This window comes from Canis lupus, chromosome 4 (genome assembly GCF_003254725.2).
Source record: "Canis lupus dingo isolate Sandy chromosome 4, ASM325472v2, whole genome shotgun sequence".
In the NCBI taxonomy this organism is placed as follows: domain Eukaryota; kingdom Metazoa; phylum Chordata; class Mammalia; order Carnivora; family Canidae; genus Canis; species Canis lupus.
In genome coordinates this window covers 52,820,429-52,964,607 of record NC_064246.1, presented here as the reverse complement: position 1 = coordinate 52,964,607, position 144,179 = coordinate 52,820,429, and the positions used below count along the sequence as shown (strand labels likewise).

General features: G+C 37.9%; 2 protein-coding genes, 1 long non-coding RNA gene and 1 other non-coding gene across 18 annotated transcripts in view; 3 read left to right on the top strand and 1 right to left on the bottom strand.

Annotated features, from left to right (window-relative positions):
* Positions 1–221, top strand: part of LSM11 (LSM11, U7 small nuclear RNA associated) — a 13,659-nt gene extending 13,438 nt beyond the window's left edge. The window contains exon 4 of the mRNA XM_025434687.3: positions 1–221. This exon is cut by the window's left edge and continues 5,052 nt beyond it. The gene's annotated coding sequence lies outside the window, so the exon portion shown is untranslated.
* A 26,345-nt stretch (positions 222–26,566) lies between these two features.
* CLINT1 (clathrin interactor 1) lies at positions 26,567–86,318 on the bottom strand. 5 transcript variants are annotated; one of them, XM_025434291.3, is made up of 12 exons: positions 85,520–86,318; positions 54,324–54,428; positions 53,685–53,781; positions 52,214–52,322; positions 51,105–51,269; positions 48,211–48,388; positions 44,555–44,801; positions 42,399–42,468; positions 35,416–35,490; positions 31,402–31,694; positions 29,615–29,819; positions 26,567–28,312 (listed from the first exon to the last, which is right to left on the bottom strand). In XM_025434291.3, the coding sequence occupies exons 1-12, from the start codon at positions 85,558–85,560 to the stop codon at positions 27,966–27,968; spliced, it is 1,932 nt and encodes a 643-aa protein (XP_025290076.1). In that variant the 5' UTR covers positions 85,561–86,318; the 3' UTR covers positions 26,567–27,965. The 5 variants fall into 5 exon arrangements, with proteins under 5 accessions (XP_025290076.1, XP_025290077.1, XP_035571090.1 ...); XM_025434292.3 differs by having other exon boundaries at positions 29,615–29,765; positions 85,520–85,786; XM_035715197.2 differs by lacking the exon at positions 85,520–86,318 and adding an exon at positions 85,318–85,336.
* LOC112652089 (U6 spliceosomal RNA) lies at positions 47,676–47,782 on the top strand. The gene has a single exon (XR_003131241.1). It is a non-coding gene; the product is annotated as a U6 spliceosomal RNA (small nuclear RNA).
* On the top strand, positions 85,144–136,386 carry LOC112651266 (uncharacterized). 11 transcript variants are annotated; one of them, XR_007410277.1, is made up of 6 exons: positions 85,144–85,300; positions 90,266–90,387; positions 90,472–90,578; positions 96,277–96,336; positions 105,199–105,243; positions 136,130–136,386. It is a non-coding gene; the product is annotated as an uncharacterized LOC112651266 (long non-coding RNA). The 11 variants fall into 11 exon arrangements; XR_007410281.1 differs by lacking the exon at positions 105,199–105,243 and adding an exon at positions 96,846–96,929; XR_007410278.1 differs by lacking the exon at positions 136,130–136,386 and adding an exon at positions 108,462–108,645.
* Positions 136,387–144,179: the final 7,793 nt, after the last annotated feature.

Sequence of the window (144,179 nt, the reverse complement as noted above, 5' to 3'; positions counted from 1 at the left end):
GGATTACTCTCTGTATTTATACTTTCACTATTCATATACCAGCTGCTAAAAGAAAAACCATAACTTATAATCTTGTCTTGAAATTACTCCTAATTATGAAGTTCACTAAATTCTTCATGTTTAGGGAGGATTGCTGCTAGTAATGTCAGTTTGCAGTGTTCTGCTTTAGGTATGTGTCTTATGGGAGTCTGGAAACTAATAAATACGATTGTATTAATGTACTGACTGCTTTGTCTCTGCTGATTTTGAGGGTGGTGGAGGGGAGGAGGAAGGGGAGTCTATTACCAAGTGACGACACTGACCTAAAAAGTTAATGCATCTCAAGCCTTTTGCCATCTCATTGTTGTAACCTTGTGCCTTTTCTTTACCAAAGCACATGACTGCATCAACTCTCCTTGAGGTGCCTTTTTTCTTCCAAATTTATTAGAAGGTCATGCTTAGAAAAGGAACTTGGCCACAATGTGAATTGTCTCTTTAAAGCTCCAAGCCATGGTAATTGCCCTGTGAATTTATTCTACCTAATAGTTCATTGGCATTAACCCCCTTTCTTCATGACCTGCAGAGATCACCCTTCACTCCACTACCGCTGAGGGTTTGACCACATTTGACTAATTGATCCTCACATGGTTCCAGAAATATTTGAATTTGTCACCAGCTTCCCTCTATGCATGTACAGGAAGTTGAACTGCCCCAAGATTTGCCACGTTGGTTACTTGATCTCTGTGTGCTTCCAGAACTGAGTCACCTGGGTAAGGTAGGCAAAAATCACACTGATGCTTAGAGAAGGAAACATCAAGTTAACTGTCAATTCCCTGCTTTCAAAGAATATATTGAACTGGCTTAGCCAACGTACAAGAAACTTCTAACCACTACACACAGGTTCTTGTGGAAGGGAGACAAGACCCGATGCTCCATTTCTTCCCCTTGTTTGTTTTGTATCTCAGACTTCTGATTAAATGAGAATATCCTCATTAATCAAAATAAAGGCAGAAGAGTCAGTTTGACGTTTAAAATGTGCAGTGACCATTAAATATTGGGAAGGGTATGGAGGCCAGTGGAATGAGATATATTTATTATCTTTCCCTAAGTTTCCTGGATTCTAGTGGCAAGGACAAAAAAGTTTATTGCCCCACCACATTGTTTCCGGAGTATCAGTGAAGCGCTCTTCAGTATGCTCAGTTGCCACTAGGTGGCAGTGGGTTGAAGAGAACTGCTTACCTGAGGCCCCAGAAGAACTTGAGTCTTTGGATCTGATCTCCAGTCACTGCTACAATTCATTGTTAAATGCTCACCAGTCTGAACTGAGATAATCAAGGAGAAATGAGCTATAATCAACCTAAGTGGCAGTATAAATGTTTCCTCCCAATATTGAATTTGCCTAATTTGAAGCCTACGAAACCTGACTGATGGCAATCAGCCACTGAATGTGCTTAGAGAAGAGTGTTAAACAGAGAGATTGCCTGGCATCCCATTTCAAGGAGTCTATCACTGTTCTCACATCATGGGGTTCCTTGTTTCCTCTCAGAATACGGTCAACTCTACCCAGCCTCTTCCAGCTGGTGACTAAGGATTATCCCAGGGAAACTGTCTCAATGCCCCTATTTCTTACCAGTTGTCTCACTTTGGGAAACAATTCAATTCCATCAGTGTTGATGCCCGAGAGCCTGCTTGTAAGAAAGGTTGCATCTGTCTTATGATTCCATGACCAGAATTGAGTCTCCACTCCAAGACCAAGCAAATATGCTCCTTAGTCAAAGAAAAATTTATAATAGACACAGTAAAGTCTGTTGTTTTAGGGTGGACTCTAGGGGCAGAAGGGGTGGGTGGGCAGTGGTAAAAACCAAAAAAACAGTAACTTGCCAACATCTCTCTGCTAATCGATGGAAAATTTGGAATACCATCTAGGTCTGTCTGACTCCCAAGTTTATTATTAGCCAGTTATACCTCAGGCATTGACCAGGACACTGACAAAGCTGAATCATCCCCTCCAATTAATCAGAAACCAGAGGGCTGAGTTAAAATATGGTTTGGTTATCTACTTCAAGTGTCTCTAGTCCTTTCTGATTCATAATGTTCTTTAGTTGGAAGTGAAGAGGGGCACAGGGCTTTGTGGCTTCCAAAGAGGATGAGGCTGGTGGGCACCCCCAGGGCAGCAGGTCCGCTGTGGCTCTGGGAGTAGTGGCTGCCAAGTGAGCACCAGCAGGTATATCATCCACCAGTAAGTTAGACCCTTTCTAGGGTAGCGATCCAAGAGCTCTGTTAAAAAAAAAAGCAGCTGAAGTGACTTACTGGTCTTTACCAGCTCTTCAATATGCATTAAAAAGTCTGCCATCTCTTTCCTTCCAATGTTTCCACAACTTGGGAAGAATGCCTTCTCTTGGCCTTGACTATCATCTTATTAAAAAACTCTTGTCAGGGCTAAACTATGGATGGTGCTAAAGCTACAGAAAAATTAAGATTACTTGAAGGCTTACAGTGTTTCTCCTGAGACCTAAAAGGGGTCACAAGCAGAAAGGTTTGGCAAGCTGCCTGCCCATCTTGTAGAATTTCCTTTCAACTTGAGAATGTGTTAACTTCCAGAATACAGCAATCCTGGGATGAGCTCGCTGTCATAGACTCTTGCACTAGTTACTTCTGAGCCTCAATTTCCTGATCTCTAAACTAGAGATGATACTACCTACCTCCTAGGGTTAGTGAGAGAAAGTGCTTGGCCCAGACCGCAAGCACTTAATGTCATTTACACTGTGATGAGCTTGCTGTGTGATGCTTAACATTCTTCACTTCCCTGTGCTTGCATTCCATGTCCTGAGACCAGGGCTGACAAACAAATGTAGAGATCAGAACGCTGTTGTCATCCTTTTTTTTGTTGTTGTTAGCACACAGGTGTTTGAAAGATTGTTCTCAGGCTTCTTGAGTTCTCTGTGCTTTCTTATTTGACTTTCCCTGGGTTAAAACTTCAGAATATCATCAACTTCTCCACTGCTGGGAGAGCAGTATGCTCCCCCAGGAATGACGTTAGGCTCCACGGGACATTCATTAGTTGGGGTTACAAGAGGACCACAGGGCACTGGAATGGTAATTTCCTACATGGGACCCCAGTGACCCAGAGCGAGCTAGCTCAGCTGGTCTGAGCATGTGGCTAATGAGAGAAGGGTCATGGTTTCATTCCTGTGTGGGCCAATTAGTGTCACGTGAAAAAGCACGCTCCTGGGGCATCAGGCAGCAGTTACATGTGTGTGGCACTGGTCTCCAGGATGGCTCAGTGTGGCCATCATCACTATCAGAAACTCACTATCAGAAACTCAACCCAAAGTCTACATCTTCTTTCTTTTCATTACATAGCCCATTGTTTCCAGAGGGGTCATTTGCAGACCACTTTCACAATTTTTGCCTTATCCTAAGCAGACTACTGCTGACTTATTCAATATTTTTCTATAAGTTGATTCACTTTTTAGTTTGCACTTAAAAAAAGCTGTGCATCACTACCATCAATGGCAAGTTGGAAAATTTGTCCTAAATCAAAAGTACACATTAAAAGAAATAAACAACTATTGAAATTAAAATGTTTGTCTTCATGTTATCTGCAAACACCTTCTGAGCCACAAGTGATTTGTGTACTGTGTGTTAGTAAATGTTGCATTATATAAGCTTCATGTATTTTGTAACATACACTCTGTTCCATAATAAAATGATCACATCAGCAAAAACTATTATAAAGCAATTGCTTCAGTGCGAAGAGTTGGAATCAGTGACCGGGGAGTTTCACACTTGAAATGATAAAATTATTCTTGCAGGAATTTCAACACCAAAGGTCTTTCTAAATGCTGTAAATGTATAGCTATAAATCCTCAACTCTGAACACATTCAGGGTTTAATTTACATCTAGCTTTTGCTCAAAAGTCATGGCTTTTGTTCGCACTCTCTACGGCACTATCATTAACACTGTTCTTCTTACACATCCTTATCATTATCACCTGTTTTATGATAAACAAAGCACAAACATGCAAAGCAGATGTGTTGACTGCACATCTTTGTTTCCCTCCAGTCATGAGCCAGTTCACACTCAATCTGCCTGGTTGGCCAGTTCTTTATAGAGATCAAATTATAACCAATAGTGGTGTTGGTGATAAAAATGTATTTCCTAATTAATTGAGCATGTTACATCCAATCCAGTTATGAAATGTTCACTAGAGGACAAATACACATAAAAAGACACACACACACACACACACACACACACACACACGCCTTTTCAAGGTTGAAAGAAGGCCCAGCCACTTCCATTATTTGAGGCCCCCAATACATTTTTTTTTTAAATGAAGAAAGATCAAAGCGAAGTTGTAAACTTCATGGTATATTTTAAAAATTCAAGTGGAATGATAGCTTCTAGTCTTTGTGTACCTATGAGGAGGTATGTAGCCTCATTTAGAAATAGAGCCCAAGTCTATATGTGAGGCCTTTTTGAATATGAAGTCCAGAAGGTCCTCCCTCCCGGCCCCCATGTCCAGAGATGAGCCCTGCCAGAAAAATTGATTTCTAAAGGGATCTGGATTCAAATATACCATAAGGTGGAGTGTAACATTTTAGCAATGCAGAAATACAAAAGTCCTGTTATTTTGGGGCTGCTTGGGTTTCACACTTTTATAGCTGTCTCATCATCTTTGGAAAGCCATCCATTGGTAGCAAGAGTAGGGCCAGACCATTTTATAAGTCCCAGAAGACTTACTTAGATCAGAAAATCAGGATATTGGGATGCCTGGGTGGCTCAGCGGTTGAGCGTCTGCCTTTGGCTCAGGTCATGATCCCAGGATACAGGGATCGAGTTCCATATCGGATTCCCTGCATGGAGCCTGCTTCTCCCTCTGCCTGTGTCTCTGTTTCTCTCTGTGTGTCTCTCGTGAATAAATAAATTACATCTTTTAAAAAAGAAAAAAGAAAAGAAGAATATTAAGAAGTGGGAATGCAGTTCCAGTTTTCTTCCACTACACATAGACCTGATGCATGCTTTAACCACATGGACCACTTAATGATTGCACATACACCCACACACAGTACGGAGCAAGGAAAGGACTCCACGCCAGTAACATCTACAGGGTTCTCATTGAACAATTCTTGCTGAATCAGTAAGACTGTGTAATGGGGAGTGTTGTGTATATATTTATGTAAAATAGTATTTACTTAAGAATATCTGTTGGGATTCTGTTTGTATGACCTTGTTCTAAGATTGGTGCATACTTGTGATCTTGCCTCTGAGGGCAGAAAGCAATTAGTTCACTCAGTGTTCTGTGTGAGAAATCTTAGGCCTGTGTACAGCCTCTTCCCTACCCTTGCCAGGTCCAGTTATGCCTCAGCGAGTCCTCTTACCCACCCTCTCCCCAATCCCCAGAGTTCATCTGAGCACATCTGTTGCTCCATGAAAAGTGTTTTGGCAGAAACTTCCCTCCCCTGTGTTGAGAGTCATCTGTCCTCACTGGCTTGGAACTGTTTTTGCTTATTTTATTTAAATACATACATACATGGAGATGGATGGATGGATAGATAGATAGATGGATAGGTAGATAGACACAGTTATATATCCTCATATATTAATACATATGTATCATTTTAATAGAGAGACCAACATTGTGACATTAAATCAAAGGTAATATAGATTCCAATTCCAAAATGGTTGGGAGAAACTACTTTAAACCCTCGCATGCCAGAGGAAGAATCTGGAGGGGTTCAGAATGTTGCCTTCCAGCTCTACCTCCCAATTCAGCCCTTTCTAGATATAACCCTCAGTGGTCATATCTCAAATCTAGACTCTCTTACACTGAATGGGTATTCAGAATTTAATCCTGACTCTTCATATTGAAAAATATTAGCAAGGACCTGATAGACCTATTTCAGGTCACAGAGCTCTTACCAGAAAGAAACATGCCTAGGAACACACCCTGCACAGGATTGCCTGAATGGTAAGCCATGGCATCTTGAGTAATATAACCGATGCTTCAGTTCTTGGGGCAGCTGGACCCTCTGGGCCAGTCACCTCCAGCCAGAAACATCAACAGCTTCATCAGGGTCCCTCAAGGGTGGCTGAATGGAACAAGACAGGAAGGTGTGGCCCATGGTCATGTAAAACATTAAACCTGATGAGCCTGATGATATCCAGATTGTTATGCTCTGTGTCAAGAAGCCAAACATAGAAGCTAAGAAGTTGCTTCATAACTCAAAAGCCAGTGGTACCATATGCCATTGCCCATCGTGGGCAGAGGCACAGGATAGTTACTACTGGAGGAATTTGTGTTCCAGATGTCCTAGATGCCAACACCAGCTACATAATTTGCAGGACCCAGTGAGAAATGAAAGTGCAGGGTTGCTTGTTCAAAAATCATCTCAAGATGCCAGCAACAGAGCATGAAACCAAGAATGGGGTCCTTCAGAGCATGGGATCCTCTATGACTGTATAGATTACACAAGCCCACAAAGCTGGCCCTACAAGAAGCACAGCACTAGGCCAAAGTGAAGCCAGTCACAAGTTGGACAGGGGCGGGGAGAAGGACAGGGAGGTTCTTGGCAGGCACAGCCCTGAATCTGTCTTCACACATATTGGATTCTTCCCTCTGTGACTGATGTGCCCTTTCAGAGGTGTCCAAGTTGGCTGTGCTTAGGAACTACTCTGTGCATGAATAGTCTATGAATTAAAGTGTTTTTATTATTTTGAAATAATTTTGTTTGCAAGAGTTCCCAAATATTTGAAATCCAGTCCCACAATCTCAAGGAATTTCAACAGTTCAATTGTCAGTGAAAGAAAAAAGAACTGTTAGATTCTTTAAATATTATAAAGCTTGAAATGGCTTCAAAAAAGGTTTTATTTTGTTGGTATTACTAACTTGTGTGAACAAAGTTTATTGTTAGTCATTACTGTCAAGAATTTGAATAGACTATGATTAAAGAGTCTTGACTATTACAAAAATCTTCAGGAATTACTATTTGAGTTGTAAAATCTGATAGTAAAAAGCTATATTCATAAAAAGCAAATGCTAATTTCTCATTAAAAATTAAATTATTTTTTGGAAAGTTTACATAAGTTTGGTATTTAATATCTTCCCTAAATTTTGAATTTTATTTTCTTATAATTGTATAATATAAAGAAAGAATAATGAAGGCTTTTGCCAAACCACATACAGATACCCTAAGTCCCCTTCAGTTATACCCCAGTGTGTATGTTAAAATATTGTCATTTTCTATGTGTGTTAGGAAGTAAAAAATTTTGGAAGTAGCAATATAGCCAGCAGCTCTCTCAAGGAGTCAGAAGCAACTCATGTGCTTTTTTTCACCTACTAGTGGTGGTGGAGGCTATTAGACTTTGATGACAAATCAAGACATGATTGAAACAGAATTCAACCATGGTGACAATTAATAGTATTTTATAGACTATTGAAATGATTACATGGCATTCTACATGTAATGTGCTTACAACAATGCCTGGGACATGGGAAATACTCAATGGATGGCAATTACTATTATTTGGCCCCTTGGATAACTAGTAAGTCGACAAATTCTGTTGAATCTTGTCCACAATGCTTCAGCTCTGTTCTTAACCTCACTTTCCATTCTTCCTGTTCCATCCCACCATAGTTTAGTGTTGTATCACTGCTCATCTTAATTTGTCTTTCAGCATCTCCATTGTTTAACCATCTGGTTCAATTAAAATGCTTTAGGTGGCAAGTAACAGAATATCCAAATGAAACTTATTCTTTCATATAGTAAGACATCCAAAGTTTCCAGAGTTGGTTCAGCTACTCAACAATATCAGAGCTCTTAGGTTTAGGGAGTGTGTGTGTGTGTGTGTGTGTGTGTGTGTGTGTGTGTAGTGTAGGGTTTGTTTTCCTTTGCCCTCATAGTCTCCATATGGATGCTATAGCACCAAGTATTAACCTTCACTAATGATATACAAAAGCATGGAGGGAAAGAGTATTCTTCTTGTGTGTTTCTTTTTATCAGAGAGGAAGATTCTTTGTCAGACCACATTCACCATAAACCAGTCCACAGGCAAAGGGCAATGGAATTAGAATAATAGGCTTAGGCTTTTCATCATTTACCCCTGGACCTGGGCCTGCATTCCCTAAGCATAGTACTAGTCCTATAGCCAAACCGAAGTGGGATTCTGATAGCCAGGAAAGAACAAAGGCTCTTGGGTAAACAACAAACAATTTCAGCCAGTCTTTCCTACACACCACTGGTAGATTTATCCAGCATTTCTTGCTTGAACAAGAACTTCTCAGCCTGCTGGGTGAAGTCCCTGTCTCTTCACCTTGAAGTAAGCATTTGGTCCCTGATTTAGCAGAGGAGTTCAGATTTCACCTGCAAAATCCTCTTGGAGAATCCTATACTTTTCCTTCGTAGCTTGTTATCACCTTTTGTAATCATACGTGAATTTAGGGAAGTGCCTGACTAGTATGTCTAGTCCCTAAATTCCACGTGGAATTAGGGACTAGTGTCTCTTCTCACCATTGTACTCAACACTTAACACGGTTCTTGGACTCAGTGGGTATTCATAAATATTTGTTGAGTGAATGAATATCTATACTTGTCAAAAGAAGCAAGCAGCAATTTCAACAGCTAGATATCTAATCTGGCAAAAGCAGGTTTCTATGTAGCTATCAAAAGAGCTTGAAAGAATTTGGTACCTCAACATCACCAACATTTTGTTAAAGGACTAATTGCCAAGCCCCGTGTGCACGTGGGACCATTAGTAATTCTGTAGCTATGCAAATTAAAACAGTGATGTATGATTTATAGCTTTAATAACATTCTGAAGGCTCTTAAATTTTAATCACTTGCAACATCCTTTTTAATATTCAATTACTTTATTAACTAATTAGGTCACTTGCTGAAAAAGCACATAAGGCTGGTGCTATTTTAATATCAGCTGAGCCTCACAAAATACCTTTGAAATGGTGCAAATGGTTTATTTATTTTAAACAGATCATTAAGATGCTATAATTAATAAACCAATTATGAAAAAAAGGCCCGATAGTGATAGATGCACAAGTACAATAGCAGTGTCCGATGGATTAGTCATTTTCATACACATATATCAAGGGGCAAAACTTAAATGAAAACCCACTGTAAAAAGTGCTTTCCTAAATAATTAATTTGTGCAATGACTGATAACCCTATCACGGCAAACCTAACTTGAGGCTTGTTCATTATGCAAACCTGTAATGTGTACTTTCGTTTCATCTAATGACACTTAGGATGGAAAATCCACGGCAGGCTAAACTTGGTGTTCCTTGATTACTTACAAGGGCCTTAATTTGCAGATGGAGATGGGCACTTCATGACTTATCAGTGCATTGGAGTGAGCCAAGCCTCCCAGAGGAGAATCAGGAGAAATATACAGGGTCGGCAGCATCCTTGCTTATTGATTTCTCAGCACCATGTGATGGTCTTCAAAGCAAACAATGTGAACAAAGAAAGCTGAGGCCAAGCCTGTGGGGATTTTTCACCCGATATTCTCAAAGGAGCCTGTGCATCATAGCTAAGCCTGCATTGCTAATACACAGATGTGTTGGTACTATGGCCCGGGGTGCAGCTCACAGGCTCAGAGTAGAATTTTATTTCTAGGATCATGGGAAGCAAGAGGAACCAAATCATTTTGCTGGGCTGGGAAAGAACCTTGTCAAATCCTAGAGGCCAGGTAAATTTTTTTTTTTTTTGCCACCAACAACTTAATAACAAAAACAAATAACCATCATTTACTGAGTGCTTGCTGTCTACTAACTAGATATGTACTGAACACCTGTATCATCTTGCTGGATTTTTCAGGGCATTTGTTTAGTGGACATTTATTTCCTGAGCACCTTCTAGAACCGGGCACTGTTCTAGGCGCTGGAGATACTGGGAGGAATGGGACAGACAAGTTTCTTGCTCTTAGAGTGTTTTCATTCTACTGGGGAGGCGAGACAAAAGCCATACATCCCAAGAAGGAAACAACAAGATGGACATAACTTCAGACAATGTAAAGTGCCATGAAAAAAATCAAACAGGAGAGCAGGAGGGTGTGACGGAGGAGGACAGAGTGTCAGGGGAGGCCTCCCGGAAGAGAGCAACACTTGCAACTGGACGGGAGGGTCTTGAACAACTTGAGTTTGTTCTTCCCCCACTGTCCCCAGTTGTTTTCCTCATAATGTCCTTTTCTAGGTAGTGAGGGTGGCTGGGGAAGGCGGGGCCAGGGAGGGAGGCGGGCGGAGGTGAGCCTGGCAGGTGGGAGAGACCAGAGGAAAGCGGAGGTGGCAGTAGGATGTAGCCATCATTGTCATTATCATGGCCCTCCTTTTGCAAGGGCGGGCACTTGTTTGCAGTCATCCTCCAATATGAACTCGTGTGGATCGTGTTGCTAGTGTGGGTGCTGGTAGGTGAAAAACTGCGGAGAGAGCTGTTTCTCATCCCCTACTTCTCCCTGCCATTGTCGGGCTTTGCAAGTGGTTACAGCGACGGCTTACGTATTACCAGCCTGTTTCAGCACCCTCATGATGTGTCGATGGAACTTTAAAATATTCATACATTTCCACCTTGTCCCATGGATGCTAAGTTCTTGGGGAAGAGCAACCTAGCCCAGTCAGTGAGTCTGATGTGGGTACTGCTCAAATATGTGGGATAATTTCATTCTGCCTGGGTTGCTAAGGGAAACCATCAGAAAAGGCCCCCATAATCTTCATCAGTTGTGAATTAACAGCATTCCGGCAAGGTGTACCCTTCCCTTCCTGGGTTCCTTATCTGGTGAGCCACTGGGACCTTTTATTACACCCATGGGGACCGATCGACATCCAGTTCCAGCACAAGCTCAATGATCTCTGAGAGGTATGTTAAAAACATTCTTTTTGAATAACACAAGAAAAGGTTGATTACGAGTGGACCCCTAGATAATGAATAGGAGATGGATGGATGGATGGATGGATGGATGGATGGATGGATGTTCTTTCCCCTCTTCCCTGACCCAAAATAGACCCTACTCAGGAATGCAAGCGGGAAGAGCGTAGTAGTGATACTTCAGTACCGAAGAGGAGAGCTGTGAGTTCTGCAGTGAACCTGCACAGGAAAAGGCTAGTCCTGGGCCTCTTTCATGTCCTGCAAGCGGACCAGGGGACATTTTCAAAGTATTGGCAGAAGTGTCCATTTCTCATTCTTGTGGCTTTCCTTGTGATTCAACATAAACTATTCTTACCCAATTTTTTGTTCCATTTAATCACTAGCGTTGCAACAGCATTATACTCTGTAAATTGTCTTTGCAACTATTTCTGCCCCACTGAGAATTAAATAAATCTTTTCAAAGAAAATGAATTACTATGAATCATTTTTACAGAAAAATAAATTTTCAGTTACAAATGAATAGTAAGAAAATTTAGGAACAGTCCATTTGTGGCCTGGGTCATCTTTTGGTTTTTTAAAATTTGGAACTTGGACAAGATGGTTGGGTTTAGAGATTTCCACAGAGCTGTGAAAAGGCAGCTTATGATTTCTCACAAGTGAGGGTGACTTCTTGGACATACTTCTTTTTTTCAAGAGTGGCTTCTTCCAAGTCCTCTTTGTCCCTCAGGATTAGAGTGAGAGAGAGCAAATGTGCCTAGAGCAACAGTCTGCAAACACACCAACAGTGCGCCACCTGGGACTATCCACTTTTTTCTCATATATGATAGTAACCTTGGACTAAACATCCGATTCATAAAATGGTGTCCAACCCACAAATGTATATACTTATAAAATAGGTATCGGTTCTGTCAGTGTGCATGGTAATCATTAGTAAAGTTTACTTTACAATATTTTAGATAAAATAAATGCAAATAGATTTCTCATCCTTGTCAGGCCACGATGGAGCCTCTGGCATCCTCCCAGGGCCTGTGTGAACTTACTTTTGATGATCACATCTCTGAGCCGTTGAGATAACTTAAAATACACATGGTTTCTTGCAGAAATATGTCCCGTGTTGTTGGGGAACAGACCTACCGCTAGGAGCATCTTTTATTTTTTTTAAGATTGTATTTATTTATTCATGAGAGAGAGAGAGAGAGAGAGAGAGGCAGAGACACAGGCAGAGGGAGAAGCAGGCTCCATGCAGGGAGCCTGGTGTGGGACTCAATCCCAGGACTCCAGGATCACACCCTGAGCCAAAGGCAGATGCTCAACCACTGAGCCACCCAGGGGTCCTAAGTGTGTAATTATTTTTAAAAACCACAACGAGACATCACTTCACACCTGTTAGAATGGCTGTCATTAGATAGATGAACCTGAGGAGTCTTGAGGTGACAGTGACTGCAACCATGACTCCAACAAGAGGAGATGGATAAGGGGAAGGCCAGGTGACATCCATCTTCATCTGAAATTGTCACAGAAGGGTAAAGGAGAAAGACTTCATCTTCTGAGTTACGTAAGATAACAAAAAGTTAAATGCAAAACCAGAGGATGTTCCTTTGTGTTCCATCACCACTGTCCAAACTCAGAAGGGATCTCCCTTTGCAGGGGGCTAAATAAAAATGAATTTGAGTAAAAACAAAACAAAAGACAAGAGATAAGTGTTGGTGAGGAATTGATGTAAAGGGAAACCTTGGGCATGGGTGGTGGGAATATAAATTGGTGAAGTCACTGTCAAAAACAGTATGGCAATTCCTCAAAAAATTAAAAATAGAACTAATATATATGATCCAGCAATTCCACTTCTGGGTATACATCCAAAAGAAATGAAAATGAGATATTGAAAAGATATCTGCACTCCCAGGCTTTCTGCACCATTATTCACAATAGCCATGATTTGGGAACAACCCATGTGTCTGTCAATGGATGAATGGATAAAGAAGATGTGGTATATGTATATCCTCTGGAATATTGTTCAGCCTTGACAAAGAAGGAAATCCTGCCATGTGTGATGGCATGGATGGACCTTGAGAGCATTATGCTAAGTGAAATAAGCCAGGCAGAGGAAGACAGATACAGCATGGGATCACCTAGATGTGGAATTAAAAAAAAAAAAAGTTAAACTCACAGAAATAAAGAATGGAAAAATGGCTGCCAGAGGCTGGAGGTGAGGGAAAAAGGGAAAGGTTGGTAAAAGAATGCGAACTTTCAGCTATAAGATGAATAAGGTCTGAGGATCTAATGTAAAACATGGTGACTGGGATCCCTGGGTGGTGCAACGGTTTGGCGCCTGCCTTTGGCCCAGGGCGCGATCCTGGAGACCCGGGATCGAATCCCACATCGGGCTCCCAGTGCATGGAGCCTGCTTCTCCTTGTGCCTGTGTCTCTGCCTCTCTCTCTCTCTCTGTGACTATCATAAATAAATAAAAAAAAATTAAAAAAAAACATGGTGACTATAGTTGATAACACTATTGTATAAATGAAAGTTGCTAGAACTTAAGTGGTCTCACAAGAAGAAAAGAAGAAGAAGAAGAAGAAGAAGAAGAAGAAGAAGAAGAAGAAGAAGAAGAAGAAGAAGAAGAAGAAGAAGAAGAAGAAGAAGAAGAAGAAGGAGAGATAAATATGTGTGGGGATGGAGGTGCTAATGAACCAGGTGGGGGAATCTTTCACAAAATATTTGAATATATCAAGTCACCACAATGTATACTTTAAATATCTTACAACTTTATTTGTCAAATATACCTTAATAAGACTGGGGGAAAAAAAGAGTTTAAAAATGTCCTCCCCTATGCAAAAAAAGAATTCTTCCATACGCTCCCCCAAATGACCAAAGGAACCCAAACAAGCAAAAACCCAAAGCACCACACAGGCTGCTGGGCTTGGGCGTAGCTCTGCCGCTGGCGATTGCGCTGGGGGACGGGGCTTCAGTGATCATCTCCCCGCCCCCCAGCACCATGCACAGATCTGTCCCTGAAAGTCCATGGTATTCTCAGTTCTGCCAAATGCCAATGGTTTGCTTCCCGTATCATAGATTTCTGTTTTGTATTACGAAAAATGACCTAATTTAGTGTTAGTGGCAGTAAATAATGGAGAATTTACTTCTGTAGTCTCTGGAAATATTTAATCCCAGCTTTTCTCCTGGCTCTCTCAATAGACCTCAATATGACCTCAGTTTCTCCTTCTGGAAAAGGAGGTTAACACACTAATCATTTAGTCTAGTGCAACTGAAGTGTGTTGGGCAGTAGAGTCCTTTCTTCCTTTTTCTTTTTTCTTTCTTTCTTTCTTTCTTTCTTTCTTTCTTTCTTTCTTTCTTTCTTCTTTCTTTCTTTCTTTCTTTCTTTCTTTCTTTCTTTCTTTTTCTTTCTCTTTCTTTCTTCTTTCTTTCTTTCTTTCTTTCTTTCTTTCTTTCTTCTTTCTTTCTTTCTTTCTTTCTTTCTTTCTTTCTTTCTTTCTTTCTTTCTCTTTCTTTCTTTTCTTTCTTCCTTTCTTTCCCTTCCTTCCTTCCTTCCTTCCTTCCTTCCTTCCTTCCTTCCTTCCTTCCTTCCTTCCTTCCTTCCTCTCCTTTTTGCTTTCAGAAGAAAAAAGTCTGCTGCATGATGCAAGAGGATCCCGTCTGAGCAACCCCCAGACAGGCGTGACTTCCTGCAGCCCGGTCCTCAGGAGCGCTCAGCAGATGTGCCCCAAGCACTGTGGTAGGCCAGGCCAGGCCGACAGGGCCTGTAGCTCCCAGAGTTTTCTGCGGCGGTTCCAGCGCAACTCCAGGCAGTGTGTGGTACCAAGACCGTGAGCCATTTCCTCGCCCCACCTCTCCACTGAACCTAAGTTTGCTCCTATTCTGTAAAACGGAGCTTACACTGGGGATTAGTGTGTCGTTTCAGTAGTGGTTGAAATACCGTAGGCTCCTCTGTGGCCCCTTCTTCATTTTCATCAGGCTCGGAGGAGATGCTGGGGACCCAAGTCTCTGGTTTCCTTGAGTGGGCTCCGTTCCACCTGCCGGTCATGATGTGAACTTCTAGGGCAACCTGGGGTTACAGACGCAGTGCCATACAGTCACACGGCACTTGGATGGATTCTGTTAGATGTTGTACGTAACTGTGTGCTAATACATATGCATTGTGTAGGTTTCTGTACGTAACACCATGTGCACTTGAAACGATTCTTAAGAGCAATTCTGACCTTCCCCACTATCCGCTGTATTCCTGCTTCTACAATCAAACCCACAGGGAAGCTGTAACCTCACTGTAATACCAGCTCGCAGGTCATCATGAGAAGTCGATGGAAGAACGTATGGAAACGTCTTCGCATAGTGCCCGGCCCAGGGCTGAGGAGGAAAGTTAACCGTGATAATTAGGTTACTATCATTTTCCATCCAGGGAGGGAGCTACCAGCTATAAGCACCTACTCTCTGGTCATTATGAATATAATTTTCCAAGCAAAGACACATGGAGAGAGACCACTTTCCCCTGGTGTTGCTCACTCTTCACAGAGAAGAATGGGTATGTCCGCTGCCAGACCGTGGGTCCAGGTGAAGGCCACAGGCCTGGAGCAGGGTGGGGAGAGGAGAAACAGGCACACAGGGAGCACTGGGGAGCCCTTTCCTTTGCTGGGGGCATGGGAGAGGAGCCAGGCAGGAAAGTCTGGAAGAGTGGCCCATGGTTAGATGGCTCTGAATACCTGGACGTGATTCAACTGGGGAAGGGGAGCCATGGGTGGCGTATGAGCTGAGGAGACATGAACAAGACCTATGAAGCAAAGGAGCGGCTAGAAACATGGAAACCAATTAGGAGGCTGTTTATAAGACATTGGAGCTTCTGCAAGAATGGTGGCCAGGGAGTGGAAAAGACACTAGAGGGGGTTCCCTGGGTGGCTCAGTGGCTTAGTGCCTGCCTTCAGCCCAGGGCGTGATCCTGGAGTCCCGGGATCGAGTTCAGGATCAAGTTCCAGGATTGAGTCCCGCATCTGGCTCCCTGCATGGAGCCTGCTTCTCCCTCTACCTGTGTCTCTGCCTCTCTCTGTGTGTCTCTCTGTGTGTCTCTCATGAATAAATAAATAAAATCTTTTTTTTAAAAAAAGGAAAAGGGATCCCTGGGTGGCGCAGTGGTTTAGCGCCTGCCTTTGGCCCAGGGCGCGATCCTGGAGACCCGGGATCGAATCCCACGTCAGGCTCCCCGTGCATGGAGCCTGCTTCTCCCTCTGCCTGTGTCTCTGCCTCTCTCTCTCTCTCTCTGTGACTATCATAAATAAATAAAAAAAATTAAAAAATAAAAAAAATTAAAAAAAAGGAAAAGATACTAGCTGATTTAGAGCAATATCCTATCGAAATATCAAATATCCTGTATATTTTTGGAGCAGAGCTCAGATATTTCATTGTTCTTTTTTGCTACAAAGAGTTATGTATTCCATTTTCTTCAAAGTTTGTACCGTCCAACAATGAATTTTTAAAAAATCCCTTTCTAGTATAAAACATGGAATTCTGAAGCTACGACAAATGGGAATTTGTGTTTTTCTTTTTTCAAATGGGAATTTGAATAATGACTTAGCATCATTGAAGGATTTTACGAACCACAAGGCTGATGGCTGAATCCTGAGAAGGCAACTGTTATGGAAAAATCCCCAACATGGGGTCTGGGACCCACCAACATTTGTTCTGGAACAATAAAAATATGACAGAAAAAAACACCATCACCTCAGTCCCAACTGAAAGAAACTGAACCTATCATTTGCCCCAAATAGCTCTGAAATGTGGTGAGGTAAAGGGAAAGAAGAATTGAATAATAAAAGGAATTTGTCTTGCAAATAAGTCTGAGAGGTGAATAAATAATATTATTTACATCTCCTATCTCCTAAATTTAAGCCACTTATTGCCTGCTAAGATATGCATGTCTTTATATATACAGGATGTATCGTGAGTTTTTAAAGGATTTTTTTTTCTTAAAAAAGAAAAATTTATTTCTTCATCATACTTGGACTGGAAATGATACAGTATTATGTCAGCCTGATAGTGTCTGCCTGCTGTTGCTCTGGAATTTCTTTAAATGTCTTCCCACCTGCTCAGGGTTTGGATATTGCATATCCAAATATGACTTCCTACTGGATTGCGGTAGAGAAGATTGTCCTATTTACATGCACAGCACAAACTGTCCTTCCCTACCAAACCACTTTTCTGTCACTGAGCCAACCCATCATTTGAAGTTTTGTGTGTATGGCTTTCTACTTGTAATGTGAGCATATTAGATGGGTCGTGGCTGTGCTGGTAGTTTTTATATAGTTTCTGAGGCACATGGATCTTACATCTCCACGAGTAAGATGATAATTTTGGGAATTCAGGGTGATGCTTTATTTAATAAAGAAGCCACTCCCACAACTGAGAGATTATAGGGTTTTACGTATGAATTTGATGTTATGGGGGTTTTCAAAAAACAATCATAATTCTCAGCTTTTGATAGAACATCAGTCGGTGGTATGGTAGGGAGTAAGTGGCCCTTAATCCCCCCTGCCCTTTTTAAACAAACTTATTCCCATGGTGTGCATTTTCATTTATTTTCCGGGCATGAAATTAGAAAAAAATAATCATACACTCTGAGATTGTATTGGTTCTTTTCCTCAAAAGGACCAAGGAGGAGAAAATGGAATCTGATCAAAGGCCCTATGTCAAGGAAAAAATTAAAATCCAAAATGAGCCAAATGACACTTCCTCAAAAATTAAACAGAACTACCACATGATCCAGCAATTTCACTTCCAGATATATGCCCCAAGAAAGCAGGGATTTGAATTCATAACAGCATTATTCATAATGACCAAAAGGTTGAAACCATGCAAGCATCCAGCAGATGAATGATAAACCCAGTGTGGTATGTACATACAATGGAGTATTTTTCAGCCTTAAAAGGAACGACATTCTGACATATTCTATGATATGGATGACCCTTGAAACATACTAACCGGAGTAAGTCAGACACAAAAGGACAAATACTGGTGATTGCAGTTTATGAGGTATCTAGAGTAATCAAACTCATAGACAGAAGGTAAAATCGTCGCAGCCAGGGACGAGGGGAGCAGGGAATGAGAGTTAGTGCTTAATGGATAGAGTTCAGACGGGGAAGAGGAAAATTCTAGAAAAGGATGGTGGTGACAGTTGCACAAAAATGTGAAGGTACCTAATACCACTGAACAATACCCTTAAACATGGTTAAAATGGTAAATTTTATGTTATTTTACCACGCTTATACACATAAATTTACATTATGCACATAAAATAAAATATGTATATTTTACTGCAACCTCAAGAGATCAAAACGAAATAGAACACCTGGGTGGCTCCGTGGTTGAGCTTCTGCCTTCAGCTCAGGGCCTGATCCTGGGGCCCTGCGATCGAGTCCTGCATCAGGCTCCCCACAGGGAGCCTGCTTCTCCCACTGAGTATGACTATGCCTCTGAGTCTCTCATGAATAAGTAAATAAAATCTTAAAAAAAAATGAAATAGAAAAAGTAGTAGAATTTGCAAGAAACTTCCAGCCTTCCTCCTTGCCTTTAATATTCCACCAAAACATGTATGTGAGCACTTGGATGGGACTAGATTGATGGGTACACACTTAGCTAAGAAAATGCAAGCTCTTCTAGGTATCATCTCCACTTAACCGGGATAATAATCTCAAGCAAGGCTTCTGTGAATATGTCCCTCAAGAAATCTCAGCCAAGAAGCTGGGCAGGTGTGGTCCTAATCACACAACTGTTAGGTGGGTGTACCATTTACTTTAAGGTCTCATTGAGACAAGTTATCAAGGTCTGAATTGCTGCCTGTACAGGGGGTGAGGACTTCCCTCAAGAGGACCCAGTGTTGGGACCCAACCCAACAGGTCCCAAGTTATCTGCAGACACATAAAAGTTTCATTCTAAATATTTTCCAATTCACTGGAAGCCCATTTTGTGCCAGTTTGATCCTGATATTTCCTGCCTTTTTTTTTTTTTTTTTTTTTTTCTGGAGATGACTCCTTTGTTTTGAAGCATCTTGGCAAATGTGTGGTTTAGTGGAACAAAATGGAAGGGATTTTTGAAACACAGACGTTGTAAGCCTCAAATCAGGCAATCAGGAGCAAGAAGCTGTACATCAGAAACGTGGCCTCCAGTTTGGGAAGAGTGTTAGCACTAAGTGTAGAGCTACAAAGACATGAGTAGCTAAGAGTTGATTGTTAACCTCCCAAACTCGATTCAATGTGACAGTGACACTTCACAGCACATTGCATCCAATCTCATTTGAAGCTGACAAAGATTGTTTCTGCTTTACATCTATTGGTTTATTAATGGTCTACAGCCTCTTAAGCAGATGCATATTCATTAGGTAGCCAGCTGTTAGGAGGTTCCCAGATGTCGAATGTAACTCTGTCTTGGAACATTTTTTTTTTCCTTATCATGAAACAAAGTAATTGAGGCCTTATTAAAGAACCAGTTAATTACTAAAGCGGTACCTTATGGCACCCTTTTTATCATTCAAATCTGAGAACTCTTGGGACATCTAAAAAATTTGGTGAAGAGACAGTATTTAAGAACCAACATTTATTTTATATTTATATATATAAAGAGATACTGAATGTGTGGAGACATACACATACACACATTTCCGTGTTGGAGGGATTAAAAAGTATGTGAAAAGTTCTTAAGGACTGAAAAATTTTCAGCTGCAGTATCTTTTCCTTGGTTCATTACAGGGATTAGGTCCAAAAGGCAACACTGATAAAGCTAGTATCTTAATTAAATTAAAGATACTTTACCATTTCTTTTCTTTAACCTTATCACGTTCCTGTAAAAGATGACTTGAAAACTGGTTTTTCAACCATTCAATCATCTCAACTCTGTATACCTATGTCTCACACTTCATTTGATATTTTCCATTAAAGTTCGTATTTTTTCTATATCAAAAATAATTCAGCTATCGGCAGTCAAACTCATTTTCAAATTGCCACATATTTCTAAAGCCCTTTTAAAAAACACCACGTTTCTAAATGCTCTTTTAAAAATATTTTAAAAAATAAATTAAAAACTTATTCTAATGATGTCAATTTAGATATTTCCTTCAGGACACTTTAAATCTAGAAATTCCATTTCTACTTTTATCTGGTAGCTGGGCATCTCAATTCTATTTCTCAAATGCAAGAATCACAGGAGCAAAAATTGCCAAGAGCACATAATCTTTAAAAAAACATTGCTGTGCACTTTTTGAAATGGATTCCCAAAACAAGCAATCCAAGGCCATCCACCTTTCCTGCAGGTTTTCCTTAATGTATCTTCTGATCCCTTGAGGGGACTTTGTGTTCTACTACTCTAAAACTGCTGGAATTTTCTGCTTCTGATTTGGCTAATATCTTATGCTAAGTTAAATCACCATTTCTACAAAACAAACAAAAGTTTTACTCTTCAGAGGAGATCAGTTTTTATTTGCTCTGTGGCTCATCTCCTGCTGGTGACCTTTAGAAAATGCAAATAGATTTCATAAACATTCAGTGCTTACTTAAAAAACGTATTATTTAACAACTATTTCCTAGCTGTCTACCCACTGTGGAGCTTTATGCAGCACCTGGGACAACATGGTCAGAGATCAGGGATGTGCAAGAAAAACCTGACAATGTGTCTGAAGGGCAGGTACGATGTTTAAACAAAGAGGTGTGATATATCAATAGAGGAGAAATAAGGGATAGTGGAATGAAACTGCATTTGGATTCCAAAGACCTGTCCTGGGAGACCCGGCCTCACTACCTACTTTGCTCTCTTGAAGTCTGTTCCCTCATCTACAACAATGGGCTAATGACTGTCTTAACCTTCTTAGCTTAGTGTGATGGTGAAAATCAGGGAGGAAATGAGTGTGAAGCCACTCTGTAAACTATAATATGTACTAGTTGAAATAGTTAATTTGATTGTTATTTTTTTTAAGATTTTATTTATGTATTTGAGAGACAGAGAGAGAGAACACAAGCCAGGGGAGGGGCAGAGGGAGAGGGAGAAGCAGACTCCCCACTGAGCAAGGAGCTCGATGCGGGGCTTGATCCCAGGACCCGTGATCATGACCTGAGCTGAAGGCAGGTGTTCAACCTACTGAGCCATCCAAACACCCATGAAATAGTCAGTTTGTGTTTATAATTGGCCCCTTTGAATCTTTCATGTATATATCCACTATAGATGTATTTCAGGTTGGACAGTAAACGTTAAATTATTGCCATACAACTTTCCACTCAAGTTTTTTTTTTTTTTTAAGATTTGTTTATTTATTCATGAGAGACACACAGAGAGAGGCAGAGACACAGGCAGAGGGAGAAGCAGGCTGCATGCAGGAAGCCCAATGTGGGACTCAATCCTGGGACTGCGGGATCATGCCCTGAGCTAAAGGCAGGTGCCCAACCACTGAGCCACCCAGGCGTCCCCCACTCAAGTTTTTTCAAAGTGAGCCCTGTGACAACCATGGCGATGAAAGCACATAGGCCCTTCAGAATATACCATCTTTGATGGTCATAATTCCCTCTAAGGAACTTTCGAGGAGCGTGAAGTAATGACTTACCTCAGCACCCTAAACATCAGTGATTACCATGTCCTTGCCTAGCTCTTCAGTTGTTCTTTTACATTGAGTTCCAGCCACATCCACTAAGCTTCTGATGGTTCTTTTCCCACTTGGAGTCTTCACATGTGTGGTTCATGGTTTACCAATCTCTGTGTAAAAGCTCCCTTCTCGGAGAGGCCTCCCTGAGTCACCCTACCTAAATTAGGCCTCTCCTTCTAGTTCTGTGTAAAAGCCACTTGACTGTCTCCTTCAGAACACCCGCGCATGCACACACATTCCAGATCCACGTGGTGATCTGATGGGTGAGTTTCTGTTCCAGTTACCATAGCTCATAACTTGAGGTGGTGCAGGCAGCAGGCACCTGACAAGTATGAGCAGGGTCCCCTGGGTGGCTCAGTCAGTTAAGTGTCCACCTCTTGGTTGTGGCTCAGGTCCTGATCTCAGGGTCTGTGCTCCGCAGGGGGTCTGCTTCGGATCTCTCATCTCTTCCTCTGCCCCTTACCCCTCTCACAAAAAAACAAAAACAAACCAAAAAAACCCTTTAGAAAAAGAATATGAATAAACATATGGAATAAGACTCAGTAGTAGCCCACTGAAGTATTGCAGTCTCATTTCCTAGCTAGGAGGATTTAGATTTTCTACACTTTTATCATGACTCTTTTGGTATTATTCATCTTGACTTAATTTTTAATTAATTGAGAAGTGAAAATACCATGAAAAATAGGAGTCCTGGGACCTAGTCTCCTACCTAATATTTTAGCTGCATTTCAGAAAATAGTTTAATAAAACTGGTTTATGAATCACTAGACGCAAAAGATGACATCTTCAAAGCTTCATTAACAGAAGCTGATTCTGTGCCCATTATATACTAATTTCCAAAACGAAGCTCTTCTGAGAGGGAGTCCTGCTTAGAATTTCCTTCTGCTCTCTGTGGTAAAAACTTTGCCAAATGTACTAAATTTAGGCTGACTTTGCTGATCACTTACTGAAAATTGATCAGTCTCCATTTGGGGGACGGCGCATAACAATCTTTTCAAAGCTACTTATGACTAGTTTTGGACATACCTGTTTGCGTATCTATTAGAGGGAGGTCATTGTTCTATAGGTTATGAGAATGGAGGGATTTGATGTGGCGAAGATGCCCAGTCCAAGAGCTTGGTCTTGTCATTTCATGAATGGATGAAAACCCTGCCAGATTCCTCCAATTTGGGGGATCAGATTTATCCAGGTTCATAAGGAATTTTATCATTGTGGATGCCTTATTTCTATAGTCAATTGCTTCTGTGAAATACTTGGCAGCAGAGAACACAGTATACAAAGTTGCCCAGGCCCCTTGCAAACAAGTCAGAGGTCTTCTGGTTTGACCCATTTTACTCTCTCTTCTCAAAGGATAGGTAGGGAGGTTTGAAAGGTTTACAACTCACCAAGCACTCAACACTCCGTCTCTCAGTCTAAGCTTTTCTAAAAAATTCCAAAATGGGTAAGAAACTTAATTCTTCCTATTATAAAAGCTAGGAAATATGCACCGTCAGAAGGAATAATCTTGAAAACTGAGTGTCACAAAGTTCTAGTATTCAGTGTCCAGAAACTAATTTCATGTGACAGCCATTTTGCTTGTGACTTAAGTGAAAAGCAAAACTAAATTGTTTGTACCTCAAGCAGATCACCTTATAAACAGAATAAATCAAGTAAATGGATATGTAGTTACTATGAAATACTCTTCTCTGTTAATTCTCAATAAATAACAATGTGGTTTCAGGACCACTGAGGAGCCCTGAGCAAGTTCCCACCCTTTCCAAACTCGTATCCTTGAGGCCAGATTTTTTCATGTACTTTCCCCAAAACAATAGCACAGTGGACTGAGAGAAGCAAAGAGAATCCACCTGTATTCTATTAAGCCAATAAGGAGATTTTCAAAAATGTAAAAAAAAAATGTCACTCTTCTCACAAATTACGAGTTTTTAATAAAATTAAAATCTGACATGGGTACAAGGGTGGCTCAGTTGGTTAAGCATCCCACTCTTGATTTCAGCTCAGGTCATGATCTCAGGGTCATGGGTACCAGCTCATCAGGTTCCCAGCTCAGTGGGGAGCCTGTTCAAGAGTCCCTCACTCCCTCTCCCTCTCCATCCATCCCACTGCTGCAGTCTTTAAAAAAAAAAGCGGGGGGGGGGGCACCTGGGTGACCCAGCAGTTGTCAGCCTTTGCTTCAAGTTGTGATCCCAGGGTCCTGGGATCAAGTCCTGCATCTGGGTTCCCTCAGGGAGCCTGCTTCTCCCTCTGCCTATGTCTCTACCTCTGTCTCTGTGTGTCTCTCATGGATAATAACATCTTTAAAAAAATTATAATTTGACAAGTAATGGGGTTACTTTAAAATCAGTATTTTTTAAGTTGCTCAGTTTTTATTTCAAATACAGTAAATATTGATATGACCCACATAAGCAAAAGTTCTTTGGGGTTCTCAGTAATAAGATTTTAAGGTATAAAGGAGGTTCTGAAACCAAACTGCTACATATGCCAACTCTTATAATAAAATGGCAGAGTGAGTGTACTTGGAGCGCTTAAAGAACACAGCTGCAAGATGTATGCTTAAGAATAATCAAATGGGCGCAGCCCGGGTGGCTCAGCGGTTGAGTGTCTGCCTTTGGCCCAGGGCATGATCCTGGAGCCCCAGATCGAGTCCCACGTCAGGCTCCCTGCAAGGAGCCTGCTTCTCCCTCTGCCTATTTCTCTCTCATGAATAAAAATAATAATCAAATGGAAAAAATTGCAGGGTTTCCAGTCCAGGACTCAGTTATTGTGATGACATTTATTTTAAAGAGTAACAAATAGAACCCATGTTTGCCCATCAGGACTTTCAAATCCCTCCAAAATCCCTGGGAAGCTAAGCATCTGAATTGGCTGGATGCTGATTCCCCACCCATTGCAATAAGCAAGTGCAGAGTGACGGGGTGCCAGGAGCTACTTACTATGTCTTCAACGAACAATGCATTAGTAAGGCTGCCATTATTAAGATACACACACCCACACACAAAAGAATGTACACAAGAATTAAGGTCAGAATGAGTAAAAGTAAAAAAAACTCCTTCATGGATAGATTTTTTTTTTTTTTAGTCTTTATATCTCATTGCTTATCTAGATATAAGAATAGCAAGATCTTAGTCAACAGAACTCTAAGAAGTCAATAGAAAAATTGAGATCTGTACTGCTTCTAAAAGCGGAGAACATTCTAATTAGGGTTATTTGTGTGGCAAATCCCATACCACTTTCATAGTTTTTCCCCTCACATCTGCACTAATGTGGTTAAGTAGAAATGAGTCAATACATTCACAAAATAGCTCATTTACAATTTCCTTGTCTGATTTAAGTAATTGGAATTAAACTTAGGCAGAGAGCAAAATCCTCAGCAATCAACTTAGTATCAGTCTCTAAGGCTTTCTTAACTCACACTGCTCTTAGGAACACAGTAGGAATATGAACTTTTGGGTTTGTTGTCTAAATGGCATGCAGGCGAAGTGTTGAAAAGTGACTGGCACCTAGTCTTGACATGTAAGCATACTTACATAAAATAAAAAAGGGAGGCAGAAATAGTGTGCTTACGTCACTGCCAGTAGATCTGACACATTACTTATCCAACACTTCCAGATTTTAAGTTCATTTTAGAAAAAATGTATTAGTGCTCAGAGAAATCAGGTAAACTGATCAAGGTGTCACACAGATATGCATGCTTGAAACGGGCATAGACCTGCTTCCAAGTCCATGCTCTTTCCACAGTGCAATGCTGTCGAAACACAAGAGTTGACACACAAAGCCAGTTTACCTCAGAAATTTACTGGGTGTGCTCTGTGCTGAGGACAGTCAGCTTTATTCTACCAATGTGTTTCATAAGTGAGAAAAAAACATTACTTCTCCCCTTCAAACAAAATAACTATAGGTCGCAACTTACTACCTCAAACCCAAAGCATTATAGGTATCATTCAGGCCACTTCTTATAAACAAAAAGAAGACCCAAAGTCACATACAAGAACATTTATGATTCCTTTAGATTTTATTAGAGTGGTTAAAAAAATTTTTTTGCAAAAGGGAAAAAAGTGAAATCTGGAGTTGGAGTGGAGACCCAGCTGAAGATTTTGAGAACAGTAACTACTTGCCTCTCCCCCAGCAAAAAAAAAAAAAAAAAAATTAGGCAGAAGCCGATTGAAAAGGTGAAGGGATTTGGGTTGGGCAGAAGGGAGCCCAGATGACTATTTAAAGAGTACTTTCCTGCCAACTCCAATTTGGGTATTCAGACTTTTCTTTGAAGTATCACTTGGTAATAACCCTTTCAGAAACAAATCATTACATGGTATGGATCCCTTAATGAGGCAATTTTTTCCTTTCATGGGCTCTGAAACAAAATCCTGGTAAGACAGCAAATTGTATGTTGAGGTGCCATAATACAGGAGATGAGGCTGGCTCCCTTCTGTCTTCAGAGATGTAATATAGGAAGGATGCGGCATAGTACAGATAATGCTTTAAGATAAATCTTAATTTTATTAGAAAAGAATTAAAAAAGAATTTTTAATCATAAAAGTTTAGAAACAAAGTATTTTTTTCCTCCAAGAATCATATGTATTTGAAAATGTGATGCTATACCTCTCAGTTTAATGAAAAAATTCACTTAAGATTACGGGTTTTAAGTATTAGTGAAGATATTATTCTCTATGCTGCCACCAGAGCCTGGCTTGATTGCTCTGAAGTAACAACACTTGAAAGCTCCTATTCTTTGAAACTAATTTAAACACACTGAATTGTTGAAAGATTAAAAACCACAGTCAGCTAATTACACTCTCTCTCATCTCTTATTCAGCAAATGAATCACTTTTCATTACCACTTAGCTGAAGTACATGAATTTCTGCCTAATTAGAAATGTTGTAGATGGAACATTAGCAAGAATGGAGCAGGTCAGGATATCTTTGCTGCTTCATTTTTAATTCCTAACAGTAGAGTCTGAGACGAAAGAATAGAGAAGTCATTAAATAATTTTAAATTATTTATAAAAATTACTTTGCCCAAATTATAATTATTTTTCCCCCAAATGGTCTCAAATGTCTAACAAAATGAAAGAAAAAGCAGTTCAACATTGATTTTAATGAACATTTTAATGTTATGTATAACAGAACATTATGAATACAATGGAAACAAAGTTTTATCAATTTAATAAAAAAAATTTCAACACAAAGGGGGGAGGTAATAATTTGATACCTATATTATAGTATTTATTTTTAAAAATATTCCCAGCTTGAGGGTGAAACAATTAATTTTGCATTCCAAACTCTAGAATCATGATTTTCATGTGAGCTTAATGCAGAATTACAGCAGGAAAAATGAAAACATTTTAATTAATTTCCTTTATTTGCCATTAAATCAATAAAATCTTTGACTGCTACAGGTCTCCTTTAATAATATATATTTAACTCCTCTCTATTGGAACCATATTGCTAACGCCATATTATATACACTCAAAACCAAAACAAAACAAATACTGTATAAAATCTAAAAGCCAACATTGTTGAGTTCTAACATTTATATTTAACTTAAGGTTTTAACGAATTTTTACTTTTCAATTTTTTGAAAAGACACCAAAAAAATAAAAATAAATATTTTCCTCTTTTAACTGTTCCTGACTGATAAATGGTGACTACAGGGATAAACAGAAGGAAGCCTTGCCAAGCTAACCATTGCAAATTGTAAATAATGACTGCTAAAAACAAAAATACTGGAGGGTTTTTTTTTTCTTTCTTTTAAAGGAAACCATAGAGCAGTCCTGAAAAAAAAAATATTTTTCCTAGCTCTGCAAAGGATAATTATAGCAGAAGATATGGGAAAAATCCCATAGCTATCACCAATCGCTTGAAGAGGTTCCATTACAATAAAAATTTGGATAGTATAATAGTAATAGCAGTGTTGCTGGAACATTAGCAAAAGTATATACATTCCAGTTACCTTTGATTTAGCCATAATCACATATGTATGCCTTTTTTGGACAAAAATATATATTTTTATAAAAAACTGATCATCCAACTTTAATGATTTCATTTATGGACTCGAGAGTGGTAGTAAAAGGAACAGACCCAATTATGACAAGGCGATTCAGGGACAGAAAAATCAAGTTCCTCAGGAAAAGAAAAGTATAAAATTAGAGATTCAAACACATTTATTCAGCCCTATTTCAGTCTTCCCACAAATCATGATGTTAAAATGGGCTCTTCAATTTATAAAGGCTTTCAAGGTCTCATTACCCCACTTGTGGCCTGTTCTCACTGGGAAAAATGATTTTGACTGCCTCATCTGAAGTGCCCTTGCCTGGCCATCGGAAATACTAGATATTTCACTTTTATAAAACAGCCTTTTTGGTTCTTTATGTAGGTTTATTTTAATTAATTGATAAAAGAAAGGGGAGTTCATTAGCATTTTCCATCCCAACATCACCTATCTTTACCGCTAAAAATCCTTCATTCAATCTGCTCCTTTACAATCTCTCATTTGCTAAAGTTGGCAAAATTTGCAAAGGCATCTTGCTTGGGTTGTACAGTTCCAGAAGCCATGGCTAAGTTGGGCATGCCCATTCCCATTGTGCCTGTGAGGCCCATCCCAGCAGTTGACATCCCTATGTTCATGTTCATGCCCATCATGCTCTGGTTCATCATTGGAGTATTTCCAAGAGGGGCCATTCCCATGGAGCCAGTCATCACACTGGGCATGCTCATAGGCATGGGGCTCCCCATCAAAGGGTTAGTTTGGGGCCGGACAGGAATTATGTTTGATGGAGAACTGAGGTTCACAGCTCCAAAACTTTGGGTCATCACATTCATAGGCTGTTGCATATCTACCAGAAGAAAAGAGACAAAAGAACTTCATGTAAGATTCATCGAGCAGAAGAATACAATCTTCCTGACTATTAACACTTGCAAGCCCTAATAAAATTCCTTTATAGTGATTTTAGAAGATAAGTCAGTTAACTTGCACTATTTGCTCTAGAAAAATACTCTGGGGCTGTTAACTTTGGTTTCCCAAAGATGCAGAAACAGTTAAAAGTGGGCTGGGGGAAAACACGAAGCACTTTAAAATCATTCCAACAAAATTTATTGTTGAATCCAACCTAAGAAGTTGTCAGGAACTATTGTGTATCAAAAGCCTTGAACAACTTTATACCCTTTGACTCGCTCTATTTTTATAACATTACATTAAGGAAAAAATCATAAGTATAAAGATTTATATAAAATACTGGAGTTATTTATAATAGCAAAAACCTGGAAACAACGAAAATAACCAACAATAAAGAGGTTGTACACTGATACAATGGATAACTATAAATGCCTAAAAATCATTTTCCCTAAGAATATTAAATATAGTAAATATGGTAATTTAATGCAGAATGACAACTACAAGAAACAAAATATAAACAGAGTGATTTCAAGTATTAAAAATATGGTTAGAGGGGATCCCTGGGTGGCGCAGTGGTTTGGCGCCTGCCTTTGGCCCAGGGCGCGATCCTGGAGACCCGGGATCGAATCCCACATCAGGCTCCCGGTGCATGGAGCCTGCTTCTCCCTCTGCCTATGTCTCTGCCCCTCCCTCTCTCTCTCTCTCTCTCTGTGACTATCATAAATAAATAAAAATTAAAAAAAAATTAAAAAAAATAAAATAAAATAAAAATATGGTTAGAAAAGACAGAAAGAAATATGAATTAATGGTGATTATCCTTGGATTATGGAGTTAAGATGATCTTTCTTTCCTGGTCATATTTACCTATATATAAACATTTTCTACAACAAATATATATATTTTTAAAGATTTTATTTTATTTATTCATGAGAGAGACAGAGTGAGAGAGGCAGAGACACAGGCAGAGGGAGAAGCAGGCTCCATGCAGGGAGCCCAATGTGGGACTCGATCCCAGGTCTCCAGGATCAGGCCCTGGGCTGCAGGCGGCGCTACACCGCTGTGCCACGGGGGCTGCCCATACAACAAATATTTTTAATTATGGGAAAAAAATCATAAGCAATCACATAGTTGCCCTCTTTAGTACAGTCTGTCATGTATTCTTATTTCAAGGCTTAAACTAGTCCTGGCATCAGGGTAAAGATGACAAAAATACAAAGAAGCAGGATGTCTTGGGGTAACTTACTCTGCTGTTGAATCATGGTATTGAGCGATGGCTGTTGGGGCTTGGAAGGCTGCATACCAGGTAATAAGTTGTCTAGGCTGATGTTTACACTGGGGTCAGACCAAGTAGACGGCAGGGTTTTGCTGACTGGCTTCTGGACCATATCTGTATTCTGATTATAGAGAGGATTAGGCTTCTGCAGCACTGTGCTAACATTTTGCAAAGGCTGGAAAATAGAAAAATGCTCTAAAAATTAAGCATTTGATCTACAAAGGTTATCAAATGGCAATTTAACCACAATAATTCCAGATACACACTAGACTTAGTAACAAACTCCTGAAATCAAAAAGAACCAAAAATGTTCTAGGCTAAGTTATTTAAACTGAAGCTGAATCACTACCTTCCCCAAAAGGTTCCTCTGATCCCAAATCATATTTGGGGTTAAAAAACCAATATATTTACATGAACAATTACCCCCCCATCACCCAAAGCCTAGAAGCCACCATCCCAGGGCAACTAACAACTTCAGGTTAGTATAGCTTTAAGGAAATATACAAGTGGGACTTATTATTACAAAATGGAATCAAGGTATGATTTCTCATGTTATAAAAAGCAAAACTATCAAAGCCACAAATTATATTGCACAAATCCTGACATTTCCTGCTCCATGTAGACTTCTATTGCCTAAAATGAGAAATATTAGTGGAACTTGATATATGTGGAGCAATTCAGGAGAAAGGAGAAATTCAGGAGAAAGAAGCAGGGATGCCTCATAGTTACTAAGGATAACCATGAAAAGGACAGAAAAGGGGAAAGGAATAGAAATCGGAAAAATAACTTAAAATGTACCACTGTAAAGAATTACAACATACTGCAATTACGACTGCAAATACATAGACTGACTTTATGTTTAGACCATATGAAAGAAACTCAAAAGAATAAATTGGCTTGGGCTTGTTTGGTGGGGCACAGCTCCATTTAATGGTACTTGTGTGCCTTTCATGCCCTTTTTCTTAATGTTAGGTCCAACTTCTATTATACAGAACACTTTTCTGCTTCTTTCTTCTCTTCCTCCATCCTAACACCCAAAAGAGGAGAATCTACACATTAAAATGAGTAATTAGCATCATAAAAAATATTCTAAATTGCTTGAATCAAAAACAGCAAGTCCCTGGTACAACTCAGACACATATATTCTAAGCCTGTGCTATCTGAATTCAAAATTAGTATTAGGTAATTTAGATTTCACTGTAAAAAAGGTGAATTTAAAAATTCCCATTTAGCTGTTTTCCTTTATGAAAATGAGAGTTGAAAGAACAGCCTATATAAAAATTACATAACATAGAGCAGCCCCAAATTGGGAAGAAAAGCATTTGTCATTTTAGAGAATGATTTTCTATATTGTTAATGATTGCTTGCAACCAGTAAGTGACACTTCTTTAAGGATCAGAGATTTTACTAAATAAATATAGGCCACGGAAGCAGTATCTCTATTCCTTCTTAAAGACAGGTTTTAAAAAAACTGCTAAGTACCAAATTATTTATGAATTCAATAAATTCTTAGCAAGTGCCGCCTCTGTCCAAAGCATCATGCTTGGCTTTGCATGGACTACAAGATGGGTGAGAAGTCCTTGCTCTCAAGACCCAAATGACTACACCATGGGAAAGAGTTTAAGTAAGGTAAATGCAAGGTGCAAAAATAATCTACATATGGCTTATTTTTCTGTCTCATGCTAATCTACCATTACGTTAGTTACAGAATCGCAAAGATTTGGCATTGGAGTTTCCAAGGGAGGCAGACAACTTACCTGCGATCTTGACATGGGCAATCCGAGGCCTACAGTATTAGTGCTCATCATAGAGAAATTCATACTCTGGGAAGATGTCATGGTTGCTTGGGATGAACCCATAAGATCAAATAGGTCTGAAGAATTTGAGGCAGCTGGAGGTGGGCCTAAAGCCGGTTGTGAGCCACTGACAAGTTCTACAGCTGGCTGTGACGCACTGCCAAAGAGCTCACCACTGGAGGCAACAGGGCCTGAAGGGGCTTGGTTGAAGGCACTCCAGTCACCAAAATCTCCGTTCCCACTTGTTGCTGTAACTAAGAAAGACCAGTAAGGTTAAGAAACTTTCTGAAATGTGCAAAACAAATCCAACAATCTACGAACTGAAACAAATTAGAGCTGATCTATGTCCATCCAGATTAACATCTGCAGGTACCATCTCCATCTGGACATTATTTTTTCTCATGAATATTCCACAAATGTTAACAAAGTGGCAAAGGAAAAAAATCTACATGTAAAGTAAAATCCACTTCTTAGCAAGTCTGAAGTGATATACAGAAATTACAATCGAAACTTTCCTTCACATTTCTTCTCCCTAACTCTGGGAAACGAACTAGGGGTGGTGGAAGGGGAGGAGGGCAGGGGGTGGGGGTGAATGGGTGACGGGCACTAAGGGGGGGCACTTGACGGGATGAGCACTGGGTGTTATTCTGTATGTTGGCAAATTGAACACCAATAAAAAATACATTTATTATTAAAAAAAAAAAAACTTTCCTTCAACCTAAGATTGTGGATCCATCAAATATGCTGCCAGCTAAACAAATATGAGTTAGCCTAAGACCCTGAAAAGCAAGAAAGCTTAACAGGTTAAACTTTTTGTTGGGAGATCGAGAATCCTCACGCAAGGAGACACTCCATAAAATCAGAGAATACAACTCATTTCACCCATTCATTATTTGGAAAGGGTCAAAGAGAAATCAAACTACGATTTATATGGTCTCATGTAAATAAAATTCCAAATTCATGAGATTAAATTTATAAAGAAATAAAAAAGCATGGAGAAAAAACTCTGTAAAATTAAGAATAGGATTAGTAAATTTCTGTAAAAAGTTCTCACCCTTTTGGCCATGCGTTCATTGACTGCACAAGGGCTGTAGCTAGTCATGGTATAACCTTAGTACGGTGCTTGCTTCAAATGGGACTGTTCAATTTATTTATTTAAACAAAAAGTGGAATATATTTTTAAGAGACGAATTCAATGCTAATATTAAAAAAAGGGGAGGAGGAACTCATCACTACATTAAAAGATCATTATAACAAGTTTAAGATTTAATGCATTCAATAAACTAAAAAGTTGATTATAGGTTAATTAATGGACTATATAGTGTTTAAGAGCATGGATTTTGTACCTTGCTAGCTGAATGATCCTGGGAAAGCTATATATATAGCCCTCTCTGTGTGTCTCACTTTTAAAAAAAATCTAAGTTGTGAAGATTAATATAGAATAAGTGCCATTTAGGGTTTATTATTGTTACTATGGATTAATTGTGGAAACAATTCCTCTCCTGTGAGGACCAATGGCGTCAAAATCTCTTTAGGTATGCCACAAAAAAGTGTAAGTTTCTAAAATTCTGCACATATACTATTTAGAACATAATAAATATAAAGGCAATTTATACCGAAGAAAAAATTTTTTAACTAGGCTATGCATGACATGACTGTAAGTAAATAAACCTTTCTTTAAGAAGGGGACAAATAGATAAATAGGAATTAATGGAAGTTGAAAAAGCAAAGGTGAAGAAGGAGCTACACATAAACTGTCATCTGAAAGAGAATAGTATATATTTCCAAGTTAATTAACACCATCTCTTTGTACTCCCAAGTTCACTTACAACTTGGAAATATATTTTGTCTAGCCTAAAAAGAAACCAACCACTCCAATACTGTGTCTCATTATGCTAAATATCTAAAGAGAACAGTAACATTAAATCTGTAAAATTATATTTCTCTGTTACCATATTAAAATGTGAGCCCCTTCAAAAGAAAATAATTTAGAAATAACTTAGAAAACCTATGCTCTCCCAACAATTTAATACAAGAACTGGGCTAATATTTATTACCTCAGGGTTTAACTAAAACAGGTCTTTGATCTTTACAAAAAAGACTGAATTAAGAGTTTCAGTATTAGTTCTATATATTAAACAATTTAAACTAATTTAAGAAAGACTTGCTGGATAAGATAAACTTTATGCTGATCTCCTATATGCCTTGATCTATAAAAGAGAGTAAGAATGGAAACTGGGGCAAAATGTGTTGCCCCATCTGAAAACTTTATCTGAGATGATTAATCATAGAAGGAAGAGATTTCTAGTGGGGCATATATTGTTCAGAAATGATTAATCATTGTTGCAACAGTTTCAGCCCCTTGCGTAATGGTGATCAGGTTATATTAATCACACGCATACAGATGAAGAGATGTATCACTTAGCAACATTATAATATTCAAATTATTTGCATAGTAGGCAACTTTATATACATAAAACTTTGAGAATCACACAAGCGGTCTATAAAATTAGGGCAATGTTTATCTTCCACTTGATTTACCTAAAGTAAGGTATTAACCCTTAGAAGACATAACTATACTTTTTTTTTTAAAGATTTTATTTATTTATTCATAGAGATGCAGAGAGAGAGAGAGAGAGAGAGAGAGGCAGAGACACAGGCAGAAGGAGAAGCAGGCTCCATGCAGAGAGCCTGACGTGGGACTTGATCCTGGGTCTCCAGGATCACGCCCTGGGCTGCAGGCAGCGCTAAAACGCTGCGCCACCGGGGCTGCCCCCATAACTACACTTTTAAAATGAAGTTCATTACTCCACAATTCTGGTTTCTGGGAATTTACAGAAGTAGGCTATCAAAATAACCCCAGATGATTAAAGCCTACGTATCTTTGTTTCTAAATCCTCACAAAACTAAATCAGACATTACTAAATAGAAATTTTAATTCAATGAATCTATAGGCAGCAACTCTGCTTGAAATGAGTAAGACTAATTCAGCTTAAATTACTTTTTTCCCTCATGTTTAAAATTTATAACTAAATTTTCATGTTATTTCTCAAACTTCAGAGTGACAAGACTTTATACAAAAATAAATTGATTATAGCCAACCTTTACAACTTAACAACACTTAATAATGAACTTAGTTTCTACTTTACACACCTTTATAGACATTAGTGCTTCTAACCTTATAAAGAACATTGTCAGATGGTATTTCTGATTTTACAAAGTGGGAGGCCCAGCAGCTTTCCCAAAGTTAAACAGCTACCAAACTATATGGCAGAGGCAGTAAGGTAAAAATATTCATAAAGAAAGGGGAAAAAAGACAAGAGCCTCACCTCAATCCTTGATGTTTAAATATATGTTTCAAGTCTCCAATATCAAAACTTGGTATCTGTATATATGGCAAAGTGATCACTACAATAAATCAAGGGCATTTAAAATTTCTAATCTAACATGGAGGAAAGTTTTGCCTGAGGTTCAGCTGCTCACTCTTTAAGGATGTGTCAAAATGAAGTTGTTTTTACAGAAATGCTCGTAATATATCTAAATTACAAAGAATGGTTTTATGAAGATAGTTTGCCTAATCCTTGTATCCTTGGGATTGCATCACATAAGCTAAACATAGACTGAAATATTCTTCTTGCTAAACTGAGATTATTTATGCTTAATGACACTCTCCATCGTGCTGTCTCACCCCCTGCCCCCCCCCCCAAAAAAGCTAAACAAGAGTTGTTTATGAATAAGGCCAATTTTATTTAGGTGTGCCTGCTTGAGTAGTCTGCAACTAAATTAATTCATTTGACACATTTAAGACAATGACCCAATAACATACCTTTGTGAGTAATTTCTTTAGGATTTAGGAATTATAAATACTAGGAGTAAGACACCAAAAAGAAGCTGATTTGGTGGAGAAGGGAATTGTTTGGTCTTGATAACCTTTTCATTGTCCCTAGACTTCTGGCCACTCAAATTGTATCATACCTTGGGAAGGGAAATTGCCTGATGCAGCAGCTGAGCCAAAGTCAGCAAATCCTCCAAATAAATCAGTTGATCCTCCTAGAATTTAGCATGAAGAAAAGTTAAACTGTTAAAACCATAGAATAACCAATAGCAATTTCAGAAAGCCAGTTTAGCACCACACTTTAAAACTACCTAATATTAGAGGCTCCAGACCCATCGTAGAAGCTAGTTTGTTGATCTAAGTTTTCCTGCCCCCATGTTCCTTTTAAGCTACCACCTCTTACATTCTTCAGTTCTTTATCTTATAAGTAATTAACACTACATTGTGGTTAAAGTTATCCCTCACTTACATTGCCCAAACACAGTGTGGACCTGTGGTTTATCTATCAATTATGTTCTGTATACGAATCTTTGGTGGATGCTAAAACCTGGGTAATATGTTGCTAGGGAATAAGATACTCACATAATCGCTAAACATCACCCCACAGATTACTTAGTAAATACGAAGAAATGAAGCTACTTTTACAATGGAGAAACTGAATAGATATCAACTTAAACAACTTATCAAATTTAATAACACTGATAATCAGAGAAAATAGCATTTATGGGCCTTTTTATGCTGAAGGACTGAAAAGGAGGTCATCACCGTGTTAAGAATTCCAAATATTTAACCTGAATGTAATCATGAGGAATGAATCAGACCGATTACAAATTGAGGGACATTTTGCAAAACAACTCTCAAGACTCCTCAGAAGATGTCAACATCATAAAAGACAAAGAAGACTGCGACTGCTACAGATTAGAGGAGCCTAAAGAAAAACAACAAGTAAATGAAATGCATGATCCTTGACTGGATTCCGGATTTTTAAAAAGTGCTATCCTGAAATGACATAATTGAGACATCAGGGAAATCTGAAAATGGCCCGTATATTTGACAATACTGTTTAAAATTTAAATTTCCCAAGTATGACAATTATATTGTGATTATAAAGGAGAACTGTCCCTGTTTTAAGAAGATATATACTGAAGTATTTGGGGGGCAAAATGTCCTGTTTTTTTCCAATTTTCTCTCAAATGGTATACAATAAACAAATGGTATACAGTAAAACAAACAAAAATGATCCAGAGAGAGATGAAGAAAATGTGGCAAATTTAATAAAAAGGGAAAAATATTTGAGGTTGATTTGCATAAAAATCAGTTTTAATAGCTATACAGGAAGAAAAATGAATGCAATGATTTTGGTGAACTATTCGTTTTCTATTGTCTACTCCATGAACAGGCAAATACTTGCATTTTTAATACATGAAAAAATAACAGCTTTTTACTACTTCTAGACTGTCATTTTTAAAGAGGTGAGATCCAAAGGCTGCAAATCAATTTCTGTGCGCACAACAGCACATTCTCCTACAAATTTTTATTTGTAAACACTATGTGGATAATAATATTTACTCTTACCTATAATTTGAACAATATTACACTAAATATTAATATTCCATTTCTGTCCAATTTGGTTATCAATGAAACAGCAATAGCCAAAGGATCTAATAAAACTTTATTATTTATTCCTTATTTTTCTTTGTCCTTAAAGATTTCACCTCGTAAGAGTCACAACCTTAGAAGTTTAGAGCAGCAGTTCAATTATGGTGCTTTTAGTGTTATGCGAACATTATATAGGTTACATCACAGCTGCTTAGCCTGCAGTGCTTAGAAACTAGCCAGGTGGGACTGGAACATCTGGGTTGCACTCAAATACCACCAGGGACGGCTTCCAACATCTGGTGCCATTTCTGAATTGTCTTATCGCTGCAAGACACTCTGCCCCATCTGCTACACTCAACTGGGTTAATTAAACTAGAACCATCTTCCCCTCCTAATAAATGGCCAGCAGTAATAAAAGGAACAAATCAGTTTCTGATACATGTATACCTGGTATTTCTATTTAATGCACATTTACTGTAATCAACTATCAGCAAGCATAACAAATTTCTCATTTCTTTACCTCACTTCAGATGCACATATTCACATATGTCCTTACTCACCATGCACTAACTCCCACCAAGGCCAAGGTTCTCCACACTCCTACCAAAACTAGAGCTCATCTCACTACTTTCACTTTATCCAAAGGATAATATCACAGTGATTTGTTTTTTTCTTTTTCTCTTTATACATAATCCTGATAAAATGTGGTGAGGGACATAAAAGATCAATGACCTATATTTTTAAACTATATAAACAAACACATATATTAATAAAACACTAGCAGGGAAATGAACATTGTGAACGGTGCTTTATATTCATAAGTTTGTCTTCTGTATTGTTCCTTCATGTTAAAAATATTGATCAAAGTATACTGCTAGGTAACAGAATGACAGTTAATCATTTACTAAAACATTAAGGGATTTGAAAATTGGGGATTATTTTAATTTGCTTCATCCAGCAGTGAATAAACATCAATATGCAATTTATTATGCTAAACAAGCAAATATTACACCTCTCCATTCACACTGTAGGGAGTTTCATTTCAACATAACCAATTTAAAAATACTGCAAGTAAAGAATAAAAGCACACATAAGTATTTTACAAATAGAAGCCACCTTTTCTGAAAAGGACTTAAATTTTCTCTCATCCTTTGAAGTGCCACAGATTATGCTTCTATTTGGGTTTTGCAGTTTTTAACTCTGAAAACTATCTTAACAATTTAAACTCTCTATTTTTCTCTTTTAGGAAAAGTTGCTCTCTCCTAGGAGGGACTATCATTACCTGTATGTATGATGTTATTCATACCAATGCCTTAAGTCCAACAGAAATTTTCAATACTGAAGCATTTTACCAGATAACCTCTATCTAATGGAATTTAAATAAAAGAGTGTACCAAAAATTGCTGCATGTGGAAGACTGCTAAATTTCACAAGAGCTATCCTTCAAGATTCCCACATGAGAGCTGTCATTATAAATGAACCATTTCCATCTGCCTTTTCAGGAATAGCAAGGAGGTTATTTACAATCACCAGCTGGGAACATGTATTTTCCAAAGCAATACTGCAAACAGGAAAAATACAGCTGAACTAGACAGTGCTTAAACTTCAAATGAAAATTTTCTTCAACAAAGAATTTAATCTAGATTACATTATAAAAAGCTGCTGCAAGAATTTTAGTAAATATAAAAGAAATGACAAAATGCAAAAAAATTATAATGTATGATAAAGATTAATATATATAAGAAGTTTAAATATAAAATAGTAAGGATAAATACCCCCACTAAAAGAAATGGACAAAAAAACATGAATAGACAAGTTACGACTGGCCTATAAAAACATGAAAAGTATTCAAATTCAGGCATCAAACGAATGCAAAATAAAATCAAATATTATTTTCTCCTTACGAACTGGATGGTTTTCAAAGATGCTATTCCAGTACTCTAATAGAGAAAAATTTGGAAAACAAAACAAAACCTAATCTCCACCCCGCCCCCAAATAAGAAACTGGTTAAATAAACTATAGTATATCTATACAATGTTAAGATATAAAGCAATTACAAGTCTGTGAAAAAAATATCAATGATCATAGGAAAATGGTCATGAGAACTTGGATGAAAGGTAATTCACAGAAAAATAAAAGCCTTATCAAAAGCCTGAAAAAGATCTGCCACGTAATAAAGACTTATACTGACTGAATATATAGAAAGAGTAATTAAAAAAAAAAAGAATATTCACCCAAATTATTACTCATCCAAGTCATGGTGAATCACTTGCTTTCCATCAAATTTCTAAAATGAGCATGCATGACTTTTAATTAGTGAAGAGAATATGTTAAAAAATATTTATTTTTAGTAAACTTGGCCTAAACTGAGACAACTTTATGGAAATTCTAATCTGTAAGTCAGTGTACTGAATATGTAACAACATGGTTCATACTCATATAAATATCCTCAACAAACTTTTGTGAGTACTGTGTACAACGTAACAGATTCATATACAAATGTAATCAACATTTTGGATTTGACATACCTTAATCTTTAAAACTATTTTTAAACTAAAAAAGAAATTCAAAACATATTGCAAGTCACACATAATACCCTCTGTTTGTACTGACTTATGGTGTATTTTTCTCTTCAACCTCATTTATTGTTATTAGAGAGAACTTACAGAATGTATGTTAATCAAGACCTAAATTCCTTAATGAGAAAGGGACAAAGGAGACAATGTAGATTTTTACAAAGGTGAGAAACAATAAAAAAATGAAATGGGATGTTTTTGGCATTCTAGTTTTAACTGGCTTATTTTCTAAATACTGTAATTTATTTTTAGAATGTTTACTTAGAAATGTACTGTGTGTAAAAGCCACCAAAATATATTTAGAGTACAGATCTTAAAAGAACATCACCATAGTAGTGATGAATTCTTGGTGAATGGGTTTCACACATATATTTAAAACTTGGAAAAGACTCTACAGTGATTTTACCACACATACTTTTGAAGATGTTAGCAAAAAAGGATGTAGTAACATACACACAAAAAAAGAAAATCTGAGCATATCCTCAGAGGAAGTATTTATCTGGTGAGAGGTACAGATGCTGTCATATCTGCTTAGGTTTACAGTTCATGCCCATATTACATGCATGATGGCAATATTATAAGGATAGGCACATCTGGTAAATGACACCCAAATGGCATACCAAATAGCAACACTTAATATGGTAGATTCTCAGACTTTTTCATGTGTAGGTTCTAAAGATTTAATATCCAATATTTTTCCACTGCTGAAGTCAATTTAAAATACATTACTAAAGTATTTAAACAGAGATTTGGGATAACAAAATTTATGTACTGATAGAGGGGTTCTATATAAACTAGTTAAACATACTGTTTCAAATAGAAGATAACTTTAAAAGATAATTCTGATGTAGACTCAAGTTTGTTTTTACAGAAAATTACGATAAAACAAACATTAAGGCAAGAAACCTCCCAGATTTCATGTTAGACTTTGTCTCAATTACTGTATTAATATTAATTGCTACTTCTATTTAATTAGTCAATCTACTGTTTGCACTGGAGAAGAAAAAGCACTCAATGGTTCTTGCCAAGCAAAGGAAGCATGCTGGTATTTAATAATTCTCTCTGTTCAAAGTAATCTTGATATCACTGAAGAAAAAAGTTACATCACTCATCTGACCTTCCTAGTTAATTCTTCTCTGATTGCTCCATTAAAACTTTCCACAGATGCATGAAAGGGCTCCTTAATATTTCATGCCAGGAATTCCAAAGTAGTTGATATTCTGTGACACTATATCTGTATTATATGACTACATGCTAACAGTTAACACTACAGTTAGGATTTTAAGCATACAAAAAGATGGTGCATAAATTGTTTTTGGTTTTTGTTTAGGTTTTATTTATTTGATGGAGAGAGAGTGGGCACAAGCAGGGGCAGGGGCAGGCAGAGGGAGAAGCATGCTCTCTGCTGAGCAGGGAGCCAGATGTGGGGCTTCATCCCAGGACCCAAGGATCATGATCTGAACTCAAGGCAGATGCTTAACTGACTGAGCCACCCAGGCACCCCAAAGACGGCAAATCAATTATTAAACAACTGATGTAGTTGTGGCAGTGGGCATCACAGTTTAATGAACAATTATTCTGTTTACAGAATAATTTTAGGAACAGTACGAGTTATAGAAAAAAGGGAAAATAGGAACTGAAGAAGCTCAGAAACTTTGTTGAACCAGATGCCCCATGAAATTCAATCCCAGTCTAAGAATTTTATGATAGTGGGTAAGAAGGAGGAAACAGAAGACTTTCTTTAATTACGTGTACTATCAATGAGAAATAATTTCCATCACAGACTTAAGCACTAACATAATTTTTTCTCAAGATTTTATTTATTTATTCATGAGAGACAGAGAGAGAGAGGGAGGCAGAGACAGACAGAGGGAGAAGCAGCATCCCTGCAAGGAGCCTGATGTGGGACTTGATCCCAGATTCCGGGATTACACCCCAAGCCAAAGGCAGACGCTCAACTACTGAGCCACTCAGGCGTCCCATCACTAATGTAAATTTTAAAACAATTGTTTTGAAAAATCATTACACATATCTAGGAACAATAGATTTACTTCGCATATTACTTATGTGTCAATCTTGTTATCTACATTTTAATGTGAAATAAACTTTGAATAGGTTGGGAAAGTTCATCTTTAAACAGAAATTATATTTCTTGAGCTGTTTTGACTTGTAGCATAGGACTTTATTAGAACTCCATAATCATCTAATGCAACCTCAAATACCAATTACCTTGAAAACAATATATAGGGAATTACTTAAATCAAATCCGGCATATATTAAAAATCTAACTGAAGAAATCATTAATCTATCTAAAATAATCTTGGTAAAGAGACTACTCTTTTGCTATAGCCTCCTTAAAATATGTCAGATAGATGGTTACATACTTTCATAGAATGCCCCTTTCCTCCAAAGCTCTCAGCATGTTTATAACCAGGTAACTATTTGTGACTCCTGATTAATGATTACTTCTTCGGCCTGACCTTTCTATGAGGGCGAGAACTTTGTTTCACTAAATATTATACCTTGAGCACCCAGACCAGTGTCTGATTCAATAAATACTTGCTGAATAATTGAATGAAAAGTTTATATAAACTCTACCATAGCTGATGTTGAGAGCCAGAAATTAAGATTTAAGGAAAGACAATAAAATGGGCAGAGCACAGTTATATTTTGCTTTTAAGAAAGCAAAGGACTCCATATACTCAGTACTAAGAAGTTAAGGAGACAGAGAGCTATTACTAAATTACTGGTCAAATATTTAAGCACTCTTCTTTATTTCAGGCAATTAAACAATTTTTCCCAAATAATGTTCAAGGCTCACTAATTTCACATTAAAAATAAATCCAATGCAAAAAATTATTTTTCATTGTATCCTTTATTTGGCATTTTGAACAATTACCCTGAAATCAAGGTTACTGAAAGGAAAAAAGCCAGTGTGGAAGCTTACCTGTTGATTGGCTGGTGCCATCAAACAGGTCAACAAGGTCACCAGACGACTTGCTGCTAGGCACTGAAGTCTGAAAACACAGAGAAATTAATAAGCTTATTCTACTATTTTTCCTAAATCTGCTCTAGTCATCTCTGATTCTCAGCTGAGACCCAAATACTTGTAATATAATAAGAGTACATTTAGTTTTCTGAAAAAAGAGAAATGACCTTGAAGTTTTATGGAAAGAGCGCCATTTTTAAGTAATTCTATCCTTAGCACTGTTAAAATCGCTAACATCTACACTGTTTTCCCCATTTCTTTTCCTACTGCATTTCACTCTGGAAAACATACCTTCCAGATGCCACTCAAATCTTAGTGTTATATATCAGAATCATATGAGACCAAGATCCTATCCAGCTCTAAAATTCCATGATTTAATGACTCTTTGATTACTGTTTGTACACCATACAAGTCATTCTATGTTGTTTGATATACCTTCACATCTAATTGCTTCACATTTATTCCCCAAACTAAAATGTGGGGCTGGAGTTTACAATGATTTTTCTCTTCCCCATAGTCCTAAGTGCCTGGGTGCAAATGTCCTGTATGTTCAATACATATATAATAAATTACAACAGAATTGCTAGGCAATAGGCAAACACTGTAAGCTCCTACGCATGTTAATTTGAGCCCTAAAGATGAAAACCTATATGCTGGTTCAAAAAGGTGTTGAGATTGAAAGAGATTAAGCAGTTGACAAACTTTCCAAAAACTCTGGCCTTTTTTTTCTTTTTGGAGGAAAAAAAAAATTGCAAAGCTTACACTATAAACTGTTTATGGCAGAGTGAAATATATTTAGGTTATACTACAAACTGATATTTAAAATCTTTTAATATACAAAAATATTAATTAATCATTTAAAAAAAGTTATACAGTGTGGCTGATTTTCCTGTGCAACCTTATGTGAGTTCTCCCTTTAACAGTTATATGTACTGAGGCTTTATTTTTTTATTTTTTTTTTTTTTTCTGTGTACTGAGGCTTTAATTGCGACTATCTACCAGACCCTGTACAGTCGTCAGTAAGCTAACTGTATCTACAGCAGGGGAAATCTAAGACCACAAAGGACAGAGCCATTTCCCCTCTTTAATAACTACGACTGAAGTTGAGTTTTTTTTTTTTTTTAATTTTTATTTATTTATGATAGTCACACAGAGAGAGAGAGAGAGAGAGAGAGAGAGAGAGGCAGAGACACAGGCAGAGGGAGAAGCAGGCTCCATGCACCGGGAGCCCGATGTGGGATTCGATCCCGGGTCTCCAGGATCACGCCCTGGGCCAAAGGCAGGCGCCAAACCGCTGCGCCACCCAGGGATCCCTGAAGTTGAGTTTTAATTGAAGTTTTCATCAAAACTAAAAAGATGGGTACAATTATACACAGATGATATCTGGCAAATCTTGACAGAGGAATTGTTCTTGCCACTAAGTATGACTAGCTTTATTTTTAGAGTTAACTATAATTTGTAGGACACATACATTAGAAAAACGTTTTCCCCAGCTTTTTGCTACTTCTGACGCAAAGACACAAGTTGGGTAAACACTAGTCGGGAAGACTGACAAAACACTAGCCTGTGGCCAGGTATCTAGTAGGTGGATTTCATTTCTGTGGGGTGAATAAAAAACAAATGAAGAAGGTAGAAGGCAGTGCTGCTACTAATCAGTAGTGACAATCAGGCAAATAGGCCTCCCTTCATAGGCAACATCTCTATATAAAAATGAGACCATTTCCCCTATATATCAATACTTGGTCCTCTTTTGTCATTTCTTACATCTTCTAAATACTCCTCTATTTTCCTTAGTAAATCTCATCATGTTTGGCAACCAGTAATAGTGTCTTGAAGGAAATAAATGCACCATATTCCAACTCGCCACCTTTCCCAAATGAACCGAAAATGTCATTTCTACTTTCATAGAAAGTGTATACACAATTGTGCAGCAACTGGACAGGTTTCTTCCCCCAAAGAGATTTCTTATTATTAATGACTCTCAGTAATACAGGCCAGATGATCTATAATTAATATGATTGCCTAGGAATGCCCAACCCTATTAATGCAGTAATTCTAGAAGTAATCTGTAAGAATAAAACTGTGTAGAGTGTGTAAACTTGTGCCATTCCCACCTTCAGTGAAGACTGAGGGGTATGAGTTGAAGCATTCTGATCCGGACTTGCTTTGTCCCCTGTGTAATGTGCCGCTGCTCCAAGATCAATGGTTTTGGAAGGATTTGCTGTGCGCTTGTGTCTGGTTGTGGTGGTCTCTGTGGCCTGTGTGATATGGATATGCTTTGTCGTCACAGTTTCCTCTTCATCTTTGAATTCACCTTTGGGAGATCTGCCTCTTCTTGCTTTCTTTTCCTCATCACTGTCGCTAAAAGATATTAAAAATGAAGCAAAATAATAAGACTAGGGATTATTTTAAAATGGAGCCCTCAGTGATTTGAGCTAAAGAATTTCAAATGTAGTAACTCCAAAATTCCATACTCTATTTGACAGGGATCAACAGAATGTTATCTAAGTTATCTGAATAATGATATGTGTTGGGGAGAGGAAATGAGAACCCGTTCAATTCCCTAGGTAAGTCTAAAACACTGCTACAAAAACAGATTTACATAAATGTGTACAAATAAAAAAAGTCTGAAGTAATTCAAGTGTTTATGTATTATAGATTTAAAGCTTAATTAAAAAATAAAATGACAGTATTATCATGTCAGAATCAACTGAAGAGATCCTGTGAGCTCAAACATCTGCATTTGATGACCATTTTCTTGAAATGGATGGTGTGCAAACTACAGTCCCATTTAAATAACAATTCTGTCACTGACTTATACACAAATACATCATAAAATATTACAATTTCAGTGGACATATTTTCAACACTATCCTAACTAAATTTAAATGATTAAATGCTCACCTGTAAATGCAAAAAAATATAAAGTATTGCACTTTACAACATTAGTGCTCTATTTTACTATAGTGTAGGGAGATGAAACTTTTACCTTACTATGAAAATTGCTTTACAGGAAGCAAGTATACTTGAAATGTTTTGAAATAATTCCTTTTTAAGGCATATTCAAAACAATTTTCCCCCCTTTTTAATAAGGCAAAAGAAAAACATACATAATAAAAAAAAAACTGAGTTTTTCACATGCCACAAATTAAAAATGTCAGCACTAATTTGTTCTTCAGTAATATAGGACTGAGGTTCTCTTCTGGTACAAGTAAGGCAGAGAGAAATTACCTGAAACATTGCCTGCATTACTTAATTTTAGAGTAGATGATTTAATTTATAAATATTCTGAAACAAAATGCTTAAAATTCTCCTTAAAACTCTACTAATTTATCCCAGACAAATCTAAAGCAATTTCTACTTAAATATAAATCAATTTGGAACCTCTATAAATCAAGGATCAAGAATAGCTTCCCACACAGAGCAAAAGGGCTAAATGTATTTTTATCTATTTAGCATTTTAGGGAATCTACAAGTTCTGATTAGGTGTTCAAAAGCCCTTGTCTCTTACCAGTTTCTCAGCAACAAATGACTTAAAGGTTCCCATCATCAGCCCTATAAGTAAAGCTAAATTTCTTATCTTCCTGAGGTCCAATTTGATTTCGGTGCAAGGTAATTTCTTTATATGTTGAGAATATAAAACTGACTAGCACACAATGAAATGGAAGCTTCATATCTGATCAATGTTCAAAAATTCTTGAATCTAATAACGAACTAAAAATAAGTCTGTCATTCTGGTAACATCCCAGAGGTCTCATGCAACTTTGTCTAAAAGTCTACTCTTCTTTCACAAATACTCAGATCCCTGGTGTGCTCTTCAGTTACTATGATAAATAATACACACTACATTTTTACTCTTAAACCTGGATACTTTATGTAAAAGACTTAGGAACTGTAGCAGAACTTGTCATAGAGGCAATAAGAAAAAAAAATCAAGGGAGAGACAGAAGAAAAAAAAAGACAAAGCAAAAAAAGAAAAACTAAGGGTGGCAGAGTAAAGCAACACACAAGAATGTGCATAGATTTCTAACCAGCCTACCCCAACCCACCTGATCTCCACATCTCTTCAGGAAATAGCAACAGAATATATGGCCACTATGTTTTCTAAGCCAAACTAAAAACATAAACACACAGGCCATGAGAACAATCATGAGAGAAAAAATTGAATATTCACAGAATATTTGAGTAGGCACAGTTTCCCAAGTTTAGTGTTTGTTATTTTAAATATACATAGTCTTCAATATAAATGAGCTAGAAATGTAGTTGTAAAATAGATATTATTTAAGGTACTAAAAGTAAATTCTGGCTCTTCAAAGATTATATTCCAGCAGCAGTCTTAAAAAAGACAGGCATTTGAGAAATTTAATAAATACAGAAACATATTGAAGACACTAAACACTAAACAAGTATTTTAAAATTGCTTCAAAATTTTCTTTTTAATGACCCCTAAATCTGAACCATTAAGATTTTTTTCTTTTTTTAGCAAAAACATAAAGGAGAGAGATGGTACTTAGTTATAAGAACTCACTTGAAGGAACAGCTCTATCACTAACCGTTACTTTAGGAAAGTTCCACATAGCCTGACTAGGCGTCAGGTTTTACTTTTAAAAAATAAGAGTAAAATCCTTGATCTAGCCTTTCTAATAGAAATACTCTGAGGCACAAATGACAAAGAACTTGTAAAACCTGCCTTGCAAATAAAGTGCTATATATATTACCCTTTTAACTTTTATATAGTTTATAGCTATATGGGTAGGTAAGAACAAAAAGTGAATGCTGCAAAGTTCAAAGTATTGTTCTACATAAAATGAAATACAAATGCTCTAACATCAAAAAATATAGTTTATGAAAATATAGATCTACACTTGAAAACATTTTAGCTTAAAAATTCATTTGAATTTTTTTTCCTTGTATACACTGGCATGGAATCATTATAAAATGTCACAGAGTTAAATTTCAAACCCTTTAACTTTTGTTTAAACTTATTTAGTGAAGTTTATTAATAATAAACTTCATTATCCCTCAGCAATAACTTAGAGACTGGGTGATCCGATGCCCAAATGCCAAATGAGCTATGAAAGTTCTTACTGGGAAAATTCTTTTCAATAAATAGCCTGAATAAAAACATACAGAAAATGTGATCAACTTTAGAAATAAATGGACATACACAACATGGAATATATCAATACTAATTACAAATAATGTTTGACCTAGCGTCTTAAAAACAGCTGCAGAGTACTCACATCAGCAGCAAATACACTAAAACTGGAACAACACAGAGAAGATTAGGATGGCCCCTGTTGAGGGATGACATGCAAATTCATGAATCATGCCATATTTTTATATAGAGCATTTTTAAGGGCAGTACAACTATCCTGTATGGTTCTATAATGCTGGATATTATGTATTTCTCAACTGCACAACACAATGAACCCTAACGCAAATAACAGATTTTATTTAAGAGTATACTGTATATCAAGATTGGTTTTCAATTGTTAATAAATGTATCACACTGATGCAAGATGTTAATAACAGGAGAAATTGTGTGTGTGTGCGTGCACGCAGACGTGTGAGCACACATGCATGCACAAGGTGGGGGGTTAACATGGCAACTCTGTTACTTTATGTACAATTTTTCTGTGAACCTAAAACTGCTCAAAAAAATAAAATCTATTAAGAAAAAAGAAAAGTTGAACTTTAGATAAACAAAAACCCAGCTGCATAAATTCAGCACCCTTTTCAAAGGACCCAGGAGACAAAGCGTTAATACCTGCATCTTTCTGGAGAGTCTTCTCTATCTTTCCTCCGGAACTTGCTGATGGTGTCATCAATTGTGCTTCCAATTTTATCACTCAGTTCACCTAATTTATCACTGAATGGAAAAGCACTCTTGTTTTTATCCCACTCTTCATCCCATTTTGATTTGGGTTCAGGATCGTATCTTTCACCTGCATTAAAAAGAAAAGCAACTTTAAGGACATTAAATTCAAAAGGTGTCTACAGTCCTTATTTCTGAAGCTTTTCCTCATAATAAAATAGTTTTCAAAGGAAAACAGAAAGCTCCCACAGTGCTGAATCAACACAATTACAGCAAGGCACAGCATGTAGTGCCAGTCATTAAGTGGCAGGAATGCAGATTCAAAAGGTTTTGTTTATGAAAACTTACACAACCTTAATGCACAGCACAGCATTATCTATAAGTTCTTAAAAGAGTAGAGGAAAACACAAAAACCAACATAGGCTATATAAGTCAAAGAGAAATGGAAATTTTTTTTTACAAAAGTCGTATAATACATATTTCATTCTTGTCTCTTAATGGTTCTTCAATTATTAGAAAAGTATTGGACAGCAACAGTCTCTTAAAAAACACCAACTATAGGACACAACACTCTGAGTGCTACATGTCCCAATATGCTGAAAATAACTATTATTCTTTAAGTGTCAAACTAGAAAAATAACGGATTTTATGGCATGGGAAAGCATCTTTTAATTATTATAAAAAGAATATTCTAACCACCCAAAACTACACAGACTAGAATCATGAAATATGCTCAAGCAGTTCAGAACAGTGATGATCTTTCAAACACCAAGTCTAAACATATGCCAGGATGGCAAAACCTAGGGTGACTCTGTGTGAAATTTGAGAATGAAAAGAATAGATCATGGTAAACAAAAACCCCAAAATGTCAAAATTTGTTTCAGACCTTGACCTTGGGGGCCTATCCAAACTCAACCAAAAAGCCAAGAGTAGACAGTACAGAGAAATCACATGAGGTTAAAAAGAAGAAAACAATGAAAATTAAGGCAGGCTAAAAAGAAAAGGGAAAAGTGCAATGACAACAAAATAATCAAAAGGTAGCTCAGTCTTTGTGTTCAACTTTGGTGAACTAGTTCTGGTGGCAAAAAAAACCCTTTGGAGACTGAATAAAACCATTCTGTAGAACTGCCTGCTAAAACTGCCAAAGCCAAAATTTTCTGTAGGAGGATTTTAAGATATGTCCACTAGATCTGAAAGTGACCATCAACTTAAAAAGAATATGACAAAATTTTAACCAGATGGCTTTATAAAAATGAGTGGTTTTCCAATAACATGAATGTACATTTCAATGAAAGTGTAATAAACTAGACTTTGAAAAGACAAATTTATAGAAAAAATGAAAGCAGATGCAAACAAAGCTGATTAGTGTGATGGACATATTACAAAGGTATCAGATTACTGGTAAGACACCATCTAAGGTCAATGAAAAGACATAAAATAGTTGAAGTTGATTAGTTAAGTCTTTGAACAATATATACATCACAAATATAATTTTAAAAGAATGTGATGCAAATATGTAAGATGTTCAACTCTCTAATGTAGATGTTGTAATTAGTTCACAGAGACTGAGACTTTATTCAGTTTTCTAAATCTAAGTATATAAATTATATAAATTGTGCTGGTAAAAAAAAGGGTTACAAGCAAGTAGAATGAAGAAATGAGTTGCAAATAGCAATTTCTCCTCAAAAAACATGTTAAATTGCTCCTGCTGCTTTGAAAAAGCTAAAGAATAAAATAACTACTTAGGCAAAGAATCCAAAAACTTGTTACTCTCCTAAAATAAAAATTCCAAAACTTATTTATATGATTTAAGAGAAATATTTTTCCTCAATTCAAGAACTTTTTGTGATGCTTAGTCATAAAAAGAATGGAATTTTCCTGTTAAAAATGTCCTTTAATAATTAAGTACAGTATTTTTTCTTTGAGAGCAAGGAAGCAAAGCAGCGAAGTAGTGAAGATATTATTTTGTAGATAATCACAAGAAATAGAAATTTTTACATGGTTCTAATGCAGGAGTTAAGATCCCAATGTAATCCAAATACAAAAAAACTTCTGATATGGGTGGGAGGTAGTTGGGAAGTCCCAATCTGTGGCTGAGTATACAGAGCACTAGCCTGTCTGTATATATACAAAATGACCAGGAGATGGTCAGAGTTTACAGAAGACTGAATGAGTCTAAAGGGACATGATATAATGGAGTTTTCTTATTTTCCGTGCCTGTTTCAAGTACCTAGTGATCAATTTTAGGGAAGCTATATTATATTAAAAATAAACATAAGGAGTCAATGTTACAGCAGCTCTTAAACATGTTAGGAAAAATAAAGTGATAGGCCTAGGTGAAAAACTGATAGTACTGTCACCTTTTTCTGTGTCGAATTAAAGTATTGCTTAGTTAAGGGAAGAGACTGAGGCAGAACTAACTTATAGGAAGCTTACCTATTTTTGGCCCAAAATAGAGCTAATGTGCTTCAAATAAGGAAAATGAAGCTCTTTATCAAACTTCATATTTTTATGCTCTAAACGGTGAGGACAGAAATCTTTTTTCTTTTTAAATCAAGAGGGAAGAGTATATATCTGTTTTATTATGTCAACTTAAAGTTTATAATCATTTAATTGATGACTAATGGTTAAAATAATATTCCTGAACCCACAAAAGTAAAAAATAGAAAAGAAGATTCCTAATATCCATATAATAGAAACCAAAAAGAGTACTTCATATATTTTCATATTCTATTTTTTGGGGAAAAAAAGGAAAGTTATTTTGGTCTTTTGTATTTTAATGATTCTTAAAATATATCCAGGAAGCTAAATGGATGCATAGGTGTCAGTTTGTCTTTGATACTCACTGTATCTGAATCCTCCAACACTGTCTGAGGAAACCCCAACATATTTGTCTTTGTTCTTCTTTGCCTTCTTTCGCTCTTCACGAAGCCTGTCGTCATCCTGGGCAAATTCAACCAATTCTTTCACCTTCTGGCGAATATTTATACCTTGATCTTTGCCATGCTCATCTGTGAGGATGGTAAGGGAGAAACAAAACCTTAAGAATTAATAAATATCAAACCCTTTAACACAAAAAACAGACATGAAAATTTCAACATAAAAAACCAACTTCAATATTTAAAATTAACAAAAAGAGGCAAATAGTGCTACTGAATTTCGTCATTTTCTCATCAGCAAATTCTAAGTCTTGTGATTCAATTCTGGCTTGTAAGAGCATGTAAAAGTGAATTAACAAGAACCACAGATATTGGTGCTATGTAAGATAAATGAAAGAGCTACTAAAAAGCATTACTAATGATGACCATATGAAAAAGACTTATATCCATAAATGTTTTCTTTTCCTACTGTAGTTTAACAACAAAAGATTCACTTTAACATTTTAATGACTAAAATGTACCCAAATGCTTTGGTTTCCCCAATACAAGTTTGGAAACACTAATTACCAGAATTTAGTGTAGCTGAAAAACTGAATTTTTAAAGTGCTTTCAACTGGGGTACACAACAAAATGAAATGTGGTTTATTCTGTATCCTCGTTCACATTCAAAACACACTCTGGCCTTGCTGCCTTTGCACAGTAAATATTATTTGGTGGGAGGAAAAAAAAACCCAGCTTCAAACAGATGTGTGTGTTTTGGAGCTCTAACCTTTTCTTCCCATATGATTAAAGCTATTCCTTTATGGACACCACAGGGGACCAGTCTCCAGTGCATATTTTAATATAAACCCGAACACTCATGTTGTGTTGGTTCTGTTGTTATTAGCCAGTCTTTTCTGCAAGTTCTTGTCTTCACTAATTAATACTCTAGGGCCCCACGTCTTGGATTCTGCACTCGTCACACAACCAGCAATAGTCACATTCTAATTAGAGCAGAGAAGCTTCTAAGCTGGTTCAGGTGACTGACAACTCCAACTACTGTTTTAATTTGCTTATAAGGTTTTTCTATTGCTCACCTACAAAGTGGTAATTTTCCAGGGATCGCAAATCATAAATGTGTTCTCTGGCACTTGTAACAACACGCTCTGATCCATTCCTTATGAGGTAAGCTAGAAGCAGCAATGACTGTAAAAATACAAAGCACAAAATGATTTAACAAAATAAATTCTGGTAGAGCTTTGGTGAATGGTTAAAAAAAAATAATTCCAACATTAGCAAATAATCTTTGCGGGGGTAAGGGAGAGGGCAGGGGGAATGTCTTTACCTTATACTGGACTTTAAATACATAGTCAATTTGAAATTCCTCTTGTAACCACGGTAAATAATTATAAGTTGTCCATTGTTACCATGTGTCAAAAGATTAAGAAAAAATAGCTCTCTGATGTTAAGAAATACCTGAATATATGATACAAATAAACACTAAGCTTCTGGAAAGTGGCTCAGTTTTTACTTTTCCTCTAGGCAGTACAGAATGGTGAATTGTTAGAAACATCAGTTAAAGAGAACAATTATTTAGTAATTATATGATCCCATAGCATTTTCCCCAGATCAAATTAAATTTGGAAGTTAATGATGTGACTTTTGTTTCAGAAACTAGCTGCCAACAAATATGAGAAAATAAAGGTTTTATGGGATTTCTTTTTGGGGTGATGAAAAAATCCTGGTATTAGGTAGTGGTGACTGTTGCACGACTTTGTAAATACACTAAAAACCACTGAATGATGCATTGTGAACTTAACTTTGCTTGGTACAAACCTCACATAAAGAAACAGCAACTATTTTATCACAAATATTATATAAGCTAAAAGAATGACAGTGAATGTTTTCAGAAACAAATAACATCAAAAACATGAACTAAATAAAGCATTGCTCTTCAATCCTGGAAGTCAAAATGTTGCTTTCAGAGTTTCAGATATAAACATTATATGCCATTTTGAAAGCACAGGAATTTGAGTAACAAGAAAATATGGCGGGTTTGGGAAACAGATGACAATCTTTAGAATTCTACATTAGGTATCTGATAAAAAGTACATATTTGGAAATTTACAATGTTAGAATTTTAATATGTTTTAGAATCTCTATATTTTAAACTAACATTTCTGGTGCAGAACACTGTGTTAAAATTATTATAAATTAGGCAAATTTTATGTAGAGATGAGAAACCATATTACACTGTGGTTTTCATTTTAATTGCTCATACACTAAATATGCATCCAGCTGTGGATTCATTACTTTTGATATGCAAATATATTTTTGGTAGGAAAAATTTTAACTACTAAATAAAGATATTTTTAAGTATTATTAACATTAATTTTAAACATTTTACATTCAGAATAGTTGTTTATGGTGACTAGCAAATTTTCTTTTACCTGTTTAAGAATATCCTAAGATTTAATGTCCTTCATAATCACTTATGTATGCATATCTCAAAATTTCAAGCATTTGTTTTCAACATGTCAAGCAATAAAAACAAAATGACGTCCATACCTTGTAAACTCTTCTCCAATTTTTTTTGTTGTCTTTTAACATTCGTGACCAAAGCATGTTCATAAGTTCTGGAAATTGTTCATACATGAATGTAGCCCTGAAAAAGAATAATTTTCCTCAAGACTTTGCAATACATTAATTTTAACAGTAGATGGCAGACTTGTTCTAAGTTACTGTGTTTTCCCAAAGAGCTTAAAAAATTTAATAAGCTTAATACAAAAGATTTAGATATGTTTCCATAAAAATATTTTTCTCACAGTTTGTACAATGTCTAGGACACATGTAAATCCCACTAATTAATCTCATCCTTTACAAGCCCTTTACTTACCAAGATGGTGGTCTAGATGCTCATCAAAAAAAATTTCCTAACTTTATTTCAAGTTATTTTATACATTTCTCAAAATTTTATAAAAAGCTACAGTAAGTCTCTAAACTTCGTTGAAAAATTTGGTAGTACTTTTTCGAGCTAATTTTTAAGGGGAAATGGGACTCTGCGTAGAACTTCCTCCATTAATATCTGAATGATTATGCAAAATTTGTATCTGGCAGCTAAACTGTTTAAAACTGAAAGCAAATTTTGTATTTCTATGTAAAGATAGTTGGATTCTTTCTGCACTGCTGAGTCAAATTATCACTTACTTGGCAATCTCTCCCATGAGTTGCCCAGAAGGTCCCCAAGGATCATCATTCGTTGCTTCTCGAACCTTAGACTCGATCTCTGAATAATTCATAACCACATTGGTGCTGCAGAGAAAAAAAAATGCACGCACATACACACAAAGATTAGCATCAAAACTGAGAAACACATGAAAACTTAATAATGACACTACTGGGTGTCCTAATGAGATACCTCTACAGGGTGGGAAAGAAAACATCTTTTGTGCATAAGCTATTTCGAGGATACTATAAAACACATTTAAGTTATATTTAAGAAAATTTTATTATTCCATTAGCCTCCCAGAATACAGATGAGAGATTACATTAGAGCTGGCATAAGTCCAGTAAAAAATGGCTTTGGGTCAAATTAAAAAGGAAACTGAAAATGCTAGAGTCTATTATAAAACTAAGTTGTCACTTTTCCAACCAGATCTGGTTTACATGTACTCTTGCTTTAACAGAACTTCTGTAAATTAATCAGAAAAATTATATAAGAGCAGGATATGGGCAGCCCCAGTGGCGCAGAGGTTTAGCACAGCCTGCAGCCCGGGTTGTGATCCTGGAGACCCAGGATCAAGTCCCACGTTGGGCTCCCTGCATGGAGTCTGCTTCTCCCTCTGCCTATGTCTCTGCCTCTCTCTCTCTCTCTCACTCTCTGTCTCTCATGAATAAACAAATAAAATCTTTAAAAAAAAGAATATTATCTATATTGCATTAAAAAAAGCAATGACAAACTTCTAAAATTCTAGAAATTCTAAAAATATTTAAAATTGCTATGAAAATTTAACTGTAATCACTTGGTCTTTTTTCACTTATTTTTAAAAAATTAATTAATTTATTTTATTTATTCATTCATGAGAGACACAAAGAGAGAGGCAGAGACACAGGCAGAGGGAGAAGCAGGCTTCCCGCAAGGAGCCCGATATGGGACTTGATCCCAGAATCACACCCTGAGCCGGAGGCAGACGCTCAACCAATGAGCCTCCCAGGAGTCCCTTTTTTCACTTATTACATCACATACATTTCCTATGTCACTAGTTACCATAAGCCTCACTTTTGATGGCTACATAATATTCCATCAAGAGATTGTATGATAACATTTAACTTTCACTTAAGACTTCAGTAGTGGTCAGTCAAGAACATGGGTTCTAGGAGTCAGAAAGATTAGACTCCAATTACTCTGTGACTTTTGGCAAAAGTATTCTTTTTTTTCTCTTTTAAGATTTTGTTTATATATTCAGGAGAGTAGAGAGAAAGAGAGAAAGGGAGCACAAGCAGGGGGAGCAATAGAGGGAGAAGGAGAAGCAGGCAACATGCTGGGCTCGATCCTAGGACCTTGATCATGACCTGAGCCAAAGGCAGATAGATGCTCAATGAACAACCCAGGCACCCCTGGCAAAATTATTCTGTCTATATTCCAGTTTCCTCAAATGCAAAATGGGAGTAAGTAAGAATACTACCTCAAAGGGTAGCATCTCAAATGGTTTCTACTAGCACAGTATGAGACATACAGGAATTGCTCAATACAGGTTAGCTGCTATTACCATTATTATTACAGACAACAATCAATTAGAATTTAAAAATATTAGTATTTTTATAAGAATGAATTAACTTTGAAAAGGGCACCTTAAAATTAAGATACAAGACGGCAGCAAAATGTTTGCTTATTAAAACAATTTCCATACTCCTATGAACTTAAGAATTGAAAGACATTCTAAGGAATAAAGAAATGCTGTGAAAATGTGACAAACTGTAGCAATATTCAATTGACATCTAAAGCTCCTATTATTACTGAGAGCACTTATAATAGATGCTTATGAATATGGTCATTCGAATCTTCAATTTTAAACCCTTCAATTAAGCCTTAGAAATAGAGAAAAATCAGAATTTGTTAACTATTACATCCATATACCCTACTCTTGCTGTATGGTTTTTCAGCTATCAAAAACTTATATTTTTTAAAGGAAGAAAGGTTTGATTATAATTGGTATTCAAACCTGTTTCTCAAATATAAAGAAATACGAATTTTAAATTCATTGCAAACATTTCCCTTTCTTTGCCCTTAAAGAAAGAGACTAATAAATGGTTTTGGGTCAAATTTTAAAGGAACCATTACACATATAAATATGACTTGCCAAATCACAGAATAAATCTAGGTTCTAGATTTACATTTGGAATACTATTCTACTAAGAAGAAAAGTGAAATCCTATTACTTTCTTTCAAATTTTGGAGAAAGCTGCCTCCTAAAATATCAACTAGTTTGATAACAAATACAAATTGTTTCCCTGTGACATAACTTCTACTGCCTCCTTTAAAAATTAAGACTATTAAAGAATGAATTTTCATAAAAACCCAGTAATGATTCTATTGACAATAATTTTATGTATAAATACAAAGGACTAACATTTTCTCTAATTTCTTCCACAATGGAAACAAAATAAAATCAAGGCAGCCAATGACATATGCAATTTAAGATGCCACAAAATGATGGATTTCAAAATGCTTTTGTTTATCCTAGTGGCTGAAGAATGCGTGGTTTAGGCTGTTATAAGTGTCAACATGCAGCTGTGGGAATGAACAATAGCAATTAGGATTATAATTCACCCAAGCATTTCATTACCAAGAATGCACTTAAAATCTGTTTGCATTGTTTAATTTGCTAGAGAACAAGATGAAAGGAGTTAATCTCTAGTCCATGCACATGAAATATTTTTACTAGAGCCTTCATAAATGCTGTAGCTTTCAGAACACTACTTTCCTTGTTCAAGCTACAAAAGCCCATGGGTCAAATGAGAAAGGTCCTGTTTCTCTAACCCTTCACAAGATTCTTAGCTGAAGGCCTGTGTGTTTGAGTGCTGTGTGTTTACAGGGAGAGGTGGCAGAGAGCCAATAATTTAAGAATCTCCTTATTTCTTTGGTTGAAAAACAATGGGAACTATGTAAAATGACAATTTAGCATTAGAACACTTACAATATAGTTACAAAGTGTATCCACAAAAAGATATGGCAGTAAAAACAAACAGTAACAAAGTTACAACACTTCCACAAAGAAAATCAGGCTCTATTTTAAAGCCACTTTCCAGTGAAACTGCTGCTTCAGAAACTGCAAAGAACTCTTAAGATGAGATCCAATGGCCATAAAGAATTCCAAAACAAAGTATTTTTAAGCTGTACCTAATTCAGAAACAAATGTAAACTAAAACAAACAAAACATGACACTGTATAGTTTGGCCCTATTCCAGCTCACTTAAAAATAACTATTTCTAAAAAGGTAGAAATGGCATTTTGATCCTTCCTTTCCCATGTTTTCTGCTGCCCTCAATCCACACCCTACCCATAATTCCAGTGACCTTTTCAAAAAAGGAGAATAACCCTTTCCCTCCACCAAAAAAAGAAAAGTAAAAAAAAAAGAAATTATCTCCAGATGTGAAAGGAAAAATAGCTAGTTTAATTCCTAAAACTTCTGATTGACAAAAAAAAAAAAAAAAGTTTTAAAAATGGATACTTCAGACACTAGAGGGGGCTCTTCCAACAGTTTTTTAACACACAAAACTCAGACAAAGGTCTAGGATGTGTTCTGCAAACAAAATTACAGGAAATTATCAGGAAATAACCAAAGAGTGAAGAATGTAAGAAGCTGCTCGTGTTCTGAAGATTTTACCTTAAAGCAATATTGAATCACTGCTTTTTACGAAGATAAAATCCACAATTAAAATCATTATTGTCTGTATTAGTAAGATTCTTTATTGCATCTATAAATGCTTTTACATTTGCTCCTCACAACACCCCAACAGGTAGGACAGGACTAAGGGAGTCCCCAAGTGAGAGTACTTAACCCTGGACAACTCAGCACTGCTCACTCACTAGATCTTTAATGCCAAATGCTGAAAGTTACTGCCCTCAAATTCTGTACATATGCTTCTATGGCTGTGTCCGCAAAGCCAATGTTCAATTATTCAAGGATTGATTATTCACTTTGTAAATTATTAGTGTTCATTTTGGCTCTCCTCTTTATTCCTCATTTTCTATTTATTTCACCTCTCTCTACTGATAAAATACCAAGAAATTTTATTTAACAAGTTTGGGTCCAGATTTTAGAAGCAAGACTCTGGTTGAAAGTAAAAGCTAAAATGGGGCTTCTTTTCTTTTTTTTTTTTTTTAATATTTATTTATTTATTTGTTTGTTTGTTTGTTTATGATAGTCACACAGAGAGAGAGAGAGAGAGGCAGAGACATAGGCAGAGGGAGAAGCAGGCTCCATGCACCGGGAGCCCAACGTGGGATTTGATTCCGGGTCTCCAGGATCGCGCCCTGGGCCAAAGGCAGGCGCCAAACCGCTGCGCCACCCAGGGATCCCTAAAATGGGGCTTCTATTCATAGATGATCAATGCTTCTTCTAATCTGCATTAATGAATGACAAGAAAAAATTTGAACAGACCTTATTGATATTTGTTCTTGTTAAAAGTTCAATAATGCTTTGTTAAAACAAAACTATACACACCAAGAGAAAAGGTAAAGCTTAGGTATTATTCAGTTCTACCTGCTAACAAAGGAATAAGGAAATTGAAACAGACTGATTTAAGTATTTTCCCTAGGTTGTCTTAATTTTACTTCCTTTTCAAAAACTAGAGTCATATTTTTAATGTTTTCTTCTTTTAGTTTTAAACATATAAAGACTTCATTCTGAGATCAGGAAAATATTTAGCAGTTATTTTCTTTTAGATCTTTAATTGTACGCATGCATATGTATATCCATCCACATTTGCAGACAGAGTCCATGTAACAAGAAAACAGGCAGCAAGAGACAGAGACACAGTGTTAAAAGTAATGGTTTTAAATAGTATTTTTTTTCTTTATACTTTCCTGTATTTTCTGAATTTCCTCCCATGAATAGTTTACTATAATCAAGTGAAAAGTATTAAATGCCCCTAAAAATAAAAAGTACTGTATCATCAGTACATGTATTGTTATTAGCAACTTTTTAACTCTTTATAGGCAAATAAGCATCATGGTAGACCATGGAAAGTATAATTTATACTTGCAAAGTCTCCTTTTATCAGGCTAATAAGGGCAGCGAACTAGTAACTAAAATGTACGTATACACACTACAACATGTATACCAAGTGCTGCATGTGTAAAACTACAGGAACAATTTAAGTACCTAATATTAAAATTAACATGTTTTTAAGAAACACTTCTAGAAAAGAATGATTCCTGAACATTAAAACTTATATTTAAAAGCCACCTCTTTATCTCAATGTCACAAAGGTTTCAGAAAATACTTTTATGATACAGGTAAAACTATTATGCTCCTTGTAAAGTATCAATCTTTCAATAAGTTAAAAATAATAAAACACCCATAAAATAAACACTGAAAAAGAAAGTTTCCTCAGGTAACAAAATTTTTTTTTATGCTTGTTCCTTTTTTTTTAAGCTTCCTGCCAAGACATTAGGAAAATAGTTTTAAGAATACTTGCTCTAAAAGTTTGATTGTAGACCATGTTATACTCATTTTTCATCAAGGGATGGCTTTTACATTACCCTTATGTGCAAGCTGAATATTTTATTCAGTATAATAATATTCTTCTTATTATTTTTTAAAGATTTTATTTATTTGATGGAGAGAGAGAGAGAGCACAAGCAGGGGGACCAGCAGGCCTCCTGCTCAGCAGGAAGCCTAATGTGGGGGGCTCCATCTCAGGACCCTGGGATCCTGACCTGAGCTGATGCTTAACCGACTGAGCCACCCAGGTGTCCCCAATACTCGTATTTTAAAATCAAGTAATATGTATTACAGTCCTGTGAACAGAATCAGATTTGTGATCAACAACCAAAAAGTCTAGTACTCCTAAATCCAACAAATCCATAACTCTCATTGTTAGCAGAAATCTGAAATTGGTTACATAGAACAGTGTGAGGAGGTGGAAAAGCTCATTTGCTTGGCTGGATATTTGCTACCCATAAAAAAAAAAAAAAAAGCCTTCTTGATCTGAAAAAGCAATAAAAAATCTTAACACAAGAAATGGTTCAGTAGAAGAATTAATTTAATGTCACTAAAGCAAATATTATCATACTTGATTATATAATATCTTAGGTAAAAAATAAAGTAATACAAGGAATCAACTACAGTGCTCCCTCCACACCAGAAGAATAAACCTAATAAAATAAATATTGGAAAGTAGAGAAGAAAAATTATAACAAACCTAATGCTGGCCACTCTCTCTCCAGTGCTGCCATGCTGTCATTATCAGCAGCAGCCCCTTCTACCAAATAGAAAAAATGAGTGAGCAGAGAGGAAAAATATATTTTATAGCAACTCATTGGTAGAGAAGTTAAATAAACTCACTCAGTAGCACATGATTAGTAAACAACTGATGTTTAAATTCTTCTAGGTTTCCTAATTTCAAAGCCCATGTTCTATTATGCCACAATTCCCTAAAATTAGAGAACTGGGTAATATCATATGACCTAAAAGAAAAAACTTGCTAATTAATACATTAAGATGTCATCTGGGCACCTGGGTGACTCAGTCGATAAGTGTCCAACTCTTGATTTCAGTTCAGGTTACAATCTCAGGGAAGTGAGATGGAACCCCCATCAGGCTCCATGCTGAGTGTGGAGCCTGCTTAAGATTCTCTCTCTCCCTCTCCCTCTGCCTCCCACTCCCCATTTTCTTAAAAAAAAAAAAAAAAGATGACATCACAAACTGCTACTAAAAGAACTAAATGTTGATTTAATCTCTAAAGAAATATATTACCAATCATGGAAATTACATTTTCTTCATCTTTACTACATCTTAAATACAAAGTATCCCAACTGGAAAAGAGGAAGCCAACATGCCCTACTCAAATACAAATTCTCTTAAGCAAGGTAAAAAAAAATAGTTTGAAAACTGAAATTGAAGACATCAAAAATCTGAGACTCTCTTATCCATTCTTTTGAAGAAACAAGATTTAAGGAGAGTAACCTGGTTACTTAAAAAACATGCCCTATTTCAATCCACTTTTATCATAAATATGTGGGATGCTCATGTGCATATTATTTATGACTTCACCTATTTACACAAAGGACCATGCTGGATTATGCACCTTCTGTTTTCCTCTTTACTTTTCAAGAGGGAACACTAAAAGACTAAATGCTGAAACATGAAACTCTGCTTTTAAAAGAGCCATCAAGAATCTGCACTGAAATACTACACCTCATCCTTTAGCCATCATAGGAAAAAAAAATTAACACCAGATAAATATTAAAGAACAGTTTACTGACAGGTTTTATGAGAAAGGAGAAGAGTTCCACAGTTTACTTTTTAAAGCTCCAACTTTTTGAAGTTCTTTTTAAGGCAATTCTGGATACTCAAAGATCAAGTTAGATACTGTAACTGGGTACGGTACCTACAGCATTTTAAAAACATAGTACAGCCAAAAAAGCTGCCTAATTCCAAACACAAACTGCCTGCCTTTGCTGAGAAAACCACAGAAAATGTACTAATGTTCAAAAACACCCTTTCAATTTTCCTTCCCCATATGATATGATAATAGAAAAGTACCTCTAGCTGATGTAATTCTAACTGAAATTCTAATTATTTAAAGTTGTAAGAAAATTAAGGGCTATAACATACTCTTTGCGAAGCCAAAAACTATTCTTCCATCATTCTACCACCAAATTCTGTGATCCATCCTGATTGATGTTGGCCTTCAATTTCAGTAATAGTTCCATCCAGTACTTTCATGGGGTTGGGAAACTGAGAGTACAAAATTGAATCACTCTTGATGTTTTCCTATTATTGAATATTGTTAATTGGTAACGGCTCAACATTCTTGTAATCTTAACTCAAATTTTTAGTCTGCATTTGTACTGTTTATAAAGTAGAAAGATAAATTTTATAAAAATATATTTTCATTTTTTTGCAGGGGACAGGAGCATATTAAAATTAAACACTAAACATACTCTGCAGGTAGAAAAAACTAAGAACAAACCTAACATCTGTTAACAATAAAGACCTTTATTTACTATCAAAATTATGAACACAAATGTTTGTACAGACTCCTGATAGTCTTCCAGATTCGAACAAGAGTTTTAAAGTATTCTGTATATATTACACTTCCCCAACACAGGGTAACCAATAATTAAATTCATCAAGTTTTCTTTCTTAGGTATGAAACTTATGCATGGCAGAAAACTCATAATTTTTTTTTTTACCGATTCCATATAGATTTGATCATGTCATCAGTCCAAGGTACTACCAAACCCAATGAGTTCCTCTCTAAACACGCTTTATAAAGCTACTATTTTTCATCTATTAATCATTTTCTTAGGCTCTGCCACATTCACTACCAGTATTTTCTTGAGTTGTTTTTCACAAAGAAATTAAGTTACAATAGCCACAGAGCTGCCCCGTGGATTTCAGTGCCTGGTTTAGCTAAGTGACTTGTTTCTACACATGTAAATCAGATTTGGATCATAACAAAATTATACATTATTTTCTGTTAACAAGTCTAAATCTGTTTTAAAAAGTCAAAACTCAACAGAGAAATCAAGAATCTTCGGCACCTGAGTGGCTCAGCATCCGACTCTCAGTTTCAGCTCAGGTCACAGTCTCAGGGTTCTGGGATCGATTTCCCTGTCAGCTCCATGCTCAGCTCAAGTGTGCTGGAGATGCTCTCTGTTTTCTTCTCCCCCCAACCCCCACTGGCCCACTCTCTCTTTCTAAAATAAATCTTTAAAAAAAAAAAAAAAAGAATCCACTGTATTTTAGAAAGGAGAATGGTTACAGCGTAAGAAATGTAATGCAAAAAATATTTAAAAACTTATCAGTAACTGGCATTAGCCAACTTATGACATATTTTCTCTTCTAATCTGAAAATATGCCTATTACAGATCATCACTACTCCAAACGAGATCCTTATCTAAAGATTTCAAGCTTTGGGATGCCTGGGTGGTTCAGCGGTTGAGCGTGTCTGCCTTGGGCTCAGGGCGCCATCCTGGAGTACCAGGATAAAGTCCCATATCAGGCTCCCTGCATGGAGCCTGCTTCTCCCTCTGCCTGTGTCTGTCTCTACCTCTCTCTGTGTCTCTCATGAATAAATAAAATCTTTAAAAAAATAAAAAAATAAAGATTTCAAGCTTAAAAAGTGGCATTCCCACTCCATACAATTTCAAATTGTACATTAAATAAATACTTGGTCCCTTGCTTATGGAAGATGACCTAGTATTTCAGGAGAATTTCCAGTACTGATTCTGTTACCAGTTTACAAAAGTAAAAACTAATCACTTACATCTAAAATTTCTGGGATTTCTAACCACTGACACATTCATCACTTAAATGTAAAGCTGTCATAAGATGTAACTAGCAGAACTAATGCCTTATGAAGTTTTTCCCAAAAAAACACCACTGAAAATCATTATTTTATGGTTTACATAGAATGCAAGGTCAGGAAAGGTTACACAAAATGAGTAAGTCTTAAAGGAGTCAACACTCCAAATTTAGTTTCCCATGGAAAACTATGTACCAGATTAGAATGTATATGTAAATTGATCAAAGATAAAAACTTATGGAAACAGTGACTAAAATACCTTTTCATATTAAAAAGTCATTAATTATTTATAGTCCAACATAAAGTCTTTAGGGAAACACTAGAAGCCGCACATAATTATTCCAATGCTTCAAAAAATTTAGGAATTGATCCAAAACAAAAAATACTTAAAACCAGGATGGTAGTTGGATTTCTGCCCCTCAAAGTCTGTCGTTTAATTCTCTTTTCCAACAGTTACGAACCTCTTGATCACTATTAAGTGTGACTTAAACTGGCCATTTTTCAAGGAAATAGTTTAGTAATTTATGTAACAGATGTGCAAGAAAAACTACATGAATGAGAGTAAGCCAAGAAAAACATCCTGATGTCCACAACTAAATTATGACCTGTGGGAGGAAGAAACTATAAAATTATTTCCCTTTCCTTACAACTTCAGTGGTTAGCAATACCAAATAAAATAATCCATTTGATAGCAACCTATTTTCAAATATTAAAATAGGCCCTGGCTCCAGGAACTGTTTCAAAACATAAGGCCACCCTATCGGAAAATACTACACATTTATGTATTTTCATAATCTACTTCAGCTTTTATGGCTATTTTGTAGAAAAGCAAAGTAATATGTACATTAATTGACCAATAATTTATTAGAAATTAATAGGGCCCAGGTGCTTCGGTGGCTCAGTTGGTTAAGTGTCTGCCTTCAGCTTAGGTCATAATCCCAGGGTCCTAGGATTGAGCCCCACATTGGGGTACCTACTCAGCAGGAAGTCTGCTTCTCCCTCTCCCCCAGCTCATGCTCACATGCTCTCTTTCTCTCTCAAATAAATAAAATCGGGCCCAAATGCTCTCAGATCCCTGGACAAATAACTACTTTGTGTCTCAAGGCTCCTCATCTCAGATAGTTCCTATGTGTAAAAGAAATGAAATGAAACGTGTACCTACCATTTAGCACACATCGTTATTTTTCTGTCAGTATTTAGTTTGAAGATATTCTTATATGGCCCCTTACAGTAAACTAGCATAAGTATATTACTCACATCTCATTCATTGTTGCAGAACTTTGTAGCCACTGTAACTAGCAGCTTATCTGACCCACAGTATAGATACTGAAATGAAGATTTTAAGGACAGAAGTATATAGCAAGGCATAAACAACTTTATTATTAAGAAGTAGCCAAAGGGAAAAAAAAAGGTAGCCAAAGAACTGAAAATGAGTATTACTAAGAAATAGGACAAGTATTCATTAATACAAGCCCCAGCACAGAACTGCTATTTTACACTTAAGAGAATTTGTACTTTGAAGTTCATTCTCCTTATTAATCTTGGGGGACACCTGGGTGGCTCAGTGGTGAGTGTCTGCCTTTGGCTGAGGGCATGATCCCAGGGTCCTGGGATCGAGTCCCGTACCAGGTTCCCTGCAAAGAGACTGTTTATCCCTCTGCCTATGTCTCTGCCTCTCTGTGTCTCTTATGAATAAATAAATAAAATCTTAAAAAAAAAAAAATCTTGGAGTATACCACCTACTGTGAGCTACAGTTTTATTTTACATAAAGTAGCAATTTCCCCTTTAGTGGTAATCTGAACATCAGCTGATAAAATAAAAAGTGTCTTTGGGATTCACTAAGCTCATTTATATCTATTACTGGAGTTGCACATCCCAAAGCAAATTATACCAAAAACAAAGACTTTTAAGCTATTATAATAAGAAGGGAAATTATCTAGCATGAGGTTTTAGGTCTACAAGTCAGGAATATCAGAAGCTGCAGAATTCTGAGCTTTCAAAATGCCAAAAAAAAAAAAAAAAAAAAGGTCATATAATTCACTCTATGAGGTAGCTGGCTGAACAAAGCATTTTAGAAGGGCCACGATACCTGGTTTCTATATCCTGTTTCCTCTGCAAGAACACAAATCATTAAACTAAGAAATATCTGCCTGTTAATGCGTCTTGATGCCTTATATAAAAGCCCTTCTATTCTCCCTGTATCACAGGTGCTGCTGCTACTATGAGCTAGGAAGCAGATGACAGGCTTACAAAAAAGCTGTCCCAACCACTGGCTAGATCCATGATGCTGAAGAGTTATTTTCCAGAGAAGAACTCTGGTGGGAATAAGATGGGGGAGGGAATGTTCTATAGCTGGCAAAAGAAAAGGAGATTGTTAGATGGTTCAGGAAAGCAGGATAAAAAGCTGTTTCCAAAATTTGGTATTAATGGTGCTTGGAACAATATAGCAAGAGAACAGGAAGAGGCTGCCATAGTAGAAAATACTTTCCTTTCGCTGCTATAGAAAAAGAGCTCTCAAAACACAAAACTGATGAACACTAACCACTATCAACTATATAAAAACAAATGTGCATGTGGACAAAACCTAGAAGGAAAGAAAAACCCACGAAAAACAGTGTGTGAGAGGATACATTTGTTTAAAATTTTATATAGTGAAAAAATTGATCTTTTAAAGAAAAGGAAAACAGCATTTGTATATAAAACCTCTCTTGTCCCATGGCTGAGCTGATTTAATTCTGCTGAGGATCAGTTTCCGCTCCCCTGGCTCAGTAGCCTGTATGTTTTTTTTTTTTTTAATTTTTTTTTTTTTACTTATTTATGATAGGCACACAGTGAGAGAGAGAGAGAGGCAGAGACACAGGCAGAGGGAGAAGCAGGCTCCATGCACCGGAAGCCCGACGTGGGATTCGATCCCGGGTCTCCAGGATCGCGCCCTGGGCCAAAGGCAGGCGCCAAACCGCTGCGCCACCCAGGGATCCCTAGCCTGTATGTTATATCAGTGCCCTGTCTGCACAGATAAAAACTTTCTCAAGACCGCTTTGGATGGAGGACCAGAAGGGAAGAGTGTCATGTTGCTGTCTTTTGGCTAGCTGCAGAACAGTGCTGGAGACTATTCCCTAGGAATGCCAGCCCCAAACCAAATCTATTTTCTACTTCCTGCTGTATCTTTTTTATTGTCTATCTCCGTAACTTTTAAGATTTCCATTTTTATTTTCTTCTAAAACAGTACTTTTAGTATCTTGTGAAACATGGTAAGGTTTGGGAGATGTTATGTAAAACAAAGGCAATTTTTATTACTATAGCGCTTCCCAGAGACTATATTCTAACATGCATTGAGAGTCTCCAAGAGGGGACTATATCTGCATCTTTCATCCCACCACTCTTGTTTTTAGTATCTGTTACTTATTTTTTCTTGATGGATAGCTTTTCCTTTAACCTTTTTTATTTTTATGTCTTTAAATTCTTATCTGATGGCTAACTTTCAAGCCTTTTATCTTACTTTACATCTCACTTATTTTTACATTAAAAAAAAACCTCCTGACTGATCCTTACTATCTTGTGTAAGTCTCATCAGTTTTACTTTTTGTGCCTTTTCCACTGGGTTTTTAAAAAAACTCTTAAACTTTATTCCAATCTCTTCAAAGTTCCTATTTTTAGCTTTAACTGTTGTTAATTCTTAAACCTCTTTTAATAACCCTATATTAAACATCTTTCCTTTTTTCCTGTATGTCTTATTTATAATGCACTGCTGAATGACCAAAACAGAACAAAGAGCTCAAGAAAAGAAAGGGATTGCTTCTTCTCACAGTCCCTTATCCTCATACTGACTGCTGCTTTTCTGAGGCCCCTGATGTGGGGGTAACATTTTTTACAAGAATTGATAAAATACGTATATGAGATACTCAAAAAGAAATTAGCTTCATCAAGTCCCAAGGGTGAAAAAAAATTCTTCTTACAAATTTGAGCTGCTTTTTAACAATAAAATATTAGTTTCCATGTATTTGTGAAGGAGAAACATGAAGGCAGCTTCATAATTTCTCATCCTGAAAAATTATCTGAAGGTACATCATAAAGCTGGGTAGGCTGCATGCAGTTGTTGGATGTTTGGAGTTATCTTTGCTAGCCTTTTCCCACAATACCTACTTCCTGTTAATTTCCAAGACCTGCTCGTTCTGCATTAAAAATACAGGTACTCATCTCTAGGCTAGACTTTGATAAAAGCCTTTTAACAATCTCTCCATCTGTGTGTATTCTCTCTCTATTCATCCTTAAAACAGTGACTAGTTCAGTTTCCTAATATTTAGTGTTGGTCATGTTGGTCCACCACAAATTCATCAACACTTTACCCATTTTCCTCTTCATGTATCAGTGGACAATACCATCTACAGTTACAGCTTCAACATTGTAATTGATTACTTCCCTCCCTTCTTCTTATCCAGTATCAAATCCATTCCCTGGCCTTTTCTCCTCTAGTTTATAAGTATCTCTAATATATCCATCTACTTCTCCCTACCCACACTACCACTACCTTAGACCAGGGTCATGACCATTTCTCACCCAGATTATTGCCAACAATCTTGTAATTAATGTCTCTGCTTCTCCTCTATCTCCCATCAGGTTAGGGCCAGATCAGCTCTTGCTGAAATACAAATCCTATCTAAGCTCTCATTCTAAATCCTACAGTCTTCCTTATTTACCTTCAAGATGAAGTCCAAATTCCTTATCACAACACAAAAAGGTCCTTCATGCGAGGGATCAGCTTACTTTTTCAGTCCCATCACTGTCAATTCTCACCTCTAGGCCTCTGTACAAACCATTCCCTCTGTCTGAAAAGTCGTCTGCCTACCAATTCCTGCCCCGGCCTCACTTCACTTTACCATCAGGTTTTGGTTTAAATGTCACTTCCTCTAAGAAACCTTTAACTCCGGGGATCTGCTGATATGCCCTTCATACCACCCTGTTCTTTATCTTGACCGGAAACTAAAACTAGTGTACTATAACAGGCATGTTTGTTTTGTCTCCCTCCCTCTCTAGACTGAAAACATTCAGAGGACACAAACTATCTTTCTCACTTAAAGATCCCCAGTGCCTATAACAGGCTTGGTGATAGCCGATGCTCAAAAAATATATATTGAGTAATTAAATAGCTTAAATAACTTCTTTCCTGACTACAAATGTCCTGGTGATCACGACCTGCCTGATCTGGCCTCCATCTACCTGTCTAGCCTTTCCTCCCATTACTTGTTTCATTTCCTTTTTTGAGATAAATTATTGTATTGTATTGTAATAATTACTGTGTTACTAACTGAAATTTAAATATGCCCTTTCTTATCTCAGTAACTGTTCACTCCTGGAATCATCTTCCAGTTAAATTCAAACCCAGTTTTTAACAAAGATACAAAAATGAAGCTTACCTGATTCCTTCTAATCCATGGATTAGAACCTCCCCTTCCTATGATGAAATAAACACTGCATTTATAATTCTTCTGAATTATATTGTGCCCTGTATAATAGCTATGAACTTAATTCCCCCTTAAAACATTAAGTTTTTAAAAACAAGTATACAGTTGATTCTCTTATTTGAGGATTCTGTGTTTGTGATTCTGCTCACTAAAATGTTCTTATTATACTAAAATCAATATTCATAGCACTTTCATGATCACTTGTGAATATGTGACTCAAATAAAAAATTTGAGTCATCTGTGTGCACATTCCCAGGTGAGGTCAAAAAGGTGAAGTTCTGCCTTGTTTTAGTTCTCATACTGTAAACTAGTATCCTTTCCCCCATCTATGCAATGACATGATTTTTCACATCTTTGTGCTTTTTATTGGTGATTTTGCTGTTTAATGACCCTCAAGCCTGGTGCTGAGGTGCTGTCTGGAGTTTCTAAGTGTAAGAAGGCTGTAAAGTGCCTTGCAGAGAAAAATACCTTGTCAGATAAGCTTTGTTCAGGTATGAGGTATAGTGTTGTTGGCCCTGAGCTCACTGTCACTGAATCAACAATATATGTATTAAATGAGATGTGTTCATATAGAAATAGACACAAAACATGGTTATGCATTGACTGCATGATGAAAATGTGAATAGAGGCCCACAGGAACCAAACTCGGGAACAATGGTTTAGTATTTGCTAATTCAGTGTTTGTGGTGACTTTGTAGAACCTATGCAAGAAATAAATGCCCGTATCGTATATTACGCATTTTTATTTCCTCTCAGTACCTAACCATGAATACCTCACGTAAAATGTGTATTTAATAACTGACCAGTGAATACATAAATGGAATCTGTAGTCTCTTAGTAACAGAGAGGGGGATGGAAGACAAATCCAGATTAAGATATGAATAGAGGGGGCTCAAATAAACACCCTCTGACCAACAAATATACAGAAAATGACATGAGCAATATCACCGTCACAAAATTTTTTTTAAAAGGGGACTGGACCAGGGGTGGGGGCTGGAGGTGGTTCGGCACCTGGCTGGCTCAGTCAGTAGAGCATGTGACTCTTGATCTCAGAGTCTTGAGTTCAAGCCCCACATTGGGTCCACATGGAGCCTACTTTAAGAAAAAAAAAAGGCTCTCCTATTTTAATATGAGGTCTTTTGAAGGCATAGCCAGAAAGACTTGTTAATTTGCTATATCCCCTAAAATTAACTTACTGACTCCTAACAAAAACTTAAAAAGTTAAGACACATTGGCACAAGAATTCTCTGTCTACAGAAACATGTAAAGAGCTAAATACTGAAATCTAAGGTTAAAAAATACTTCAGGGGCACCTGGGTGGAAGTCTGCTAGGCATCTGCCTTTGGCCTGGAGTCTTGGGATAGAGCCCCATGTTGGGCTCCCTGCTCATGGAGGAGTTGGCTTCTCTACCCATACCCACCCCCCACCTGGATCATTCTCTCTCTCTCATAAATAAGTCAAGTCTTAAAAAAAAAAAAAAAACTTTAAAAGCTTTAAACCTTCTCATGCTCAGTGTCAACTATGGATTAGTGAGCCATCAAGAGCTTCCCCTCTACAGATGCTGTAATTCTTATACAAGTAGCCCTTGCTTTGCATGGCACCTTGTTAATCGAAACTTGTATACACTGAAACCAAGTCTTTGCTTTGCACAATATGTTACCACAGAAGAGCTGTGCAAAGGAGACTGCAGAGCAGTAATTCTTGTGTATTCTTTCCGAAGTAAGGCAAATAGCACAAGCAACTGAGTACATTTTATTGCCCACTTCACATTTTATTCCATAAGATGGCCTTATTTGTTTATTGGTTTTTAGACATTTACCTAATTCATGGGCCAAGCAATGTTCTAAACCCTTTAAAAAATATTCATCTAATCTATCAACTTTATGAGGCAATTACTATTATTATTCCCAATTTATAGATGAGAAAATTGAGGCACAAAGAGGTTAAGTATCTTGCTCAAGGCCATACAACTATTAACTGGTATGCTTAGGATTTCAGCCTAGGTAGTCTGAATCCAGATAAAGGTTCAGAGCTTTTGCTCCTAACCACTTGTTATAATCACAATTTTAACCATTGCCCTTTTCTACTTGTCCTCTCTTGATCCATTATCCAACTGTGCACCAAAAGTAGCTATATCAGTGGAATCATTTCACTCCATTACTTACTGAAATTCTTCACCAGCTTCTTATTACACTTACAATAAATCCAAACTCCATGCAATGGCTGAACATTCCTTGAGACTATCTTCTTCCATTTCTTTCCATACTGTTTCCTGACTTTCTCAACAGCTCTTTCTCCACTTTGTTTATTCCATAATCCCTTCTTTCTGGAAATCTCTTTACTCTCTTTAAAAATCTTTTAAGTGGGGATGCCTGGGTAGCTCAGCGGTTGAGCGTCTGCCATCAGCTTAGGGTGTGATCCTGGGATCCGGGATCGAGTCCCATATCCGGCTCCTTGCCGGGAGCCTGCTTCTCCCTCTGCCTGTGTCTCCACCTTTCTCTCTCTGTGTCTCTCATGAATAAATAGAAATAAATCTTAAAAAAAAAAAAAAAAGGTCTCATTCATCATTCTCTCCTTCAGCTCCTTTTCTTCACGACACTTAAAAAATATAATTTTATTTGTTTTTTATTTATCTCTTTCACCAAAACTTGTTTATAGCTACACTTCAAATACCTGAAAGAGTTCTAAACGATCAATAAATATAATGAAATGAATAAACCAGGTCATCCTGAGGCTTCCTGCAATCCTTATTACAACACTTCATTCTCTGTCATATGGGTCTCTGATATGAGAAGCATACCTACAATTTTAGCCTTCTTATCAGAAATTATATAAGCATTAATATAATCTGTTAAAATCAAACAGTGTTGTATCTCCATCAAATTTCTCAAACTCTTCTACTCTTAACATGCAGCTTACTTTTATTTGCTTTATCTAAAACGTGTAATTTTGCTTTTTAATATACACACACACACAATTGGTTTTTTAATTGTTGGAAAAATCCTCTCAACATAGTAGCCAATTTTTTTCCAATTTAAGTCAAAAGGATTTCATATTCAAAATGAATTACATATTTGGTTTGCAGATAAAGTCTATACTTGAGATGCCTGGGTGGCTCAGCAGTTGAGCGTCTGCCTTTGGCTCAGGGCATGATCCCGAAGTACCAGGATTGAGTCCCAAACATGGAGCCTGCTTCTCCCTCTCCCTCTCTCTCTCTATCTCTCTGTGTCTCTCATGAATAAATAAATATATTTTTTTTAAAAAGTAAAGTCTACTCTTAAGATATACATCCAAGGATTATCTACAGAAAATTAATTCTCAGTACTTATTTCCACAAATGTTCCATACATATTTTACACTTGTTTGCTAAATGAAGTGCCAACATCCAGCATTCTAATTAGAATAGTGTTGCCATAATTGAGACTTAAATTACTTAGTAATCACTTGCTAGCATAAACAATCCAAAAACCAAAGAAGAATTATATTATGACAGAAGTATATGAATTACAGGTAGATGATGTAATAGGAAATATCATTGGAAAATACATTCTATGGAAGCATTTTATTGACATAATCAGATTATCTACAATATATAGACTTATAAAGCACGTTTTGATTTCTGTTTTTTTTTTATACTAAATTGGTTTGTGGAAAGCAAATTACACTGCTAGAAGTGGGAAGAGGAGGGGGAGAACAGCAATGTAGCTTTCTTCACATAGCTTATTCTCCTAAAGTTTAATAATATGAAAGCAAAATCTCAATTATCTAAAAGAAAATCATCACTATACTTCAAAAAACCTCTTTGTCCCATGTGCCAACTCTACTGAAGGTGTTTCTATAAAGAATTCTAACATTTTGGGATCCCTGGGTGGCGCAGCGGTTTGGCGCCTGCCTTTGGCCCAGGGCGTGATCCTGGAGACCCGGGATCGAATCCCACGTCGGGCTCCCGGTGCATGGAGCCTGCTTCTCCCTCTGCCTGTGTCTCTGCGCCTCTCTCTCTCTCTGTGACTATCATAGATAAATAAATAAATAAATAAATAAATAAATAAATAAATAAAATTAAAAAAAAAGAATTCTAACATTTTAATTGTAATAAAAATCTCTCTATATATAATCTACCCTATAATCTTTATTTAAAAAATCTGCCTCACCACTAAAAGTAACCAAAACCAGGGGTCCTCAGAGAAATGTCTGACTCCAGGGCTGAAGAATAAGCCTGAAACACCTCATGCCAGAAAGTAAGAAAGTGCTCAAAAAAACCAAACCAAAACAAAACAAAACACGTATCAAAAGGATATAGGCCTGGTTTACAAGGCTCCCATTGGTCAAATCTGTGACAATTTGAAGACTGAAATAAATAAGGACAGTATGGATTACAATCTACTGAATAAAATGCAAATCCAAAAGGGAGGGGTACATGGAAGGAGGGGGAATGAGAGCTCTTCCTTACAGTAAACTGATAAATACATACAAAGATGGAATGTGGGGGAACAGTCACCAATTGTAACCATCACACTAAAGACTAGTTCAAGCAAGAAGCATCAATAGGTGCTAAATCCAAGGGGGAGTTCGATGAGGAGAAATTTTAGACTATCTTCCCACAGACTGCTTATTAGTTACAATGAGACAACACCTTGACTTAGTGCTCAAAATTAGCAGATCATGCAGACCTGTGTTCCTACTGAAAAGGACAAGTTATTACTTAATGTAACATCCTAGCTCAGAATACATACCTGAGGAAACATCAGCTAACCTTAAATTGAGGAACAACTTTAAATATAGAAATAAAATAACTGGCCTATAATCTTAAAAAGTGCCAATATTATGAAAGGCAAAGAAAGGTTAAGGAACTCTTCATTAAAGGAGACTAAAGAGTCATGATAAATACATGATCCTGCAAAGAAGGAATGAGATGACGGACACAACTGAAATATGGATTAGAGAGAGATAGATTATTGTTTCAATGTTAAACTTCTTGAATCTGATACCCATATTGTGGTTAATAGGAAAAAAATCTCTTCTTAGGAAATGCACACTGAAGTCTTGAGGCAAAGGTGGAATGTAACCTACTTTTAAATGTATCAGAAAAGTTTATGTGTGTGTGTGTATGTGTGTAGACAAAGTGGAAGAGGAAGAAAAGAGAACTTCAAGCAAATACGGTAAAATCTTAAAAATTAGTGAACCAAGATAAAGGATATACAGGTGTTTCCCCTAGAATTCTTAGAATTTCAGGATAAAAAGTTATTTAGAAATTTGCCTAATTGCACAATATAGTAAATCTACTAAATGCCACTGAATTCAGAACTTTAAAAATGGTTGATTTTATATGATTCTCACCACAAAAAAATTTTTTTTTCATTTGTCTAAGTAACATACATAATTTGGAACGAAGTCAAACATCATGAAAATGGTTGGGTTTATGACCTTTTCATTCTGAGATATCATTTTCTTGAATCTATAATTTGGAGAACATTTAGTTCAGTCTTGAACTAGGCAATGACTAGCTTTTGCAAGTGCAATCATTCTTCCATTAAAACATCAAAGAGTTTAGATGCAAAGTGAATGTTATGCTTTCAGATACAGAATGTAGAATTTTAAATGTTAAAGTTTATCAGAGTTAAAACACATGATGAAATTTATGCATATCTGACTTTTATAATTAATGTCATTTTATATTTAATTTATAGTAAAAGGAATAATTAGTAATATAACATAAGCCTATTTTATCCTTCTGGTACACCAAACACCACATCTCCTCCCCCAAACCATGTTATTAGCATGTCATGCAATCCTTAAGTACTTATATGAGTAAAAAGTCCTAATGGTTAAACATTTTACTCAACTAATAAACAGGCCAAAAACACCCCCAATGAAGCTCTTAGAACTGTTCTAGTTCCAAAGTTTCCATGTAACACAGTAACCTATTACCATATTTAATGACAAGTTAATAAAAGCTAGCAAAATGTTATATTTAGATACAATCATGATAGAATATTTATGACTCTAAATAACTAGGACACCCATTCCCTCTTGCTAGAAAAACTTTTAGTAGAATATTTAGCATAAAATATTTATTTGAAAGTTGTTTTGGAAATACCAGTCATTACAAATTCAACATTATCAATTCAAGTACAAGTTCCTCAAGTGCAATTTCTAATAAATTTTAAAAGCCTAACCTCCCAAGGTAATAAATTTTAAAAGCCTAAGCTCTCAAAGTCCTGTTGTTGTTGTTTTTTAAGTATGGAATATTGTATCTATTCAACAACTAAAGCCACTCCTACCCTGTACTTAAAGCAACTTTAGACTTGCATTGTTTTGTATGTAAGTTTAATGGTGAAACAAGTTTTCACTACTGATGGCAGTTGTTTAAGGCCTCTTGCACAGGTGAGTTAGCAAATCAAATTTTTGTTTTATAAAGAAAGGTCAGTGTCACATTTTTCTTGTCAGTAGGTATCATATATTAAACTGGTTTCACAAACAGATCAAATATCCAAGGTATTAAAAAAATAAATATAGTGTTAAGAATTTTATTTGTGTTATAGATCCCAATTCTAGTTTTTACAGGTATGGATAAAGTAGCTACTAAAATAATTTTAATAGTAAAGATTTTACTGTTAATGGGGCTTAAAAGTTTATTTAAAAATTTCTACCAACATTTAAATCTCTATTAATTAAACTAATCTAAGGGATAATAGTCTTTGTTCATCTCTTTTAATTTTGGGTTATCACTCTTCAAAGCTCACAATGACAGAACTAAATAAAACAAAAGCAATGAAGAATTTACTGAGAATACAGTGATAATATTTCCAGAATATATTAAGTCATTTAATTCTCTTAACAGTCCTGGAAGGCAGACCTTATCCCATTTTATATAGCAAAAGTGGACAAAATCTCTTAACTTATCACGCCTCCCTTCCAATTACTCCTTCTACCTTTCATTTAAAGATTTCTTTCTTTGAGAGAGGGAGAGAATCTCAAGCAGACCCCCTCCCCCACTGTGTAGGGAGTCCAAAGGCCAGGCTTGACCTCACAACCCTGAGATTATGACCTGAGCCGAAATCAAGAGTCAGATGCTCAGCTAACTGAGCCACCCAGGTGCCTCACCACCCCTCATTTAGAAATAAGATTGAAATCCAAAGAAATTTTCTTGGCTTGCACATACTCATGACCAGTATCTTTAAATATGTGGCATTTTATTTAAAATACCTTATTAAGGCAATTTTATTAAATGTATTACCTGACTTCTTCAGGAAAAAAAAATTCTAAAAAGAAGTACTGAAATTAGCTAACCTTAAAAAAAAAAAAGTATAAAACGCTTCTAAGAGAATGACAAATGGATAAAAAAAATTCTGTACTAGGACAACATGTGAAAATTACATCTTTGTAGACACAAATGCTTGATATTGTATAGTGTGATTACATGAGTGATTTTTTTCATTTCTACCTGATTAAGTTCAGAAACACTGCTAAATATCAAACATTAACCAAAGCATGTAACTAAAAATCCCATCAACAATGCTAAAATGACAAATCCTGCACCTACTTCAATAGTGGTAAGTTTGTAAAACTACTTCTATATGAAGTAGAATACTTGATAATTTGTTTAAATTAAGGTTTTCATTTTTCACCCTTGATTAAACTTAGATTTATCCAAGTGTATTTCCAAGTCCAAAAAGCTAGACTCAACTTTTCTGACATACAGGATATTACCTCCAGAACTGCACTACCAAAATTTTCAAACCTTTATAACTTATTTCTCCTCAAGATCTTAAAAAAACCAAATATCTATACTTGAAATTATTTAATTTCAATTATTTGGAGTAGGAAGGGCACTTCCTTTTGCAATGGAACACTGTAATACTTCTCAGACAGTATTCACTGATGTCATCCTATGCTTGGGATCATTTGGGAGCAGGTTCTTATCAGTGAATGTACATCATTATGTGACCAGTTTCATATTTTGTACTTCATTTTTGATACCTTATTCAGCTTCATCTTTTTTTTTAAGCAAATACACTTAAAAAAAAAGTATCTCAGGATTTTTTTTTTTTTTTTTTTAACGACTGCACTCATTTATTTATGAGAGAGAGAGAGAGGCAGAGACATTGGCAGAGGGAGAAGCAGACTCCTTGCAGAGGCCTGATGCAGGACTCAATTCCGGACTCGGGATCACAACCTGAGCCAAAGGCAGATGCTTAACCACTGAGCTACCCAGGTGCCCCAGCAGGATGTATCTCTTTCATGAAGCTTTTGCTGTCTTATTCTTTTTATTCTCTGAATTACAACAGTATTTACATCCTGTACCTGAATTTTAGATATCATATTATCTGGTATTATTCCCTATTTCTTTTTTATGTTCTTTTCATGTATATCTGCTTGATAGAATCATATGCTATCACTGGAACCATAAGGTTTCTCTCTCATTTTATAGTACTCCACAGCACACATGGCAGATATTTATGAGCACTCAATGAAGCCAAGATTATAAGGGACAGCCAAGATTATAAGGTTACCAATAATGTATTTTCAGTTACTACATAACACTTAAATATTTAAAACCTATGCCAAAAACATTATACTTGGATAAGTATACAAAAGACTATGGAATATATTCCTAAATGCTCAATCTGAAGAAAAAATTGGACATAAATTACAGATTAATACAACTAAAGGGATAGCAAAGACCACAACCTAAAGATCAAAGGATTATGTGAATTTATTAAAGTTGTGGAAGTTGGTTAGAAGACTACAAATTCTAAAGTGCATAATATGGCTCATAAATGTTACATTTTTTAGGATTAAGTAGTGAGCACCTTCACTACAATAGTTAAGATTGTCTTTTGCACCTACACAGACATCTGTTTGCTTCCCTTCTCTGAGGGGCATCCAATTGACAGACATTATTCAAAGTACTGCGAGAGTTCAGAAAATTGTTCTTTTATGATGGTATATACAGGGGAAAAAAAACACCAAATTTGGCTCACAAACTTAGGAATTATGAATTTCTTTCCAAGTAATTTTTAATTTTATAAGGTATGTGCTACTCACCTTTTATTATAATAAAATAAAGCATCTTTTTATTTAAATAATGTCTTGTAAAAGTTAGCAAATACTGCTTAATATATGTCCTGAAAGCAGACACCTAGATTTAAATCTAGACTCTATTTTCTAGATGTGGTACTTTGGCAAGTTCCTGGACTTCTCTGTGGCCCATTTCCTCAATAAACTGAAGATGACATGTACAACTGTTTTTGGCACATGGCAAATGCTAAATAACTATTAGCTTTTATTAAAAATAAAATTTAAAATATCGTGACTTAGAAGATTCACTTGGTAATATAAATTGGCTTATCAGATTTAACAGTCAAAAAATTTATTGAGCACCTACTATATGTCATACACTGTTCTAAGAGTTAGTAATATAGTAATAAACAAAACAAAGTCCCTCCCTTTAAGAAGTTTACATCCCAGAAGTAGCAGAAGAATACATGTAAATAAGCAAGTAGAGGGGAAAAGAGTGAAGTAGGTCAAAGTATGCTATGTTATATAGAGAATAAACAGAATCAGGCAGTTGGTGGTAGATGAGGTCAGAGGGGGCAGCAGAGAGGCAGTACAAATGCAGGCTGGGAGGCAGTGAGATGGTAAGTGACTGAAGAGCTCCGAGGCAGATCTGATTTAGTATTTCTGAAGAATTACCAGTGCTATGTGGAGAGATTATAGGGTTAAAATTTTTATTTGGCTTCGTGAAAAATAAGCCACACTTCAAAGCCCATTCAGTACTCAACTTATAAATATAAGCCAAAAACATTAAACTAAGGAATATATTATTTAACCACTGTGGTTTAATTGTAAATAAAAATAATTTTAATCATAAAACCGCAAGTGGGAGAATGAGTATGTGAAATATCAAGAGGAAAAAAAACCCTCAGTATATTACACTGGTCTTTAATGATTTGCTAAAAGTACATGAAAACAAATTATGAGAGAAACAAAAAACTGAATTTTGAATGCATGCATTTTTTCTATTTAAGAAATTTAAGGCGGGCAGCCTGGGTGGCTCAGCGGTTTAGCACCTGCCTTCGGCCCAGGGCATAATCCTGGAGACCCAGGATGGAGTCCCATGTCGGGCTCCCTGCATGGAGCCTGCTTCTCCCTCTGCCTGTGTCTCTGCCTCTCTCTCTCTCTCTCTCTGTCTCTCATGAATAAATGAAATCTTTTTTTAAAAAAATTTAAGGCTATCTAGATGAAAAAAATTTTTAAGTTTTTATTTATTTGAGAGAGAGAGAGAGAGAGTGCGTGCGTGTGTGGGGCGGGGGGCGGGGGGCAGGTACAGTAGGAGACTGAGCAGCAGACTGCCCACTACGCAGGAAAGCCTATGCAGGGCTTAATCCCAAGATCTGGGATCATGACCTGAACTGAAGGCAGAGCATACCCGACTGAGCCACCCACCCAAGCGCCGTTAGATGAGAATTTTTGAGTGAAACGTTTCAAAAGCATGCATACACATTTACCACATAGTGGTGAATTTATGTGGATGTTAAAATTATTTACATTTGAATTATGTAGAACCTAAATACTCAACTAAGAATTTAACAACTAAACAAAATTCATATGTCAAAAGACATTCTAATTGGCACACTTTCCTTAAGTACAAAACATGCCTATTTATTGCACATTAACAAAATTATTCATATCTAATAGTTCATTAGTTAAATCTATCCATAAGTCATAAATAGCTATAAATTGGTTCCAACATGGGAATACAGTACATTCTTTTACCTGTATTTTGTTTTTAGGCTAAAGAGCTCCGGTAAGCCAAAAATTTTTTTGCCAACTTGGGAGAATGGTTGAAGAATTGGAAAGGCCTTTCTGCAATGTGCTTTCCTTGTATATATTGCTCATCTACTGTCAGAGATCACAAATTTGATATATTGTAGAGGTTTCTTTTTCTTGATACTATTCAGTTTAAGAATAAGCCATCAATTTCAATTTGCCTTCAAAAAAATAAATCTTTTTACGTTTTTAAGAGGAATGTTTATATTAGCCCTATCTTTAAAATCTTAAAAAAATACAAAACAAACTGAACAAAAATCACCAGATAGAAATTGCAGGACGTCTTCCCAAAGACTCTTCCCCAAAATATCTTTTTAAAGAGTTATTTCTGTAATATGCCTTACAATATTAAAGTAAAAGCATTTATAACTTGGTGAAAACAACACATGGCATATGTATTAGAAATACTTATGAGTTTTCCTATATGTAGGTCAAGATGTCCACTCAGATGAAGAACTTTATGAAAGAGTGCCCACTGAAAATAATGATTCATGGATTAAGACACAGTTCTTACATACTTCTAAATAATGTGGTCTGACAACATCTTCATTCTTTTAAACACTCTATCCTTTTGATTTTTTCGTTATAAATTTTCTGTATTACATAATAACAGTAGGCATTTCAAGAGTTTATTTTATGTCAAATAATATGCTAATTGTTTCACATGAATTTACTCCTAACAAGAACCCTGTAAAATAAATATCATCTCCAATTCCTAGGTAGAAAAATGTAGAGATGTTGTTCCAATGCCCAAGACCACTGTTTCTTAGCAGCAGACCTAGGATTTTAATCCAGTTCTGATTTCTAAACCAAACTGCTTCACAGATCCATTAAATATCACCTGGAGATATAGTTGGAGAATGAGTTTTGCTAGCAAATAACTATAAAAACATAAGGATGGACAAACACACATAAGTAGACTAAACAAGAAAAACTTACAAAGTGACGCCTTTAAAAAAAAAAAAAAAGTTGAATATATTGTCCCAGAATGTTAAGTAATGTCAGCTGAGGCTAAAATGTACTTTTTAACAGCTAGATATATCTTAATATGAAAGATAAAATAGTAAACTTTCTTCAAGATTAAAATGTTACTTAAGCAACCTATACTCTTTTTTTCCTGGAAGAAATGTTAAATAAACATTAGAAATAAGAAAATAATACAAGAGCATAGAAAAAGGTTCAACTGTGGAGACACACTGTAGGAACTGTGAGTACTAGTAAGTGGTACTCAAAATTTTAAAAAAGCCAAGTACTTTTAGTGGATATATCAGTAAATAGATGAAAAACTACTTGTAAACTAACACTAGGGCACAGAAAAACATAAGAGGCAACTACGTGATTTTTAAAAGCATTCTGACAATAGTACTAAATAGGCTAATTTAAACTACAGAAATGCTGGCAGAAGATAAACTCTTCTTTCTTTTGAATTAAATTCTAATATCTTCTTATAACTACTTACTAGAAGAGAAGGATAATTAATTATTCAGCAATAACAATTCTCTGTATCTGGTTCCCAAAAAATTAATATGGGAAGACTGAAAAGCTGACAATCATGTTTGCTTTCAAATTCTAAGAAGCACACAGAACAGAGATTTACTGGTAAGATAGGGAAAAAAAGGGGGAAACCATCTGTGACTAAAAGGCAAAGCTGGTAAGTTCAAATTGTAGCATATTTGTAATGGAAAGTTCCTTGAAGGTAGGTATTGTACTTTTTGCAAGTTCAGAAAATATAGTACTACTCCAAAAAACAATTAATGTATTATCTGTTGAAAAAACTGAATAAACTATTTTCTATAAAAGCCAAAAGTTCTCCTGCTGGGGTCTAAACTAGAATAGTAATTTCTGTAGGTCTATTACATAAGCTAAACATGTAGGAGCTAAAAATTCACATAACATCAACAAAGATCAACTTATGGGGGAAATGCAAAGCTATGCTTAAGAAAATGACTTAAAATGGACTATCTATAGCAGCTGCCTATGTATAGGAGTTAGCCAGCACTATTTGAATCACTATCATAAAAAGAGTAAGGGCCACCGATAAAATAGAGTCACCATTAATATTACTTCCTGAGATGAAAGAAAAGGATTAGCGGGGCTTGAATAATAACCAGGAGTTGTGATCCACCACTATCATGTCACTTTCACTGTATCTCCCAAATATGGAGAAAAAGTAGATCAGAACTGCAGCAACTTTCAATTTATACTATGTATGGGCTGACAAAATATAAAAGTATCCAGTTTTATTACAAGAAGGCAGGTCACCCAATAATGGTCAAGCTAGTCCTAGTTGGTGGGAGTAGTGCCACTTATCCTTTCCTGCCACAGCTGCCTTTTATGCAACTTGAGTAGGAGCGGGAGGAAACTGGTCCTCTAAGCCCCGGCTGGCCGATGACTTTATCTGCTTTTCCTCAGTGTTCTGCAAAACAAGCCATTTAATACTACCAGGAGGTGCAACAATTGTGGAAAATACCTCTTCACTCTCCAGGTCCTCAAGCTCTCAAAAGCCAGTATTTGAAATACATCATTACACTTCAGAATGCCGCCATACTTGATCTAACTATAGCTCCAGGAAACACATTTTGAAAGAGTGTATTTATCTTTCTGAAATAAACCTCACTGGGTAGGGATATCTGCTAAACAAAAGTCCTAGTTTTCCTGAGTCATGGGTTGCACTTATTTACTGCATAAAGCATTTAAATATAACATTTATTGATTACCACTCAAAAAAATTCCCTTTCCAGCTGAAAGTGTCTTTGGAGTATAATGACTTTCCAAAATTTATCTGCTATTATGAAATACTAGTTCCATTTCTTTCCCCCCAGTGGAAATTCAGGGGTCCTAACAGCCACTGAGGTTGGAAATAGTCCTTCTCTATGCCAGTCCCCTCATTTTACAGATAAGGAATCTATAATCTGGAGATTTATTGTGATTCTCTCTAAAATTACCCTTATGGCTAGCTTAAAAAGGCAGTATCAAAATCTGAACCCAGGTTTCCAAAACCCCTAACTAGTGCCCTTAGTCCAATTTTTCTGAGGAGTCCTTAATCACTTCATCCTTTCTTCAAGTTCCCTCAGTACTAATATTATCCCTCTAATAATCAAAGTGGCCATTCTATAGATCTGTACCTCCTCCACTATGGCATTTTAAGGTGAAGAGTCTAACTGGACACAGTGCCATAGGTAATGGTTCTGTAAGATGCTTATATTGAGGGAAGAACTTCTTCTCTCCTGCCAGTGAAAGATGAAAATTAAATTCTGAGTATTTATCAGTAAAATAACCTCACATCTTAATATGTGTCAGACATTCACAAAAGCTTTAAAAAGCACTTGGTGGCAACACTCTTACATGTTCTTGAGTAACTTGGTTCAAGTCTCCATTTTCAATTGGGTAGTAAAAAGGAAGATAGATGTTCTTTATCAACAACCGTTCTCCCATAATGACTTGATAACCTACTTTCCTGGCAAATTTAACCCGAACACTTGAAGATTAATAGCATAGGTGATAAAGACAAACAACATGAACTGTACAAGAACAGCAAGAACATTGTCTTGATTTCCGTCTCTTGAAAAATATACAGTTTCTGCAATTTGTGAGTACCACAAATTTAGTCCTCTAAGATAACAAGGTGTTCTTAGCGGTTTTCTTTTGCTGTTCTCTGACTTAGAAATAGTTTTGTAGAGACTTTTAAACTTTTAAAAACTATTTAAGCCAGTATCTAAGTCTTTGTATCATATGTTAAAAAACAACCAATGATCCAGTAGGGCATGCACAGCACCCATAGGAAAAAAAAAATTGACAGATAAAGAACAACTAATGAAACTAGATCTGGAAAAGAACCATGATTTTATCTTTAGAAAGCAGAAGGCATATAAATAGCAAAATAAGCCCAAAATACATGTCTGAAGGCTTAACCGTCGTCAAATGAATAGTTTTTAATTTAAATTCAATTTGCCAACATATAACACCCAGTGCTCATCTCATCAAGTGCCTTCCTCACTGCCCGTCACCCAGCTACCCCATCCCCCCACCTGTCAATTGAGTAGTGGATAAAGGAAAATTATTAAAGCAGACCATTTTCAAATGTGGACTTCTCTTCCAATGTTTATCTCCCTCTCAATGCAGACATCTGCTACAGTTATCAAAAGTATACTGATCTAAACACACCGTGTTAAGGGCTTGATATGTGAAACCTTTAGCCCTTAATCTTCACAACATTGTAAGGTAGGTATCTATCATTATTTTTACACTGCACCTAAGAGAACTGGGGCACATAATTGAGTAACTTGCCAAGGTTACACAGCTCGAACCCATCTCTGCAGGTTCTGAAACCTGTGTTTCTTTAGGCGCTCTACTGCCCTGGTGGCACAGCAAATTTGAAAATACGGTCAAACTCTTCAAGTTCTGTCTGATGCATTATTATCCAAGCCACTATAAACTTTTGTTTTGTTTTGTTTTGTTTTTTCAGGGATTTTTCTGGTGTCAAGAAAGACTCAATAGTGTGCCATCTACACTTCCTGATTTTAGGCTGGGTCAATGTCACAAACGTTTCGGTCACCACACGTTGCCTAATCGTTAGAACCCAAAACGAAGAGGACTGGTTAAATTCCTAAACTTTATTTCCCGCTGGCCTAAAAGAACTTACTTAGCCACTGTTGTGTCCGTTAGGTGTTAAGGGTTTTTTCTTCAGCGTAGTGACGTGAGGCATTCAAGTCATCGCTTAAGTCTTAATGGAAATCATCTATATTAGTCATTTTACCTGTCAGAGCAGTTCAAAGCACATCAACAGGACATAAACCTGGGTTGCTGCCTTCTTTAGGGGAGATTTCTTAATGACCTGTTAATTAAACCGAATGGAACAAGCAGCCCTCCAAAAATGAAGCGTAGTGGAAAAGGAAACAACAGAGGGAAAGAAGAATCACAAGCCAAGCCGGGCGGTGATCTACTTTCTCTAGTCTTGGAAAAGCCAAGAAAGGATGAACCGATCCTCTTGAGCAACTTCAGCCTGACCACAATGGCCACTTGTTACACCTACCACCCACTCCAGCACTTCGGGTTCACGAGGAACGGAAAGAAACCCAGTACGCTCGAGCGCACGACCCGACCCGACCCGACCCGACCCGGCCTGCGGGCTCCGCGCCGCACCCCGGGGCACACACGGGGTCAGCGCGCGGCGCCCCTCACCCCCCCTCACCCCTCACCCCCAAGTCTCCGCTGCCGCCCCGAAGGCAAAGCCCGCCCAGCCTGGGGCCAAGCCAGTCCTCGGACGGGGCAGTGACCCAGCTCTCGACCACCCCGCGCCCTCCCTTGGCCGCAGGCGCCCTGCCCAGACGGACGGCGGGAGGAGCAAGGTGAGGAAGGCCCGCACCGCAGGGGAGGGGGGGTCCCTTCCCAGCCTCGCCGGTCTGGACGAGCCCCGGGCCGGGAGAGGGCCGGCCGCCGCCATGATGGGGCTGGCCGAGCCGGGGGGCGTGACGCGGGCGGCCCCGGGCCCCGGGCGGCGGGCCAGCTCCCCTTCCCCTCCCCCGCCCCTGCGTGGGCCCCGGCCGCAGCTGACCCCCAGTACTCACGCTTTGTCCACCAGCTCCCGCACCTTCCACATGTTCAACATCGTGCCCCGCGCGGGCCGAGCCGCCGCCTCCCTCCCCTGATCCCCACGGGCCCCGGGACACTTCCGCGCCGGGGCAGGTCCAGGCCGGGGTCGCCGCCGCCGCCCTCCGCCTCCAACTCCCCCAGTTAGGTCCTCCTCTAGCCACAGCCGCGGCGCCGCCGGTGACACGTCGAGACGCGGGGGCAGAGGCGCTGCGTGGGGCGGAAGTGCCCGGCTTTCCGCCCGCTGCGCGCGGGGCACGCCGGGACTTGTAGTTCTCTGCGCGCCTAGCCACCCGCTTAAGCAGAGAGGGTTGGTGTGATAAGTTTGGTACTATTTGCGTCAGGCTTTCCCAGTCCTTTGCACCCTTCCCGGTGCCTCTGACCTTCGGAACCAGAAGCTCGGGGAGGAGGAGGGGGAGGAGGAGAGGGAGGAGGAGGGGGAGACGGAGCAGCAGTCTATGCTTTAACGGATCCTCAAGTGTCAGAAGCAGCACTGGTATAGGATCTAGCCGCACCCAAACTTTGAAATGTAGAGCATTGCTTCTCCCCAGAAACAGTCCACAGCGTGCTGTGATTTTGTGCCTTCAAATTGAAGAGATTTCCGTGTAAAACAAGTCTTGTTAAAATATTACCTGAGAAAATACAGAACAAATCATATGCAAACAGTCCAGAAAAAAAAAGAGAGAGAAATACAAAAGTATTGCAATGTTATTAATAATGACTATACAGAAACGTTATTGCTATATGTATGCCTTCCTCATTGACAGAAGCATCACTGTATTTGGCTCCAAATATACTTTCTACTTAGAGCCTGAATTTTCATACCTGTAAGTTGAAGAGGTTGTATTCTAAAACTTATTCCATGCTACTATCCCACTATGATGCAGTGGTTTTATATTTAGATGGCTACTTAATATCCTCTTTAGATACTTTATCATAAAGCTCAGAAATTTAGTTCACACTCTATCTGGAACTAGAAAGGCAACATTAGGACACATCCAACAACTTGACAAGCATTTATTCCTAAGTCCAAGTATACACATACATACCGCATTGGGTGTTTTATTGTAATGGCTGCTGTCACTTCATTTCTCATTCATTCATTTTTTTTAAAACAATGTTCATGTTAAAGTTGCAAGAAACCTTAAAATTCATTTGATCCAACTGCCTAAATTTTACAGTGCTTTTCATTCTACAAATACTTACTGAGAATTTTCTGTCTGCTAGGAGTTGGGAACAAGACCTACAAGCCCTCAGCTCTCTAGGATCTTAAGGGTCTTTGGAGCAAATATAAAAATCAAGGAAACATTTAAGGTAATTGCAGATAGATAGTGGTTGAAAACAGAAGATAATATTATAGGGAATGATGTTAGAGGAAAATAACAGGGAGTATTTAGGGCCTCTTTGAGGACACTATATTTAAGCTAAAACTTGAATGATGAAAAGGAGCTTGCCATAAAAAAAGATCTGCAAGAAAAGAATATCTGGTGGAGGGAACAGATGAAGACTCTGATTCACAAGGGAGAAGGGAGATTAATTGCTGCCAGTTATGATGCATGTTAACAATGATCCTAAATCAAGAACCCAGAACTTCTGACCCCTAGTTCCTCAGGTCAAGTCACCCCTTCGCACGGCATCCACTTAGTTACTGGAAGCATCTTTGAAAAGGGTTTTAATACAGCTTTAGGATTAAGGCCTTAAAAAAAAAAAAAAAAAAGGGAGGATTAAGGCCTAAGAGAGACAAGTTGAAAGAATTGCCAGACAGAAAAGTATCAAAAGCAGAAATTGGGACAAATCTATCTCAAATCTTTGTCAAGATAGGAGTGCTTGGGCAGACATAAAGTGAATTGGATTGGTGGGGGAGGAGAGGCAGGGAAAGATGAGCAGAGATAGGTGGAGAAATGGGGCTTTCAAATGAGGAGTTTGTTTCCTGTAGAAAGGACTGTCCAGCCCCAGTGAGATTCAAAGGATGGAATGTGGCCAGAGGAGATAAGGAAGAGAACTACCTTGCAAAAACAATAGCTCAGCAAGTTAACTTTCAAACAAGCAGGTCCAGGGTACACCAACAGAATGGGACTGGCATAAAAATAAGCATCTTCCCTGCCCCGGGCCTGTTTGCACATTCATAGCAATTCACAATCAGCCTCACTAGAATCACCTTGAGAGTAAAATGTCACTGTCTACCTTGTTTCAACACCAGGTTTGGAAGTGCCTAGACTTATTCCCCGAGTTGTCATGCTGGGGCTAGAATGTAACACCGAAAAACTAGCCTGTCTAACTTTGATTCAAGAGAATCCCTAATGGACTCAGGAGAACCAGACAAGGAGAGTTTGTTAAAAAGTGGTCTCCAAAGACTAACCATTTGCATGTCAACAAAGTGTTCCATTTTTGCCTTATATCTTGCAAGTTTGGGAGCAGTTTCCATAGTAACTTCTTTGTGGCAATTTAAATGTGTCCATTGTAGAAAAATAAATGAGAAAATGTCCCACTCACCCCCCTCTTCAGGAAAACATATTTTTCACAAAATGAGCTGACGCTTTTAGTACAGCCAAGCCAACACAAGGTTTGAAAGCAAATGTCCTCAGATGTGTGAGGCACTGTGGTAGGTGCTGACTGCGTATCTTCTGTGGTTGGCTCCCTGGTGTTTCCTTCTGAGAACTTAATTCCTGTTACACAGGTGTGGCAGCTATGGGACAGCACAGACCAAATCTCTCTTTAAGAGAACCAGTTACAAGGAATGTGGATGGCTGACAGCTTCCAGCAGCCACTCCTCAGGGATCAACCACAGCATTGACACCAAGGCCATGCTCTTACTGGGCTGTTCCCAGGCAGGGAGTGAGCACGTTGGGGTCAGGCCATTTCTCCTCAGTGCAAGACTTCTGTACTGGGCAAGCTTGCCCTGGGCTCCCCATCAGCCTCGCCCAGAATTCCTTCAAGTTTCCTTGCCATCAGGTGGTCTTCTTACCCAATCTTCCTCCCTTCTCTCTTCCTTAACAGGTGTCAGAACTTCCTTGAGGTCTGAGGCTGTCCCCACCTAGTCTTGCTCTCTCTTGCCTTTATTCTTCATAGGTGTTTTCCCCAGTTAATCTCTTACACTTCTAATTCCCCCTTGGCTTTTGCTTCCTGCAATAACCAAATTGACAGGACAGGCAAACAGTTCTACCTTGGTTTCAGTATTTGGCTCAGTGAGTCCTGTTTTTGGTCACACCTGACTATTCCTCTCTAGTAGTTGAGATACTTGGTTTCTAATCATATGAAAGTTGCCACAAGAGCCATGCAGATTATACATTGCATAACCCCAGGGGCACCATAGCTGAGGACTATCATGTACTGCCAGAAAGGAGGTATAAAGTAATGGTTAGAGAGTAGATTCTGAATTCAGACAAACCTAAGCTCAAACTGCATCTGCTGTTCAGTGGCTTGGTCATTTTGGATAAACTAGTTAAACCCATACACCACAGTGATTACGAACTAGACTTTGGGACCAGATTGCCTGGGTTTGAATCTTAATATTGCTACTCACTACCTGTGTGACCTTGGGGAAATTATTTGACACCTCTGTGATTCAGTTTCTCATCATAATGGACAATAATAGAAACCTGCAAAGGCCTTTTCAGACAATTTTAAAAAGATAATGTTTAAAAAGAATCTAGAACAATACTGTATACACTCAATAAACATTAGCTATTCTGCTATTACCACTATTATTACTAATACACTATTACTAGTAATTGTATTACTCTGTAAAAGTATTCAGTTGTCAACAAGTATTTAGTAAGATCCTGCTATGTTCCAGGCACTGTGCTAGGTGGTGGATATACAATTGTAGATAAAACCACAGAGTATACCACAAATAGATGTAGTAGACATAGTAAACTGAAAGTAAAATGAGGAACAAATAAAATAACATATATACCTCAGTTCACACTGGGTCCTACATGTAGGAAGTGCTCACTAAATTCTATTTCATTATTGTTATCAAAACACTTATGTGGATCTCAGCTTTTTTTTTTCTTATTAACTGAAGTATTGTTTTACCAGAATATCCTAAACCTAGCCACACATCAGAAATTCCCTGACATCTTTAAAAACGTCAAGGTTTTTTTGTCCTGCTCCATGAGTTTCTGATTCACTGGTATATTATTTTCTATACTTTTGGTCACAAGTGACAGAAACTCAAAAGAGCTTATGCAGGACACAGGAGACTAGGGAGTTCAGAGATAAAATTTGCCTTAGGATCTTAGCAAATACTGTCAGAACTCTTTCTGATGCTCATTATCCTTTATTGCAGATAAATTTCCCCTACTTGGCAGGAATAGAGGTACCACTTTGCAGAGAATGGGTTCCATTTTTTCAATTAGACAACCAAGGGTGAAGAGACACTTTGGTCTTTCATCCACAAAGTCTAATAACACAGGGAAGGACTCTGATTGGCCCAGATTGAATCATGTATCTATCATGGGACCAATCACCTCTGGAAAAGTGTAAATTACAGAATTGGTAGACCTAGGAGAACCACACAAAGTGGGGGGAAAAGAGTGCTCTGGAGATACTCTGAAGAAAACCATGCCTTGGCAGACAAAAGCACCAGTTATTTACAATGGTAGGTCAAAGAAATCTGTATTTTTCAAAAATCTCTTAAGTGATTTTGCCAGGGTTTAGGATGCCCTGAGTTAGATGACACCATGCCCTTTCTGGGTCTGACACCCTTTTTTCTCTTTAAGGTCTAAATTACACAAAATTGAGTTGGGGACAGCAAAAGAAAAAAAAAATACCATGAGTGCTAATAAGAAAAAGAAACAATGAAGAAAGAAGGGATTAAGCGGATTGCAGCATTATGCAGCAGGTAAACTGGTAGCAGGACACACTCTTGCTAACTCTGTTCTGCTGATGGTTGGGCTCTCTTGGCTGAGATTCTGTTTCCTTTCAGATCTGTCAGCAGGGCTCAGGTGGACCTACTCAGAAAGCCTGGTAGGTGCTCCAAAGGGCTAACACATTCACAGTCCTTCTTCAAGAATGTGCAGACACTGGCCAAAGGTGAGATGGAGGTAGAAGTGCTCTTAGAATCATTTCCCTGCCTCCTAGGATGCTCTGTCTCCCTCTGTCTCTTGACTATAGGTGAGTCCAGAGTAGATATGCTGCTCCTAGTGTCTAGGTCTCTGAAAACTCTATTCACAGGAAGTCAAAGTACAGTCATTAAAGCAACGAGGCAGCTTGTGACTGTGGGAACTGTTCCTGCATTGTCAAATCACATGCAGGGGTGAATGGTGTGGATATCAGAAAGGATGTCCTGGTGGGTTTCTGAGGCAGGGTCTTTCTGGATAAGGACAAGTATCTTGGGAAAGCCCACAGGTTGTCCAGAGTTCACACAGAGGCTCTGCTAGTCCTTGAATTTCATCAGTTCATCAAAAGAATTGTACTCTAGAGGAAGAGCTCACTGAAATAGACATCAAAGGGGTCTGATGGACAGACCACTGTTTGTTTGTTTTTTTTTTCAAGATTTTATTTATTTATTTGAGAGAGGGAAGAGAGAGCGTGTGTGCAAGCAGAGGGAAGAGGAGGTGCAGAAAGGGAGGAAGAGGGACAAGCAAACTATACTCTGAGCGTGGAGCCCTATGTGGGGCTCAACCCCAGGGCCCTGAGACCATGACCTGAGCTGAAACAGTTAGTTGGACATTCAACCAACTGAGCCACCCAGGCACCCTGACTCCTGCTTTTTATAAGCAAATGAATGGGCTAAAAACGGGGGTGGGGGTGGGGGGTGTCCATTAGAATAAAGCATGTTTTCTTGTTAAGAAAGAGTCAACACTCAATGTTTGTTGGGCACCAGCAATGTGCAGTGGGGTTAAACAGATGTCTAAAACCTGTGTTACCTATAGACCTTCTAGTCTAATATGGAAGATAGACATACAAACAAAAACCTCAGCAAGATGTTTAAGGAGGCAGTGTAATGTGGGGTAAAGGTCAGAGCACTGGCTGTGGTATCAGTAGGACCTTGGTTCACATCGTGTAGCTCTGGAATGTTGGCTAAATTAGTTGGCCTCTCAGGTCTTGGCTCCCTCATTGGGAAAATGGGGCTAATAAGGGCCCCTGACTCATGGTGTTGTAAGGAATGAATGAGACGACCCACTAAATTGCTTGACATGTAACAAGGACTCATTAAATAAGATTTATTATCATTGTTTTTTTTTTATTTTATTTATTTATTCATGAGCAACACAGAGAGAGAAGTAGAGACATAGAGGGAGAAGCAGGCTCCCTGCAAGGAGCCCGATGCAGAACTCGATCCTGGACCTCAGGATCACACCCTGAGTCAAAGGCAGATGCTCAACCGCTGAGCCACCCAGGCACCCCGATCTATTATCATCATTAAACTGTATGCACAAATCATGGATGATATGAGGGTGTTTAAGCAGGTTCATTAAATCTTTCAATAAACTTATATTTGGACACTTAACTCATTGCCAAGAATTATACTTTGAAAAACAGGCAAAATTCCTATTCTTGTGAATTTTGCAATGAGGGAGGAGAGAGGTGTATAGCAAATAAACCTTCCCCCAAATCTATGACTTCAAACTATGATGAAAGCTACAAGAAGAAAAGAATGGGGTGGTATGAGAGAATGTGGAAGTGGTATTTCATTCATATTTCATTCCCAGGAAAATCCTCTCTGGGAAAGTGACATGTAAGGTGAAGGTGGAAAGATAATTCTGAGTTAATGAGGTAAGAGAGAGAAAGAATATTCTAGATAGAAACTCCTGCTCTCTTAGCATTCAAGACTCCACAGTCTTCTTGTCTTTCCTGTCTTTCCTACATTTCAGTCTCATTACCTTTTGTTCCTCTCCCCAGTTTGCAGATATTGATGGGCTCTTTAGAACTTACTTTGTTCCTTCTCCACTGCCAATGCCAACCATAACCATCTCTCATGTGAACTAAAGGTTTCTTAATTTGTTCCTCCTTGATCAAATCATAAGTTGGGCCATGTTACTATTTGCACTGAATACTTCAACAGCTTTTCATGGCATTTAGAATCCAAACTTAACCTATCAGAAGTCCATCCCTGGTCCAAACCACTGTTATCCTGGAGAAAGACCGATATGGTTACCCTCATGTGGGGTAAACTCAAGGCCAGTTCTGAGAAAAAAGGGTGTTGGGGTGGGAACCATGCGCCCAGAAAGTACCCCTAAAATCTGTCATTGGAAGCATGGCAGTCCCTTTTTTTTTAACATTTAGAAATATATGTATATTCCAGCCAGTGCTTCCCAAGGATAGGTCTTTGTGGTATTGAGTGGATTATTATAGCATCTTGGGCTTTCAGTTTAGATCTGAAAATTACTATAGTTTGTTTCACAGTTTCACCTTCCTTGCTGTGAGGTTATTTCTACTACTCTCATTTTTTTTTAGATTTATTTATTTATTCACGAGAGACACACATAGAGAGAGGCAGAGTCATAGGCAGAGGGAGGAAGCAGGCTCCTCATAGGGAGCCTGATGGTGGGACTCGGTCTTGTATCCCAGGATCACACCCTGAGCTGAAGGCAGATGCTCAACTGCTGAGCCACCCAGGTGTCCCCTCTACTCTCATTCTACTCTCATGTGTTAATTTGACTAGTTTCAGAACATCCTCTTTTCTTTTTCTTTTTTTAATGCTAACTATCTATTCTGCTGACACCTTGTTATAGAAGTATCATGAGTGATCTCTAACTGTGGAAGCTGATTTCCTAGGTGTTAGCAGTTTTTATGGTTTCTGATGAGTAGTATCTAATCATAGTTCTTGTTGAGCAGGTATAACATTAAAATTTCCCCATCTGGGATCCCTGCGTGGCGCAGCAGTTTAGGGCCTGCCTTTGGCCCAGGGCGCGATCCTGGAGACCTGGGATCGAGTCCCACGTCGGGCTCCCTGCATGGAGCCTGCTTCTCCCTCTGCCTGTGTCTCTGCCTTCTCTCTCTCTCTCTCTGTGACTCTCATAAATAACTAAAAATTTTTTAAAAATTACTTTAAAATTTCCCCATCTTTGATAATTTACCCTAAAGAGTGGTGGGTCATTGACCTGGCCTGGGAAGCCTAAGATCTGATATACCCAGACACCTATTGGGAAGGGAGGGAATAGGAAAAAGATAGCAAATATTATTATCTTTTTAAGATACAGACTCATTCTCTTTCTTCCAATTTTTTTCTTTGAAATGTTTTATTAGTTTTTTTTTAAATAACAGAAGTAAAAGATGTTCATATATCCTCATGTATATATCCCTTGACCTAGCAATTCAACTCCTAGGTAATTATCCAAGAGCAATGGAAATTATATCAAAATTCTCATGTAGGAATTCGTTCATAGCAGCTTTATTCAGAATAGCCAAAATCTAGAAATAATGCAAGTGCCCAGTTGATAGAATATGGACAAACAAGTTGTGTTGTATCATTTGAATGGAACATGATTTTGCAATAGAAAGGAATAAACTATAAATATATAGAACAACCTGGATGAATCTCACAGACATGATAGCAAATGAAAGAGGCCAGGCACAAAAAGTTATGACTCCATTTGTATAAAATTCTAGAATAGGCAAAATTAATCAAAGGTGAAATAAATGAGAAACTATTGTTGCCTGAGGTGGAAGGAAGGGTGGGAACAAGGGAATTATAAATAAAAGTTATAAACACCTTTTTCAACAAGTGAAACAATCCAAAAATGCATAAGGAATAGTTTATCCTTTCCCATTTATTTTCACCCCAGTATGGCAATCCTGTTAAAAACTTGATAGGTACTTTTTCACACTTTCTCCATGCTTATAAATATAAATAAAAATATGTGTGTACATATGCAGGCTTTGCTTTAGGATCGTGCTATACACAGTGCTTGCTTTTTAAAATACCTGTTTGAGGGGTGCCTTGGTGGCTCCGTAGGTGGGGCATACACTCCTGATTTGGCTCAGGTCATGATCTCAGGGTCATGGGATTGAGCCCCGCATTGGGCTCTGCACTTGATGGAGAGTCTGCTTGAGATTCTCTCTCTCTCCCCCTCTCCTGGCTTTCTCTCTCTCTCAACTAAGTAAATCTTTAAAAAATAAAATATAATATAATACCTATTTGATAATGCATCATGGATATCCCTCCAGCTCAATAAATATAGATATGACTCATTCTTTTAAATACTGGTGTAATTCCTCAATATGAATAGACTGTAATTTATCGAACCATTTGCCTAGCGATGGCTAGTTAGGTTGTTTCTATTTTTGGTTTTTGCCACTATAAACAATGTTACAATAAAATATATCTCTATACATCTATCTTTGCATATGGTGTTTAGATCTCAAAAGTAGGAACAGGGAAGGATAAGTGTTTTTTATTTAATTGGATATTGGCAGATTATATACCAAAGAGATTACAGCAGTTCTCACTCTCACTAAGCAACATATTGAAAAGCCCATTTTGTCATGTCTTCACTAGCACTAGATGCTATTGCTCTTTTGAATTTTTGCCAATTGTATTGATAAAAATATGTTGCCTTAATTTCAAAGTAGCTCTAACCAAGGTAAACCTATGCTTTCCTACCTTGTATAAAAGTCTCTTTTCACATCGCTCCCATTTTTCAGTCCTGTTCTTGGTCAGTATGGATCACATCCCTCCAAATGGTACTATCAAATACATTGGATGATAGAAGGCAGGCCTGGCCAAAAGGGAGCTATTCCCATTGTTTGTTTGTTTTTCGACTTAAAATATTCAGCCTAATGGGAAGAATTCCTTATTCTGTCATTCTTTCTCAGAGCAGCCTGCTTATTTTCATCCTGATACCAACAAGAATCTGTGATTGTCTATTTATTCACTCGTATTAGGCAGGGTCACAGAACTTAGAACAGAAAACAACGCAAAAGCGTCTATTTGAAGAGAATGAAGCAAACAAACTATTTATGGATGCAAGGTCAGGGTTAAGGCTATTAATAAGGACATCAAAGCACTTGGAAGTAGCACTGTGAGGAGTCATTACTATCAGTTTCAATTATTTATTGCTGTGTAACAAACCTCCCCACAACTTAGTGTCTTAAAAAAACAACCACCATTTACTTGCTCACAATTCTTCAATTTGAGCAGGGCTTGGTGGACATGGCATATGCCCACTCTGCACTTGGTAGGAGTTCTCTAGAGCAACTCAGCTGGTGCTGGATGAGGATCCAGGGTGGGTTCATTTATACACCTGGTGCCTCTTCTGGAGTGGCTGGAATGGCAAGGGGAGAGTTGGGTTTGTCTTTCTTTCCATGTGACCTCTCATTTAATAAGTTAGGGTGAACTGTTAATAGGTGGCTAGATCCCAAAAAAAGTCAAAGTGGAAACTTTCAGGCCTTTTAAAAAGTTGTCACAGAACTGACCAAGCATCCCATTTACCACATTCTATTAGGTCAAAGCAAGTCATAAGGCAAATCCAGCTTCAAGGGGAGGTGAAATAGATATTACCCTTTTTTTTTTTTAAAGATTTTACTTATTTATTCATGAGAGACACAGAGAGAAAGAGAGATGCAGAGACATGGGCAGAGAGAGAAGCAGGCTCAATGCAGGGAGCCCAATGTGGGACTTGATCTTGGCATTCTGGGATCATGCCCTGAACTGAAGGCAGATGCCCAGCCTCTGAGCCACACAGGTGTCCCTAGATATTACCTTTTAAGGGAGGAGCATCAGTTGCATATAGAGTTGAGATGAATCATTAGTAACCATCTTTTTTTTTTATTATTTATTTGACAGAGCAAGAGAGCGCATGCACACGTACATGCTTGAGCAGGGGGAAGGAGTAGAAGAGAGAAGGTGAGAGAGACTCCCAAGCCGACTTCCTGCTGAGTACAGAGTCTGACACAGTGCCTGGTCTCACCACCCTGAGATCATGACCCAAGCCAAAATCAAGAGTTGGATGCTTAACTGACTAAGCCACCAGGCATCCTAGTGGCCATCTTTGCAGATAATCTACTACATATGCTTCAGTACAAAAAGACAAAAGGAGAAGTAGAGTTTCCGGTGAGATCTGGCACTGTGGAGGAAGGTCTGTCCTACAGGAGATGTAGTAATTGAAATCTATTACCAGACTGTGGGGCTATGGCAGGGGAAGACGGGCAGAAGTACCCTGATCTCTTTCTTCCTGCTTCCTGATTTCCTGCCAGTAGAAGGCAGCCTGGTGGATATAATTCAGAGGTTAACCCCACCTCTCCAGAAAGCAAAGCAATTCAGAAAAGGCCACTGAATGGATTGGAAATAGACTGGGCCATTGAAGAAAAAGCTTTTATTTTATTATTATTATTATTATTTGTTTCTTATGTTAGAATTTAAGTTTCATCAGGGGAGGAGAGCATCCATACTGATCACAGCTGATTCCCTGGAGCTAACAAGTGTCTGGTACTTCCAAGGTACTCAATAAAATGTTTTGAATTGACTTGCATTTAGTTATCTGAGGAGGAGTCATAAATTTGACCTTCCTTCTTTCTGATACTGCAAAAGAGACACCTGAAAGATGGCAATTGGGGGAGGGGGAGCGGGAGTTAAATGACAAATATGACCAGCTTGATCCTAAGGCCACAGTTTCACTATGGGGCTAGTCATAGTATAAAATGTGAATTCCATTTCCCTAGAGTCTGACATAGTGCTAGTAGAATATGTTTTGGTCTTCCTAGTCATTGTCTGAGCATTGTGCTTTTCTTCTTTGGGTCTGATGATGGACTCAGGTGCCCTGAATTAAGTGATTTGTTTGTTTTCTATTTAATGTAGTACTACGAGAAGCCAGAAGTTATGCTTTTTTAAAAAATTGACATATAATTCACATACTATGTATCCACTCTTTTCAAGTGTGAATTCAAATTCAGTGATTTTTTTTGGTGATTTTTAAATATATGTACAAAGTATGCAATCATCCCACTTATCTAATTTCAGAATATTATCATCATCCCTTACCCCAAACCTGTATTCATTAGCACTCACTTATCTTCGCTTTCTCCTTCCAGCCTCTGGCAACCACTAATGTACTCTCTGTCTTCATGGATTTTCCTATGGTGGACATTACTATAAATGGAATTATACAATATGCGATCTTTTGTGTCTGACTTCTTATGCTAAGCATAATGTTTTCATCCATTTATAGCATATATCAGTACTTCATTTCTCTCTCTCTCTCTTTTTCTTAGATTTATTTATTTTAGAAAGAGTATGGGAGAGAGCACAAGAGCATCTGCACACACAGGAGAGGGGCAGAGGGAGAGGAAAAAAATCTCAAGCAGACTCCCTGCTGAGTGTGGAGCCGGCTGTAGGGCTCAGTCTCATGATCCAGAGATCATAGCCTGAGCCAAAATCAAGAGTTAGATGCTTAACCAACCAACCCACCAGGTGCCCTCACTTCTCTTTTATGGCTGAATATTATGCCATACTATGGATATACCATATTTTGTCTATCCAGGCATCAATTGTTGTATAGTCTTTCTAAAGTTTTAATTACTTTGAGTAATGTTGCTGTGAACATTGTGGACAAACTTCTGTGTGGACATGTGTTTTTAATTATTTCAAGTGTATACCTAGGAGTGGAATTATGGAGTCATATGGTAATTCTATGTTTAACTTTAGAGGAACTGCCAGAGTGTTATCCAAGGAAGTTGCACCATTTTACATTCCTACCATCAATGTATGAGGATTCAAATTTCTTTACATTCTTGTTAGCACTCGATTATAGCCATTCCAGTTAAGTGTGTAGTGGTATCTCATTATGATTTTGATTTGTGTTTCCCTGATGGCTAATGATGTAAAACATCTTTTTATGTGTTTATATGCCATTTGTATATCTTCTTTGGAGAATTGTGTATTAAAGTCATTTGTCCATATTTTAATTGATTTGTCTTTTTATTGTCAATTTTGAGAGTTCTTTATATATTCTCAATATAAGTCCCTTATCAGATAAGTGATTTGCAAGTACTTTCTCCTATCTATGGGTTATCTTTTCATTTTTTAAAATAGTGTCCTTTGAAGCACAGGAAATTTTTAATTTGATGAAGCCCAATTTATCAATTTTTTTTCTTCAGTTACTTGTGGTTTTGGTATTATATCTAAGTTAATAATGATAACTAGAATAATTGCTGCTTCCTGGCTTACATGAAGAACTTTTGTCTCTTTCCATTTGAGCACTTTTGTTCCAGAGATCATTCAAGGATTTCAAACTTGTATTCTTGATTAACACAACACTGAATCCATCAAGGGGAGGTGGCAGAGAGAGGGTGATGGTGTAAGTCCCAGTTCAAGAGTTCAAGTCCAAAGGCCTGAAATCCAGGAGTGCTGATGTCCACGGACAGGATAAAACAGATATCACAGCTCACAGGGAGAGTAAATTTGCTCTTCCTCCACCTTTTTATTCTATTTTGGTCCACAATGGATTGAATGATCTCACCCACATTGAGGAAGGCCATCTGCTGTACTTATTTCACCAATCAAATGCTAATCTCTCTTAAAAAACACCTTCACAAATACACCCAGAAATAGTGTTTTACCAGCTATCTGAGCATCCCTTAGCCCAGCTTAAATAGCTGGTAAAACACTGGTTGACAGTAAAATTAACTATCACAGGAATTAAATGAGTTTAAAAAGATGCCTATAAAACTGTACATTAAGGGGAATAACTATGAAATGTTGTACAGATAAAAAGAAGGCAAACGTCAGTGCTTTGGCAAGAGTTGGACTAGGTTGTCAGAAAACAAGCTTTGCTCTGTGATTAGCCGGGTGACCTTGCCCAATCACTTAAACTCACAAGTCTCAATTTCCTGGTTTGAATGTAGGCAATCTTGCCAAATCTAACGACCTTTCTGTGTTATTATGAGATTGAAATCATGTAGTATGTATAAAAGTGCTTTGGATAACTTAACTTGTTATTCTGGGCATAGGGAATAATTCATAGAGACTTGCTTTCATTCTAAAAACTTACTTTGAATTGTTTATCATCACCAAATTATCCCTTTGCTTGGGGCCAGTCCCAAGTAATGTTTACTGTAATGAAACATTAACATGAGATTCCTCACTTGTTAGCTGGGTGAGGGCCAGGTCCTGGTACTTGACTCAAGGAAAGTAGTTATACAGTGTTTAATAACTGCCAGGCCCTCAGGGAACTCTGTGAATGCTTTGGTGCTAGGGTAAAATGTGACCAAAGACTATCAACCACAGTCTTTTATTGATCACTTGGAATGTAAAGGAAGTGTTAAAAAATAAAAATAAAAAAAAAAGACAACCTTACTGACATTGCAGTCGAGCTGGAAGACCTAAGCCTTTGTATCCCTCACCCACTTAGCTCCTATCTCCCAGGCGCTTATGCAGAGGAAGATGGTCTGCCCAGGGGAACCCAATTTGAAGGGAGGGGGACAGTGAAACAAACAAATCATAGTAATCTAAAACACTGACTCCACTGTAGAGAAAGACACATTTACAAATCATGCAGTATTCAGGGATGATATTGTATATCCTTATGGATTGGTTTAGGCTAAACTGCTTTGGACAGTTAATGTTAATCTTTGGAAGATACACGTAGATACAACAGTTATAGACAGGCTAAGATAGAATAAGATCTTTAGCTGTCCAGCTATTGTGTCAGACACCAAAGAGGACAAGACATCTGGAGTACCAACAACTCCCTCCACTACTACCCCTGCCCCTGACAAATCTCTGATTGTTATTCTAGACTAAGTAATTCAGACTTAGAGATATTTCACCTCTGGTGAACACATAACCTGGCTGGGGAAAAGAGATGGCCCTGGGACAACAGCAGCCCTTGTGAAGAACGGTGAAATTTTCCAGACAGAGGCTGAGAGGAAAGGGATGCTCCCATTTGAGAATACGAGGATCCAGAGACAAGGTTAGGATCTGGGGGTCTTCCAAAAAGTAAGCTCTCTTTATGAAGGGTTTAGCCTTTTAGGTGCTTTTTTTCTTTAATCACAAAAAGTCATTTTTAGTATCTATAGTTTATACAATTTCCCTCATACTCTCTAGTTTCCTTTTGCTTCTTTTAACCCTTCAGTAAAATTTGACACATAGCTACTTATCAGCTGTGCCTCAATTTTCTTTTTTTTAATTTATTTTTTATTGGTGTTCAATTTGCCAACATATAGAATAACACCCAGTGCTCATCCCATCAAGTGCCCCCCTCAGTGCCTGTCAGCCAGTCACCCCCACCTCCCGCCCATCCTTGTTCATTTCCCAGAGTTAGGAGTCTCTCATGTTCTGTCTCCCTTTCTGATATTTCCCACTCATTTTTTCTCCTTTCCCCTTTATTCCCTTTCACTATTTTTTATATTCCCGAAATGAATGAGACCATATAATGTTTTTCCTTCTCCGATTGACTTATTTCACTCAGCACAATACCCTCCAGTTCCATCCACATCGAAGCAAATGGTGGGTATTTGTCATTTCTAATGGCTGAGTAATATTCCATTGTATACATAGACCACATCTTTCTTATCCATTCATCTTTCGATGGACAACAAGGCTCCTTCCACAGTTTGGCTATTGTGGACATTGCTGCTATAAACATCGGGGTGCAGTTGTCCCAGCGTTTCACTGCATTTGTATCTTTGGGATAAATCCCCAGAAGTGCAATTGCTGGGTCGTAGGGTAGCTCTATTTTTAACTCTTTGAGGAACCTCCACACAGTTTTCCAGAGTGGCTGCACCAGTTCACATTCCCACCAACAGTGCAAGAGGGTTCCCCTTTCTCCACATCCTCTCCAACATTTGTTGTTTCCTGCCTTGTTAATTTTCCCCATTCTCACTGGTGTGAGGTGGGATCTCATTGTGGTTTTGATTTGTATTTCTCTGATGGCAAGTGATGCGGAGCATTTTCTCATGTGCTTGTTGTGTGCCTCAATTTTCTTATTGTAAGATGGAGATAATACCCACCACATAGGTGAGGATTAAATGAATTAGTGCATGTTAATTAATGTGCAATTACTTTGAGTTAGATTAGGACACCTGGCAGTGCCTAGCACATAAAAGTGCTCAGTGGATGCTGTTTTGGGGGCCATTATTACTACACACCTCCACCTCCTCCTCCTCTTCTCAAGGCTTTTCAACATCAAGAGAGGCCAGGGCCCCTTTCATTTTTTGTGGCTACTAGTATATTAAAAAATAAGGAAATTACAAAATATGATTGCAAAATATTGTGGTATGCTTTAAACGTTTACATGTAACAAATTAGTGCTTTGCAACACACACAAAAGTACAAGCAGTAAAACTGTGCCCTCATGGGGTAATTACACAGTATAGAAATTGCATACTCTGGACACTATAGCTTAGAAATTAAGATGTAAGCCTAAAGCTTACAAGATGAATGTCAATATTTTCTAGTCCTGCCAGCCTATCTTCCTATCTTTATGCATAACCTCATTTGGAAATAAATTTAAAGGCAAATTTAGTCCCTTCATGAATGGCAGACCAGACCGAAAGGCTCTTTTGCATCTTTCCATCCCCAATCCTGCAGGTTCTAGGTAGATTCACAAAGAGAAGTAAGGGGCCCTTTCCCCAGACCTCCTCCCACCACCTTTGTGGAGAGAGGAGTGGCCAGGGAACAAGCAGCTTAAAGGAGCAGTATCAAGACGGTGATTCTAAAAGGGACAATCATTATTCTCCACCTCACCTCTTTTGCTAATATTCAGAGTAAAAATCTGGGAGGAGAGAGAAGCTGACATTTCAGTAGCTTGAGTAGTGCCTGGTTGTATACCATCTCAGGTAAGGCAGGGTTCAGCTTCATGAGCTGAACCTTTTTTTTTTTTTTTTTTTTTTTAGTTTTTATTTAAATTCTAGTTAGTTAGCATACAGTGTAATATTAGTTTCAGGTGTGTAATATAGTGATTCAGCACTTCCGTACATCACCTGATGCTCATCACAAGTGCATTCCTTAATCCCCATCACCTAGTTTACCCATACCCTCCCCCCCACACACACTTTTAATCAATTACTATAGTTACTATTCTTTATGATGTTCAGATTATCTCAACTTTGGCCAGGGGGCTCTTTTTCACTATGAGTCCCTTCTTTGACTTCATACTAGACTTTTTTGTGTGTGTGTTGCTTCCTTGCTTTTTATTATGACAAGATATCCAGGCAGTCCTTTATATTTCTTGCCCCTCCTAGAGTCACCCATTTCTCCAAGGAAATGATATTTAGAGGCCACACTCTGAAGTTGAGAAGTGCTTATTACTATTGGGTTTATGGTTTCTAGAACTTTTCAGTGGAAAGAGCTTAGAGATGCTTTTTGTTTATTTTAAAGAAAAAAGACATTATGAGATCAAACTAATTCAAAATATTCTATTATAGGGTATTACTTGACTTTTTGGTTTATGTATTTGATTTTATTTTCTCCTATTTTGAAAATCCTGGTTCCTAGCAACATTAACAGTTATGTATTTGCTTTATTCTCCCATGAGTATAATAGTTTCAGAATAATAATAGCAATAGTATTGCTAACAATATGAGTACTAAAAATAGTTTAAGATATTTTTTGCAGTTCTTTTTCCCTACTAGGAATATACAGTCAAATTGTTATGTTTTAAAGTCATATGAGGGGCACCTGGGTAGCTCAGTTGGTTAAGCATCTGCCTTTGGCTCAGGTCATGGTCTCAGGGTCCTGGGATCGAGTCCCTTGTAGAACATTGGGCTCTTTGCTCAGTAGGAATGTGGTTCTCTCCCTACCACCAGCCCCAATCTTGCTTTCTCTTGCTGTCTTTCTCTCTCTCTCAAATAAATAAAATCCTTTTAAAGAATAAAGTCATATGAAATAATTTCTTCCAATATACTGTTAGCTTTTGTTTTATTTTATTTCTATTTCTTTGGGAGTAATTTTATTTTTGCTAGTTAATCATTTGAATATCTATGTGGCTGGAAGTCAAAGCTACAAAACAAATTATCTTCAGAAGTCTAGTTTCTCAAAAACAGTTTCTTCAACAAATGGTGTTGGGAAAATAGCCACATGCAGAAGAATGAAACTGGACCATTCTTTTATACCATACCAAAGATAAACTCAAAATGGTTCAAAGATCTAAATGTGAAGCACGAATCTATCAAAATACTAGAGGAGAACACAGGCAACAACCTTTTTGAACTTGGCCACAAGAACTTCTTGCAAGACACATCTATGAAGGCAAGGAAACAAAAGCAGAAATGAACTATTGGGAGTTCATCAAGATAAGAAGCTTCTGCACAACAAAGGAAACAGTCAACAAAACTAAAAGACAACCTACAGAATGGAAGAAGATATTTGCAAATGACCTATCAGATAAAGGACTAGTATCCAAGATTGATAAAAAAACTTATCAAACTCAGCACCCAAGAAACAAACAATCCAGTCATGAAATGGGCAGAAGACATGAACAAACATTTCTCCAAAGAAGACCTACACGTGGCCAATAAGCACATGAAAAAATGCTCCACATCACTTGCCTCAGGGAAATACAAATCAAAACTACAGTGAGATACCACTTTACACCAATGAGAATGGCTAAAATTAACAAGACAGGAAACAACAAATATTGCTGAGGATGTGGAGAAAGGGGAACCCTCGCACACTGTTGGTGGGAACGCAAGCCGGTACAGCCACTCTGGAAAACAGTGGGGAGGTCCCTCAAGAACTTAAAAACAGAGCAACCCTATGACCCAGCAATTGCACTACTGGGTATATATCCCAAAGATACTGATGTAGTGAAACACCGGAACACCTACAACCCAATGTTCATAGCACAATGTCCACAATTCCACAATGTCCACAAAGGACATTGTGGAAAGAGCCACAATATCCTTTGACATATGAATGGATAAATTGTGTATATATATACACACACACATATATATACACACACACAATGGAATTACTCAGTCATCAGAAAGGATGAGTTCCCACCATTTGCTTTGACATGGATGAAACTGGAGGGTGTTCTGATGAGTGAAATAAGTCAATCAAAGAAAAGCAATTATCATATGGTTTTACTCATGTGTGGAATATAAAAAATAGTGAAAGGGACTATAAGGGAAAGGAGGAAAACTGAGCAGGGAGAAATTAGAGAGGAAGACAAATCATGAGAGATTCCTAACTCTGGGAAACAAACAAAGAGTTGCAGAAGGGGAGGCAGGTGGGGGGATAGATGGGGTAATTGGGTGATGGGCACTAAGGAGGGCATTTGATGGGATGAGCACTGGATGTTATATGTTGGCAAATTGAATTTAAATAAAATATTTTATTTTTATTTTTTATTATTTTTTAAAGATTTTATTTATTTATTCATGAGAGACACAGAGAGAGAGAGAGAGAGAGAGAGAGAGAGAGGCAGAGACACAGGCAGAGGGAGAAGCAGGCTCCATGCAGGGAGCCCGACTGTGGGACTCGATCCTGGGCCTCTAGGATCACGCCCTGGGCCGAAGGCAGGAGCTAAACCACTGAGCCACCCAGGGATCCCCTAAATAAAATATTAAAAAAAAAAAAAGTCTAGTTTCTCACCTTATCCCCTTTACCCTTACCCTGTTTTCTCCTCTCCCAATAGGTAACAATCTGTTTTAAATGTATATAAGCATTCTATATAATCTATATGTAAGTATGTATGTATTTAAACAGAAGTTTATTAAAATGACTTTGTTTTGCTTTGCTTTCTTACTCATTGTTACATCTTAGAGATCACGTCATAACATTTTCACAACTTAGAGAACTCTACTGCAGGTATGTACTATTATTTATGCAGCCAGCTACCTACTGTTAAGCATTTGGGTTGTTTCCAGTTTTCTGCCATAACAAATAATGCCAGTTTATACTTGCAAAGTATGGATACAACTCTTCATATTTCATAAGTGTTATTTTGGGATAGATACTTGAAAGTGGGATTTCTGGGTCAAAAAGAAAATGAAAATTTTTGAGATATTGCTAGTTCTCCTCTCTACAGGTTGTACCATTTTGCCTTCTCATTATTAAGGAATGGAAGGATCAGTTTCCTCAAAGTTTCAATACAGAATGTGTTGTCAATCTTTTGGATTTTTTTTTTCCAAATAGGTGGCAAATGATAGGTGAGAAATGATATCTCAGCATTGTTTGAATTCATGTTTCTCTCACTATTAACAAGATTGAACATCTTTTTGCATGTTTGAATCATTTGCTTTTCCTTTTTTATGAAAGGAGAGTTCTTTCTGTCTCCTTTTCCATGATCTCCAGTACTTTCGAGGTCCCTGGTGCTTTCTGGTTTGATCTTCAGGCCCTCAGGTACAACACAGCAGTGGACTTACGGCAGCTGCACCTATGTCAGGGGCCATATGGTGGGAGGACAGAGAGAAAAGAAGCAATAGGTGTTCTCCCCACCTCCTTGGGATCACAACCCCTCTGATCATAGAGGAAGGTTCCTTTCCTCGGAATGTTATGCATCTATAGGCTTGGCTGCTTTTTACTGTCACTGTTGTTTCTGCTTTTGCCATTATGGGATGACCTTGGGGTTGGTGCATGAGAGGACAGAGAAGTGAACAGCTCCAAACAATTTTTCCATTCTCCTTTAGCCTTAGGAGTTACCTTTCCCTCTCCTGAGGCCAGAGCTAGAGGGCTTCTTCTGGATATCTCTTTTTCTACACCCAGTGCCCAGCTTCAGATATCAAAATGTCTTGAAACCAGCCTGGGACACAAGAAAAAACGAAAAGGAAACTCACAGCTGACTTGGTGGTACCTCACATTCAGGTCTTCTTCAATTTGCCTTCTACTGTTTAAATTAAAACACCATACTTTCTAGCCACATCTAGTGGGAGGGAGAGAGAGAGAGGATGGAATGTACTTACTCCATCTTACCTGGAACTAGAACCCCTGCCTCAGGGATTTTGCACTTATTTTCTTCTCTGCTTGAAATGCTGTTCATCTAGATCTTTAGTTGACTAACTCCTACTTGTATTTCAGGTTTTACCACAAACGTCACTTGCTCAGAGAAGCCTTTCCTGATACTCTTTCTCATGTAGCCTCTTTCAGTCCCAGACACTCTGCCACATTAATTATTGTATCATCTTCATAACATTTATTACGACCTGAAATTATCTTCTTTATATGTTTACTTGCTTCTTGTCTGTTTCTCTCCCTCCTCTGTGAATGGTTGACCTATCTTGCTAATTTCTCTCCTGCCTTTAGGACAGTGACATGTAGAAAGTACTCAAATAGGTGTCACATAAATGAATGCGAAGGAATTAACCAGCATTTGGATTAAATAATATTTGTTGGCTGATAGTCTGAAGGAAGTAATATCATTAGGCTAAGACCACAGACATGGGGCAGTGGCCATGTGGTGTAGGAGTGGGAATTGGAACTGTGGTTCTCGTCCTGGCTCTGATACGGATTTGCTCTGTTGTTCTGGAAAGGTCACTTCATCCCTTTCGGACTTAATTTTCTCATCTGAGAAATATTAAAATGATATTTGTTGGACGCAAAAGTCCTTCCAACTTCAGCATTTAAGGATTCTCAAACATTTACATCAACAGTAAGCCTTTAAAGTTAAATGATGAAAGGAAGGAAAGAAGAAAAGAAGGAAGGAAGAAAGGAAGTACGTTATATGATCCACGAGTGTATCAGTTATACTGGAAGAACCTATGTCTCTGCAATACAAACTCTTGCTTTGACAAGAAAGTGAATGAGATAATTATAGGAAAAAAGTCTCCTTAGGTTCTGACACTAAAATGATCTGCTCGCTCTGGCAGTATATATCTCTTTTAATAATGACTTTTTTTCTTCCCTACAATTTCATGTATAACATCTATTCTTAACATAGCCTCAGACCTGTACTGCAGTGTCATTTGACTTTGGGAATTGCTGGGTGTTTCATTACTCAGACTCCTACCTTCCCCCCACCCCTGCATAGAGTAGACAGAAAAAGAGGTGGTTTCCTGAAACTTTTGGCTCTATCAACCTGTCTCCTCCCAAAACATTTCCCCAGCACTGACCCTCTAGTTAAGTCTGGAGAATCATGTTAAGTCTTAGTAGAATCATGCCTCTTCTTCCTACTGTAATTAGTGTGAACACAAAGACCCTATTATTTTTAGCTTGCAGCAGACATCCTGGGCCTCTCCAATTTGGCTTAAGTACTTTGGTTTTCCTCAAGTTCCTTGGAATATTGGCTTTAGGAGACCTTAGGCCAGACCCAAACATGCTGAGGCCCTGGAAGTCTGTACCAAGAATGTGGTTGTATGTAAATGAAGTGCTTTGCTTTTTTTATACCTGTCTGTAGTGTTGGTGTGTGAATCATATTCAAGTTGTCTGCCACAATGGAATGAACAGCTTTTTTAGAAATGTCAGGAAAGACGGCCTATGTTCTCCCCATCTCTAGTTTCCATCATATTTTCACCTATTCACCAGGTCTTAATATTCATTTAGCTACAAAACATTTGCTATGTTCTAGATACTGTCTCATCCAGGCGATGAATCTATATACAAGGAGAGTTTTTATTTTCCTTCACAAATATTTTGACCTTTGACTGCTATTCAGTTCTGTCACTGCATCTCTGAATCTCTAATAATACAGTACCTATGGTTTCCTTAACATAAAGATAATGAAATTGTCATTCAGAGTATTTTTAAATGACCTGTATAATTATCACATAATCTAGCTGCTGGGCTGTGGGGTAAATTAAATTTTGCTGTTATAAAGTTTTAAGGGAAGAACGTTTATGGGCTGTATGTACTATTTGAAGAGAGTTATTTTTCATTATTTGTGTGAGCCCACATTGGAGAGTTATGCAGAGATTCAAAAATGAAGTGCATAGTCATTACACTTTAAGTTCAGAGATGTTCATTTCTGTGTTATGTATCATACAAAACATTGTATTCAATTTTATTGTCTACCACTAGAGAATTGATTAAATAAGGTAGAAGATAATTTTTTAAACTTAAAAAAAAACATTTTATTTATCTATTTGACACAGAGAGAGATTGAGAGCACACAAGCAGGGGGAACGGGAGAGGGAGAAGCAGACTCCCCACTGAGCAGGAAGCCTGATGCAGGGCTTGATCACAGGACCCCAGGATCATGACCTGAGCCAAAGGCAGACATTTAACCTACTGAGCCACCCAGGTGCCCCTAAAGTAGAAGAGAATTAATTACAGCATTACAATTGTTTTAGAATTGTAATAATATTAGAATGTGTTTACAATATATTATTAAATAAAGAAATTAGTTTATAGCAGCATGTGACCTGACTCTATTTTTTAAATTGTAATACATATATAAAAATATGTTAAAAATGCAAAAATATGTTAAAATTATTTACATGTAAATAAGTCAATTATAAATATATTTGCCGGGATCCCTGGGTGGCGCAGCAGTTTAGCGCCTGCCTTTGGCCCAGGGCGCAATCCTGTAGACCCGGGATCGAAATCCCACGTCGGGCTCCCGGTGCATGGAGCCTGCTTCTCCCTCTGCCTGTGTCTCTGCCTCTCTCTCTCTCTCTCTCTCTGTGACTATCATAAATAAATAAAAATTTAAAAAAAAAAAAATAAATAAATAAATAAATAAATAAATATATTTGCCAATATGGTGTATATACATGTATGTACAGATGCATATATATGTATATATATACACACATACACACATATATATTTACAAAGCTGAAGGAAAATATTAAATTCATCATAACTATTAATAATTAGTGATAATCCCTCAGTTATGGGTGATTTATAGTATTGCATAGTGGTTAATCCCATGGATGCTGGAGTTGGTCTGCATGAATACAAATCCTGGATCTACCAGGCCATGTGACCTTTGGGAAGTTGTGTAACCTCTACATTATGTCTCAATTTCCTCTCTATAAAATGGGGATGATAGAAACTGTACCTGTCCCATGGGATTGTTTTGAGTAATAAGCTAGTTAATATAGGAAGAGTGCTTGGAATAGTGCCTGCCACATAGTAAGCTCTATAGAACTGTCACTACAATTTTCAGTTTTAACCTTATTATTAGCAATGATTACGTAGTCTTCTATACTTAGAAAACAATTCAGTAAATGTTATTTTTAACCAAAAATGTACTGCATTATTGATGTAATCTTTCCAGAAATGTTTCCCCCTTGTATCATAAGTGTGTCAAGTTAGTAGGAAATGACAATGAAAGTAATGTGCATTAGGTTTCTAGAATAAATTATTTAAAAGCTATAAATAAATTCACCTTTTTCTGTCCATTTATTTTCAAATATAGGCAGATAATGAAGAGTTTCTCCTCCAGCTATGGTTGTCAAACTTTGGCATGCATCAGAACCACCTGGAACTCTTGTTCAAACCCAGATTTCTGGGCCCCACCCCCTGAGTTTCCGGTTCAGCAAGTCTGAGATGGAGCCTGAGAATTTGCATTTCTCAGAAGTTTCCAAGTGATGCTGATGCTGCTGATTCTCAGGACCACGCTTCGAAAACCATTGACCTACCCTATGAGTAGAAAATCAGCACTCTGAGGCTTTCAGCCACCCCTAGGTGGATGAATTACTCCTTTCCTCTTTTCCCTTTCTTCCTCCCATAAACATTCATGGAGCACCTATCATGGGACAGGCACCGGTGATAGGTGCTGGGGATAAAACAAATAAACAAACAACTCTTGCTATCAGTGAGCTTACAGTCTAGGGAGATCTCAGGCAAGTTACTTAATCTAATTTCTGATATCTCAACCAGGAAATGAAGAATTTAATTATTAATTCATTTTAATGTCAATTCTTGAACATTTACTATGCCCCAGGTTCTGTGAAAGGCAAAAATGAAACAAAAACATTTGATTATATGATTTTTTTAGTAAGCAAAGTATATCCATAAATACTAGTTCAGTTGGTCCTTACACCAGCTGTTTGTGCCTGATAAAACATGATTAATACTATTCCACAGATAAGCCAACCAAAATGTAGAGAGGTCACAAGTTTGCCTGAGCTGGAAAGTGGTTGAGTGACTTGAACTTAGTTCCTTGCTCCTCATTTCAGAGTCTTCCATCTATACACCATTTGGAACTAAATTTTCTCCAGGGTACCTTTGTGCTCTTTTAGTAAGTGACTTTGTGATAAATATTGGTTGAACTAAAATGTGATTATTTTTTACCTATTGTTCTAAAGCTGTGGGTAATGCTTTTAGATAAGCATTGGAAACTGACTGAACATTGTTGGTAGTGCAACTCAGCAAACTCAGCAAGTTCTGATTATATCAGAACTCAATAAAACAGATACAATCTGTTGGAGATTAAAAATATGTATAAAATATGAACATATAAAATATATGTAAACATTTTATATACAATGGGATATATATGTAATAAGAAATACATGTTATATATAACAGGATATGTATGCAGCATGTATGTATATATGTATATATGTATACTATTTTTTAAGGGACATAGAGTCTAGTAGGACAGATAAACAGGATATATAATACTATAGTACAGTGTGGGAAGTGACAGAAGAATGCCTATGGTGCTAGTGAACAACAAAATGAGGATACAAACTCAACCTGGGGAAAGTACCAGGGAAGGTCTTCTAGGGACCTTATGTCTCAGCTGATTTTTGTAAGATGAATGATCAAAAGGGGTAGGAAGCGAGTAATCCTAGCAGAGGGACCCATATAAACTAAGGCTCCAATGTGTAAAACAGCAGGAGGTGTTCAGGAGGTTGTGTGTTCTTTAATGGACCTGAAATGTGATGTGTGGCTATACATGTTTGGAAAATGGGCAAGAGCTTCATGAATCACTCCTGGACATATCCTGTATGTGGTAGGAATGCTACATACCATAAAGGTTCAAAGTTGGGCTCTCAAGTTTAACCTATGTGTCCTTGACCCCAGTTCTTATATGTATTAGCTAGTGATCATGAGCAATGTAATCTTCCTGAGCTTTAATTTTCACAGGTGAGAAATGTAGATAATAATGCCTACTTCTATGGTTTGTTCCAAGGGTAAAATGAGGTATTTCATGTATAGCTCTTGGTATGGCATTTATCACAAAATAAGCTCCCAATAATGTTAATATCTGACAATAATGATGATGACAATTATTATTGGAAGAATTCATCATAATTAACTGTGTAGTTGTACATTATATTGTAATTATATTGAAAAGTAAACACTTGGTGATGACTCATGGGGGATTTATTGTCTTAGAGACCATACCAGCTTGGACAAAGGAAACACAAACAAGTTGTTCAGGCACCTTTGCATTTCTCTGCTTATCAATAAAGGTTTACTATTATTTACCTAAATTGGGAGGACAGAGAAATAACCCTGGTTTGACATCAGGTAAGGTGTTGTTCATAATTATTTAGCTTATGCCTTGTTTTATTCATTGTGGTGAACTCAGAGGCAAAGAATGAGTGGGCAGATTTTCCATTTACATCTGAGGAAGGGCAGGCAGCCTTGATTTTGGGTTTCCTGATCCACAGGTACAATGACAACCTTCTTCATTTTCCAGCTGAGACGGCTATGCTCAAGTTCTGTCCTGGAAATTGAGAGGGATAGGGATTGTGAACTTCTGTGTAGGGCGTCTGAATTCTAGGCTTCCTCTTATACAAAGCCCTTCAAAAAGTGCAGGCCATTGGCCAGTAGGTGGTTGTGGGGATGCTGTGCCACCCCTATGGCCTGAGGACATAAGGAGAGGAAGAATGAAGAAACAGGCAAAGCAGCTAGCACCAACAAATGTGGGGAGCAGCTCTCAACCATGTGCACACATTAGAAGGCCTAGTGTTGATAAGAGTGACAGACAGGGACTGAACCAGAGCTCTTGTCTCCATTTCCCCCCATATTCTGATACAGACCAAGGCAGAGAGAGGAAGCTACAAAGATGACAGATAACCAGTCTTCTCACTGACCTCATTGCATAGGGCGGAAAGGTGGATTTTGTGTGGTTTAGAAAAATGAAAACATATGACATTGCTGAAAAATGGAGTATTGAGTCACAGTTTCTACTCATTAAAATAACTTTCACGCAGACTTCAATTCATTGCGAGTATTGGCAAGCATCAACTCACATGCCAAAGAAAACTGTCCTAAGGGTAGCCTTCCCCCACCCTACCGCCCCAACAAAAATGCCTCCTTGTGGGGGTTATTGATCTTCTCACTTCCCTCCTCCATTCTCAGTCCCCAGTGTCCTTGAGTACCCTATGTACTGGGGAGAGTATGCATCAGAGCATCATGTGGGCACTTTTGAAGACTGCTGGCCCTGGTTTATTGTATTTCCTGATGATGGTCAGGGTGCTTTAGCAGGCACTGTATCTTATTCTCTTAACAGCTTTCCAGTTTTGAGAATGTTATCAGCTCTGCTGCCACCCTCACACTCACAGTCTTGGCAAGAAACGGTCAGACCACCCTCTCCACTGGCCCCATCCATGCACCACACCCCTTTCTCCTTGTAAACCTCAAAGGACTCCAAGGAGGGAGCAAGTTGCCACCTGCTGCACTGCCCTCCACCAGTTTGACTGGTTTTTCCTGCTCCAGCAGCCCAGACTTTCTGCTTTTGAGGCCTTTGTGACCCCTGGAGACCTACATGGTTAGCAGCCATAGGACAAAAAAACTCAGGTTTGGCAGGCAAACAGTAAAATTGGTCTTTTCAAGTGATTCTGAGAACCCGAAGAGTGACTTTGTTGTCAAGCCTGTGATTTTCCTTTCTGGTTCCAATGAGTTGGATTTTTGAACTATACTTAGTATTCAGAACTCAAAGTGCTCTTTGTGCTCATTGCTTGAGAACATATTACAAAGTGAACCCTTTCTCTCAGTAAGGGGCAAAGGGTTTTTGAAGAAGCCCTGCTGCTGTCCTTCAGATGGTAATCATATCTGACATACCAACTGGCCATCATCACACCAGGTCCTTAGTACATTTCTGAGCAAGGGAGAGAGAAAAACTATTCTCCTATTCTTAAAAAGAAAGGTGTAAAAATTACCAATTCAATCCAAGCTTTACCTGGATAGAAACTGATTACTATAGAAAATGAGGTAAGACACTCATATCTACTGTAGGATGATACCTAGGATGTGCTAGGGACTCAGTATACATACTTTTGTCTAATCCCCTAACTAGCTAGCTTGGCAGGCTATTTGGCAGGCCTGTCATTAATTATCATGGCAGCAACTCCAGGAGAAGAAGCTGCAAGGCCTGTTGAGTTGCCCACTGTCACATATGTCATCTTCTGTTGGTTCAAGCAAGTAATGAAGCCAAACCAGATTCAAGAAGTGGGGACAGAGACTCCACCTCTTGGTAGGAGTTGCTGCAAAAGGGTGTGCAATATAAGGGCTGTGCAGAATTATTGAAGCCATCTTTGCTGCACTCAACTATCACACTGGATCTGGGAGGAGAAGGTATAATACTGATTAGAACCTAACTCCAAAAATGTGCTATTAAATGAAACAACATTCACAAAATGTTTTGATCTCCTTGGCAGAAAAGTGCAGTGTACAGTCCAAGTATAGGGACAAATATCCATTATAAATAGAGGTAGTTTCTGTTATCACTGTGACCTGTAAAATCAATTAGATAGATTTAATCAGATTTGGAGGATATGTTTGCAATGATTAGACAAAATATGGGCAGTATTTATTTGGCATACATGTGATTCACTGTGAGTAGCTCTGAAGAAGTCATTCTCTAGGGCAGTTGACATTAAACAGAAGCCTGCAGACTGCTGGCTGGGAGAGACATACCAAAGGATTACGATGGTGTGGGCAGAGAAAACAAACTGGTTTCAAAGATGAGCCCTAAATTGAAAGTCAAAGGGTAGATGCATGGCAGGTGTTGATTTGCAACTGAGCTGCTTCTGACATAAGCAAGTCTGAGAAGCAGGCTTCTGGGTAAGCAACAGCCATGATTTATTTATCTAAGGGTGGTTAATAATTCTCTAAGCCACACCTGGTAGACATGCTGGTTATGAGGGCCTATTGTTATTTCCCTATCTCTAAAAGCTTTCTGTTACTGATAGTGTGATAAGCAGGGCTTCAATGAGGTTTATTTCTTAACAATGGCCTTAGTGTCCCTGTGTTCTGGAGATAGATTCAGAAAGAAGCCAGGGAATCACTGTAACTGGTAGGGGAGTGATGGAAAATTTTCTGAACTTGGAATATTGTACCCAGGGGAGTAATGGCGATAACATCAGATTGGGATGTAGAAGACCTGGCTTTAATTTTAGCTTGCCATTCACCAGCTCTGTAACCCTAGATGCTTCTCTTTCTTTTAACCCCTACAACAGCTTGGTATCTGTAGTTATCTTTTGGATCTAACCACTATGCAGTTCATCTTTCCTGCCATGATCTAGTCCTTCATCAATTATCTTTCGGATGAAAGTAACCCTTTTCTAGAGTTTATATCTGAACATATCACTCTTCCATGGCTCTCTGTTGTCTCTCTAAGCATCTGAGTTTGGAAAATAACTCTTTTTATGTTCTTTGCAGGTTTATTTCTTGCAACTGTTCTCCTTTTGTGGTGGATTGATTTTAAGAAATGACCTAAATTCTTTCTCCCTATATCCATATGTTTGCAAAAAGGCTGTGTAGTTTCTCCTGTTAAGAGGTAGAGTCTGATTCCTTACCTCTTGACTCTGGGCTGTCCTTGTGACTTGCTTTCACTTACCAAATGCCCTAGAAGTGGCACTGAGTCGATTCTAAGCCTGGCATCAGAGGCTTAGAGTGCTTCTGCTCTTTCTTGTGGAACCCTGCCACTGCCATGTGGACAAGGCCAGGCTAGCCTGCTGGGAGATGAGAGACTACTTGGAGGAGAGCCCAGCTGTGACAGCCAGGGCTATCGGAAACCAGAATACAGCTAGCTAATGTCCAGACATTAGCTGAATGAGCATAGCTGAGGCTAGAAGAATTGCTCAGCTGACCCATAGACTCATGAGCAATAATAATGATGTTATTATTTTAAGCCACTGAGTTTTGGGGTGGTTTGTTACACAGCAATGACTAATTGATACACCCTTAATTCCATCTCTCTGCACTGTGTGCTCCAGTCAGGATAAATCTCTTAGTTTTCTATATATGCCATCTTCATTTTTACTTTTGGTCTTTGCACGGACTGTGTTTTATTCTTCAGCTTGGCTAAAGTCTGTTCAATTTTCATGACTAGCATAGATGGCTCTTCCTCCAGCAAGATTCTCCTAACCTTCATCGAGAGTAGGTTAGTTGTCACTGCCATGTTCTCCCATAGCAGTCTGCCCTTGCCTCCTTCATGGCATTTGTCATACTGTATTTTAATTACCTATATTCTCATCTGACTTCCCACTCTCCTATAAGTTCCTGAAGGCAGGCTTTCATCTTGTTTGAAGGAATATTGTCTATGCTTAGCATAATGTCTAATATATAGTAGGGACAAAATATAACTTTGTCAATGAATAAATGAAATCGTTCTCTTTTCCTATGTTTTAGTTTCCTTGTTTATAAAGTGTGAGGGGTGGAAAGAATCAGGGATGCAAATAGATTTTGTTTTGTATGTCAACTCTGATTCCTTGGTCTGAACATCTGCAGTTCTAAACTGAGGATTGTGTGGCTGTGACCAGAGTTATAGGGAAGAGAGTCATGATTAATTAGCCACGTCTACCATGGTCAGGAAATAGGAAGTGACAGCAAACCTGCCAAAGACGTGCCAATCTAGGGAAAGATCATTTGTTTCTCTGATTCAGCTACTGCAAATTTGAATCTTGCTCAGCCCAATCATATCTTTATTATATATTGTGTTAATGAAGGGAAAACCAAATGTTAAACTGACTAGATGCTAAAATTAATGTCACTGGCTATGGTAGAGACTAACTGCTCACCAGTCCATGTTTTCTTCTCTCTGGGTTCATTCTAGACTGTGTTTCTACAGCCCCTTGCGTTAAGTGTGGGGTCCATGACTGGTTCCCACAAATGTGATGTAAGCTGAAATGATATAAGTTGCCCCTGGGCTGAGCTGGTTAAGGACAAGGGAGCCTTCTTTGTGCTCTCTTCTTCCCTCTTGACTCACTCCAAGGAGTATCCACTGCAAGGATCTGGGTACCTAAGGGACTGTATCCCACATTGGACTGTGATGGGAATGAGAAGTAAACCTTTATCTGTCAAATCACTGAGATTTTGTGTGTTATCCTAATTTATCTGCCTGCTTTTCTTTTTCTCTTTAAATTTTCATTTTTAAAAAATTAAAAAAAAAATAAAAAAATTTTAGGTGTGTAGGCATGGAAGAGTTAGATGCCAAATGTTAATGGCATCTATGCAAGTCGATAAAAATTACATTTGATACTTCAGGTGCTCCAGGTAACCCAAAGTAATGACTTTATCAACTGAAATACTTTAGAACTCTGTGCTGTTCTGGTCTCCATTTATTATTGCTCTTTTTACCCTTGGGTCCTTCTCCCATATAAAGTGATCCACCACAGGGACATGATAGAAGCCCCACATGGTGCACCCTTCTCATTCCCTCTTCCCCCATTTTTTGATATCAGTTACCCAACAGACCCTGCAGGTTAAAAAGTTTATTGCTCTTAAAGCTCAAAAAGGTAATGATCTCTCCCCTCAAACTTCCTGCCTTCTACAATGTGATTGCAAAAGTTTCCGCCCTCCTGACAGAAACAGAAAACGCAGATTTAAGATATTCGTGCCTTTCTGTCTGCAGCAGCGCGGGGCCATGAATATGCATACCCAGCAAGACAGCACTGCCTTCTGGTTCAGAGAGACAGGACACAGCTACAAAAAGCAAAGTGGGAGAAGATGACCTTTCCTCTATCTTTGCCTTGCAGTCTTGGGCATCTGAGTTCTTGGATATCAAGCCCCTGGTAATTATGGTTTCCAGAGCTGCCTGCTTTTCTTGCAGTAAAATGTTTTCTCCCTAAGATCTCATCAAAACTTCCTCATCCTGTGGCCCAGCTCTCACCTGGCTTTCTTTTCAGTGCACTAATCTGCTCAATTCTTGTGAACCAGTGTGTTACTAGTCAGGGAAGCGGCTTTTCTCCCATGTAATAAATGAACATTGCTGTGGTAGTCCAGGGGTTGACGTTGCCTAAACTGAATTTTCTCACTGGACATTTCAGGCTACTGAGGACAAAAGGAAGGCTCTGCAGCAGACCAGTGCAGGGAGGTTCTTGGGCAAGCATAGCTTCTTGATACTCCTCAAGTCACCCCTTGAAGGTAGCAGTGTGATTTGCTAGTGTGCAAGGCCTGCTCCAGTGAGTATGCTGTGATGGCAGAGACTAGAGCGTCGAGGACAGAGGGAGCTTTGATGTCATGGACGGCAGGATTTTAACGTGTGCAGCGTGCACGTGAGGGGGCTGAGTGAGGGTCAGTGGGTGGTAGGGATTTCTGGTAAAAACTGGGCAAGAGGAGGGCACTGGAATGGGGTGGTGATAGATTTTAGGATGCAACAGGCAAAGAAGAAAATGCAGCAACTTGGATTTTTTCCCTCCCCCTTCATAATTCATTCTTTCTTTTCTTTCATTTTTGTGGGTATTATAGAGTGGGTCTGAAGGTTTGAATTTACCCATGCCTTTGATTTATAGGGACAACCCAAACTACCACCCCCACTTCCACCACTACCAGCCTATAAGGTCATATTTATTGAGCCCTTACCATGTGCCAGTGGTTCATTTATTGCTTCCTACAACTCTTTGCAGTCTCATTATCGCTATCCTACATTTATAGATGAGAAAGGTGTAGTTAAAAAAAAAAAAACTTGTGTAAGATTAAAAGCTAGTAAAATGAGGAGACTGAGCCCTGTTCTTAACCACAGCACCTTACTGTTACAAGCACCCCTAAGAGGTAAAGGGGGCAGAAACCTTTGTAGGAACTAGGCCTCCTGTTATTTGCCCTATCCTTTTTATGGAAGGCTAGCGGGAAGCCAAAAGGGTGAGGAAGCCAGGGCTAAGATGTTCAGTTGGAAGTCAGTCTTGCCAGCAAGGATTCCACCAGCATCTTTGGCTGGCCACATTCTCTCTGGGCACATCTTTGCAACCGGTGTCCTCTGGCCCATTTGAGAAAGCAGGCTGCCAGCTTGTATAGGGCAAAGTGCCAGAGGAAGAGAAACATCAAGGTGAAAGCCCTAGAGAATCTGGGGTTGTCATATACCTTGTCAGTCAGGCAGGGTCACCCAGTGGAAGATTCTCCAGCCATTAAGTGGCCCTGGAGGAAGCTGACATGCTGCCCTTGAGAGAGCCAAGGCGATAACAAAAAGACAGGCAGACGTAACTGTACATTTGTGAGCAGAAAATCCATCGTGACAACAGGCTTGCATTTGAGTCACCAAATGGATGCGGCCACCTGGCTGGATCTCGACTGCCACAGCATGTCCAGAGAAATCAGCCGTGGCTCCAGCCCTGGCCGCCAGTGTGAGGGAAGCGCTTCAGTAATCAGATCTTTCAAAATCAATTTAGCTCATGCTCCAAAGTCCTGGCTGTAATTGCCAACAACTTCCTCCCTGGTTTCCTTAACGATTAGATAAAAATGTTGAACTGTTTTAAACCTTTTTTGAGGCCAGGACTCACCTTCAAGTGGAATTTTAAGAGGCACCTGCAAAGAGATTTGACTTGATTTTAGGCTTTGCCTTTCCACGAGTGTGAATAATTAGCCAAACAATCCCAGTACCCAGAGTTTATGTAAAGCGATCCAAAGTGGGAAATATTAAGGAAGTCTGTGCTGAGTGGTGGTGGGTACAAAGATTTCTATCCACCTTCCGTGTTCTATGAAATGGGGATAACAATAATGAACTCTGCTGGGTGGATGGGGGCCAATTAGTCCCAAGTTTGTGAAGCTCAGAGTCTTATTACAGCTTTGCTGCTCCTGGAGAGGAGGCAGGACCTTCCTGTGACTTTGCATGTGAAACTAATTGCCCTGGAAATGTCGGGAATTTGATCTTCCATCAAATCCTCCAGTCCTTCAGATCCCTTGACAATCTTTGGCTATTTGCATCTCAAGGTTAAGGGAAGCTATTGCTTTCTGGATGCTAATCAGTTGTGAAAACTTTTGATCTCCTCTTGAAAACTAAAACTCGAAATTGCCCTATTCTGAGCATGGTAAGAGCAGAGGAGGGGTGCAGATAGGCTGGTTTTATTGTGATGAGCAATGTGTTTAGCGGTTTTTGAGTTTTAATTCTGTTTTCCTGGGGCTCTGTGGGATCCTGGAAAATCACTTATTTCTGAGTATTTTTTCCCCCAAATGTGATCTGAATTTTGTCATATCTCCCTAGGGAGAAATTATCATCACGAAACTCTAGATTATCATAGCTTGTAGATTTAAAAGAAAGAAACTTTGCGAATAGTTTTCCGGGGGGAAAAATATATGCTTATACATATACATGTATACTGTTTTCCTACTGGGCCATTTTAGCCGTACTAGGTACTTTTTATTTTCTTTTATTTTTAAAAATATTTTATGCAAATTCAATTTGTCAACATATAGTATAACACCCATTGCTTATCTCAGCATGTGTTTTAGAGATAAAAATTATCCGAGGCTTCTTAACAGTGGTGCTATTGACATTTTGGATCACATCATTCTTTGCAGTGGGGGGTTGTCCTGGATATTATAGAATGTTTAGCAGCATCCCTGGCCTCAGCCTACTAGATGCCAGTAGCATCCTGTTAAATTGATTAAACAAGGAGGCCATTAGACCGAGGTGGTTCTAAAACCTTACCAGACCTAAGCGAAACCTAAAGCTATAAATGCCTCAAGGTTAAGAAATCAAAACCTAAGGACAACCAGTCACAACAGCCAACTAGTTTCTTCTAAATAAGGCAACTGCTCAAGCTATGGCTAATCAATCCTTGCATTGCTTCCATGTATACTCTAAAAAGTCTTGTCTCTAGAGCTTGTTGGAGGAATGCTTCCAGCCACTTAAAGTTTGGTGCTGCCGATTTTAATAGATTTTTGCTCAAATAAACTCTTAAAAATTTGGTGGCTCAGTGGTTGAGCATCTGCCTTTGGCTCAGGTCGTGATCCTGGGGTCCTGGAATCCAGTGCCACATCCAGCTTCCTGCAGGGAGCCTGCTTCTCCCTCTGCCTATGTCTCTGTCTCTCTGTGTCTCTCATTAATAAATAAATAAAACCTAAAAAAAAAAAACCTCTTAAAAATTTTAATATATCTCAGTTTATCTTTTAACAACTCCCAAGTCATGACAATCAAAAATGCCTCTAGACTTTGCCACATGTTCCTTGGGATAGGATTGCTTAGATTTAGCAAATAAAAATACAGGATGCTTAACAGGATGCTAATTTGAATTTCAGAGAAATAAGGAATACATTTTATTTTATTTTAAAAGATTTTATTTATTTATTTATTTGAGAGAGAGAGCATGAGCAGAGGAGAGGGAGAGGGAAAGTGAGAAGCAGATTCCCTGCTGAGCAAGGAGCCTAGTGCTGGCCCTATTCCAGGACTCTAGGATCATGACCTCAGCAGAAGGCAGACAGTTAACTGACTGAGCCACCTAATCACCCCACAATGAATAAATTTTAGAATGTGTAAATTTAACTGGATGTACTATATTTAACCTGGCACCTACCTAGAGGACAGACTCTCCCTCAAATTAAGAACCAGTGTTCTAGGGACACCTGGGTGGCTCAGTGGTTGGGTGCCTGCCTTTGGCTCAGGTCGTGATTCTGGGATCTGGGATCCAGTATCAAGTCCCACACTGGGCTTCCTGCAAGAAGCCTGCTTCTCCCCCTGCCTATGTCTCTGCCTCTCAGTCTGTGTCTCTCATGCATAAATAAATAAATCTTTAAAAAACAAAAACAGTGTTCTAGATAAAGATTCACATTTTACCAGTGAATTCACATTATGCTCATCCTTCTCTTATTCCTACCCCACTTTTCTTTCTTCTCCACCTTTCTCTCTAGTTGTGGCCTGTATGAAGAGGATAAAATAAATTACATTGTGGGCCTCACCACAAGTTGTTGCTAGCCTTAGACATGATAGCAAATAGAAACAAATTACTATTATATGGGTAACACTGTGATAAAATAAGAGTCAAGTCCTAAAAAAAGAAAGAGAAAGGAAGAAAGGAAGGAAGGAAGGAAAGAAGGAAGGAAGAAAGGAAGAAAAGAACCAGTTTAGGCAAATAAAAATCATGCTTCTCTAAGCTGAATCCTTGTGTGAGTGGCATAGGACCCAATCAGATAGGCTTTTGAGGAAAGGAAACTGTGCCACCAAGATTTCCATGGACCCTTTGAAAGTCAAGTCTAAAAGTGACTGTGAGTTTTTCTTTTTGCCATTTAATCACCAGATACTTTTTGAGTGATGGCAGCATCAACTAGGTGCTATATGGTGTACAAATAAGGAAAAGATACAGTTCATGCTTGGTAAAGAAGCAGGTTGTCCTTACATAGATACTTGCTGATCACAGGTGGTGTGTTCCCAAGGCCTAATTAAGATGCAGATGATACTCCAAAGAGAAACTAATAACCATGGGCAATGTGGAAGTTGGGAAAGCTTTTTTAGAGTGGGTAAGATGGAAGGATGGGTAGACTTAGGGGTTGACTGGGGCAGGGGCAGGGAGGACAGGGAACAGAGATGGTTGGAGACATGCTACTATATCCTGAGGATCAATGATTTGGTGCTCAGAGCAGACCAAAAATATAGTGATCCTTTAGACTGATTTGTTCAATACTAGTGCAAAGGAGCATGCATGGGGAAGTACAGAGAAGGCAGAAGGCAGCTAGCTTTTATTCTTTTCTTTACTGTCACCAAGGATTTGTTACTACTCTACTCTGCAAAATAAAAATTAATCAGACCACCAGCTTAGAGAACATTTATTGATACTGAGACTGCTCCTTGAGGGGACCCTAGCTCCCCACTCCCACCACAAACAACTTATTTGATATTTCATCCAATTCCATAGAATGTCTTGATGAGACAAGTTCTCCACTTCCTTACATTTGTAACTGTTTTTCAATGCCCCTTAGTAGATTGTTTATTGCCCAACTATTCCGCCTCTTAATCCAGCTCTAAGTCTATCAGGATATTATTGACACAGATGTGATCAAATCACTTATATGTATTATTTATGTGAAAAGGTCTTTACCAGATGCTCAGTGAAGGGCTTCCCTCGTGGTGGCACAAGAGGACACAATGATGCCTTGGAAGGGGCATTCAATTGGGAGGTAGAAAGCTAGTTCTGAGTTTGAGTTTTGCAGCTAACTTGCTGCATGTTTTTGTGGTTGTCATATCCGCACCCTTGGTCTTTTTTATTTTTCTTTCTAAAAATAGAAAGTTGAACTAGAACCAGGGTAGGCAAAACAAATTTTACCATAAACACCAATTTTGATTGATTGGAACAGCCTTCTGGAATGCTGCAGAGAGAAAGCTTTTTTAAGTTTAATTTAATTTAATTTTAAATATTTTATTTTTAAGTAATCTCTACACCCAACATGGGGCTTCAACTTACAACCCCAAGATCAAGAGTCACGTGCTCAACCAACTGAGCTAGCAAAGTGCTCCTTGAGAAAGCTTTTTGGACCACATCTGGGCTCTGGAAGAGTGATCAATTAGCAATGTCTGCCATGAGCGCAAAAGAGGGGTGATGGTAGGGGTGCCTCATTTTTACCATTCCATGGTTGAATAGGCACTGAGAAATCTCAAGCAGAGTTCTGAGACAATGTGAATATTGGTTAAACAATCAGAGAGTTTCTGTATTTAGAATTAGAATTATGTGGATTCCCCCCAAATGATAGCTTGTTCAGAACAGAATGGCTATACGGTTGACCTTGAATAACATTATTTGGATACGGGTTTGAACTGTGTGGGTTCACTTATATATAGATTTTTTTTATAAATACAGTATGGTGCTGTTAATGTATTTTCCTTATCATTTTCTTAATAATATTTTCTTTTTTCTAGCTTACTTTACCATAAGGGTGTAGTATATAATATATGTAATACATATAACATACAATATATATGTTAATCAATTATTTATGTTATTGGTAAACCTTTATTTAGGTCAAGAGTAGGCTCTTAGTAAAGTGTTCGAGGAGTCCAAAGTTTATGTGGATTTTTGACTGCATAGAGAGGTTGCTTCCTTAATCTAGTGTTTTTAAAGAGTCAACTATAATTCTTTGCTTCATTTAGGACAGCTTTGCTTCTGACTTGTCATCAATAGAATCTACACATGTGTGTTTTTTTAGGAGTGGGGAATCCTTTTACTGATAGAGCCATAGTTAAATGAAATGACTTAGTCCTTCAGCACACATTGACATTTTTTATTATAAAATAAATTGACAAGACCCTAACCAAAACAAAAACCAAACACTAAATAAACTAAATTATAAAGTAAACCACAGGCTGAGTGAAAATACTTGCAAATATTTAACAAAAATGTACTTAAAAGAGAACAACAGGAAAACAAGAAAATGACAATTCCATAAAAGAAAGCAGAGAATATAAACAGGCAACTCAAAGGAGAAATATAAATCCATTAGACATTTGAAATATGAAAGTTCAGTCATTTTTAATTATCTGAAGCAATGCAAAATGAAGCAGGATACTATTTCCCTCTAGCATATTGCTAAGTAATATCCAGTGTTGACAAGGAAACAAGGCAGAAGCAGGTGTGAATTGGCATAACCATTTTGGAGGACAATTTGGACTTATCTTTAAATACATTAAGTGCACATATCCTTTGACCTAGCAATTTCAGTCGTAGGAATTTATCTTAAAAATATACTTGTACAAAGATATGTATACTCAAGGGCATTTGTTGTAGCAATTTTATTTTATTTTATTAAAGTTAGTGTACATATGTATGTTTGTATGTACATAAGAAATAATCTCTACACCCAATGTGAGGTTAGAACTCACAATACTGAGATCAATAGCATGTGCTCTTCCTACTGAGCCAGCCAGGTGCCCTGGTAGCAATTTTAGACAGCAAAAACATAGAATCAACTTAAATATATACAATTAATAAAGGGATGAAGAAATAAAGCATGATATACTATATTATGTGCGTTAGATTATGCTGGGTCAGCTTGGTTCAGCAGGAAATTGTTTCCCAGAGTTCCCTTCTTTGTATGATTCTGTTAGAGTTGCCCAAAAGAGGAGCTTTTGTGAGATTGGGAGGGTTAAAGTGAAGAAGTGACCATTACTCACTATCACCAAATCCCACTCCCAAATTAACACACACACATACACAAACACACACATACTTCTTGTCAGTTAATTCATAGAAAAAGGCCTGAGAGCCCCACACCAAATTGTTATGGTGTTCATTTGGTTTGGGATTTGATAGTGATGATGAGTAGATTTTCCTTTTTACACTTTTTTGTTGTTTAACTTTGTTATAAAGAGCAAATATAAAGGTATGTTTGAGAAAAAAAATAACAAATAAATATTACAACAAATAGAGCAATGGAAATACAAATAGAGTAAAAGAAATGCATATAAAATATATGACATCTGTACTTCAATAATCAAATATCATTTTAAAATATTTTAGTTTGCTTAAATTTCTAGTCTTTTCTCATGCTTTTAAAAACTGCTTTGTTCAATATATACACCATAAAAATAAACTGCACATGTGTAAAGCGTTCAGTTTGATGAGTTTAGATGTATGTCTATCTACACTTGTGAACCATCACCAAAATCAAAGTAGTGAACACATTTATACCTCTCTAAAAAGTTTCTTTACATTTCATAATAATCTCTTCTCTCCCCTACCATATTCCCCAGCAGCCACTGGTCTGCTTTCTTTTGCTGTAGATTATTTTTGCATTTTCCGGAATTACATATAAATGGAATAGAACATGTATATAGTCTTTTTTTCTGATTTCTTATTCAATATAATTATTTTGAGGTTCATCCATGTTGTGTATATTAACAGTTCATTTTTATTGTTGAGGAATATTATAGTATGTGGATTTCTGATTTGTTTCCAATTTGGAGTTATTACAAATAAAGCTGCTATGAACATTCACATACAAGTCTTTGTATGTATATATGCTTTCTTTTCCTTTGAGTATATATCTAGGAGAGGGATAGCTGAATGGTATGGTAGGTAGATATTTGACTTTTTTTTTTTTAAGATTTTATTTATTTATTCACGAGAGACACACAGAGAGAGGCAGAGACATAGGCAGAGGGAGAAGCAGGCTTCATGCAAGGATCCCAGTGTGGGACTCAATCCCGGGACTCTAGGATAATGCCCTGAGCTGAAGACATATGCTCAACTGCTGAGCCACCCAGGCATCCCTAGATATTTGACTTTGAAGAAATTGCCAAACTGTTTGAAGTGGTTCTACCATTATGCATTCCCACTAGCAGTGTATGAAAGTTTCAGTTACGTGTTCATCAACACATAGGATAGTCAATATCTTTATTAAACCATTTTAAGAATTATAATGATATCTCATTGTGGTTTAATTTGCATTTCCCTAATTACTAATAATGATCTGTGTGTGCTTGTCATCTGAATTTTTTTTTTTTGTCAAGTGATTGTTCAGATATTTTGTCTAGGTTATAATTTGTTTTCTTATTAAGAATTACTGAGTAGTGGGGTGCCTGGGCATCACAGTTGGTTAAGCGTCTGACTCTTAGTTTCCTCTCAAGTGGTGATCTCAGGGTTGTGGGATGGAGCCCTGCATGAGGCTCTGCACTCAGCACTCTGCACTTGAGATTCTCTTCCTCTCCCTCTGCTCCTCCCATTTGTGCACTCATGCGCGTGCGCTCTCTCTCAAATAAATAAATCTTAAAAAAAATAATTACTGAGTTGTAAGTGTTTCTTATATATATCTCTTTATATTCCTTCATCAGTTACCTACTTTGCTGATATTTTCTCTTAGTCTGGGGCTTGCTTGCCTTTGCATTTTTTCTTTTTAAGATTTTATTTATTTATTCATGAGAGACACAGAGAGACAGAGACACAGGCAGAGGGAAGAGAAGCAGGCTCCATGCAAGAAGCCCAGTGTGGGACTTGATCCTGGAAAATCTGGTCACGCCCTAAGCCAAAAGCAGACGCTCAACTGCTGAGTCACCTAGGCATCCCAGCCTTTTCATTTTCTTAATAGTGGTTTTTGTAGAGCAAAAATTTTTAATTTTGGTGAGGTCCAATTTATTGATTTCATGTGTCTGATTTAAGAAATCTTTGCCTACTCCAAAGTCTCTATGTTTTCTTCCAGAAGTTTTATTGTTTTGGTTCTTACATTTAACTCTATTATTCATTTTGAATTATTTTTATGTTTGTAGTATAAAGTAAGGGTGAGGGGGTTTGTTTTTTTTTTTTTTTTGGTGCACCATTTGTTGAAAAGATTATCCTTTCATCGAAGTGCCCTGACATCTTTGGTATAAACAAGTTGAACTTATATGTGTTTTTGGGCCCTCTATTTTGTTCCACTGATCTATAGCTATGTGTTCACCAATATCACATTTTTTTGTTTATGATAACTTTATACTAACTCCTAAAATCAGGTAGTGTGAGTTCCCTTACTTTGTTCCTTAAAAAAAAAATATTTGGCCTGTTCTTTGCATTTTTATACAAATTTTAAAATCAGCTTGCCAATTTCTATAATTGAATAGAAATTTAGATTATAAATTTCTTTTGTTGGATTTTGGATTGGGATTGGACTGAATATATAGATTAATTTGGGGAGAGTTGACATCTTAATATTGATGGTGCATCTCATTTTGATTTGTTTTTTACATAACTGAATAGTATATATTTATAAGTAAACTATGACCTTTTCAAGGGATGAAATCAGGAGGTACTCAACTCACCATGGTTTTGTCCTGAGAAGTATGGAATGTTAGCATCTGTTCCTTAGTTTGATTCAAATAAAATATATTTGGTTAAATTAAATCCACATTTTTATGTAGTACAAAAATAAAATGATTGTTGACTATGGTAGAAGAATAGACCTAAAAATTGCCTGACCATTTGGAATGGCAAATAAGTAGGATAATCCTGTTATTACCTTGCTCTTCATCATGGCAGAAGTCATTCATCAATCATGGCATTCCTTTCTCAAAGAATGTGTACACAGAAGCTATTTATTTATTATTTATTAACAGTGGTCCTATTTATTTAATACTATTACCAGTGGTCCTCGATGAACTCAGTTTACCTTTTCTGCAATAGAGGGAATTCCTCTAGCAGTGATCATGTGGTTGAGTTGACTAGCAAGGGTTTTTCTAATGCTAAAGTCTGTCCATTTCAGATTCCCTACACACTGAATTTGCTTGGCCAAGCATGTTCCATTTGTTTCGCAACTCAGATTCCAGGGGTACTTTTGAATTTGTACTAGAAAAGTTTTCTAGTTGACTAGAAAAGTTAAAGTTAAAAGTTTTCCCTGTTGACTCTAGCCCATCCCGCATGGAGGTTAAAGGGGAATCAATGTAATAGAGGTTTTAAATAGTGTATTATGATTAAATTGCAAGGATTTTAACATTCTTGTAGGAGCCCCTGTTCTACTTCCTGCCCTTAGGCCCAAGGCCCTGGGCTGTTTGCTGACCCTAAGGTTCAGCTGAGAATGTGTCCATTATACTTATAGCCCTGATTTCTAGTCCACTCTACTACTCTCCCAATCTGTATGTCACCTTATAAGGCCAGTTCTCCTACTACTAGTTTGCTATTTCAGCCATTTCAGACCAACTGACTGACCCAGTACATTAAGGATACTCCTCCTTATGCTGAGCTAAGGAAAATTCTTTCTTCTTCTTTCTTTCTTTCTTTCTTTCTTTCTTTCTTTCTTTCTTTCTTTTCCTTCTTTCTCTCTCTATCTTTCTTTCTTCTTCCCTTTCTTCTTTCTTTCCTTCCTTCCTTCCTTCCTTCCTTCCTTCCTTCCTTCCCTCCTTCTTTCTTTCTTTCTTTCTTTCTTTCTTTCTTTCTTTCTTTCTTTCTTTCTTTTCTTTTCTTTCTCTCTCTCTCTCTCTCTCTCTCTCTTTTTTTTTTTTTTTGGTTGCCATGACATTTAGAGAAGTGGAGGACAGTGTTAGAGGCCTGGTGTGGAGCAGATGCTTCTATTGCTGATAATAAACCCAATTGAAGCTAAAAGTTATTGGATCTCTTTGTTTTCTCCCCTGTGGCCTCTCTGAGGGAATAGATGCCAGGAATTTGGGCTAGTTTGGGAGGTCAGGGTACCTGATGGATTCCATTTGTCGGTTGCTGAATTAAGAAGAGGTGATGATGAGATGTTCTGATAGAAAAGAGATGCAGGTTTGGAGTTTAGGAGAAAAGTTTGCATTGGAGATTATTGATTTAGAAGGCATTTGCATATAGGTGACTACTTAAAAGGCAATGGTGGATTAAAATCACCATTTCAGATGGGAATGAAATCACTTCATTTCTTTACACAGAAAAAAACCTATAGCTGGACATTGGTGGTACTCACATTTGAGAAACTAGAGAAAAAAGTGAGTGGAGAAAGTCGAGAAGAAATGATGGGGAGAAAACCAGCATTGTTGTTTTATTTCCTAATTTCTGCTTGGCCAAAACTTTGCACCCTCAGCCCTTATAATAGTGATTAGCCTGTAGTTAGGGCTTAACAAATTTTTGTGAAATGACTGAATGAGTGAAATCCAAATGAGATTTTCTATGAGGAACCCCAGAGTCAGCAGTCTCTAATGTTGAAACAAAGCTGGAATGAATGAGAAAAGGTTTCTTTAAGAAAAGTGTTTTGGATTTGGGGGATTAGGAAATCACTAGCGGCTTTACAGTTTGCAGATTATAAACTCTTACCACTTCATGCTTAGATTATTGGAACATGTAAAATGCAGATGGTAAGACTTGATTCCTTGGATTAATGTAAGGGTTCAGTGATATAACTTGCAAGTGATGTTAAGTACTTAGTCTAGCCGATCATTCATTTATTAAAATAATAATTAATGAGTGTTTATATGGGCTTTGTGTGATTACTATCTGCAGATAGAACAGTGAATAAAACAGATAAGGTTTGGACATTCATGGAATTGTTAGTCAACCTGGGGTGGGGACAGGTAATAACAGGTGTGCAGGTGTGCAGAAATCAAAGGATGATCATCTGATGGAGTGATGGGACGGCTACTTCAGACAAATTGGGCAGGTAAGGCCTCTCTGAGGAAGTAATAGAAGCTAAGAGCTAAATGAGAAAAAGAGCCAATATTGACTATGACTATTCTTCCCTTCTTCCTCTTTTTATTTCTGGTTCTTCCTCTTTGATCTTCAACTGTTCATCTGCCTTACACACTGGCGCATTTCATCACATGAATTTTCTGTTCAAACCCCTTCTATGCCTCTGTGAGTGACTTTGCAAGTTGTTATATGGACTCAGCCAGCAGAGGAAAGTGCTGCTCCTGTGTTACCAGCTGGCTGTCAGCTCTAAGTGGTACTGTAGAAAAGGCATCCTTGCCCCAGGCAAAGGCATTTACACCTTCCAGGGAGACGTGTGATTAGAGACAGCAGAGGGGCAGAGGAGGGGGTGGATAGGAAGCTAACTGGGACTTAATCTGTTAGAAGAGGAAAAGCCTTTGAAAAGTGAATTAATGATATTTATAGCTGTGTCAGGTAAGTAGCTGGCCAGAGTTCACTGATAATGAGGTCAGGGTTGAATCCCCATATGGACCAGAGAGCTTCATGTGGAGAAGCTATGCTGTTTACTCCCTGGCTAGGAGACTTAGGCAAACACATACTTCAGTTCCCTTCTGATATCGGGATATCACCCCACCTACCCTACCCATATCATAAGGAACAAATGAAAATGAATAGCAAAGTGCTTTTTTAAATTATAAATTTTAAATGTGATATTTTGTTGGGATGCCTGGGTGGCTCAGCTGTTGAGTGTCTACCTTTGGCTCAGGGCGTGACCCAGGGTCTGGGATCGAGTCCTGCATTGGGCTCCTTGCAGGGAGCCTGCTTTTCCCTCTGCCTATGTCTCTGCCTCTCTCTGTGTGTCTCTCATGAATAAATAAATAAACTCTTAAAAATATTTTGTTACTACTGATTACATTCTTATTTTCATGGTCTAGGCACCTTCCTTCCCTATTTGTTCTGCAGTGTGTATCTGCTGGCTGTATCTCCTAGTGGATATTTAACCACACTATGAATGTTCCTTATAAATCAATCAATAGCCCTTTAATAGGCCCATTATACTGACCCTGAGTTAGGAAGATTATTTTCATAGAATGAATACAACATATATTCTCAAGTGCTGGTGCTTGAACTTAATCTACTCACTCCTGGCTTAATCTTTGTCTTACTTATTTTAATGTTTGTTACACTTGATTGCAGTGCTTCTAACCACTAACCACTAGTGTGGATTTCCTGTCTCCTCCTTATGAATGAGTCCTAGGCTGAATCTCCTCTGACCTTTATCCTTTTGCCTGATTTCTAGATAACTAGAAATTAGGTCATTTGATGTTCACTATCCAGTGATGACAACTATAGGGCACGTGTGCCTCCCCGCAATCCCCTGCTCATTATGGACACTACTAATTGATTGTCCCACTACCTCCTATTGATGTGGCTTAACAGTCTAATATGGGTAATCATTAGTTACATTTGGCTATAGAGCATTTAAAATGTGGCTATTCCAAAAACTAAAAATTATAAATTAAAATGTGGCTAGTCCAAATTGATGAATGTTGTACAAGGTAAAATATAGATAAGATCCTGAATACCTCACAAAAGAAAATAAATGTAAAGTATCTCAATAAATTTTATGTCTATTACAAGTTGAAGTGATAATTTTTTGCATATATTGGGTTAAATAAAATATGCTATTAAATTTAATTTTACCTGTTCCTTTTAACTTTTTTTCTAGTGGCTACTAGAAAATGTAAAATTATAAATGTGGCTCATATTTGGCTTATGTTCTATTTCGACTGTACTGTGCTGCCTTCCAATCATTCTTAAGACAGTCCTCTAGGCATTCAATGACCAATAAACCAAAAATAAAAGGAGTTGTATTTTATGGGAGCAGGAGGGAGGTTGACACATTTCCAGTTTACATCTCAGAATGAAAAAAAGAATCTTGAATGTATCTAATTTAGTGGTTCTCAAACATGTCTCTGTATTAGAAAGTCCTAGGATCTTGAATTGTGAACTTACAGATTTTCAGGTTCTACCCCTGGAGATTCTGGTGTAATAGGTCTGGTGTAATGGGGCCCTGGATTGTGTTGTTTCCTCTCCTCCTCCTCCTCCTCCTCCTTCTTCTTCTCCTTCTCCTCCTCCTCCTCCCCCTGCTCCTCCTCCTCCTCCTCCTCCTGCTCCTCCTCCTCCTCCTCCTTCTTCTTCTTCTCCTCCTCCTTCTTCTTCCTTCTTTTCTTCTTCCTTTTCTTTTACTTTAGTTTTTATTTTATATAACAAACTTAACTCTCCAATCCAGCTAGAGTTGGAGAACGATAAGAAAAATATGAAACACAAAGAGTATGTGATATTTTGAGCAGATGAGGATGAAGGGGTGCTCTTCTATGTTGCAGAAGGAATGGTCTGATGGTTAAGATAAAGCACAAGTCAGATTTATTAGATTTGTTCATGGTCAGCAATGGTGATCTTGTGGTCTTGCTATTTTTCTGGACCCAGAGTGCTCCATGGCTTCAATAGTATCCATGCCCTCTTTTATCTTGACAAAGATCACAGGCTAGCCATCCAACTGCTCAGTCTTAGCAATGCAGATGAAAAACTGGGAACCATTTGTGTTGGGGCCAGCATCTGTCATGGATAAGATGCCAGGACCCATATGCCTCAGGGTGAAACTCTCATCATTAAATTTCTACCCATAGATGGACTTGCTGCCAGTGCCAGTATGGCATGTGAAGTCACCATCCTGGCACGTAAATTACAGAATAATTCTGTGAAAGCAGGAACCTTTGTAACCAAATCCTCTCTCTTCAATGCTCAGAGCATGAGCATTTTCTGCTGTCTTTAGAACTTTGTTTGCACATAGCACAAAGGAGATGTGGCAAGAATGTTTACCTTGCATGGCGATATAGAAGAACAGGGTGAAGTTGACCATGGCTGAGCAGTGCAGGCATCTACCCAGATTGCATATTTTCAATAAACAGGCCAGGAGATTCTGATGTGCAGCCAGGTTTGAGAACTCCTGAGCTAGGACTTTTTTACGTTTCTGTGAAGGGACTTCCCTGGGGAACACGTTGTTATTGGCTGAGTGAGGACCAGAACACATATTCCTCGTGGATTATATTTTATACCACAGATTCCTAGAGTATTTTGTACTATTGTTACCTAAGAGGTTTCACGGAACTCAGGATGGAATGAGGAACTCAGACTGTATCTCAGCAGGCAGGCACACTTTTCTCTTCCTTATTTGGAGAAAGCCCAGTTTGGCTCAGCAGCCCCCTCTGTTGTCAAAAATCCCTAGCAGAACCTGGCAGAGCTGGCTTTGGGGAAGGGAACAAAGGGAGGGAACACAGAAGGATGTAGCCTGAAGGATAGTGTATGGGGGAAACTATCTGCAGCCAGACAGTGGTCAAAAGGAGACAATGCAATCCAAGCCCCTTTGACCAGAGGGACTGTGGAGGATGTTTACTTGACTGCCTCTTGGTCTGGAAGAGGAAGTTTGGATAAATCATTTCACTTCTCTGCACCTCAGTTTCCACATCTGAAACAAGGGGGATCATGACATGCTCTGTACCCCTCCCACATTAGAGACTATTGTTAATAGTCATAGAATGATGGGAATGTTTTTTACCATATCTTAGTCCAAAGACACACGGCTAGTTAGAGATAGAGCCAGACTTTGAACTCTGGTCTCCAAGTTGAGGCATATCATGCAATTTCAGCTAACAAAGGAGATGTGTTCAGCTGCTTCCAGAGGGACAGAACAGAAAAAGCTTACAAGGGAAGTTGAGGCTGCCCTCATGCCTAGGTGAATTAAAGTCAGGCAGCTGCCCTCTTATTTATACATTCATTCATTACCAATTTATTTGGCTTATATTTTATTGAGTACCTCTCATAGGATTGAAACTGCAAGATGTGGTGATACTAAGTCAAATTAGACAGGTTTTTGTTATATCTATGGTTCTTGCTGTGTCTCCTTGAATTTTTTTTTGTCAGAAATATTCTCAATTAGGTGTCATCGTGTACAGATAACATGACTGGGTGAAATAATAATAGCTGCCATTTTTGGGGAGTTAGTTATATGCCAGGCACAGTGCTAGGCACTTCCAGAATACTACATTGGAACACAGAATAAATAGATCTAGGGAGACTTAGTACATTTCCCAAACTGTTCCCAGGTAATAGTTTAGTAGGTGGTGGAGGTGGGCATATTTCCACCCTTTAAACTGCAATGCTGTATTGCTTTGAAAAGTATTTCCTTTTGGTAACAGCATTAGGTGGCTATAAGACCTTAGACAAAATGCATATTTACTTGTGCATGTTCATCAAACCATTACTTATAGCAATGAAAAATAACCTAAAACATCCAAAATAAATTTAAATAAATTATAATACAGTATTTTTGAGGAATATTTAATGACCTGGGAGAGTATCATTCATTAAATGCTGCTTCATACTAGGAAGATTTATATCTATTTGGTACTAATTTTGTAAAACACCCACCCATACCCATAAATATTGAAAAAAGGATGGAAAGCAATTCACTGTTGTTTTCAATATTGTTGGGCATTAGTGTTTTGGGAGAGCTTATTTTCTTTGAACTTCTGAGTTTCCCATACTTTCTACTTCTTTTCTTTTCTTTTTTCTTTTCTTTTCTTTTCTTTTTCTTTTTTCTTTTCTTTTCTTTTTCACTTTCCCCCCTAACATTTTATTATGACAATTCTCAAACATATAGTAAATATGGAAGGATTTTATAGTGAATACTCACTATCTACCACTTAGATTCTACAATGAACACTTTACTACACTCTATCACTTATCTACCCATTTCTCTATTTATTCATTTTATTTTTTGATGCATTTCAAAATAAATTGTTGGCCTCAGTATACCTCTGCCCAAATATTTAATTATGCATATTGTTAAAATTCAATATCTGTTGTGTACCTTTTTTTCTTATGAGGTAAGATTTACTTGGAATGAAACGTATAAATTCTATGTACCATTCAGTGGGATTCTGACAAATGCATCCACCTGACAAATCCTTAACAAGATACAGAACATTGTCATCAACCTTAGAAAGCCCCTTCATTCCCAGTCAATACCTTTCTACAAAGCAACTTCTGTGCTCATTTTTTTTCCAGCTATGGATTAGTTTTGCCTGTTACAGAAGTTTAGGTAAATGGAATCATATAGTATGCAGACTTTTGTGTAATGTTCTTTTATTCTACATAACATTTTTGAGATTTGCACATGCTTTTGCATGTACCAGTAGATTGTTCCTCTCTGTTGCTGGGGTGGTATCAATGTACCACTGTTGGCATTTCCATTCTCTAACTGATGGACACCTAGGCTATTTTCAGTTTTTGCTATTATAAATGAAGCTGTTATGAACATTCTTATACAGTCTTTTGTGGGCATGTGTTTTTCTCTTGGGTAAATACCTGGATATACTTCTGAGTCACAGAGTAGATATATATTTAGTTTTGTAAGAAATTGCCAGGCCCATTCCCAAAGTGTTTGTACCATTTTATACTCTTGCCAACAATGTAAGCAAGCTCTGGTTGCTCCATATCCTTGCCAATATTTGATGGTGTTAGTCTTTATTTTTTTTTTAAATTAGTCATTCTGATGGATGTACAGTGGTATCTCTTTGTGGACCACATAACATTTTTATAATTGGAAAAAAAGTTTTATAAAAAAACCCTGAAATGATGCCAAGGGAAAGAAAGAGAAAGAAAAACTACTGGAAGTACATTTGATAAATTTAAGTGTTCTTCTTTGGGTGATTTACTAACAGATTTCTCTTTTGTCCTACTTTGCTTTAGTTTCCAAATTGTCAAAAATAAACATGTATTCCTTTTATTATGGAAGAAAATATATCTTATTTGTAAAAAATATTACCTAGCAGAGTTAATTCATTAATCAGAGATAATTCAATGGTATTTTAGTAGTCATGTGACAGCTTAAGGTTTTAAAAAGCCTAAAATGTGACAGCCGGGTTTGATGGGCTTATTTGGGCCTTACTTGTAAATACTGTTTGAGAAAAATGCTTCCTGTCTGGGTTTTAGTTTCTTCCTCTTCCTTTTTCTTTTAGAGAGAGAGAGAGAACACCCGTGTGTGTGTGTGTGTGTGTGTGTGTGTATGCGTGCGTGCGTGTGCACATGAGCAGGAGAGGGGCAGAGGGAGAGGGAGAGAAAGAATCTTAAACAGGCCCCACACCCAGTGTAGAACCTGACTCAGGGCTCAATCTCAACGACCCTGATGTCATGACTTAAGCCAAAACCAAGGGTTGGATGCTTACCAGACTGAGCCACCCAGGTACCCCTCTTCCTCCTTTTATAAATGGGTTGGATTAGGTTATTAGAATAGGTTATCCTCTCTCAGTTATAAAGAAAACGTGTGCAAAACTGATGGGTGTTTGAGGAAATCAGAGATAGGACAATTAGGCTTTGATGGGGAAGAGGTTTTGTTCCTCAGGAGTTTCAAGCTGAGAGAAAAAGAGCCATTTGCCCTGGGACTCATAGGAAAGATCCAGGGCCACAGAGAGGGACTGTAGGATATAGCAGGGAGAATGTGAGCTTCAGAGTTAAATGGTCCTGGATTCAAATTCTGATACCATCCTCTTCTTGATCTTTGATTTTAGGCAAAAGCTTTAATCTCTCCGAGTCTCAAATTTTTCATCTACAAAACCAAGATCACAAAACCTTCATCCTGGCAGCCTGGGTGGCTCAGCGGTTTAGCACTGCCTTCAGCCCAGGGGCGATCCTGGAGACCCGAGAGGTCCCACGTCAGGCTCCCTGCATGGAGCCTGCTTCTCCCTCTGCCTGTGTCTCTGCCTTTCTCTCTCCCTGTGTCTCTCATGAATAAACAAATAAAATATTAAAAAAATAAAACCTTCATCCTTTTGGCTATGTGTGTGTGTGTATTTTGAATCAAATAACATTTACAGATATTATCATTAAGAGAAGTGCCTGGATCAGTCTTCTGCTTTACAATGTAGTAGGCAAGTGACAAAAGGGGGAGAAGATCTTGGAACAGAGAGAAATAAAAGGAGACAGAGACAAATTTAGAAATCTAGAAATCTAGATTGTGAAGGTCTAAAGGAATGCTAGAGACAATCTAATCAAAATCTTTATTTTGCAGAGGAGAACAATAAGGTCTAGAATTGATTCCCCACAGAAGCGGCAGCAGGGCCAGCATGGGAACCCAGTATTTTATTTTCCAGTTATATCATGAAGCTTTGGCTAATTTCACAATTTGACTCTAGCTTGGTGTCAGTCAGATGAAATGGAATTTTCCTTGCACATTCCACTAGGACCACTTCACTTGGGGGTTTTCAAGTGCTGGCTCTCCAGGAGACTTGTCAGTGAAGACTTAACTTCTTCTCTTCAGCTCTTTAAATTTTACAAGCTCAAGTGATAGGCATAAAAAACACGTTCTTGGTTAGCCTAGCTCTGTCCTGGAACTGTTTGCTGCATATGACTCTGATTCTTTCTTTCTTTCTTTCTTTCTTTCTTTCTTTCTTTCTTTCTTTCTTTCTTTCTTTCTTCTTCCTTCCTTCCTTCCTTCCTTCCTTCCTTCCTTCCTTCCTTCCCTCTCCTTCTTTCTTCTTTCTTTCTTTCTTTCTTTCTTTCTTTCTTTCTTTCTCTTTCTTTCTTTTTAAGATTTTATTTATCTATTCATGAGAGACACACACAGAGAGAAAGAGAAGCAGAGACACAGGCAGATGGAGAAGCAGGCTCCACACAGGGAGCCCGATGTGGGACTTGATCCCAGGACTCCAGGATCACGCCCTAGGCCAGAGGCAGGCGCTAAACTGCTGAGCCACCCAGGGATCCCCTCTCTCTCTCTCTTTTTTTTAAAGATTTTATTTATTTATTCATGAGAGACACAGAGAGAGGGGCAGAGATATAAGCAGAGAGAGAAGCAGGCTCCCTATGGGGAGTCCAATGCGGGACTCTACCCCAGGACCCCAGGATTATGACCTTGGCCAAAGGCAGACGCTCAACCACTAAGCCACTCAGGTGCCCCTGACTCTTATTCTTTCTAACCTCAGGCACCAACTTCCCTGGAAAGTAAATACTGCCCACTAAGGGATTTTCTGTGTATTAATTTCATCCATGAGATGTTTCCTGCATTGTCCCGGCTTGCAAGCTAGACACTGTATGACAATTGTATGACTTTCTGGCACTTTCACAGGAGACCAAATATCCCTGCCACACTGATTTGCCCTGATTAGTTTCAGTCAAAGTTGTTTACCACTGGTTTGGCGGTGTTAGCTTGCTTCTGTGATTAATTTTGGAGAAAAAAATTTCTTTTCACAGAGCCGAAAATTAAGCACTTACAATCTTTCTTTTCAAACCTTCAGTTTTTTGGTCTGTAGAAGCAATTTCTTGGGAGGTTTTATTGGCTGAGAAAAAGAAAGAAAAATAAAAATCTAGCTTGACTCTTCTCTCGCTCCTTGACCTGAAACTCTATAAAAAGTCTTTTTTCCCTGCATACCACACCCTTCCCCAACTTTGCAAAGAGGTGCTCATGAGTGAGCACTCTCAGCCCTGGAGATCTTGAGACAGGAAATAACATTAAGCTATCTAAGCGGTATTCCCCACCCACCCACCGTTTCACAGGGGAATTTTTACTCCAGCCTGATTCAAAGAATAATGAACCTCTTGTGAGCAAATCTCTTAGGAAACGTCTGATCTAGTTTTCTAAGATGTTGGTCAGAGGAGTGAGAGGACTTTGGAACGTTATCAAGACTGACTCTGAATCCATCTTACCTTATTTATCTGCTAGAATCAGGGTTAGTTTCCTGCTGGAACGAACAGTTTCTGCCACACTCCTTCAACCCAAGACAGAAAACACAGAAGAAATATTGATGCATTCTTGTGCTTTCCAACACAAATGTATTTCATAGAGTCCTTGCTGCTATAAAGAAATTCTTTGAAAGCAAAATGTAAGAGAGCTTTGTTTGTAGAAAAGTCCTTTCTTCCCTCAGTTAAGGGTTCCTTGTTCTTTTGCCATCTCTACTCTCTCCCTTGCCTGCTTTGTTTATATGACAAAGTCAATATTGTACTCCACTTACTGACATTCACTGTGGTAAGGAAGATGGAGTTGTATGTTTTGGCCCTAAGGGCAATGTGGTGGAATAGAAAGGCCTGGAACTCCGTCTAGTGTTATAAATTCAGGCTCTGGTTTTGCTGATGATTTCTCAGACCTCAGCATCACCAATCATATCTAAGAATAAGATTTCACAAAATATTTTTCATAACACATGTGAGACATTTAACACAGGTCCAGTTAGTTCTAACTGTAGTTGGCTTAAAAGTTTGTTTCACCAAATGCTTTATTCCTTAATGTGTGTGTGTGGCAGGGGACTGGACTTCTATAAAAGTATGAGAAGGGGGGCTGCTGAAAGGGGGCCTGAAACCCTACCTATGCCTGAAACCTATACCTGAAAAAGTATAGGAAGAGCAGGACAATATTTGTTGTAGGCACACATTGGCTTGCTCTTTTTCTGAAGGCTGACTCTTCAGTAGTGGGTCAGTGTATGATGTAGTAGGAATGTAATAGACTTTGAGTAAGACAGATTTGGGCTCCAGGTTCTGTTTTACTGATTTTAGTTGTGGAATGTTGTGTAAGTTCATTAAAATACATCTTTTATAGATGTAGTAGAGTGACCAAAGTTTTCTGTGCTCTTCCTTGCCTTCTGCACCTGAAGCTGAGAGAACTAGGCTAGAGCACTGGAAATGACTCCATTCTCCGTGTGAAACCAGCCCTGAAGAAGCAATTAAGGCAGCCTAAAGGTGTTGGCAGAAGCCTAATAAACCTTATGGGCATGTTATTTGGGGTTGCTAACCTTCCTCACAATTGGACTCTTCTATTCACAGATTAGCACCAATAATAAGCCCCATTGAAGAGAATGGCTCTAATTGGTTCCTAGTTGTTGCTCTGGGATAAAAGTTGACTATCTATTCTGAGAATGGTCTTTCCGAGGCTGTGTCTGCAGTTTGCTCAAATGAACTGATAAATCAGTGAAAAATTCACTTCATAGAGTCGTTGGGTCTGAGGCAAAGCTCCGACTTCTTGAATGGGTTTGTGTGTGAGTGTGTATGTGTATGTGTAAGTGTGTTTGCAGGTATGTTAGAGAGACAGAGAGTGTGTGGGTGTGTATAAGTTTAAAACCATGATGTAGACAAATGAAGAGACTTAGAAAAATAAACTAACCAAAGGCCCAAATAAAAATCTGCTTGCTTGACTCATGTCTCCTCCATTTGTGTAACTCAAAACGCAAAAGGAAACCAATTTTTCATAATGAAACATAACCTGTCACAAATTCTAATGCTTTAGGAGGAAAACAAAATAATTAGAAGATTCAGCCCCAGGATTGAGGATATTCCACAACTTTCTCTCCAGGAAATTATTGTAAGAGGGACATCCAAGTCAGTTATTGTTTTTGTTAAGGCCCACTGTGTAATTTTTTTCTTGACCTGACTTATTAATATAAATAAGAATATAATATATAATATAAATATATAAAATATACATATCATAATATTGACCATTTTAGCAATTTTAAAGTGTATGGTTCAGTGGCATTAAATACATTTGTCCTGTTGTGTAACCATCATCACCATCCATCTTCAGAACTTTTTCTTTCATCTCTTCCCAAACCAACACTTGGTATCCATATTCAGTCCTTCAGATTTTGAAAAGACAGCATATTACAGATTTTGGGACCATCTATTCCTTATTCACATCAGAAATCAATGCAGGAAACAGCACATCCTTTATTTTTCCTTATTCATTTATTCAGTTACTCAACAGGAATATACTGATTACTGATGATGAGCCATGTAGTGTGCTGGGGATGATGTTGAACTAGACAGCATCTTACCCTGTCAGATTCTACAGACTGTTCTCTTCTTGTTGTAGCAGGTGGAATAATGGCCCTCCAAGGTTATCCATGTCCCAATCCCTGCAACCTATGATAATGTTGCTTTATATGACAGAAAGGACTTTGAGATATGATTAAACTAAGGACGTTTCCCTCCTTTTATATTTATGTTGAGGCAAAAAAAGAGAAGAACATTATGGTTGTTGGATAAGGATCTTGAGATGGGGCAGATTATCCTGGGTTATCTGCGTGGGCCTAGTGTAATAGTGTAATTACAAGGATTCTTTTTTTTTTTTTTAAGGATTATTTGAGAGAGAGAAAGAGAGTGCATGAGTAGGAGGGGCAAAGGGAGAGATAGAATCCCAAACAGGATCCCCACAGACAGACAGACAGATGGGGGGAGGGGCTCTGGGTCAGGTCTTCTCCATCTGGTAGATGAGATCATCACAGATTCTGGTCAGTTCCTCATTTCCCTTAGTCTTTTGCTTGACTATCTTCTCTAGTGAGTGGATGCACATCTGATCCTCAGGCTGGCCTGGAAGGTTAGGACCTTCTCTTGGGCCTTCCCGAGTACGTGGGCAATCTCCTCACTGGTCAGCTTGAGTTTCTCTTCTGTATGGGCCTTCAGGTCCTGGTACTGCTAGACCCTGAGATCATGACCTGAGCTGAAACCAAGAGTTGGATGCTTAACTGGCTGTTCTACCCAGGTATCCCTACAAGGAATCTTATAAGAGAAAGATGGAGACAGCAGAGTCAGAAAAGGACAACAGGATAGAGTGATGGGAAGGGATCCATTAGCCAAGGAATGTGGGCAGCCTCTAGAAACAGGAGAAAGGGAGGAATGGATCTTCTAAAACCTCTAGAAGGAACACAGCTTTCTTGACACCTTGCCTTTGGTCCATAAAACTCATTTTGGGCTTTTGATCTCTGGAACTATAAGATAATTTGTGTTGTTTTAAGTCACTAATTTGTTATAGCTGCAATAGAGAACTAATACTAACACTTGTCTTTTTGTTTAGTGTTAAGGGGTTTCTTTACTATGAGTTTTCCCTAGTTGGTTCAGGAAACAGGAGAGTGTAGGGTTTTTGCTCTAGAAGCCCTGCCTGCCCTATGTCATCAGGCCTGTATCTGGACTCTCGTTGGATGGTGACTTGTATTTAATTTGTTTCTTATTATTCCCTAGTACCATTGCAAGATACACTAAATGTCTGCATTCAATCTAGGAGGCATCCTACACTTGGCTCAGGCCCTTTCTGCAAACAGAGCAAAATTCAGGAGGGCTGGTCATCCCACTAGTAAATTTATAGATGTGCAGTCACTTTGGCTACAGTAAAAATGGTTGCTACCAAGTGCTGGTAATGTATTTACATGTGCTGTGTACTAAATTATAAGATGCATGATTTTTCTGAGACCCTGATAAAAGCCATAAATGTCCTATGCAGGAGTCTTTCTCACGCTAAAAATAAAATCTTTGACAAGTCTAAACTCTCAATATTTACTTAGTCTTGTGCTTGTCTGAAACAGTAATCTTTATCCTTTTTGCTGCTTGATTCCCTCTTAAGAACAAAAAATGATATTTTCCAAGCTTTTGGACTTCATTCTGTGGCCTCCCTCTCCAATCTAGTGGGCAGAGAGAGGTCAGGGCTGAGTGGGTAAAGAAGTAAATAGCTGCTGGTCCTGGGAAGACAAAAATGTGAGCATGGATATAGGAACTCCACGTTCTCTGCTATCTTGTGCTAAGACCAAAGAAGAGCTGATTCTTCCATTTACCTGGTTTTTTAGAGATCCTCATAAAAGTGAATATCTTTTAAAGGAACAAATCTGAGTTGCTAGCTAAACTCACCTTTAACGTGCTAGAAATGAAATCTAAGGCACAGAAAGTTGAACCTCCTTAAAATGGCTTACAAGGCCCTTCATAACCCAGCTGACCCTTTTCCCTGCCCGTCCAGCCTCATTTCTCACCATTTTGCCTCCTACTTTTCTAACTATTCTGATTTTTTTTTTTTAGTTCTTCCAACATTCTGAGTCTTTCTTGTGTCCTAGCTTGTAGTTGACTCAGCCTGAACCCCTGAGAAGGAGCTTTCTTCACCCCTTTTCCCCCACACCGTGGCCTTGCTGATCCCTACACAACCTTCAGTTCAGAGGTTGCTTCCTCAGGGTAGCTTTCTGTCATCCCACACCATGCTAAACTGCTGCTTTGCAGCACAGCTCTTCCACACTGTCTTACTGATGCCATTTGCTTGTCTTTCTCACCAACTAGACTGTAAGCTCCAAGAGGGTATGTTGCACGGGGCTTGTGTCTTATGTGTGTATTGTTTTCCTCACTGTGCTCTGCACTTCCTTCTAACAGACTGGCACTCTGCTCACAGGCCAAATCTACCTCAGTCAGCCTTTTATGTGCCACCATTTGTTTTAATTGCACAGTTGTACATGACCGAGCAAACGGCGGATAGGTACCTGTAATCAAACAGTCCGGAGATTTTAAGCACTTTTGTTCATTCCCGGAACAGTCACTGAGCCTTGGCAATAGGCAATTTAAATTCTGGACAACGAGTTTTCAAGCCGCTTCAATGGCTACATTTTGAGAATAGCGGAAAAACTCCGACCCTTTGATAATTAGACTGAATCAGTTTTCATAATTCTACTTTATGCACTAGAATGGTTAGCAAACTTCATTATCAGCAGCCTGATGAGAAAGCTTTTAGTTTCTAATATAGACCTTGTGTGTAATTTCGAATTGCAACCAAACTATGGCCACTCTGCATAGCAGTGTTTCTTAGACAAGATGATCTTATAGTTTCATCATTATAAATAATTTCAAAGTAGGCTCAGGAAAGAGCATATAATTAGCATCTTGTTTGTGTATGTTTGATTCAGAGAAAGGACTGTCTGTGACTGACTGTCACAGTTGAAAGCAGCCTCAATAAACCTCTGTGACACAGGAAGCCTGCATTTGCTGAACTTGTAAATTACTATCTTTCCTTTTGCTCTAGATATCTGGAACATTGCCAGACTCTAAAGGACTCTTACTAATTAAGAGGAACACATCTTTAAGAAATTTCTAGAAAAGACATGGGACTTATTATCTGACAGAGCACCCTGGGCTTCCCTTTTGTAACTCTCATAATTTACTCCTTCAGTGTCTCTTTAATCCACAATAGTCTGAAAGCTCCATCAAGGCAGAGATCTTTTCTGTCTTAGCCACTGAATCCTCAGCACAGAGACAGTTCATACATATTTGTTGGATGGATAGATGAGTGACACAGATGAATGAACTTCCATATGGATGCGTCGGTATATATGCGGTTTTATCTTTGGCAGCTCTTCTTTACTCTAAGTTAGAACTCTATAGCTTATTGGGAAAATTGCTTTGCATTCAGTTTCCGTTAAAGTGCCTACATAATAAACCACCCCCAAACTGATAACCTCTCAACGACATTTATTTTGCTCACACATCTGCATTTTGAATAGCACTCGATGGAGAAAGCTCGTTTCTGCTCTGCTTGGTATGATCTGGGGCAGCTTGGCAGCTGGAGAGGGGAGTCATCTAAAAGCTGCTTCTTGCCTAGGCTAGGAATCTTGAACAGCTGTGGGATGGACCCAACCAGGGCTCCTCCGACATCTCTAGCTCTGCAAGGTCTATGTAATCTCTCTAGCATGGCGGCTTCAGGGTAATTGGAATTCCCACACAATGGCTTAGGGCTCCAGAGGCATGCATTTTAAAGAGAGAGGAAAAAGCCAAGTAGAAGTTGTATTGCTTTTTATCATCTAACCTCCTAAGTCTCAGGGTGTCACTTCT

Coding starts and splice junctions, on each gene's coding strand:
- CLINT1 (XM_025434291.3), bottom strand. CDS start 85,560: ATGTTGAACATGTGGAAGGTGCGGGAGCTGGTGGACAAAGC. Junction 44,802..48,210: donor GACTCTCCAGAAAGATGCAG/GTATTAACGCTT, acceptor AATATCTTTTAG/CGACAGTGATGAGGAAAAGA. Junction 42,469..44,554: donor CCCCTCAGTCTTCACTGAAG/GTGGGAATGGCA, acceptor CTGTGTTTTCAG/ACTTCAGTGCCTAGCAGCAA.